Below are 121896 nucleotides of genomic sequence, written 5' to 3'. Positions count from 1 at the left end.
TAGTAGTTTTGCCTCATCAGCATATGAATATTAAATCTCTTCATCGTAATCGGAGCTGTGGGAGGATATAAATACTGAATAAAAGCGGTACGATAATGAAGCTTTGAGGAACCCGAGATTTAGAGTTGTCAAATGGTATACAGTCGGTGCCAGCTGCCAAATACAAATAAATAAATCAACTTTACAGCACGGCGACTCAGGTAGGTCTAATTATTTCACCTGGTTATCCGTAGGTAGTCGTGATAGGACCATTATGTAACCTTTTGGATAAGTCTATTTTGGGCTCAATTATATGCCAATTTCGCACGAATATTCGCCCCATATGTGGAAGTGAGTTGGGGAAACTGGATTCACACGGGGAAGTACCTTTATTTAATCACCAAGCTGTTTTTATTGTCAGTGTAAGTGAAGAACAACGCCACTGGACTAGCATCCTTTAAAAGTTAACATTAACGTCTCAAAATAAATGCAAAATAAAAAAGTGCTTTTAATGAAACACTTATTAAAACTACAGATGTTAATACATTTGTTTTCTAACAGAAATAATATAAAACCTTCCTTCTCCAATTCTCATCAGGCATATTTCTAGACACCCTGGTGATGTCATTTTCAAGCGCAGCCTCATTTCCGGTCTTCACCGGTCAGCGTGTGTCCCCCAGTCCGGTGACTTTGGGTCTCCACCTGCTTATTAACATCTCTCAATATGTCCCGCTGCCTCGGCCTGGCTCGGCTCATCCTCGGTTCTTCTCACAGGACCAATTTACGGTTAACGTCTTGTGCGCGTGGACTGAGCACGCTAAATGTCTCGCGAGGTAGGTAGTGTTATGTCAGGTGGCGCAGTTAGCTTAGCTTTGCTCCATCAACTGGGAACTGCATGTTTTTACTAATAATCTTCAGCTAGTGATGTTAAATATTTGTTTTGTTCACTCAGAACAAAAACCGAGTAAAAAAAAAAAGACTGAGCTCCTTGCAAGCATAGTTATTAACTGAAAAAACATACCGATTCAACTCTTCATATTTGAACGTTAAGTTGAATTATTACCAAGTGAAACAGGGATACATTCTATGTTATATTTTTATTTTTAAATAACATGTTTTGTAGCTCATGAAAGTACAAAATACAAGAAATATAATATTTTTAAAATCGAGGTGTTACGTTTAAGACTACACAATCACGAGTATGGAAAACTACACAAGGTCAGTTGTAGTAAAAATAGGCTTTTAACTGAGCATGAGTGATGAGGATAACTGCATCATCTCCATTCAGCTTGTAAACAACTGTAAAATGTCCTGTTGGATGCTGCACTGAAACATCACTGACTGTGGCTAAACATACATATGACTTACAAGATGTTCTTTGTTTTGTTTTGAACTATTGCATGTGAAAAAAGAACATCGCAATTTTCACAATATTTGAAGAGACTGCCAAAACAGCTTGTTCCTGAGAAGTCCAAACTGTATGTTTATATTTGTTGTGTATACTTTATTTGTACTTGTAAGCAGCTTTCTTCCCTGTGCTCTTCATGTCAGTAGATCTCCAGGTTGGACAGCAGCAGAGGTGGAGCAGCCGGCCCGCTGTGTGGAGGTCTCAGTGGTCCTCTCTGGGCTTCAGCCAGCAGTCCTTCTACAGCACTCAGGAAGTGGAGAAAGAGCCAGAAGAAGAACCTCTACACACCATCATCACCGATACGGAGTCGGTGCAAGGTGCCTGGAACAGCTGCAAAGTTATTCTTTCTCTCCTTCTTGAACTTCAGGGCTTCTGTGTCACTCTTTCAAAAAATGTTTTTCAGGTAGTTTCTCTAAACATGAATTTCAGGCTGAAACAAAGAAACTTCTGGACATTGTTGCCAGATCTTTGTACTCGGAGAAGGAGGTAAGAAGTTGTGAAAGACATTTCCTCCACTTTGTTCAAGTGTTGTCGGCGCTCCTCTGTATCCATTTCCTGACTCACCCTCATTCCACCAGGTTTTCGTCAGGGAGTTGATCTCTAACGGGAGCGACGCCTTGGAAAAGCTGCGACACAAAATGATCACAGCTGGTGGGGAAACGGCTCCGATGGAAATCCACCTGCAGACTGATGGCACTAAAGGAACCTTTACCATTCAGGTACCCACATCTAATGCCAGATGATAATTATCTTGGCCTTTAAATTTATTGTTATTGCTTTTCTTTGTGATTTAAATATTGTTGGATTTATCCCAGCACTGCATGTTTAAGCATTACTAACCTGTGATATCTTGGCTTTATTTTAATTTTGACATTGTTTACCCTATTGATGCACAGCGGCTTCATTGGTTGTACAACCAGCAGTTTTTTTTTCCATTCCCTAAAGGATTTAGAAGAGTTTTTTTTGTATCTGTTATGAATGGACTTCCTGGTTAAATAAAATGAAATAAGTAAATAAGCTGAAGGTGAACCAGAGCGCAACTGGAGCTTATACTTTAATGCGATAAAATTGCATCTGAAATGAAAATCGCAGTGCTTTGTAACTCCCTGAAATACACATAAAGCTCAATTATTTACTAAAAGACTGTTTGCATTCATCCTCTGAGAAGTAATCTAGAGCAGTCCAGTTATTGATGATGGTATAAGAAATAGCTTTTTTTTTTAATATTCACGTATGTATGAAAAAATTCAGACATTATAGGCAAGAAAATCGATATTCACAGATTCCTACATTTTGATAACCCTACAACTTCTACAAATTAGGTGACCGTAGCATGAAAAAACTGGAAATTTTCAAGTGGTTTGAAAACTTGTTTGTATAAAGTTAAGATTTAGGAACATTTTAACCATTCCAAATATTAAACACATGACAAAACCTCCCTTCTCTGTTGTTTGACTTCTCATATGTGCTGCCATCTGGTGGTGGTAGTGTGATGCTGCATGTTGAATTTAACTTTTTAGTGACAATTTGTGCTTCTGTGATAGGACACAGGAGTTGGCATGAACAAAGAGGAGCTGGTGGCCAATCTGGGTACTATCGCCCGCTCTGGATCCAAGGTCAGTGCTCATGTTCGGCAAAGTGAACCCCAGTGGTGGTTGCTATGGAGGCATGTGACTATAAACGTTCATGTGACCAAGCTTTGGCTGTGCGTTTATATTAACTAAGTTGAACTTGTCTTGTAACTGATGTGTTTGCGTCCTTCTCGTCATCTCCTCTGGCCTCTTCACTGCAGGCGTTTTTAGATGCCCTGCAGAACCAGGCCGAGGCCAGCAGCACCATCATCGGTCAGTTTGGTGTCGGCTTCTACTCCGCCTTCATGGTGGCTGACCGTGTGGACGTCTTCTCCCGCTCTACAGAGCCGGACGCTCCCGGATACAAGTGGTCCTCCGACGGGTGAGAGCACTGAAACCACGTTTATTCTGTTTTTATTTGTAAAAAAGAGTTTAAACTTAAAATGGACATTTTCACTTCCTCGTTTAGCTCTGGACTGTTTGAGATCGCTGAAGCCAGCGGCGTTCAACAGGGAACCAAAATCGTGCTGCACCTCAAAGACGACTGCAAGGAGTTTTCCTCCGAGGACAGAGTTAAAGGTAAAACTCAAACTGCACCACGATCGACCGAACCACAACTGCGTGCAATGAAATTCATACAGCAACTCCACGACGAATCTGTTTCAGAGGTTGTGACAAAGTACAGCAACTTTGTGAGTTTCCCCATCTTCCTGAACGGACGGAGGCTCAACACTCTGCAGGTGAGCCTCGGTCCTTCCGTTATCTCCAGTGTTTTAACGCAAAACTTACTGAGTACACTCTGTAGCCTTTCGACTGCTTTCAAAAGTGTTTACTGTTTGGGTTTTGCCCACCAGGCCTTGTGGATGATGGAGCCTAAAGAAATCAGCGACTGGCAGCACGAGGAGTTCTACCGCTACATCGCTCAGGCCTACGATAAGCCGCGCTACACGCTGCACTACCGCGCCGACGCGCCGCTCAACATCCGAAGCATCTTTTACGTCCCTGACGCGGTGAGGGGTGTTTTGGTGAAATTTTAGGTCAGCCGAGAAAGTTGGGAAATAAAGTGAGGAAAAAGTACGATTTTAGCTGATTTGATGAGAAAAATGTTTGAACGAAGTTCGTATTTTTTTTTTGTCTACGACCGCATAAAACTGAACCGATCCCGGTCCCGTCTGACAGAAACCCAGCATGTTTGATGTGAGCAGAGAGATGGGCTCCAGCGTGGCTCTGTACAGCAGGAAGGTCCTGATCCAGACCAAAGCCACCGACATCCTGCCCAAGTGGCTGCGCTTCCTTCGAGGTTCTGCGTCGTCCCGAACGTTTCAGCCCGCCGGTTTTCTCAGCTCTGCCTTTAAGCTCCATCTCACACGTCACGGCAGGAATGTAACCATTTGTTTGTTTGTTTTTTTGCGGCTGCAGGTGTGGTGGACAGCGAAGACATCCCCCTGAACCTGAGCAGAGAACTGCTGCAGGAGAGCGCCCTCATCAGGTAGAGTGAAGTATTTTTCAATTCAAACCTTTTGTTTCTGATTGTGGCTCGTTCTCTCCCTGAGAATCTTTAGGTTTAAAGCATACAGTCCAGGTAGATTAAAGTTCTGGAGATTTACTGCATTCAAAAAAATTTATGTTTACGGTCTTGTTGAAAATCTAATTTGTAAGGTTGATATCGGGTTTCTACAAATCTCCCTCTCTAAGCTCCTTTGGTTCAGATTTTTGTTTGCATTTTCTGGGATTTATATATTTATTTTAGATACAACTATTGCTAAAAGCAAAGAGTTTTAATGCTCTTCTCAAACTGGTGAATTTAATTGTTTGGCCTGATATCTTGTCCCAGGTTGATACATCAATGTTGGCCTTCCATCTGCTCTTCCTCTCTAGTTTCTACCTGTTCCAGAAAAAAAGTCTTATAACGCGACCTTTTTCCCTTGTTAAAAATTAAATGATCTGCCAGTGGTGCTTTTAAAAAAAAAAAAAAAAAAAATCAATATTAATAAATTGTTTACATAAAACATGCTCCTATATCTTGCTCCAAAGTTACTTGTTAGTTTGTGTTTTTTGCAGTGTAAATATTATCTGGAGTAAATTCACTAAGCTTCCAGCTTGTCTTAAAGGAGCCGAGAATTTTTGGAAATTTCCATCTGGAAAAGTTTGAGTGTTTGGGAATCCTGGTGATCGTATGTGCTGATGTGCATCTCCTCCTTCAGAAAGCTTCGAAATGTCCTTCAGCAGCGAGTGATCCGCTTCCTGCTGGACCAAAGCAAGAAGGACCCGGAGAAGTACAGCAAGTTCTTTGAGGACTACGGGCTCTTCATGCGGGAGGGCATCGTTACCACCCAGGAACAGGACGTGAAGGTGCTGCATTAGACACGTTACTCCCTGCACAGCAGGTTTTTTTTTTTTTTTTTAAGGAGCGTAGTCCTCACCTGCTGGTCTGTCGCTCTGCAGGAAGACATCGCCAGGCTGCTGAGGTTCGAGTCGTCCGCTTTGCCGGCCGGCCAGCAGACCAACCTGATGGAGTACGGATCCCGCATGAAGGCCGGCACGCGCAACATCTACTACCTGTGTGCCCCCAACAGACATCTGGCCGAGCACTCGCCGTATTTTGAGGCCATGAAGAAGAAAGACATGGAGGTGGGAGACGGAACGAGCGACTGAAAATGTTTTCATGCAGCGAGAGGCCAGATGAGGGTTAACTCGGTGATGCTCGCAGGTCCTGTTCTGCTACGAGCAGTTCGACGAGCTGACCCTGCTTCACCTCAGGGAGTTTGACAAGAAGAAGCTGATCTCGGTGGAGACGGACATCGTGGTGGATCACTACAAGGAGGAGAAGTTTGAGGAGAGCAAGCCAGGTGAGCCCCGCCTTCAGGTGGAGGTCGGGCGGAGCGGGCGGTGATCTCTGTCACGGCTGTAAACCCCCGGCCTTGTTCTCCACCGCAGCGTCTGAGCGGCTGACGCAGGAGCAGGCGGACGACCTGATGGCCTGGATGAAGAACGTTCTGGGTCCCCGAGTCACAAACATAAAGGTAACCGCAGGAATGATGTCAACATTAGGGAACGACGACTGAAAAGTTCCAAATAATCTTTCCATGAAAATCAGATGTCTGGCATGTTATTGTACCACAAAATGAAACTGATTTTATTACAGTATTTATGTGATGCATATACATTTCTAGTTTGAATGAAATTAGCATCTGTTCAGGTCCCTCCCTAAAGTTATTGGCTTTTCCACTCATCTTCCAATTTGAATGATGCACCCAAGAGCTTTTAACCCAGATGTAGTCATTTCAGCAAACTCCTTCGATGATTGTCCTTAATGTGTCTCCGTGATGCTAAATGTAAATACTGCTGCAGGATCGAACCGAAATCATAATTCCACAACCATGTCATTTTATTTTTTTTGGTAACGCTCAGCTGACTCCTCGTCTCGACACTCATCCCGCCATGATCACGGTGCTGGAGATGGGCGCGGCCCGCCACTTCCTCCGAACCCAGCAGCTGGCGCGCACTGCTGAGGAGAGGGCCCAGATCCTGCAGCCCACCCTGGAGCTCAACGCCGGGTAAGACACAGATTTCACCGTTTTTGTTTCTTTCAAGAGAAACAAGTAAGGATTTCTAACTATCATTCCTCTCCTCACCTGTTAGACACGATCTGATCAAGAAGCTGCACTCGTTGAAGGACACAAACTCTGAACTGGCTGGTTTGCTGCTGGAACAGGTACCAGAGCTCGTTTCTGTCTAGTTTCAAACATCTACAGCTGGAACCGATTAGGTGATGTTAAACTGTCGCTCGTTTCAGATCTACGACAACGCCATGATTGCAGCCGGCCTGAACGACGACCCCCGGCCGATGATTTCGCGCCTCAATGAGCTCCTGGCCAGAGCTCTGGAGAAACACTGACGGCTCGACTCAGTTTGGATGCTGCCTGAAGCATTCGCAGCAACGAGAAAGGCTGACCGAGGACAGTTCAGGAAAACGATACAGACTGCTGTGGGGGAATTTGTTGCTGCACAAATCAGCATGAAAACAAAGCTTCTCTGCATGGTTGTTTGAGAAGTTTCGACAAACGTCTTGGTTTATTTTTGATGGACTCGCATTCCGTTCATGTCTGGTGTGTGAAACTCAGTTTTAAAGTTTCCCCGTCTTGTTCTCAAATTTAAATCTCCAAACATTTCATAAACTACATTTAAGATTAGGGATGGTGCCATCGGTTGCCAAATAAAGCTGTTTAACTATTAAAGTGGGAACCACAAATGCTGTAAAATAAAAAAAGAAGAAAAGAAACCCAGAAGTCTTGGAAAAAACAATTTTACTGCATTCAAACCGTCTCTGCTGTGACCATCAACACCACCAGAAACCTTATCATGCAACCGGTCTTTCAGACACTGAAGTAGCTCTCAGCAGCTTTGGGGTCGGCGTCCCAGCGCCGTCGGTCCATCAAAAGCACTCTGGGGTCGTCTGAGCTGTCACACCTACAGAAGCAGGCTTCATTTCCGTTCCTCAATTCTCGCCTCCTGACTGGCAAACGGCATCCGATCCAGTCTGGAGCGTCAGGACAGCTTGTCAATGTTGGCCAAGAAGCGCTGGGCCCACCACTCGTCCAGATCTATGGGCACAAAGCCTGGAAAGGAAGAAACGAGGATCGGACGCATCGGTTTAAAATAATAAAACCTAAAGACATGCTGTGCGATTTTGCTCCAAAAAAGATTAATGAAATCATGCTGTTCAGGATCGTGATAGGAATAAAAACTTGGTCAAAAAACTAATTTTTCATAGGTTTTTTTGCTTTTACTGCCCTCTAGTGGTCATAATCAGAAACTACATAAGTTAACAAAACATGTCCACTATTAGAACATTATTTTGTATTTAGATGTGAAAAATATTTAGCCAAAGGATTCCTCAATACTGCTTTTGATGAAAGTACTTTTTAAAAATTAAAACAAAGTCTTAAGTACACAATTGATATGCTTTGCTTTACGGAGTTAAAATGTCACTATTTGGCAGATTTCATTGTGATAACATAAAACTCATGTAAAATATCTTGTGCATAAACTTTGCCTGTTAACTGCAACGAGCTTCAAAACTGGATATTAAAATACGTTTTGCCTTCTAGTGTTGATACGCTTATGAAAGCAATAAAAAAAAATTGACTTAAAAATGTGCAAGTGACTTAAACGAAATAGTTTCTTGTTTTCTACAGGGCCGTATTCAAAACGCCCTTTGCAAAATGCCTCTAATTTCTTTTTAAAAACGATTAAAAACAATAAAAACGTAATCAAAGCTCGCTCTTCGCTTGAATAATTTGTCTGTTTCGTGCATTTGTAGCCGAACTGGAGGAAGACGACAAGCAGCTGTACTCACTGTCCACGTGTGGAGCGGCAGATGTTTCTTTGTAGTAAACCGCCGTCTGGGAGTCCTGCTCTGCTCGACCTTCCTCCTGCTGAACCACCTCCTGCCAAGCTGAATGAAAGCAGCTCTCTTTAACAACCGCATGTCTAACAATTAGTGCTCAATAAAGAAATATGAAAACAGTTCTGCATCAAAGTGACACACCCACAGGGTTGGGGGAAGTGGGGGGGTAAAGTCCACCAGAACAAAGGCCACTGCAGGGAAATGTTTGTATTTTTAATCATTCAGAGTCTCAGCCACATGCGGTGTGACTGATTAAATCTATGGTAGCTGCAGGGATTTACGACCGTATCCAAAGCATAATCACAAACTTCAGTGTATTTCAATGAGCAATGAGATTTATATGATAGACCAGGTACAATGAAGTGATAGAAAACTGATTATAAAACAAAAATAAAACATTACAAATCTGAAAATTGTCTTAAAAACTAAAATGATGAATATTTGGGAAAATTTCACCAATTCTTCTTTGCATCACAACTCAAGCTCAGTCAGGCTGAACACTGACTGAACTTTCAATTCTTTCCAGAGATTAAAAACTGGATGAAGGTCTGAACTTTGACAGGGCCATTTCACAAACATTGTTGGTCATCCTGGTGAAGTGAGACCAAATCGGTGGAGCGCCGACTGTCGTCTCCCTCCTGAACTCTGGATCTCTGCTGGGCCTCGTTCAACCCGTCAGTTTAGAAAGGCCCTGCCTTGGCATGTTTGTAACTGAGCCGCACACTTTTTTCTGACTGTTCTGCGTGATATTCAAAGCTTCGAATATTGTTTAACATGTTCTCTAGGAAGCGCCTGCAGCTTGACCTCACAGAACAGGTGCATTTACGCTCAGATTAGATTTCACACAGGACTTCTATTGCAGGACTTCTGGAGGGAGTTTGTTTATTTACTGGACTTTAATTTCCTTCCTCTTAAAAACCATAAACCACTTTGTAATGGTCTATTAAAACACACTGAAACTTGTGGCAGTTGTGTGAAAAACTGAAAAGGTTTGATGGGAACGAAACAGCAGTATTTTCTTTTTACAGAGCTGGCTCTACTTTACGGCCTTGTCCAATCAAACACAAGGTTACTGGAGTTGTTTATGGGCTGCTGTGGCCGAGCTTCAATGCCAACAACTGGCAGGAGACAGAAAAGCAAAAACAGCCGAGCCAAGCAAGGTTTCCCAGAGACACGGGGATTCTGTGAATGTTGGAAAAAAGAACTAAGAAAAAAACAAAAACAAACAAACCCCATACTGTTTCGACTCAAACAAATTCTCTATCCTTCAAAATCCAATCAGAGCATCTTGTGGGTTTAAATCAAAAGCGCCCCCCCCCCACTGTCCCTCTCTAGCTCCCTCCTCTCAGCACTTTTGCCCTGACGAGTGTGAAATGTGGGTGTGAGAGTTTCTCTGCTCTATCAGTGTCGGAGCAGCTGTGTGGGAGTCGCCTTGGGAGGAAAAAAAAACTGATAGTAGCCAAGTCATTCACAGAAACCAGAGCAGCGCAGACGATGAAAAGCTCAGTTTAGTCGTCCTCCTCACCCTCGGAGATGAACTTCACATTTTCCTCGTGCTCCGGGGAGAAGGCCTCCTTGTGCCTGCAGTCAGCGGGGAGCGCCTGAGCGGGCTGATGGTGCCTCTTCCCGTTCAGGCGGTTGAAAACTATCTTGGGTGCAGGAAGGCTGGCAAGCGGAAAGAGAAATCAGAGATTCTGTTAAAAATAAATAATAATAAATAACCCTTTGAACCTAAACTAACTCAAGCACGCTTGACTGGGCAGAAGTCAGATTGCAACAGCTGAATGGAGAGAGGGAGCATGTGCTGCCAAGGTCACACTCAAACACACTCAGGGTCGCGTCTGCTGCCTCAAAGTCATCATGGTAACAACAGGCAGAGAGTTGAGGTGTGTTCTGGATTAAGGAGGTTTAAACTGCTGCACCCAGATTCACTTGAGCACACCGTGACAAAGTTCCTCGGGTTTAGGAGGCAGGTGAAAGAACACCCCCACCTTCCCTCGCCCCCCTCACACATTTCTGGCAACTTGAAGGTTTCTCTAATTTTAAACGAGTGTAAAAAAGAATCGGTTTGCTCACTCGGGCATGTTCCAGGACGTCTGTTTGTGCTTGAAGTCGTTTATTTTGCTCTCCAGCTGCTGAGTGGGTCCTGCAGAAACGATTAAAAACGCCCATGAGAATCAGGAAAGTTAAGGCGTGAGGTTGCTGAAAGTTATAGGAGACTCACCTGTTCTCCTCTGCGTGACCAGTTTGCTGGGACCTCTTGTGATTGTGTACATCATGCGGGAGGAGATCCACCTGCGCTGCTCACAGTAATTTTTTTGTTTTGTTTCACGCCTTTAAGGTGAACACATTCTTCTGAAATTTGAGGAGGAGGAAGAAAAACACACACACGCACACACACACACACACGGGCAGGCTGAGTTTCACACGCTGGCTGCAGAGTGGCCAAACTGTTTTGTAATCTCATGAAAGTGAGCGGTGCGCCGCGCAGCTCCTCTGTGGGTAAAGACACCAGCCGCCGTGACGCATCTCCGGATCCCGAGTCCCTGCCCTCTGATTCTGCTTCACCTGCAGACGCGAATCCGAACCGCTTGGTTCTGCTGAGTTTTGTCCTGTCACAATGTCACATAACCACACGCAGCGGCAGTCATTCACAGGACTCTGGACGCGTCTTGCCGACGTCCCCTGCACGCCTCCTTTCACGCCTTAAAGAGACAGCGTCCCCCTTTTACGCCGTTTCCCTGCAGCCACAGAATACAAACTATTTTAGGAGGGGGGCGGGGGGAAACAACAAATATCGCCGATTAATACTAATTACAGTAACATAGTGGATGATCATCTGTTTTTGTTTTTTGAGCATGAACTTTTCTTCAAGTTTTCTTTTTGAAGAATAGTTGTGTAATATAAACAGGCCTGCTAACGGCCTCTGTTTATATTACACACACACACACAAGCTGATAACAGCTGTTTACATTTTACTATAAATATCGTTGACTTTTATTTGGCCATATTTTCATTAGTAAATTTCTGAGTAAAAATTCAGAAGACCTTAAACATTTAACTTACCCTCCCCGTCCCTCACCAAACATTTAAATATAAATGAAACAAATGTTATTTTAAGACTCAAATGATGTATTATACAATGATTTTTTAAAAAAGTACTTGCCTTCCATTCAGATGTTTTTTATTTTTAACAAACATGTTGTAGAATGAACAAAAATTTTATTTCTTTAATAATTCATTGTTGAATGAATTTCTTTGGGACTTAAAGCCATCCAAACTAACTTGGTACTGCGGTATTGTCTAATTGCCCCTTGTGTTAATCATAAATTAACAATGATTGACCAAATTCTTTGGCTTAAATTCAAGAGTCAAACTAACCCCTGATTACTGCCAGACTCACAGAAGCACGAAATTACCTCAATGGAACCAGTCTTGAAATTTCTTCAAAGTAAAGAAGAGGGGAAGAAGATGCTTCCACACTGACACAAAATCTCACTTCCTGCATCTGTAGCAATCCTTAATAAATTGAACAATTTGGGGAAAATTAATGTTTTCTCTATTTCTAAATGTCTGTTTCTCATCTGCTGTGAAATCCACTTAAATCAGGGTGTGAAGTGCTGACTTTTGATAGGAGGAGGACAGCGAGAAAAGAAGTAGGTAACAGACAATAAAGGGGAAGAAATGGCGCAATGAAGGAAGGAAGGAAAGAGAAAGAGAAACAAAAAAACACTTTTCCATACTTTTATTTTTTGAATACTTTTTAAGAACTGGAAAATACTTCAAGGTGCATTACCTTCAATCTGTTGTGGAAATTCAAAATACACATAAAAAGTACAAAGTTTAAAATCAGTAGAAAACAATTAAGCTACCTACATTTCAACACACTTTTAACTTGTTTTTAATTCACATTTATGTAGATGTTATTTTTGTTTAAAAATCTCACTAAGCCACTTTTGATGTTAAAAAAATGCACCATGACATTACATTAATCCCATATGATATATCTTAACAGTACAAACAACATCAGCCGTTTTACAGGAAGGAAAAAAAAAAAACAAAAAAAAAAACAACATGAACTCTGCAGTAAATCACAAGGCAAAGTTTTGGTTTTGACGGGGAGTGAAGGCACCAGCTTCAGTCTGGGTGCGTTTTGCATCTTTCTTGTGCACGCCGTCTAATGGTGCGAAGTGTGTGTGTGCAGTGAGCTGATGTGCTGCAGCAGGAGGTCGCAGTGAAGGGGGCTCCTGTGTTTGTCCCTCACAGCCTCAGCCTCCCTCTGCAGAAGAGACGGGTGAACCGAGCTGCCGTTCTTCAGGACTTCTGCACAGACAAAGAAGCCACACACACACGCACGCACGCACGCACGCACGCACGCACGCACGCACGCACGCACGCACGCACGCACGCACGCACGCACGCACGCACGCACACACACACACACACACAAATGACACAGCAAATCAACTGGGCCTTCGCGGTTTAAGGACACACACCAGTAATCTTTAGGTAAACAATTGTATTACTTTAAAAGAAAGTAATACGTTATTCTTCTGGCATCTTGCTCACAGTCATGACTTTGGTAATCTGAACTTACTTAAAAATCAGGAAAACCTGACTCTGATTTAATGATGAGCTTTACCTGTTTACACCCCATTGTAGTGAAAACTAGAAACAATGAGGAGTAACAAAGAACCTTCACATTTATGAGGATTTTAAGTACGTTATATATGCTATAATTTGATCACGTGTTGTCAATGTACTGTAATTTTTGTTCAATAACATATTTTAATCCTTTAAAATATCTTATTGCTTTAAAAATGACAGCAGAGTTAACCTGAGTCAATTTTCTAGTGGAGCGACCTCACCAGAAGATGGAAGTAGAGCGCTTTCACTTCCTCATGAAAAAGTTCCTTTTCTTTCCACAGGGAGGCGATAAATCCTTCTCTTTCACTTTTCTCCAACAATCTGTAGATTTTTGGAGGGGTGTAGCAGTTTTCCTACACAGGTGGACTCTTTGGCGATCAAGATATTAAAGTGCTCCTCCAGTGGTGACATGCCACCAGTTTGAAGGATTCAGCCTGTATTATACTTTCTTTTGTTGTTTAGGGGATTTTTCAGGTTTTCTTTAAGTGCTACTCAGTAGGGATGAATGTGGTGGGTGGGGGGGGAAGGAGTGGGGAGCGGACTCTGAGATAAAGGAGAACAATGACGGCTTGTGAGAAGAAGTGATTTAAACCCGTGCCAACAGGGAGACAAGGAGGGATGAGAGGGAGAGGACGGGAACGCTGTCCATCATTCTGTCAGGATGCGCTGCAGACATCCAGCCACTTCAGAGACGTGCGTTTGAAATATAAGAAGCGTAAGAAAAGGATCAACTATTAACCGAAACAAGCACGGGGGGGGAGACAAAGCAGAACAAAGAGCGGGGAGGGAACAAAGAGCGCTTCAAACACCAGGAAGGAATGCTTCCACGTTTGGGGAGCGGTCAGATGGAGACGGTCGCTCAGCAAGATGTGAGGTCCTCCCGTTTCACAAAGAGACTCCGAGGTGTCTGCGAACGCGCCGTGCTTTACTTTACAGAGTCCTGGCTCACCCATGTGTTTCTTAACTTCAAAACAATGGGATGGAAGCTCTTGACAGGTGAAGGAATATGTCAACTTTATAAGAGCCTTGCAAAAGTATTTGTGAAACTTTAATTTTCCACGTTTTGCCACATTACAACAAACGTCAAAATGTATCTTATTGGGCTTTTAGGTGAGAGTACATTGATTTCAAAAACCTTTAGAAATTAAAATCTGAAAAGTGTGGAATGCATTTGGAAGCAGCCCCTTTTACTCAGATGCCCAGAAATAAAAACAGAGAAGCCACTTAATTTTACTGTGGCTCTACCAAACAAATTCCAACAAAATGCATTTAAGTTTCGAGATATTTATGTGATTTTTTTACAAGCCCCGATTATGTTAATCACACGTTAATTAGTAGATCTGTTGTTCCTTATTATGCGAGTGCTCTCTTAAAGTTCACAAAGAGCCCAGCGACCGAGTTCTGTAGCGCTTCAGATGTGGTTCTGGGTGGTGGTGTGACTTCCTGGATGTGTTATTGATGCAAATATTTCTGGTAGGCCAGAAATTCATAGGAAAGGCTGGGCTTTCTAATCTGTTCACAATTTTTATTTGATGAGGGTATGATACCCTGCTTCTTTTCTACCTCGTGTTGTCAGAAAAGTTCTTTTTAATCGTTTTCTTGATTGTGCCAGACAGTAATTGGGTCTGGACATGACAAGAACAGCTGAACCCAAAAAGGTTTGTTCATTAAAAATGATTTTTGATTCAACAGGGGGTCAGTTCTAAATAAATAAAAAAAAATCCAGGTTGATCAGGATCACTTTTGTTGTCTTAATCGATGGCATCAGGATTTGATAAAACACCTGGGATCTTTAAAGATGTGTAAATTTTCACTGCAGGGGAACAGTTAAAAAAAACAAATAAAAATTCAACTTCGACTTTCTAAAAATGTAGAAAAAAATATTACTCAGCCTGTTTAAAAGGGCTTCAAATGTTGGAGTCACATTAGAAAACAATGCATGGAAGCTCGTCTTTTATCTGGTGAGCATGAGAATATCCCACCGCTCTCTTTGTCTTCCCGAGCGCTGGAGATGAGAGATCTCATCAGGAGGCCTCTCAGCTTTGGCAGAGCCGTCAGCGCTCGCCTGCATCCTGTCAGAAGTAATGACAGCTAACATTCCTGATAAGTCAGGAAAGAGCAGAAAGTCCCGGGGAGCCGCACACTTTGGGGAAAGCCGCTCGGATTTTTTTCCCCCCCCCACTGACGGGGCCGTAAATCGGAGCCGCTGTGGAAAACGGGGGCCGGGAGAAGAGGAAGGGATACCGACAGATAAAAGATGGAGGGATTAAGTGGGATGAACGTGTGGACAGATGTGAGGAGGTGGCAAGAAAGAGAGGAGGAGGGGTCGTCATGTGGTTATCATTAGGCCGGTCACACACACAACTAAATCCATCTATCACAAGTGCTTGAACACCAACTTATTTAGATATTGCGACTTTAATCGGTGAAACCGCTCGGTGACCGACCAGCCCGGTTCCTCGACGGATCTAAAGTACTCCGGCAGGAGAAAACACTCGCGCTGGTCTGGGTGATAAATTGAGTGGAAAAGAAAAATACAAGAGAGCTTTGAAATAAGAGAGAGGAGGTCCTGCTGGCTGTATGCCAGAGGAAGAAAATGTTTTGACAGAGGTCATCCTGAATTCCTCTCATCCCCATGAGTTAGATTTCTTTTCTTTTTTTTAAAAAAAAAACAACTAATTTCTAAAATATGAATCTGCACCTTTCTTTCAAAGAGCCAAAAGAAGAAGAGCTGTCTTATCCTATCATCACCCCACCCGGTCTCACCCAGCACTTGGTCCTGCACGGAGCTGTCAGGGTCATCCAGGTGCAGCAGGAGCTGCTGAAAGAGGAGCTGCAGATGGGGAGCGCAGAGCTCCGGGTCGTAGCCTCCGGTCAGGCTGGACAGCCACAGAGCGACGGCTCGCAGGGCGGCGCTGCGAACCTCCTGGCTGCTGTCGTCCAGACGCTTCAGCAGCTCTGCGGGAGAAACCTGCCGCTGTCAAGGTGACCTTTACGGCACAGGATGTTTGCATTTTACAGTGTCAGACTTCAACGCGTTTTATTGGGATTTTATGCGATAAAGAGTTCAAGGGGTCATGAATTCCAAAGCTGTAAAAAGTTCATTTTGCATCCAGCTGTGTGAAGGGGAAGAGGTTGTCTCGCTCTCCAAATGAAGTGTGGAGAGCCACTAGAAGGCAGAGATAACCTCCACCCCCCCGCACTCCCCCCCTGACCTGGAGAAAACAGGACAGCTTACCCAAAGTGGCCACATGTGCATATGAGGCAAAAAAAAAAAAAAGTCTCCTACCAGGATAAATCTTGTTCAGAGCCTCATGGTGTAAACTGGTTCCGACGAGCTGGAGTGTGGCAGAAAGAGAGCGACAGGCCAACAGTCGGCTCATCTGAGAGTCTTCATCCAGGGCCGACAGCACCAGGGGGCTCAGCTTTTCCTCCAGACTCAGGAGCTGCAAGAAGACATCGACTGGAACTCAATAAGGGATAAATCTGGTCAGCAACTGACCAAATGTGCTTTTAGGCATCGAAGTTCAGAACCTGGACCTGCAGCTTGGTGAAGCACACGCTTTAAAGATTCATTAAATCAATCTGACATGATGGTCTTAGGGACATTTTGTTTTAGTTTCCATTTAAAGTGAAATGTAACCCTTACCAGACTAGCATTATCTGCATTTTAAAAACAGCATAAGATTTAAAAACATAGTCCAAGTTCAACCATGACTGTGTGGCGAAGAAAGAAGGAAAGAAAAGAAATGCGAGAGAGGAAGAAAGAAACAAAGAAAAAGAAAATTCAAGATAAAGTCTTAACATACAATCACTTTTTTCAGTCTTTTATTTATTTTCCATGCTAAATTCAAACTCCAGATTTCTACGGTGTGTGTAGGAGCCCTGAGTGGTGAGAGGGAACATTTTAATCACACCAGAAGTGTGAAACAGAGGTAATGGATGGACAAGGTGAAGCTGTGTGAACTCAGCCAAAAGCTACGATGTGATTACTTAAACCTCTGTCGCCCTGCGCGTTTGCTATCGAAACCAGGCAGGCAAAACAATAAAACAAAAAAAAAAACACACGGAGCCACAGTGGATACAAGAAGAGGAGGAAAACTTGGCAGATGTTTCATCCGCCATTACATCAGTGACAATCTGAGAGCGCCAAGTGTAACTGGAGCTGTAAATTGTTTTCACAGGGAGTAAGAGAGGAAACAATGTTCTTATAAAAGAAAGGCTGCTTGATTCACCTGTGGAAACACACACACACACTCACACACACCTCTTTGCGGTTCCATCTGTCAGGACGTGTTATTTACTTCATCTTTACTGTAAGCTCATTCTAAGCATCCGGTTTTAAAATCACCCGGCCTGACTTAATCTCCACACTTCGGGCTTTCTAATCTTGTGAGGATATTTAGGTGACACAAGATAGCAGCGGTTCGATCATGCACACCTACGCCATTCTCTCATTGTCCCGCAGGGCTTCGCACCAACTTGCAGTTGCGGGCGTGTCACCGAATTAAGCTGCTTGACCCAGTTTGGACCGACAGGTCAGCATGCAAACGTAGGGACAAGTGCTGCCAGATGTGCATGTGTTTGTGCGCGTACTGCGACGCCGGCAGGCAGGTGCGAGGCCGAGTTCTGGCAACAGTTCCGACGTTTAACAAAAGTCCAGAACAGCGCCGGCATTGTTCCCTTTGGGACAAAGGTATGTGAACCCGCTTGCCTCCTCGTACACCTGCTACCTGCAGAGGCCAACTCCCAAAGCCAAGAAGAAAAGACGGTGGAACAACGTGTTCTTCCTCAACGATAAAAAAAATAACTAAAAAATGAGTTGAAACAGAAAATCTGAAGTCGACCCCTGAGGGGTTTCAAGAATGCACCTTTCTCATTACGTCCGAGTCAATAAAAAGTGTTCTTGCTGGTTGTCATTCGACTGGAAAGGGACCAGAACTGATGTTTGTTTCCAGAGCAGGAGTCGTCCAGCACATCTGGCAATGAAATCATGGCGTTATAATGTCAATTCTTCTGTGTTTGTGTGTTTGCCCACCTGTCCAGGTGTAACTGCCCCTCCGTGCAGCAGGGCCAGCAGACAGCTCAGGGCCGAGGTTCTGACGGCGGCGGCGGTGCGGCCCGCGTGCCACACCAGGTTCGGGAGGAGAACGTCCCGCAGGAACTTCTCTGACTCGTCGCGGAAATGCCTGCGATGACATGATGATCGAGTCAGTCCAAATTACATCACGTATAGCAGAGCCTGCCGTGTGTTAGAGGCTGCAAAAGAATTGAGAAAATGTTCCTAGTCAAAGTCCAGGTCCAATGAGAATCTATGACAAGGCTTTAAAAATGAACGTTCCCAGATGCTTTCCATCCAATCTGACTGAATTTGAGTAGCAAGCAGCAGGTATTTGCACTAATTCACTGCTGCAACATAACTGATGTGATTCAGTCATTTTCCCACACTCTGGAAAGCAGACTAGTGGAGAAAGAAAGAAAAAAAAAACAGAAATAAAAACATCTGGGTTTCCCTCTCTTTCTGTTTTCCATGCTGGCTTCGACCCTCTGATATCAAACTATCTGCACCTGCGCTCTCTCTCCATCCCCCAACCAGCGATTCCTCCATATTTCAGCTCTGGAGCTGGACTGAGAATCCAACGGGTGCTGTCCCTGTCTCACAAAGTAACTGTAATGACACCAGCACCAGTAGGGGGCGACTGTGCATCAAAAATACAGCCAGAACTCTCACACCTCCCTAGCCAAGTTTCTTCAACGTGAAATGTGTTGACAGCTTGTCAAGAACGACGCCAGGTGTTGAGGAGTCGGACGTCGCTTTGTGATTGCATGTATTCAAACTCCTAAAGGTGACACAGAAACTCACACTGGAACTGGTTTATTCTTTTGTACTTCCAGCCAGGTATCAACAAAGGGAGAATAAAAGAATCAGCTTTAGCCTTAGTAGCTCGTTATGATCCTTTAAAATAAACTTCAGGAGTTTTCTAGATCACTCTCCAGGAATGTCAAATATACCACAGACCATGCAGAAAAAGTCCAGGGTCGGGATTCAAATTCTGGACTTTTTAACTGCAAGGTAAGAAAGCTACAAACATTCTGACATTTATTGCATCATTTTCAGATGTCATTTCCAAAACTCCCTGTGTGCTTCTCCCCGCTGTTCTGGAGCCCAGACCCAGATTCACTTTAAACAAGCTAAATGCCATCTGGTTTTATCAAACGCGATTTGTTCTCAAGTGACAAAAACATGCTCCCAAAATTCACCTGCTCTCAGTTCAAGTTGCTGTAGCTTTAAATGATTGGTGCCATTGGCTGTTATACACCTGGAGATTACTGCTGCATCCTCTATTGTTTTAACAGCTCACTGATCTTTAGGTAATTGGCTTAATAGTAGATTGTTAACACGTGTTTTTAATGAATAATAATATGCTTTCATTTTAACATATTATTATGATGACATAATAATATGTTGCCACTGCCATGGGGTTGACGGATGGTATTTTCAATGACTTCTAGAAACAAAGGGAATGTCTTAAAGCTCTCCTTCAGCAATTGATTTTTCCTTGAACCTTTTTCTTTAGAGCAAGAAAAAGGTTCTTTTATATATATATATATATATATATATATATGCACCTTCTGCAGGCAACTACAGAACGGATGAAAACCAAGCCACACTTTTCAGCTTTTTATAGATTACATGAATATGACATTGTAATCCGTAGACAATTTTGCTTCCACTGCTCGATTATGCCTATCAAGTGACATTTCAACGCAATTTAGTGCAACATGATGTACGTGAAAAATGCTGATTCATTGTCTGCACTGACATGAGAAAAACGCGATACTGTTAATACATCCAAAGGATTATGAAGATCTATTAGCTATTAAGGTCTTTCTTTCTGAAAACGGACTAAAAATGTGTTACAAAGGCAGGAATGTCTTGTTTCAGCAGTTTTCTCGGATATGTTACAGATTATAGTCATTACGGATAAGGGCGCAGTTCTAACTGTTTTGTTATGGCTTGTTTCATAAAGAAATCCATATCTGAATATACCTTCCTTTCTTGTGGTAAATCTCCAGGCTTGAAATTAAAGAAGCTTGATTTAGTCATCTACACAAGCTTGAAAGCGCACTCTTATCTCTTTGCAAGCAGCACGTTATTTTGGTCTGCCACATCCAGGGGGAAAAGGTATAAACTTTCGCTTCTTGTACTTAACTTTCATGTTCAGCTTTTTAATCACGGCACATGAAAAATCCACATGAAAAACGACGTTACGAGGGGATGTGGATGAAAAGGACCTTCCACGCAACTTTCCCTTTCAGGTCCTACACCGAGGTGTCATTATGTCATTTTGGGAGCAGAACAAAGAACCAAAGTTTTCTGCATGACTATCATTGTCCTCTTGATGACATGCGGCGCGCGTGTGGCCCTGCAATCTGCCGAACAAAGATCAGGCCGTAAATCATGAATGGAGGGGAATGAGTGGAAATGTTATGGCAGACCACACAGCTCCACACGCTGCGAGTTGAGCATTTGTTTGGAACCTTTTTGAAGGTATAACATGGTTTCTGTCTCTTGGTGGTTATGTGATTAGCAGAGATACATCTCAGGAATGAGAGTGCAGGTGGCTGAGCAGGGAGTGCACAAGGAACAGAGGCTTCTTTTGTTTCACATCAACATTTGTAGATGGAAGAAAATAATCAGACCAATGTAGAGCTTCCAGTTTGCACAATCTTTGGCAGAGGATTTTGGCTCCAGAGCTCCTTCTGTTGTTTAAGTGACAACGATATTCGTTCTTGTTGGGCTCCTTGCGCTACGTTTCATTGTGCTTCTCATACTGTTTGCAACCAGTGGAAACAAACCTTTTGGCTGCAGCTCTAGCTTTTAGCCGTACAGTGTGCCGATTGTCTTTTGGATGGACAGGAGCAGCTGTTGTGACTGCTGGGGCCCAGAGAGGGCCCCCGTGTTTAAAGCATTCTTTCAGTCTGCAGCTTGACGTCCAAACTGGCGGCCGCTCAGCTGGGGACTCCGAGGAGGGAGGTGGATACGGCTAAAGCTGTATCAAGACGCTCCTGCTGTCCCAGCTCTCTAATAAGTCAATAACCATTAAATTACTGTGTAAATTTTTTTTTTCTCAGAAGGCTGTCGTCCTTCTACAGGAAAGCCATTTATATCTCTTAAACTTTCTTCATTATGTTATGTAACAAACACAAACCTGTATGTATTTTATTTGGATTTTATGCGACAGAACAACACAATATAGCGTATTATTAAGACGTGGGAGGAAAAGGATGAAAAGTGTTGTAAACATTGATATTCATCCCCTCTAAGCCAATAATTACAACTGCAAGCTACAGTTTTTCCAAGTGGCTTTAGGTCTGGAATTTGACTAGGCCATTTTAAGAAATTAATATTCTTTGAACTAAGCCATGCCATTGTCGCGCAACTTTTAGTCAAAATGATTTCCTCACCCAAATCTCTAAGGCTTACGCACTGCAGATGGATTTATACAAATATTAGATCACACACAGGTGGTCTCTGTTTACTAATTACGTGAATTCTGAAAGCAGTTAGTTGCACTGGCTTTGATTTAGGCTCATTAAAGATTAAAGGAGGTAGACTAACATGCATACCACTTTTTCCAGATTTATATATAAAGCTAAAAAAATACAAATAAGGTATAATTTTTCTGACATCTCGCAGCGTTGCATTGGTCTATCTCCAAAGTTCCACTAAAATCAATTGAAGTACATGGTTGTAATGTGACAAAAAGTAGAAAAAACAACAACAAAAAAAAAAAACAGGATAGTTGAAAACCTTGCAAGATGCAGCAAATGGGTCTATTAGTAGCCAACATCATAAAAATCAACAGGATTATGCATGTGGGGCAGAAGTGCAGAACAGGGAGGATAAACAATGAGCAGGGCTACTCAAAAAAACAAGACAGAATCAGACAAAGGCTGACACTCACCATTCTGCCTTTCTGCAGCGATAACAGGGTGGAAACTGTTTCACCTGGTTTTAAAGTTAGAGTGTGTAAAGCGTCTCTCTCACCCCTGGGAATCCAGTGTGTTTTTTGCATCCAGCAGCAGCTTGGCGAGCATCGTGAAAACACTCATCCTCATTTCCATGTCTCTGTTTGGCTGGAGGCAGTTATGGAGCAGAGGCATCAGCTGGCTCAAAAACTCCCCAATAACTGGACCTGCAACACAGAAACGTTCCAACGTTTTTGTTTTTTTAAAATGCAAATCTGTTATACAGAGGAAGTAACATCAGATACATTTTTTAACCACGCTGTCTTCATATCTGTACTTTCTGATGAAGCATTTAAAGCCCTTTAAGACAATATGGCTACAGAGTTGTTTTGTCTCTGAGAAATATATATATATTAACAACCTAAAGCAGAGGTTCCCAAACTGTGGGGCGCGCCCCTTAGGGGGGGCGCCGTGTCATTGCAGGGGGGGCGCGGGAAGCCGTCTGGATGAGAAATAAATAAAATATGAATCTGTATGCGCTGGGTTTTTACCTTAGAATGGCCAACTCTCTGTTATTCCTGTCAATTTGATACAGTAAAAGCTTCCGCCCTTCCCATATCTGTGTCCTCTGTCACTTTTATCAGCAGTTAAAACTGTTTAATCCGTTGTTAACATGTTGTAACCTGTTTTTCCGAGCCTCCTTTAAACGCAACATGAGCGCTACGACGCTCGCGCTGGGTTTACACCTGTGAAGGAGACCTGCTGCTGCTGTGCGGAGCTACGCAGATTTGTGTTAGAATCACGGTAGCAAACCAGCAAAACGCAAAGAACTTTTCACAGTTTTTCCCCCAAACTAACCGACTGAGTTGAGTAAAGCTGTTGGATGCAGATAATGTTAGCTAAAAGATGACTAGCTAATATCAATACAGAACCTTAAGCTTAACAAGTACCTTGTAGGCTACCGATGTTGGTGTCTATTTTCAGCTACGTACATTCATTTTGCCCCCCAAAAAGTCGATGCCCCCCCGCGTTTCAACCAGACAGCCATTTGTAATCCATGGGGGGGGGGGGCGCAGAAAATGTTTGGAAACCACTGGGGGGGGCGCAGAAGAAAAAGTTTGGGAACCACTGACCTAAAGGAAGTAAGTAAACCACTTGGGACTTGGGAACCACTGACCTAAAGGAAGTAAGTAAACCACTTGGGACTTGGGAACCACTGACCTAAAGGAAGTAAGTAAACTTTTAAGTTGTAGAAATAGAAAATAAAATATGAAACATCCAAGTTTATCCAACCCCAGAATTTTAAATTGTATTTCTTAATAAAATAAAATATATATATTTTATGTCAAAAACAACTCAAATTAACAGAAATCTCAGTCATTTTGAGTCAACTTTTAAAGGATAAATAAATTTTTTTTTTTACATATTTACAGCTAATATTTCTGCAGTGGTGGGAGTTCAAATTATTCTGACATCAAAATAACATGATATCAAATTTTCAAATAATCAAAACACGTAAAAAAAAAAAGCCAGGATAATTTAAGAATAATCAAATTATCCTGAAATCAGATGTTTTTTTGTCGTAATTTTACATAAAAGTAAAACTTAAGAGGAAATTCAGTCAAGTCACCAACTCAACTTTGTATAAATCAAAGTAATTATTTTCCAATTTGCGGGTTTAGGACAATAGCGCATAAAAACACCATATCAATTACCAAATTAAAGCAGTTTTTTTCCAACAGTCATTGGGTCTGCATTGTTGTTTAATGACCAACCAAACCATTTGGTCAAAGTGAAATGAATTCTATATTTCATTCTAAATCTATAACTATCCTTTTTTTCCTGTTCAGGGTTTTGAGGGGAACCAAAGCTTGTATCTACCTGTGAGCTCTTAGAAAAAGCAAAAACAGCATATAAACCAGCTGTTTTAAATTTGTTTTGAACACGGACACATGACGAAATGACACGGCAACTAAAACCCACACCCATTCCAATCCGACCGCTGGAGCACTATTTAAAAACAATAATCAGTCCTCAGTGGACTGGTGAGGCAGACGGTGACAAAGAGTGATGAGGAAATACCCAGACCTTTTGATGGAGTGTTTTTGTCTTTAAACAAACACCTTTTACAGGAAAGTAACTTAACCTGCAAGTATTTCCAGTTCCATTCATGCCCACACACTTATCTAACAGCAGTCCACCTACATGTTTACACAGCTATATATAGCGAGCAGAGTGTTTATAGTAGGTGATAAGTCCCGGTGCCCTGTTTGGACTGAACGCTGACCAGCATGAGAGGAGACAGGGGAAGTCCTGACACCAACTGAGGATGTGAGTCAGCCTCATAAAGGGATCAAAGGACAAAGGAGGAAAACTCAACAGGAGACATTGGCAAGTAAAAGGAATGAGTTAACTCGAATTAAACAAAGGGATTTCATGGATTTCTTCATGAGTAAATGCAGACAAAGGAATATACTTCAACGTAATAAACAAACAAAGAAAGAAATAATGATCACTTCTGCCAAGCACTAACATCTCTCTGGAAACAAAGGAGGGAAACGAAACCGTGCCACATCACAACCTACGAGATGTTCAGCCATCAGATGAAGAACAAAGGAGTGCACTGAGAACGTGAAACAGCAAGATCTGTCCCATCTCAGATCTCAGCTGTCTAAGAACCGCCATCTGATGCTTTGAAGACGGTCAAAGTCTTTGTATAACATCCTGATAAGACATAGTCTCCTTCTTCTACCTCAGTTGTTTTTAGGGAATAAAGATCTCATCTACAAAAGTGAAATGTAAATAAGAGCCTAAGTAGCTAAATCTGCTTGTGAGATTAATGTTCCTACTGTTCCTCTATATTGTCTTAAACAACCACATGGTTTGGACAAAGTAAAGGCAAAATGGTTCACTTAGAGAAATAAGATTGAAGTAAAGAACACACACACACACTGGTGGTTCTAGCACCTTTCACAAAGCACTTCAAGGTGGGATTAGAGGGCCTTTCAGCCATTTTCATGTGTGGAGGAGGCAAAAATCCAGACACCTCTGTAATAATGTTTCTGTGTCACCAAGCTAGGTAGTCACAGGTCAAACAGGTGATAGATATAGCTGAATACATGGCAATCCTAATGATGTTTTGCTACAACATCACTAATAATCCTTAATGAATTATATATTGCTAATGTGACTGGACTTGAGCTATTTTGCAGAGAATAAAGAGCAGAAATGCTGGTGCCTTGCGCGTACCACAAAATGTTCACAACTGTAATTGCTGCAAAATGTGTTTTACAAAGTTTTCCCACACTTGAATACAAATGCATGCCACAATGTTTGGATTTATATTTGCACCACATTTAAACAAAACACACTTCACTTGCCTTCCACTTTACAGATATACTCTAATCTGCCTCGGTCTGTTACATAGAACCCCGATAAAAAACATTTCATTTTATGACTTTAAAAAGTTTTAGATGTATGAATGTGATCATGTTGAGTTTAATTAGGTTTTTTTTTTTTTTTTTAAACCACCTTATCTATTTTTCTGACATAACTTCTGTTCTATGATGTATTGAAATCTCACCTGACTGCGTGAGGACGATATGCAGCTGGAGCCTCTGTGGGGAGTAGCTAGACCAGGTGTTGACAGAGGCAGACAACCAGTCCAGCAACTGTCCCATATGTCGCCTATAGAGCTCCAAGAGGTCCAAGCCCTGAACCTTACTCAAAAAATGTACGCTCTCCAAGGCCTGTGAGAAAAAGGTAGAAGCATGAAGCAACCATTCCTATAAACAACATAAGTTTGGTAAAAAAAAAATTAACATACAAAACAACTGGACAGAACAACTTTAATTTCAGCTATTGAACATAGTCCATTGATTTTTAAGGTCTAATTCCCAGAAGATGTACAAAAAAAAATCAATCAATAAAGTTAAGGATGGAACAAAACTGGAGAGACAAAAACACAAAACACTGGAAAAACACAGGAGCTTCCAGAACTTAAATACACACAGGTGAAAAAAACAAAAACACCCCTATAAACCAAGAGGAGAGAAGAAGATGAGATGGCATGGCGAAGTTGGAAAGTCCTGAAGTTATTTTGTGGTCCCTGCGTCTTGGGTCATGCCACCTGGCACCATGATAAAACGTTTTGTTGCTGGGTTCGTTTACAACCCGTTAAAGTTCTCCGACTTTCTTCAGCCATTTAATTAAACCATGAAAAAGGAAGACTTTTATTTAGAAAATATAAACATCGGCATGTTAAATGAATAACTGTTATTTGCTGCTAACAATTAAATGATAAAATGTCAGCCAACACCAGTGGGCTACCTAACATTTACTACAGTTAACGCTGTGCAAAGCATGATGGGTCTGTCCACCAACTACTAGCTCACGCTCAGGGCAGAGAAACTGACCTTTAGAGCATCTCATAGTTCCTTTTCTCGTCCCTCGGGGCTGAACGGTGACAGAGAAACTGTCTGAGTCACCGCTTAACTTCCTCTGCACAAATCTGGACAACCCTGAGCTGTCCGCTGATGGGAAAGACATTCCCCATTTCTGGGAAAACAAGACTTCTTTTCCTCTGGGGTCCACGAATGCCCAGGGCCAATTCTCACCCTCCCTCTCTTTCCTAATCCATTCCTTCCCATCTCATCTTTAATACCGCCGCCTGTGTGAACGTACACACGGGATGCAGACAGACGTAAACACACAGTCACGCTGGTGGCCGGTGTGGTGTCTGCTCTGCGTCTGTGCCAGTTTCTTTCTGCTTTCCTCCCTGTCATTAGTCGACATCGGCGACAAGCAGCTGGATGACACGCTGCCCTCAGACACCGACGGCTTCGCCTCTCACTGCTCCCGTCGGCCCCTTTGGGTTCGGAGACTGACCACTCGACAAACCCTTAATGCCAAGCGATGAATTGGGTTTTGTGAAGCCGATTATGAAAGCAAACTGAGCTCGGCCGGATGACACAAACCTACTGAGAAACGCCACTCGTCTCTCCCCCATCTGTTTTTCCTCTATTCCTGTCAGTCTCATTTCTTTCTGCACACTTCATCCGCCTCCTTTCACCCGAGACTGGTTTCAAAGTTCCACACCAAAGGTGCAATTTCAGCTTCCCTGGCTAAGTGGGTAATTATACAGCTGGTCGTACTCACTTTGAAACTGTACAAATGCTTACATTCCTTGAATAGCTCTCGCTTCATAAAACCCGCTTACCTTTCTAATAAAAAGCAGGAGAAAAAAAAAAAAAGAAATTGTGAAAGGTGTAACTTTAGAGTCCGATATTGCTTTTAACCGCGGCTTCTTTTTTTTTCCCTCTATCTGATCAGAAGGAATAATTCTGTTGTGTTGCATTTCCTCACTTTTGCACTGAGTTGTGGATCAGTGGAGAGGCTCTGGATGGTGACCAGCACCTGCAGCAGCTGCAGGCTGGTTGAGCCGCAGTCAGACTCACACTGATGCAGCAGCACATCCACACATGCCAACAACTGCTCCAAGTATGTAACCTGAGGGAGAAATACATGGAAAGCATAATTACCACATTTCCTTCATACCAACAGAAGTTCACACACACTTGACCTGTTGATTCTTTTAGACACATCTCAATAAATTACAATTACAATCTTTCTGAAGTCTTTTAATTTAAAAAGATAAACTCATATTTCATTGGTTTGATACTTCCACAAGGAGGGTAAAGGTACAACATTATAAAAAGACGCATTTCTAGTCGATATTTGTTGCTGTCGGAGGTTTTCCTGTTTCTGTTGTGCTGCTCCAAGACCAAGTAATATTTTTAACTGTAAGCAAAATAAATAATAAATGTTCAGTAAAAGTAAAGCTGCCCCACAGCATGATGCAGCCTCCACCATGTATGTCTGCAGCTTGTCTCTTACTTTGGAAGGTTTCCGGTGTCACCTAAGCAAACTGATACATTTTATTTGTGGCTTCTGGTTCTTTAAATGTTGCACGTTTTATTTATTTTCAATTTTTATTAAGGTTTTTGATAGAACTTCTAAATATTTAGTCATTACTTGATGAAGTTACAACTTTGCTTTTTTTTATGCTGCTGCAACACAAAGATCTTCTCAAAGAAACGTTTTCTACTGTGGGAAAATCAAATTGCGCTAAAATATTTCAGCTTCTTTTTGATTTCAGTAAGGAATTCAATGTTAAAGTTAAAGCAAAGCAGCCACAGAGCATAATGCAACCTCAAGCATACATTATACTGCAATTTACTGTACATGATTTACTATGCCATCATTTTTGGACCATGCGGCATCGGTGCAGATTTGTTCACTCCAGTGTGAGGTTCTTCAAAAAGAGTTAATTTCTCCAGTCTGAGAAAATGCCACAAATGACTTTGACGGCATGGATCTCAACAAAAATGTTGCAGCATGGAAAAACCTCCACAATGTAATAGACGAGCAGCAAGTCTCCCTTTTTTCCTCCTGCAGAAAATAGAAGCGGAGCGAGTCTGGGAATGTGTGATTATCATCATTTGTCCGCTATTGTGGTGAGGTCATGTTTATACAAAGAGCTGCGGCTCGGGCTAATTTCCATGCCATCACTGGGATCAAGACCTCTTTTCCTGTTTTCACCTGTCATTGTGGGGCTTCGTGAGGGAGCGATTGTAACAGAAAGGTCTAAGTGAGTTTCACAATGAGATAATGGAGTTTTTTTTCTTCTGTGTGAGCGGTCTAATAGTGGTCCACAACACCTATTGTTGTGAACCACTGATCAGCAAATAGGAAGACAAATGCTTTCCTGCTGTGTGCTACGAGTCAGTGATGTGGGAATCCTCGAGTATGAATCAGCCTCTCAGTGGCTCATAGGAGAGGCTGCTGACATTTAATACCTTACAAAAGTATTCACACCCCTTGAGTTTTTTTTTGTTTTTTTTACGTTACAGCCATAAACTTCAATGTACTTTATTGGACTTGTATGTGATAGACTGACACAAAGTGGTGCATAATCGTGAAGTGCAAGAAAAAATTATTAAAGACTTTTTTAACAACTTAAAAATCCATAGTAGCCCATGTTAACTCTGGAGGAGCAGCAGAAATCCTGAGCTCAGGTGGGAGAAGCTATTGACAGGACAACTGTTTGTGCACTTTACAAATCTGGCTTTCATGGAAGAGTCGAAAGAAAAAAAAAACTATTAATGAAAGAGAGCGGTCATATGTTCTGTCTCCAGTTTTCTTTTTCCAGGTCTCGTATGGAATACAACAAAACATGGGAAAGCAAAGGAGGTATGAATACTTCTAGCAAGACACTGTACACACATTAGCGTACAAACACAAGACACACAGGTTACACGTGTGCAGAAAACACCCATCAGGGCTGGAAACGGGGTAAGAAAAACCGAGAGCGGAAAAAGTGCTGCAGTTTAATGACTAGGTTGACACCTGCAGGCAGGCGATGTACACCTGGTTATATTGTAATAGGCATGCTCCAGGGGCCTCATTACGCCATGTGGCGCATCTGTCCACCACTGTACAGTGCATCACTTGCATCCAGCCGGCTCCTCCGCAAGGAGCCTTAGCAGGCGATGAATTCCTATCCAGCGGGGAGTTAACCCCATCCTGCCAGACACACTGCTATGGCAACAGGGAAACAAACACCGGCAGGGTGTGAGAGTGTGGGTAGACCCCTTTGCAGTCGGGTAACACTTGCCCTTTTTGGAGCCGAGTGTCACTGGATGCGAGCCGTCTCCAGCTGGTGTACACGTGCGAGGCGTGCTCATGTTGGAAACATGTTTTTGCAATCAGCAAAATCCTTTATGTTGCAACAAAGTGAGATCTTTTTTTTTTTTTTTTTGACTAAGACGGCCTTCTGCAGATCTGCTCTGTGGGGTTACGCATTCTTCAAACATACAAATATTCATTCTTAAAAAAAAAAACGGGTTGTTCATCAATACAGCACCTATGAAAAAGTATTCACACTCTTGGAACCTTTCCCTCATTTTGTAAAGCTACAAACACTTGACAATGCATTGCAATAGGGTTTTATGTGGAATATCAGCACAAAGAAACAGGGAATGGTGAAGTAGTAGGAAAATGGATCCATGGCATGACATCTCAAAATGTTTTAGAAACAAAAAAGTGTCAGAGCCATTTATATTGAGCCTTCTATAATCCGATACCTAAATAAGATGCAGCACAAGCAGGAAATAGCAAGAAACACTCAATGCGAGAAAAAAAGTCAGTTGATTCGAACGCAAAGTTGTACCAAACCATAAAGCTAAGCTCAAAATTATTCATACATTTGGCAACTTTATATACAATGTATTCGTTCTACTGACTGGAGTAATATTGATGTTTAGGAGTGATCCAATCGGAGTTGAATTTGTCAAGTGAGTTAAAAATCTTATTTTCTGTTGGGAGATGTTTTTACTATAAATTAAAATCATTTACAATATAAGTCAACAAATATTTAGCTTAATTACACATCAACCTCCTAGTGAACCAGGGTGGTGGCATGCTATGGGGATGATTTTCATTGGTAGTAATGTAAAAAATGTTTTTTTTACAGAAAGAATCTACAAAATGTGAAATTCTAATAAAAGTTTATGGTTGCAACGTGAAAAAAATGTAAAAAAAAAAAAAAAGTTAAAGAAGGCATCAATTTAAGCTTTAACTCCAGCTCTATTTTTCTTATTTCTGACTGGAACAACTTTGATAAAAGGAGCTCTTCTGTTATTCAAAAAGAAGACAGAGCACATACTGTAAATCACTGGGAAGATGGTAACCTCTGTAGCTGCTGGCTTTCTTCGTCTCCAATTTACGAGCAATATTTTTAATTCCCGCTGAGCATCCTGCCGTTTATTTTTGTACGCTGTCTTTCCCTCTTAACAGGAATACGGAAAAGAAAACAGAGTTGAAAGAGCCTGAGCGCTTACGTCGTGCAGACGCCTCGTATATCAGCTTTCATTTTTTTTTTTTTTTCAGCTCCCAGCCGGGCCTTGAGGTTCCCACTACTTCTGCTCACTTTGAAGATTATTTATGTTTAATTTCTAAACAGGCATATACTTCCATCCAAGTCAAACATCATGTCTACTGTACTTTCTCTTTGCCTCCTGTTTGAAGTGGCATGTAATTCTATCAGGTTAAACCCAAACACTTCATAAATGTCTTAGCTATTAAAAATAAAATGAAAGGTTTAGTTTCCAGGACTTAGAGCTGCTATGGTGTGTTTGGAAGTAAATATATTTAACGAAATCATTTTACAACAGAAAACAAGCAAAAAGCATGATGCTAGATCTATTGCGGTCTAATTTACAGATAAAGATTCAGCTCTCTGCTGTGAACAATGCTTGTTATGAAAAGAACGTCGCAGGTGGGCTTATCCAAACTCAGAGCTCTTCGGGGACAGCGCTCGCTACGCTTTGTCCTCAAAAACAGCGACAGAGAAAGATAGATGGAGAAGGAGACAAAGAGGAAGCAGAGGTCTGCCCACATCTGTGCGGCAGCGTGTGACTCTGCCGTCCTGTTAATTCTCCGTCCGCTTGACCCCTGCCGGACAGCGACGGGGGACGACAGGAGGTCGGTTTCCCCTCCTCATTTATCACCGGCCTTGACCGAGTTAGGCTTTAAAATTTGAAGGCACGGCTGAACTGTAGCGGCGAATCTTGTGCGCTGCCTCGCCTGCTCCGCAGGGCCATGACGGGGTCACGTGAAATTAGTGGATTTTTGCTATTATTATCTCACAGAGGAAATTCTTGAAGCCCAGTCTGAGCGAGAGGAATGGGGCCATGGGTACAGATGAGTCAGTTTTAAAAAAGCGTGGGCAAAAATAGCCCTCTGCCAGACAAACTTATTTGGTGCAAGAGCAAAAAAGATGTTTAGACTTTTCCACAAGTGAGGAAACTTTTTCTAACAACAATGTAGATGCAGCTGATGAGAGACGCGTGACGGCAGTGACGGTCTGATCAAAGTCTTGAAATATTAGATTAGAAAAACATCACATGAGCTGGCAACCATTTTACCAGAGTGAGCATGTTTTTTTGGAATTACTCAAAAGCAAACCCGACGAACCAACTGCTTTTCTTGGATTGTCGCCAACTTGTGACCCTTTTTAGCCACCTTGTCGTAACAACCTACTCTTCATCAAACGTTTCAACCTGTCTATCATTATTCTTGATCAAATGGGCTAAAGTAAGAGCTACAGTACATTGTAAACAGGATTATTATACCAATTTCGTGCTTTTTAAGAGGTATTTGATCTGCTCTTAAATGCTTTTAAGAAGACGGAAATTAAATGATTATTTAACCAAGTGTACAAATCTATTACAGGTTTTCTCAAATTCACACAGCATGGATCAGATACATGCATCCATCACCACTGATACCTTTGGTAAATTTTATTCTTACGCTGTAGAGAAACTATGGAGTTACTGAAGTCACCAGTTAGGTTCTGGCAAAGTTGAGCCTGAATGTTTGACCACGCTTCTGACCAGAAGTTGCAGGGCTCGCTAAAACTGCCTGGTTCCGTGACACAAACCTCAGTTTAATCATAGTCCACTAATTTTTAAAAGGGTTGAGATCAAACAAGCAGATTAAGGTTAGCCTGGTTTATTCAAATCAAGTTTGATGTGTATTTTGGATCTTTGTCCAAAATATCTTTGTCTTTGAACACCAACTGTGTCAAAGTTTCAAAGATGTAGGAAATTGGTGACCTCATTAGGAGTCCTTGATCTTCATTCCATCTACTATTTGCAAAGCACAATAATACAGGATAACTAACCCTAACATCTAATGTCATGTCAAACAATGTCCCCAACACTCTTTTTGATCCTTAGTTTTTCAACCTGCCACTAAACAGGCAGGTCAAATAGATTATTGGGTGCAGAATGTGCATCCATGGCACCAAAAGCAAAGATTCCTGGATTGTATTTGGTCATTCTAATTGGTTTCCTTTCTTTTAATGGGGACAGTTTGGGTTTGATGGCTGAAACTTTGGGTGTTTTCACATCTGAAAGTCCAGTAGACTTGCTTTGATTGGGAACCAAAACTGCAACATTGGGAGTATTTTCCATTGATGTGGTTTGCTTTCTTACTGCACTGTGTCAAACAATCCAAACTCTTTGAAAAACCTGTTCGCCCCCTTGCCTGTGGTGGCACTGCACCACAAATCACTCCACCAAGAACCACTGAAGGAAATGACACAAAAACCTCAGAAGAAGACATGAGATCAAGTTCCTTTGCAAATTATAAACAAAAATGGAGTAGCGTCAGATTTTAGAGGTTGTAGAATATTTTTTTGTTATTGTTTTAGTAAAAGAACATGTCCCATTTCTCCAGCTAGGTATGCACATTTGTTCAGGTTGTATTTATCCAGAATGCCCTGCACTATAGACTGCTTCCGACTTTTGGAGTGACCTCCAGTCCACTTGCAGCCACATATGCATTTGAGAGTTCACTTCAAACTCACTGAGATCTAGGTTTTTAGGCGGACCAGAGTTGACTTTTTTGGTCTACATCAGAGTGCGATTGTGCATTCACACCTCTCCAATCGAACCAGACTTTCAAGGCAAATGATCGATCCATCCCTCCCTCCCTCCCTCCCTCCCTCCCTCCCTCCCTCCCTCCCTCCCTCCCTCCCTCCCTCCCTCCCTCCATCCATCCATCCATCCATCCATCCATCCATCCCTCCCTCCCTCTTACACCCTTGTCCCTTAGTGGGGAGGGCACTGGTGCCCATCTCCAGCTACCATTTCGGGCGAGAGGCAGGGTACACCCTGGACAAGACGCCAGGCAAATGAACTAGAGTTTGATTAAAGCGGACTAAACAGGGCTAGTGTGAATGGACTCTTTGAAACCATTTGATGCTCTAGTTGGACAAATATCCAAAAAACACATTAAATGAGACTGATGTTAAGGTTCTGGAAATCCCTGATCTCAATTCTATTAAAAATATATGGACTGTGAGTCTGTGTAAACTTCTGGATACCGCTAGGCTTTTTAATGGGCACAAATGACTCAGATGGCCAGAAGTACTTATGAAAAGTCTGGTAAATAAAACTGGTAGACCACATTCTTATTCAGACTCCAGTTATCCTCTGCTGACCTGCTGATATTCCTGGCAGACTTCGGGCTGCACCAGGGTGTCTACAACCTGCTGGAGATGTGGTTTTAGAAGCGGTTTGGAGCCGCCTCCCAGGACTGCAGCCAGAACCATGAGGGGGGTCCAGGGGTGGGAGTGAGAGCTCGGAGTCGTCACATGTTCAAGGATCAGCTTCAGGAAGACAGGTGGGGGGACAAAAGTCCCGATCAGCTTAGCAGCTGCCAGGCACTGTCGGTGAGCACAGACAGGAAAGGAGACAGAAAAAAAACAGGAGACATCAGGAAGGAGAAGAGGAGGAAGTCCTTTTTTTTTAATCTACCACACATCAAAGGTCTTGACAATCCATTATTGTAAACAGGTGCATCCTAAGTCCTTGAACCCTGCTTGGCCCAATTTAAAATACCCCCCCGCCCAAAAAAAAACAATGAACTTAAATGAATGTTAAACAGCTGACTCAACAAATCCCTCCGTCTCACTAAAACTTTTATTGTTGCCTTAATTTGGATTCATAAAACACACACACACACACACACACACACACACGCACACACACACACACACACACACAAAGTAATGTAGCCCATCGTTCCCAGCTTATCAAAGGTTTTCTGGGACTTACGTTGTTCACCACGTCCCTCTCTGTGTCAGTACAGGCCCGGTAGAGCAAGGCCAGCAGAGGCTGCAGGTGCTGCGTGGTGTGGTCCTCGGCGTGCAGCAGCAGCACAGAGAGAAGCTGGGACGTCCGGACCCGGGTCGCCACCAGCCAGTCGGTCACATCGTGGCCGATAGCTGGTACCAGTCTGCTTAGGTTTCTAACCACCAGTTCTCTGCAACCCAGTCCTGGACGCTCCACTGAAGGAAAAAAAAAAAATTATCGTAATTGAAAACTTAGAATAGACATTCAGGTTATGACGAGGCTTGTTTGTAAGACTAAAAGTACTTCATCAAAAGAACAATCTTTGGTCAATTGGATCACAAACACAAAAAGACATGAATCACTCATGATTGTATTTAGTCAAGTTTAATGAATGGCTGTGTCCAGGCCTATTTTTGAATAGTCGCTGAGTTTTTGTGTTCGTCAGAAATAGAAATGAAAACAAAAAGTGTGGTTAGAAAATGACAAACACTTTGTGTTCTTCCAAACATTTTCAATTTCAAGATTGTAATTTGTCAGTGAAAACTTTCTGTAAAACACCCGAGGTGAAATTTTACCTCGCAATTAATGTAAAACTTATAACTACGGGGTGATTTAAATCAGTGGTGCCTAAGTTAAGTCCTCCAGAACAACCGTCTTGCGACTTTTAGATTAAGCAGAATATTCTCATGCGGGTCTCTAGAGGCCCAGCAATGAGGTATTTCTTTGATTCGGATGTGTTGGAGAAGAGATCCATTTAAAATTGCAGGACAATAGCTCTGGCCAACTGGAGGTGGAAAAATCTGCACGTACTTCAGTCACTCTGTGCGTAAACATGGTAGAAACATCCTAAAACTCTTGCAGCCGTAATTGTGAAATCCAGCTCTATAAAAGCGCTAAAAATAAACCAATTCATATATTGCAAAAAATACTGATAAGCATGTGTCTGATTCCTTCCAATTCACAAATGTGCACTGTTTCGTTTTGGTTTTTCACATAAAAACCCAACTAAACGCACTAAATTCTGTAATTATAATAAGGCAAAATGTGGAGAAAGATTAAGCGTCGTAAAAAAATTTTAAGCACTGTAAAACATGGAGCACATTGGGAATGAATTTCATTGTTAATTTTGATTTAGCCAACCCTCGCTTCCTTTCTCTCTTGTAGAGGCACACTGATGAGAAAGGAAGCAAAGACTAACGGCAGACGGATATAAATCAGACAGGCAAACCACAACAAGCCCAAACAAGACCATTTCTGGATCTCTTTTGGTGTCTGACAGTGACCTCTTCACACGAGGTGAGCCGGCAGATTTATGGTGGCAAGAAAGTGAAAGACAAAAGGAGGAGGAAAAGAAAAGCCTCCTCTTTTTTCTTTTCCTTCTGTAGGCAGAGCTGGTTTTCATCCATAATGTTGCTTTGCTAGCTCTGAGGTTTGGACAGAAGCTTTATGACAGTGCTGAGTACACTCACCCCTGGCTCTTAGGTAACACGTGGTGACCATGTTCAGGTTCAGGCTCATTCTATGACCTGAGGCAAACATTAATCTTTGCAGGCCAGTGCCTGCCCTGACAACATAACAATCATAGAAAGCCTATTTTCATAAAATGGAATAACCAAGAGAAGCTACAACACAAATGTACGGCTTACTTTATCTTGTTGCTATTACAGTACCTCAATGTAATATGCAGATGTGAACATATGAAAAAAGATCAGATTAAACTCTCAAATTATTATTTTTTTCTTATTGGTTTGTATTAGTTAAAAAAACAAGATTAAATTTTTTTTAACTGTAGCTATATAAATTAGGATTTTATTACACCTTTTAAAGAAGAAAATAAATGAAAAACATTACAATTTAAAGTGGCAACATTGGTACTGATCTGTGGCTTTACACACTTCTCAGAAAAAAACACTAAGGGCATCTACGCTATACTTTGGGATAGTGCAGTTTCACTTTTTAAACCCAGTTATTAAAAGAAATAAAATTTTTAATGATATTCCAATTTTTTGGAGAAACCAGTTGCAGCTCCAGTTCAGGGACAAATACTCTGATACTTAAGTTCTCCTATCAATTTAAGGCATGAAAAATTGTTGTTTTCCAATATAAAAAAAAATCACAATTGGAAGGTGTGCAGACAGTTGATTAAAATAAGTTCAATCAGAAACTATGGTGACTGTAAAACAATAGCCTATGGTCAGCAGCAGATTAAAGGGACAGCTGGTATTTTTAGTACAGAAAAGTTATTTTGAGACAGGTACAAACTTTTTTTTTTTTTTTTCAAACAAGTGACACTTTTTCACTGAAACGCATAGAAGTTGAAAGTAAACATGTTATTGGTACAGTGACTGACCTCCGGGTGGATAATGAGGAGGTGGGCTGAGGAGGAAATCCATTTTGTCCTTTATGTCATCCTCATTTTCCTTCTCCCACTGCAGGCCTGCTTGTTTCCACAAATCAGCTGCTAACAGTCTGTAACATTTGGTAAAAACATCCCATATTTCTTAGTTAACCACTCTCTCAAAGAATTCATTGAGATTTCCATTATTGAAGGAGAAATATTTTAAACCCCATTTTATTCAGCTTGAATTCTATGCTAAATGTGTAGCAGGGGTGCATTTAATTTTGCACTCTCAACTGTCTGATATTTGGTAAATGATATTATTTTGTCAATTCAAACCTGATTTCTGGGATCTCATCGCTGATGCTGCTCAGCAGGAGTGGAACGAGTTTGTGGAAATATGAATATCGATCTCTCATGTTTAAAAGCCAGTCACCAACAACTGCAGTCACAGCTTTTCTCACCTGAAACATAAAAGAAAAATGAGGAGCAGTAGAAAAAAACCCAACTTTTTTTTGCTTGTTTTACTTCATATATAAAATAAGAAAATCTTTGCTGAAAGGTAAGAATGTAGTTTTTCTACAAACCATAAAGCCCTATTTACCTGTGTTCAGGGTGCACACAGGTAAAGCTTTCTAAAACACGCTTAATAACAAAAGAAATACCTGCGGTGAGTCGTCGAATAGTCTCTGTGCGAGGTGTGACAGCACATCATCCACGTTTTTTCCGCTGCCATGCTGTATGACTGCTCCAGTGGCTTCGATGGCTGAAACTCTGACCCGCGAATGCTGATGACTTATGGTTTGCATGAGAGGCTTTACCAGACTCTCAGCTTGCATGTGAAAATGTTCTAAAAGAAAGAAAGAAAGAAAGCGGATTTCAATGCGTTTACGTTTTAATTTTTACATTCAGACTTTCTGTCGGTATCAATTTAAATGTATTTAAGGCTCATTTAATGTTTTTCATTTCACAAGATCTCACAAGACACAAAGAGCACAGGATAAAAAAAGAAAAGGATATATAAAAAAAAAAAAAAAAATCCCAGTGATGATTCTGTCAGTAATCATCGCTAGTGTTCCTGGAATTGAGCTAATCAGCTGTCAATGCTAAATAATTTTGTGGAATAGTGTCTATAAGTAGATTTTGGCTCAGTCTAAAACATTTGAGTTGCATTAATCCAAAGTGTTAAGGAACAGAAAGCCAGCGCTAGATGGGTTGGAGCAGACTCCTGAGCCAGTTAAAGGTAAAGATGGATGACACATCTACTCTTAACATTTCCAAACTTCCCTTTCAATTTGATTTAGTTCCTGCAAACACTAGTTGCCACCTGATATGAAATGTTTAGAAGGGATTGAAGTAGGCATTAGCACAATTTTCTGAATTATTCAAATGTTTCACCACTACCAGTTAGTTTTATTTTAAACAACCCGCAAGTCAGCTTCAAGAGTGTTTTAAGAAAATGAAACCAAACTCTACTTTTTCTTCCATTCGTCACTGTCTGTTTTTTTTTTGTGTGCAACTGAACTAATTCCAAAAACCAAATGGGACTTTTCTGCAAGTGTGACAAAAACAATGTAACTTTGTTCCTGTTGCAGGAGCAACACTGCAAATTTTGTATTAATTTAATGTGCTTAAAAACAACAGAAGCAGCAAAAGAAATAACAAACACTCATTTGAATTCAATAAATAAAAGTTATAGTTAAATCGGACTGATTAATCTGACTAGTAGTAGCTTTAAATTTAAAAAGGCATGACAGCCTAAACAACTTCTTCAAGCATTATACTATTCTCCTTCCATCCTGACTTAAAAATATCCTTTCTTGTCATTTTGATAATAATGTCTGACCTGGAATCATCTCAATACTCCAGCTTTGAGACTAACCGAGAATGGAGAAAAAAAAAAAAAAACACTAGCAACTGCGGCTGCGCAGTAGAGAGCGTGTGTTGTATGAATACAAGGTAACCAACCTGGCACAGACTTTGCAAAGCCAACAGTGCATCTGCAACTTTCCTTTTTGACATCCGGAAACGGGTCAACGATGGTTCTCTGCAGAATGTTGATCGTTTCGTTCAGATAAGGCGCTATATGTTTACCACACACCTCCACCACCAGAGTCAACAACTCCACAGCCGACAGCCGAAGCTCTTCCGACGGCTCCAAGATTTCTTTGTCGCCGAATCGCTGACCCAGACAGGGCATGAGATAGGGCAATGCTTCCTCCGGTTTGGGGACACAACGAATAAACTCTGTTATGATCGCAATGGTGGTTTCTCTGCATTTCTCCGTTGGGTCTGACAAACACTTGAGGAGAGGCTTGATCAGAGAAGAGAATACTTCCTGTAAAACGCCGCTGGGGAGTCCTTTATTCACAGTCTCCTTCCTTATCGACTCAAGAGCCCTCTTTCGTGTCGCCTTGTTGTCCTCGTTCAAGCAGTTTAAGTGCCGGCTGATACCTCTCAAAACCTCAGAGGCAGCATGCTGGTCTCCAGCCGCTGCCATCTTAACTATCGCTATGACAACCGGTTGCTTCGCGACAAACAAACGTCTGCTTTACGACAGCTTTAGATTCAAAATCTCAAACTTTATTAACGTTTACAGAGTAACAAAATGCAACATAAATTTGCAGGACGTACTACGTATGTTTTGAGGCCTTTTTTACTTTTTGAAATTGAACTACATTTAATCATTTAATGTGTAACGCATAAGCAAATTGAAGAAGAAATATATTAATCATCAGTTCTCAGTTAAATTTGCATCATACAATACCTTTGGAAATTACAGGGCATGTCCCATCAGTGGTTAGATTTTATAAACTTCAGATGACCTTTAGAGAATATTCTCTCAATTCTCGTAAAAAAACCGTATTGTTTTTATATGTTATTTTTATCTGCGTAGCATACCATTTAGAGAATAATATACAATAAACAGTACTGTACCTATAATGGTTTAAATATGACAAAAAAGTAAAATAAAATTGCGAATGTTCATCTCTTTTCCCTCAATTATTATTTTGTAGTGATGTAAAGTTATTTTTCTTGTTCCATTTTTTAAAATAACCGAATTTGCACTCAATTTTATACATTTTTGTATGTCTGATTTTTAACAAAATTTATTTTATGACCAAACAATTACCTATTTAGTAAGCAATTTACCAAAAACATTTTTACTCTTAATTTAGTCATTTGTGTGTGACTACTTTTTAAAACATATTGAAGTAATTTGACCTTTGTTTTTCTATTTAAGAGCACTGGTAGAAAATTCAAATGGCTCAAATCTAACTAAAGTCTTAGTGATGTTTCCCCCTCTTTGTGCTGATTGCGTTGCCGCGTGCCAGGTGCCGCCGTCCTCGAGAGAGACGCTGCGGTCGAGGGGATGATTGACGTCATGGAGACTGACGCAGAGTGAGCGGACAGGAGAGAGAGAGGGAGAGCAGCAACAGCAGCAGCAGCAGCAGCATCCCAGCTAAACAGCGGTACATCATCAACCCGCCAACCCCAGCGAGGTGTTTTCTAACTGAGCATCCTCCACAAACAAACGGTAGGGACCACACGCGACAGCTCCAACTGAACCGTGCTTATAAAATAGCTTTTTATACAATGGATGGGGTCGCTGTTTTGCTTCTATGATGTCGGTAATCGCTGTAATTCCCCTTCGTTGTGGTTTGGGGCTCACCGTAAAGCTAGCTGTTAGCTTCCCTTTGAATGCGGCTGAACAGGTGCTCACTTCACTCACAAGCGACACTGTTTACATTTAATTTGCTACTCATGGACGCTGCTGCACCATGCACTCTGAAAAAACAAACAAACAATGATACTGTAGATGTCATTGCCAAAGTCATAATCTGATGATGCATAATGCAATAATACTCGTACTGTAAGCGTAATATACCTTTCAGGAAGTGAAACAAGGTGGTTATCTGTGTTCCTCTTCCTGAATTATCAAGATAAACCATGCTTCAGCGTGTTATTTGATCTAGGCTATTTGCAGTCTGACAATCAGAGCTGTTGACACATGTTCTGCATCTTAACATAATACAATTAAGTAACATACAATTACCCAAATTTAGAAGAAAATAAAACTGTGTTTATGATTGAAACATAATCTTTTATGCAGATCTATTTTTGGAATGTTACTATTAAAAGCTAGATAATGGGGAAGAATGTAAATAAAAACAATTAGAAATAAAAGCCTGTAGATCATCATTTAAAAAGCATCTACATTTAAATTTTAAAATCCCTTGTGCCATTATTGTCTGCTTTAAAGATTACATACTTATATAAAATATAACTGGGATCATACAACAAGCACAATATAATCAAGGAGTAAATACAAAACAAAGGAAACAACACTATTATCATAAGAACAACTCAATGAAACTAATTTGAGTGAACTGAAGCAGAAAACGTGTTGCTCATATAATATTGATTATTGCACTCAGAATAATATTGTATTTTTCCCAAACAGCCAATTTTATATATCTTTCATAAGGAGCGATATTTCATCCAGCTGACCTGCAGTGCGTAACATTAGGAAGAGAAGGTGTAGCTCTGTGTTACTCAAGTGACGAGTGTAGTTCCCAGCTCACTTTCTAAGGTATCTCATTCAAAAGGACTTTAAGCTAGGGATGTACCGATGTAAACGTATAGACCAATATCTATTTTTGATATCAGTGCACTCCTGTCCTTTTGACTCTGAAAAATGACCACTGCTGAAATTGCTTCTTGCTTCAGTTAAACACCCAGCAACCCTGCATAGCATCACTAACAGTGACACCTGCCTGAACAGTTAGCGCAGGGCCACCCCCATTTTATCCTGAATCACGTCCACGAATGGCAACGGGACAGAATGTTGTTGGCTCAATTATTTTTATAGGACTGATGCCAATATGTTATAAAATGAGCAACATGGGCCAATAGCAATGCTAATGCCGATATATTGTGCCTTCCTACTTTTAGCTGAATAAATGGTGTGATGTAAAATAGCAACCATAACTTTTTAAAACTGTGATTTGGGTAACCTGCTAATGCTGTATGACTATGACTCCTACTCTTTTTCTAAAAACAAATGCTTTTCAGACCACAGCGCTTTAAATCTTTTTGATTGAGTAACAGATGGAAACAGACATTCTGCTATAATGTTTTGGTCATTGTAGCTTGGCATTATCATGCTGAAACAACTCAGATCCTTAAAAGCCATCATCTGCCAAGGCGTACATTAGTATATGCTGATCAATCTACAGATGTTGTTTACCATTAATTGTGCCCTAAAGCACACCGTCTTGAAGAACATCCTGTATTTTAAATGTGCTAAAAATGGTTATTCTGCAGTTCAAATTACACGCCACTTCTAGGACTCAATATTAGGCTATGTTAAATTATGCTTATAAGCCAATCAGTCTCACAATAAGTAAGACATGAGAGCTAGAAGCTAAAATCAAGAATTAACAATAGCTACCCCAAAAGCCTGTGGTATACATTGGTTTACTGAAGATGGATGAATCAAAGCTAAAATGGGAACAGTAATCAAAGGAACACTATTTTAGCTCGGACCCGGTCCAACATGCAAGTTGCATGTTTGGAAGAAGCTAATATTTCTGATAAATCGGAAAGTTCAACAGACTCAAAACACATATCAGGTTCCTTAGTCACATTCAGTGCTGCCTCTCTTGCTGATAATGACGTAATTTTATACATCGATTCCTGCTATTCTGTTTTTTTTTTTTGTTTCCCGTCTTTTTGTCCTTTTTGAGTTCTCCGTTTTTGCCCCCTTCCATCAGTACTTCCTGCTTTTCCCAAGCTGGCTACAGCGTTCCTGTCTCCTCTCTGGTCTGCTTTGCCTCCCCTCCTCTCATGGTCCACCCTGTTTATATCTCACCACCACAGAGATAAAAGATAAGATGGCCACCTCCTCCTCAGCTCTGGAAGAAGACGAGAGTTTGAAGGGGTGTGAAATCTTTGTGCAGAAGCACAATATCCAGCAGATCCTCAAAGAGTGCATCGTGAACCTTTGCATTGCCAAGCCCGAGCGTCCTATGAAGTTCCTGCGGGAGCATTTTGAAAAGCTGGAGAAGGTTAGTGAAAACGAAAAAAAAAAAAGAAAAGTCTCTAGTTTAAGATTCTTCTTTGCAATGTGGGAATTTGATGTGTTTCAGGTTGAGCTTGGAAAAGGTTTAGACAGATTTAATTTGCTATGCATGCTCGCAACGACTAATGTACGTCAATAATTTATTCTGCAGTTTTTGTTTGTTGGATTACTCCATTGCAGCAGAGGGTTTCCAGTGGCTTGTCAGGAGATTTTCAGTTTCACAGTAGCAGAAGAGATGATGGAGGAAAACCCAAAGCAAAACATGAAAAGAAATATTATGAAAGAGCCTTTATTTTCTCTGCTACAGTAGTAGAACCCATTAGTGGATGCGAGAGAGATTCCCATAAAAGGCCAGTGTCCTGCTCGCAGACTCGGACAGCGGACTGTTTGTGTCTTTCTCTCTGTAAGCCCGTCTACATCAGAGCAGAGAAACAATGGAGATGACACGTTAATTAAAAGCTAACAGCCTACAAGAGGAGAGAGCTTTTTGGGTTCAGCTAGAAAAAAATAAATAAAAAAATCACAAAATGCGTGAAGAGGTGGTGATCCCTGTGGTACATTTCCTGTTGCTGACAGCTCCGTGTCTTTGAGTACCAGGATCTTTTTAGATGATCTGCTGGTGTTTGGAACCAACAGGGGAACAGCTCGCTTCCCTTAGCGACCCTTAGCTCTTGGCTTACAGAAGATCAAAACCCCGATCCTTTCTCTGATCAGTGAATACACCATTAAGTCTCAACTGGAGTCTCTTGAGTTTGGAAGTTGTTACTGAATGAAGCAAGCTCCAAGTCAACTACGTTAAAAATGAACTAGCTGATGGAAAATTAAGTTATTAGAAGCACAAAGGTGATTGTTATATTCTTGTTTAGGAAAGGGGGATTGCTGCAAAATCAAAGACTTGATGCAGTTGGCTTGGTTTTCTTACACCAAAAACATTTTACCAGTTGCTTTCGTAGTATACTAAACTAGTGCCTTGAGAAGAGATGTGTTGAGAACTGGCCCATTGTGTCTAAGACCAATAGAGGAAGCTTCTTGGAAATGTGAGAGACATAGCAGCTGTTCATTCAAACTCCCAATTAATTTAAACGAGGAGGGAGATATAAATTATGTCTGTTTTAAAACATTAGTGAAATCCTGTTTTACTTCAGTGTTGTCACACCATCTATATATTCTCTCAAACACACCCAGTGTGACATCGCCTCTCATCCTAATATGAATAAAATATTCATCGGTTAAGATGAAAAGGTTCTTAAAATTAGAATTAATGAATCATTTTACATTCTAATATAACAGATAGAAAATCAGAGCTTTTTCTCTCAAACATTAGGTTATTTACTTTGAAATGTACATCTTAGATTGCATACTTCAAAATTTTTAGGTCGACATACGGAGGTATAGCTGTAGCATGACTGATAGCAAGGGAAGTGATTTAGAAAAATCAGATGCAAGAAGGGCTAAAGTTCACGACTGCATCATCTGCAGGGTGGGTCGAGGTGGTACCGCTCCTCATCCTTACTGCAGGGATGTGTGCGTGTGTATGTGTGTGTGTGCATGGTATCAGGTGAGTCACCAGACTTTAGCAACAATTGCATTTTTATCCCTTTGTCGTTCTCCACTTTTTTCCCCCCCTGAATCTCTTTGTTTGGGGACTGATTTCACGAAAATAATTATAGCAGACTTGTTCTTCTCGTTTTCATGGTCTGCAGCTTCGTGTTCAAAATGCATTCAGGACGGTCACGAAAAGTCGACGTCAAAACGAGTATGGTGGTGTAAACAACTGCTTGTGCTGTTATTTGGGATTATGATGCTGCATCAGCAGAGAGGCAGCATGAATACTAATGGCTGTGGCAGAGATCAACATATAAAAATCTCAAGTAATTCATTTTAATGCGATTCATGCTTCACCGCTACAATCTCAATAACATATAAACATTAATATGTACTTATAAGTCAGGTTGCAAGGTGTTAGAAAAACAGGATGTATTATTGTTAAATATTTTTAATCAATTTCTTTATTTTCTGTCATTATGATTCTGATAATCATCTAGAGCAGATCTGAACATCTAAAACAGTCAGTCTTCATTTAACTGGAAAATTATATTATGAGAGTGTGAATGAATGGCACATATTATATATATATATATATATATATATATATATATATATATATATATATATATATATATATATATATATATATATATATATATATACACTGCTCAAAAAAATTAAATAAAGGGAACACTCAAATAACACATCCTAGATCTGAATGAATGAAATATTCTCATTGAATACTTTGTTCTGTACAAAGTTGAATGTGCTGACAACAAAATCACACAAAATGGAAATCAAATTTATTAACCAATGGAGGCCTGGATTTGGAGCCACACACAAAATTAAAGTGAAATGTTCCCTTTATTTTTTTATATATATATACATATATATATATTAGTCTGACAAATACTGCATGTTTGCAGGTCTTTGCAGATTTGATATTGTCAGTGTGATGAAAATTGTAAACTGGACAAAATTAGTAATTGATATCCTTTATGGTTTAGGGAAATACTGGAAAGCACATTAATGAACTTGTTTGTACTTGTTTTGTACATGATGGAAGCTATGAGGATAGGTGGCATATACACTTTGAGACGTTTACTTGTCACTTGCACATTAATGGTAATTCGGATTATGTACTTGAAAGATGGGTCAGTGCTAAAAAAAATAAACCAGTTGAACTGGTCGCATGTGTTTTTGCTCTGTGGGAGGAAACCCACATATGCACAGGGAGAACATGCAAACTCAGAAAACCTCCAGGGCAGGGTTCAAACGCAGAACCTTCTTGTATTAAGGCAATAGTTGTACCAACTGCGCCATGCAGTCCTGCCATGAATCCATATTTTCACAACAGGACTTTTAACAGTAAGTTGCAAGTGATACCTGTAACTCTTCGTGCAAGATCGCAGCACTCTCTTTTTAGTTTAAATATGAAACAGAGTGCTACAGAGTGCTTGCTGTTTGAATTAATTGAACCGTACAAGCAGTTGGAATAAAAACTGTTCTTTTTCTAGCCTTGTACGGTCAACAGAAGCTCAACCTGATTGCGGTCAACCAGTCCAAATCTGGGCTAATATTGTGAGGCCAATCACTGGCGGAGCTGAAACAGGCCATGCACGCTTTCGTGGTGCCCCAGCTTTTTTTTTAAGAGGCTTAATGTTTTTCTTTCCTACAGCTCTGATTTATAACCAGCATTTTATTTCAAGATCATAATCTTTATGATTCATCTTTTTCGATTTCTTGTGCAAACATTGGGCCATTTGAGAAAATGCAAAATTTTCAACTTTTGCCAGAATTCCTGGTTTTGGACTTTATTGGATTTTTACCTCAAGAAGACGCTTCTTTCAGCTCCAAAATACAACATGGGAAATTTTTTTTTGAACATCCTTCTTTTTTACTCTTTCTTGATTGCGTGATACTTCCCTCTCTCAGGGCCACCTCTGTCAGCACTCCTCGCCCACTACAGGCGGTAACCTAGGCAACAGGAGAGGATAGATAGACTGTAGATCCACCCTGTGTTCACAAAGTTTATTCCCTAATCTGGTCAGGGTTCTCTGTGCGCAAATTAGATTGCCTGGGTGTAATCTTTCTGTTCTTTTGTCAAACCCAACCTCATTTTCCTCCTGAAAAGATTCATACAGCGCATGCAGCCTTATTCGTTTTGGTCTCTCCATTGCCCACTCTCAGAACCTTCTCCTTCATGCGTATTTTACTGATATACATAATTGTTGTTTTTTTTTCTTTCTCTGTCTTTGTTTTTCTTCTGTTTCTGTCTTGATTGTCACAGTAGGTACTTTATTTTTAACCTTTGCGTTCGTACATTAGCACGCCTACAGAGTAAATGTGTAAATGACAGGCATCTCGGTTCCTTTCTTCCTGCCCATTTATGCATGGTAATGATGCCTTTTGTGCATACAATAGAGGCTTCAGATGGGTGTTCTGGTCTCATCGTGTCTATCAGCTCAGTGTGTTCTGTCTGGCTCTGACTGCAGAGAAGCAAGCCCCTCATTTTTTGACATAATCAGTTTAGCCTAAAAACACAAAGCAATATTTGTTTTTGTCATAACCGAATTCTCGTCTGACAGGATTAGTTTTAAAGAGCTATATTAGTGATTAACAGAAGTTTCATCTGTGCATAGATAATTGCTCTCACCATCTGCATTGGATGGTTAAATGTATGTTGCACAACAGTAATTGCAACAGCTTGCGTCTGCTGAAACTATAATGGTGTTTCTGAATGTGTCGCCCATTGAGCAGCTTGCATTACAGATGTTCTCTGGCATTTGGCGTCTGCAGGTTTTATAGTTTCCTTCTGGGATCTTAGTGGTGTTTGGGGTTGTGCATAAGAAATGTCGATTTACATCATTATTAAGATTTATTATGAAGAACACTTGGTGTCTTTCTGATAAGACGAGGTCTTTGAAAGCTATGGAATACAGAGAGAACTGCATTTATTGGCACGTGTGTAAAAAAACCTTAAAATAAATTCAGAATCTCACACAAAATGAGAAAATTGCCAACCTTCAGTTTGAGTCCATGTATTTGGTTTGGAAAAAATGTTATGTTGAGAAATGATTGTTTATTGGTTTTTTTTGTTGTTTTTTTTTTCTAATATTCCTTACACAAACCCTCAACAATAAATATAGTCAAAGCATTTTTTTTCTACATTTATGCTTCAATTTTTTAAGGTTATTGACATTTCCAGGAACTCATAATGAGGAACCCACGACTTTTTGCCTCTCGGATATAAATACGAACTGAAACAAAAGCCTGCTTCTTTTAGTCCCTGGCAGCTACACAGGGGAAAGACCCATAATTCACACAGTGAGAGTGATGTGAAGAAATCACCAAAGCTCAGTGTTAGGGAACTGTTAAAGCAGCCTCTTGGAGTCACAAAGTCTCACAGCAATTGTTTGTGAGGAATGCCTGGTAAAATCCTTTTCTGTCCACAATGCAGACATGTGGAGTTTGCTTCAGTGGGATTGTGTATTTTGGGGAAAACAACAACAACAACAACAAAAAAAAGGTCTACACCAATCTTTTTAGCACCCCAAAAGTTTCTGGTGTGATGTAAAAGATAATGATGTAGGAAGGAACTTCATGCCAAGTATGGTTGAGGATAAGTTCAGTGGCGGATACATGATGCTGAAGGTACTTGGAACCGTCTATGATGCATAACAAACTCTTGAAATTACTTTTTTATTTTATAGTCTTCTTGAGGACAGTGCTCTGAAACACATGAGTGAATCAACACAGAATTGATTCACTAGACACAAATCCAGCCCTATTCTGTGACCATCTGAGCCACCAGACCCAAATCCTGGAAAAAAAAAAACCCAATGAGACGAATTGAAGAAAAGAGAACATAATCAATAAAAGATTCAAATTAGAACTTTTTATTCGTGTTCACTTGGGTCACCAATAAATCTGGCCAGCACAGTATATACACTGTAATTTGAAATGTATTCTGAAGCAGGTGTAGGAGAGGTTAAAACAGGACAAAGTGTGTCTCTCTCGTCAGAGCTTGTGTAAGTTACAACTAATTAATTTGGAGCCTTACTCAAATGAAACAGATTTCAAATGTGTTTCTTTCCGTCTTGATTTGAGACGAAGTAAGTTTCAGTTTTACTTCCATAAGGTGAAATGAAGGTAAAATGGAGAAAGAAGTTTTGAAATGCTGAAGGCAGAGAGATAGGAAAATGGTTGATGAAGATTAAAAATAAATATAATGCTGGGAGTAAAGCATGAAACAAATTTGTGATTATGTAACCATTAGGAATAAAAAATGAAACAAAAAGAGAATAGTTCATATTTTCTTATAGGTATAAATATTAAAGAAAAATCATTTTAGCCTTTTAATTGATATGTAATGATAATTTCCACCCATCCATTTTAATGTGTGCAAAAATTATGCTAAAATATTAAGTACAATCAGATTCAAGTAAACAGAAGTGAAATTTTGCCAAGTGAGCTGAAGGGAAGGGAGCAGAAAAGTAATTTTTCTGCATAATGCATCATGTCGAGTGGCAACTCTGCCGCATGAAGACTGCTTGTGAGATTGCATTAGATGGATTCCCTCGTTGTGTCAGTCAATCAGCTGCTGCCGTCACTTTTTCAGTATAATGAGAAGATGCCTTGGGCTGGCAGCCATTCTGCCGTCACCAAGAACCCATCATAACAAATCAACCCGTCCCTTTAAAGGCAGCTGATCTGGAGATTCTTGAAAGTTTTGTATCAGCTATCTAGTTTTGCTGCTGTTTTGAATTTTATCAAGGAACAACCACAAACTTTAATATATTCTATTGGGTTATATGTGATATACCATTGCAAACCGCTATAAGAAGAACTGCTACAGAAGAACAATAACGTAACACATAGTTTATTTCATAAATGTTTTGGATGTAGGAAAGTAATTTTGGTCTGATCGACCAGAGCAACTTTTTGCTTCGTTTTTTCCTCAAGAAATTTAAAGTTACTTCCTTTGTCTTCATGATGCAGTGTAATATTTTTCTTCCACTCCGGGATTATGCCACACTTTGTGTTGGTTCATCCCATAAAATCATAATTAAATACGCTGAAGTATGAGGGCTGTAATGTAGCAAAATATGAAACCGTGCGACGGTTGGGAATACAGTTTCAGTGCCACTGATGTAAACTTGTGAGGTCAGGTTAAGATCATAAGCAGTATGTTACCCAAAAGGACTTTGTAAGTTATAGTTCTCAGTGAAGCAATGTATCCACGCTCACCACTGCACTTTGAGCAGAGTAGTTTGTGAAATTACCCCTGGTTCCATGCAGTGACCCGAAGCAAAACATCCTCTTCCATGGCTCACCTGAAGGCCCCTAAAGTTATACAGGACCCCTCGGCTTCTGTCTCCACGGTGGTCCTTCTTTGTCTTTTCTCATCTGTCCATTGCCTCTTGCCATTTTTCTTCTGTTAGTTCCTGGTTTGTGGGTGTGTGTGTGTGTGTGTGTGTGTGTGTGTGTGTGTGTGTGTGTGTGTGTGTGTGTGTGTGTGTGTGTGTGTGTGTGTGTGTGTGTGTGTGTGTGTGTGTGTGTGTGTGTGTGTGTGAGTGTGTGAGTGTGAGAGAGAGAGAGAGAGGAATTCTGCCAAACTGATTATAGAAAGGTAAACAATGTTCAAAACCAGCAGTAATTTCTCCTGGGATTTTTCAGACTCATTTGTTTTTTTTGTTGTTTTTTTTTTTCCAAAAAGTAATTTGTATTGTTTTCTCAGCAGACCTGTGCAGTGGAGGGAAATCAGCTCTTATTGAGCCGTTTAGTTGTTTTATTTCTATTTAGTCCACTTACGCCTGTCAGCACATTTCAGATATAGGTAATTTGAAACCTAATTTTTGAGATTTCATATACATACACTGTGCAGGGAGACAAGTTCGTTGTGAACTGAAAGACCGAAGAGAACGAACATCACCAGCGCTGTCAGAGCCAACGCAGCAGTGAAAATTCGGCCCATTGTGGTGCTGTAATGGTGTGGAACAGAGTGATGAGTAGACTGTTAGCTCCGCCGGTGGATCAGCCCCTGCATGCTTCATTACCTGCATGTGATTGTGTGTGTGTGTGTGTGCATGCATTTGTGTGTGTGTGTATGTGTGAGTGTTTGTTTTTGGTTCACTCACATACTTTCAACTCCAGCAGTCCCAGAGTGAAACTGTGGATGACGCTGGAGGAGGTAAACGGAAGGTAACCACTTAGGGTTGCGTACTTTTTTTTTTTTTCCCTCTCTGTGATCAGAAATTAACTTTTTAGAGTGACTTGTCTTTTCAAGTATTTATGGCCAGCGCTAACTAATCTGCGTTGATGATTTGAATGCTTTTTGTTCTTGTGCATGTAGGGTCCTCGTGCTGATTATTCATTGTTAGTCGCGGCTTTTAAAACGAGTCAGTCATAACTTTTGTTTACGTCTGTTGGGTGCAAATTGATTCAGGGAACGAACGGAGCAGAATATATTAATTTTAATAAGCCTCATCATCCATGAATTGCTTCTAAGTGGCAAAGATGATGGTTTTAACAAGAGTGACTTTTTTAGAGCGATTGTGTGAGGGTGTTGGGTTTGTGTGTTTCATGCTTTCTTGCTGATTGAAAGCCCACTTTTAAGAGAGTTTTTATTTTATTATTTAGCACTGGTTGTGCTTATGTCCTCTGTCGCCTAACGTCTTTCTCCTAGCCCCGTCCTCTCTTGTCTGGCACGCAGCTGCAGATGATGACGCAGAAAGAGCAGAGTACAGACGAAAGGAGAGAGCCTAATGTAGGGCAATGGCGCGGTTTCTTTTAGCTGAAAACGAAGCAGGACCGAAGGGATGACATTAACACTCTAGTGCTGCTCTTCTTATGAAAGCAACAGCAAAACCTACACAGATTGTCATTTCTTTTTATCTTGCTGTTCATATTATTTGCTCTAAAATGACTTAGCCTGATTGCTGTTGCAGAAAGAAACAGTCAGAAACCATCTCTGCAGCTGTAGCCTACTGTGTGGAAACTTGCACATCAGCTCTTCCCGTCTGATACCGATTTTTGGCTTTCTTTGAGGAGTTGATTGCTTGCTCCAATATTCTGTAACTCATACCAACATATCTGAGGAAAGTTTCTGCTTTAATTCACAGATTAAATCAGACGTAGGCTTTAAAAGGAATATGAAATGTGGGGCAGGTTGTTTTTTTTTAGAAGGAGTTAGTTTTGAATCTAATGGAAAATAAAGCTGGATTATCCCGATTCATGCGTCAAAGAATGCACGTGCATCTCAGTTAGTTAGAATACCATTAATACCATCAAAAAGTTCAATTATTTTAGTAATTTATTTCTTGTAATTTAGATGCCTATGAGTGAATATTAGAACGTTACATTAAATCAATAAAAAAGGTATTTTTAATTCAGAAATGTTATGCTATGCCCGACACAATCATACTGAAGGCTGCTGACTTCACGATTGTCCAGCAGACTGTCGTTGAGGGAAAACCACAAAAGGTCACAGTTGAAGTATCTTGCTTCTGACAGAGTGCGGTATCCAAGCACATTAATGGAAGGTTAACTGGAAGGAAAAAGTGTTGTAGAAAAAGCAGCATAAACAATAAATGCATAAAAGCCCTCTTGATAGAACATCTGTAACCCAGGAAGTTAAGAGCTCTTTATGCTTCTCTCTACTGATGGGTTTAGAGATGCTGATTATGTTTTCCAGCCCACACCGTCTCAAGTACCAGTACATTGGTATTTATGTGTTTTCAAGGGGAAAATTAAAAACATCATATCCAATAATGTGCTTATTAAAGAAACTGAATTTTGGGTATATCAGTCAGTGTGAGGAAGCTATAAAATACAACCTTGCAACGCTATGCTAATCCAATCCATTGAAATGCATCTCTAATCTGAAATTTACAAAATTAGAGCTTTTTCTGATCAGTTTTTTTTTTTCTGTAAAAAGGTTCCAGTTCTGAACAAGGACAAATGGCAAAATATCATTTCTGTTTGTTTTATTTGACCTACCAATAACTGGCGGAAGTAAATGAGCTTTAGAGTGTTGGTGGATAACTATCTGTATTATCGGACCATCTGATCTGAGAGGAAAAGGCTGTGGAGATCAATAGGCAGGTCAGGAAGAAGCTTCTGGCATAAAGAGGAGGTTCGGAAGTGAGAGAATGTGGTGCTCAACATGCAGACGCACCATTTGGTCCAAACAGAAGTGCGTGCCGAGGAGAAGTGACGTTTCCCGCTCTGCTAACTGACTCACTTGGATCAGAGAGATTTTGCAGACCAGGCGTCAGAAGGACTTGTGCGTGTGCGAGCGAACGTGAGCGCATCTCCGAGCTGCTGTGTCTTCCCGATCAGACTCCTCCAGCACCCAGTTGTCATAGTGACGGAGGGCAGCAAGAAGCGCCCGCTCACTGCGCCACCTGATTGTGAGTGCGAGAGCGAGAGAGCCAGACAGAGGGCAGAAAGCAAGCGACACGGAGTTGTGCTGCAGCAGCGATGGGAAGTCGGGCTCTTTTTTTGCTGTGATCATATTTTCTTCGCCGTGGGGACCGGAGGCTCTCCGTCGCTCTTTGTCTCTTCGTCTCACGCAGCCCAGCTTGGATTATTGCTGCTTGCCTGTGCTTTTAACGGGAGGATGCTGATGCACTGTGGCATGTGTGTCAGGTGTGTATGAGATGGAAGTCCATGTGTGCTGATTCCCATGAACGCACGGTGATACTTGATGCTGCCGGGGGACACACAGCAGGCCTGACCAGGGGCCCTACATGCCATGGTAAATGCCTCTGAAGACAAACCTAACGTGGAGTTTGCTACCTGAGTTTTATCACTAGGTAAACATGTTCAGAATCGTTCCGGCGAGTGCTTGTGAATGTGAAGCTGAAAGATTCATGTTTTCATGCATGTTTTTTTTTTTTTTTTTTCTTCTTAAATTAACTCTCCTACGGATGCAGTAAGTTACTTGATTGCAGATGTTGTCGTCCTAATTTAACGGTGTTTGTGTGATCGCCGTCTCCCTCTGCAGTCTGCCTGTGCATGTGTTGGCGAGAGAGAGAGAGTTGTGTTATTGTCCTCTCATCCTGCAGGCTGTGTTCTCTCAGGTTCATGATTGTGCGTAAGCAAGAAGCACGTGAAAGTGTGTGCTTAGGAGTATTTTTGCTTGCCTCTCTCATTCGTGTTTGTAAATCTGGGAGGAGTAACACTTAAATTCAGACAGGACAGGCAGTGAAACTGAGCGATTCTGTGATTAATTCATTAGTTCGGTACTATTTCAAAGACTGGGTCACAGTGCAAGCTAATGAATTCCTTGTTGACTTTCTAACTGGGACATTTTTTTTTTTTCACAGAATTTAAACACAGATCTAAAAAGTGTCTTGTCTCTGGTTTAATCTCTTGTGGTGTTTTCAAATTTACATACGTTGTCTGTTTCCTCTCTATTTCTTTCCTTCCGCTCCTCTGCCTCTGTTGAACAGTAAGGTTGTGTCTGAATGAGGCATACAATTGGATAGAAGTGTTTTGGCAATGGTAAGAATGCATCATTCATAATAGCAATAAGCCAGATTCAACAAATTGATCGTTTTTAAGCTTAATTGGTTAGGTAGATACTCATGAAAGGAATGGGTGCTTTGTAATGGTGATGGTGTGAGAACTTTTAGTAAAATGTTACAGTTTCATCACAGTTATAGATAAGGTGTGTCGTGACAAAAATGTACTCAAGTTGAGATGTAACTTGGGTACCATGCTGTGAAAAATTCTGAATAATGAGGTTATTTCAAGCAAAAACAGCTTTTTAACATGTTTGTTCCTCACATCTTGCACGTCTCGCTGTTTGTAGCCTTTGAAATGATCTGCTTTGTCAATTTATCATGTTACTAAATTCAAATAATATTATGCATAAAGCGATGAAAGCTGATTAATGTTACAGTTTGTGAAAATCAGCTAAAACTGAAATAAAACCTTTGAAAAGCCAACAGGAAGCCTGAAGACCTGATGAACCAGACCATAATATAACTCACAGTACATTTTCTGTATGCAGGAAGAAAAAAAAAATGGATGTATTTACATAACATATGACTGCAATGAGATGTCAGAAATGAAAGGAGACGTTTGCCCAGTTCTGCATAAAAATATATCAGATTTTTTAAACAATTACCTTACAGATGAAGAAATATACTTGTTTTAGTTCTACTTATATAAATATTTATTCAGTCATTGTCTGTGATTGCTTACATTAAAATTACAAATGTTGTTGACTCCGTTTTAATAAGGTTCAGCTAAGCTGAGTTAAACTTATTTATTATTTAAGGTTAGTTTTCTAAAAAGCTAAAATTAGAAAGAAAGATTCCCTGCTTGAAGATGCAGTTTCCTGTGGTTTGGACACAGCATGTCGCTCTAATTTTCTCTTTCAAACAGAACATGAGCCATGATCAGAAATATAGCCACATTCAGGGTAAAACTGGCTTCTGTGTTTGTTGACGGGAACCTTGACAAAAGACAAAATGGAGAACGAATTTTGCCCGACCGCATTCATCAGTTATTCATTCCCTTCCAACACATCTCCATATTTTGCTGACCAAACATTAACATTTGTTCTCAGTTTGGAAAATGTGTTTTTCTTCCTACTGTAGCTCTCTCTGTTGTCTATGAGGTTTTTAATTACATCAGCTTTGCTGTAACACTTTTTACCAGATTATTTTGTCTTGAGACTTGCCTGCCTGAGAAAGAAACCCAGAGCCGTGCCAAGATTACACAGGGCCTTTGCAGAATGCGTTCAGGGGCCCCACTTTCAGTTAGCGATATCGCTCACAATCTACTACTAACATTTGTAACTAACAATGTTGCAGGTGAGGAACTAACTCACTTGCATTCTGGTTACCTAGCAACAACCTAGGTAACCAGCACTTTAAGGTTTTCGCACTGTTCTTCTTAACTGCTTAAAAATGAACGTCAACAGCATGCAGTAAAAACTGAGGGAACGTGTACAGGTAACGCCACCAGTTTGGTAGGATTTCGGATATTTAAAACAAAAACCAGTCAATAGTAATTGATGTCGACTGATATGAAATGCTTATATCTTGATGTTTTTCAGCCATATCTTTCAGCCCGTCTCAGTTGTTTTGAATCCTAACTGAATCCTGATTTTAATCAAATCAAGCTCCAAATATGATGTCCAGAAACCATAAAAGCGTGTTTAAAAAGTAAGGTTATTCTATACAAACCCAGCTATGAAACTCTGGAGTTTTAACTCCATGCATGAGAAGTCAAATACGAGCCATCTATTGGCCTGGAGACACAAATAGTAGCTTAGATTCCTTAGCTTAGAAAGATTGAACAAGCAACTGCAATTGGATGGTACACTTAATATTGTCAAAAAAATAAATTCCAATTGTGGCAAAACATTAAAAGTTTTGATCTTTACTCCTTTAAATTTCACTTGTAATGTGATAGCTGCGGTCAGTTTATTTATTTTTTTGCTTTTGCAGACGGTATTATCCCATTCTTGAAGCACTCTCATTTTGTCAAAGCTACAGAGCCTTTATTGAGTTCGCATGCTAATGGTTTAATCAAGAAAGTAGTCAATAACTCATCACCCGCTGTGTTCAGGGTTTGGAAACGCAGCCAGCCTCATGCCTCCTGGGTCTCCTCTGATGTCTTTGCTGCCTGTTGTGCTTTATCTTAAAGTGGGACGATGCCTGCTTGATTTTCTTTTCCTGTTCAGGCACTGAAGCCGGTGGCTGCTTAACATCTTTATGTCTTTCATTTTACAGGAAGAATGCAAGCAGATCATGGCACGGCAGAAATCTAACAGCCAGTCAGACTCTCACGACGATGAGGTTTCTCCTCCTCCTCCGAACCCGGTCGTCAAGGCCCGCCGCCGCAGGGGAGGAGTCAGCGCGGAAGTGTACACCGAGGAGGATGCTGTCAGCTACGTACGCAAGGTCAGATTACACATCAGCTCAAAACCTCCAACTTACCATCTTGATGGGGGAAAAAAAAAAAACAAGCAGAATGGCAGTAGATGAAGAATCAGGGTGAAATTTATGAAAGCCATCACTGAACAGAATTGGACACATCAGTGAATTTATTTGCACAGATGGTGAGTGTTCTATTGAACAAATCTGCGGGACCAACGCTGACACTGTATCTGCATTTCATAATCACTTTTTTTTTTATGACCGTTTACATTTGCATCACATTGTCAGCACTTATTTAACAATGCAGCTACAGTGCCTTCATGCCTGTTTGGCAAGACACTTTGCAGCCACAATCTTTAATGGATTTTGTTTGGATTTTATGTGACTTTTTAGTGGATAGGCTAACAAAAAGTAATGCATAATTAGTGATTGTGAGCATATTATTCATGTATGTATTTATTTTTTGCAAATAAAAAAACCTTAAAATAGTTGCAGCTGCAGATATTTTGTGGCACACATCTTCACAACTTGCAAAATAGCTCCAGATTGGTTAGAGAGTATTTGTGAACAGCAATATTCAGGTTTGTGCACAATTAGAGCAAGCATGACAAATCCATTTGATTTCAGAAATATGTTACTCAGCTGAATCTGATGCAGAAACTGAAATGTTTAGGGTGTTATGTGACAGTATTTGAAAGGGGAATAAAAACTGATAGAGTATCTAGAACTATGATGAAAGTAACAGAGATTTTTCTATGAATAAAGTGGTACAGAAATGATGGAGGGCCTGGTATACACATACCCAGGTCTTTCTAAAAACAAAAGACAACAGCCACCTAAAAAAAACAGCCTTGCACACGGATTGGTCTCAGAAAAGTTCTCATCTACATTAACCCACCCAAATCCACCCTGAGCATTGTTTTAAATGTGCCAAATGGATAGGGGGCAGTGTAGCACAAAGCTAAAACCTTTATCGGTCAATCATTTAAGCATGGCACCAGGAGGTTCAGTTGTGTGGTCAGATATATAGATTGAACTAATTTTAAATAGTGTATTTCAATATAAAGTTAATAAAACAACGCTGTCAAGCAAGAGCAAGCATGTGGATATATTGGCACGTTATTTGTCGCAGACTGAAATGCACGGGACCCTAATTCTCCATTTTGCCATGTACACATGCAAGCACAATATAGAGTTTGCTTAAAACTTCACTTTGGTCTAAGATCTAATAATAATGATCTCAAGTGATATTAGTTTTTGTGTGGTAAAAATGTATTTGTTTTCCCAGATATCCATAGTCTTATAAAACTTGCAGATGACTAAATTGTAGCTAAAGCCAAAACGCATTTTAATCGGAAGGCTTTTGCTCCAAGTAAATTAAAATAGGGCTGTTCTCAAAAATTTTTACTTGTATTTTGATCTTCTAGTTACACATGAACACTAGGGCTGTAACGATTCCTCAAATGATTCGAGTACCTCGATTATTAAAATTCCTCAAGGAAAATGTATATGCCTCGAAGCTTCATTAAATTAAGTTTTATTAATTAGCACATCTTGTTCCGGCCGAGTTATTATTTGTGTTGGGCAGTGCTTTCACTTCCACCTATGAGTTGTTGCTCAGTTCCCTCAGCATAATGTCCAATTTTCAAGTAATTTGCACTTTTCTTCAGGTTAACTTAGAAAGTGAGTGAACTTAGATTGTTACTGGTTAATTTTCTAAACTACAGAAAAGTAATTGTTAGGGAGGCTCAAATATGAAAAATTGGATTGAAGTTGATTCCGAAATGCTGTAATGTTAGATTTACCAATATTTTATTTTTTCAATTGTTTTTTTTTGTCTGATTACTTGATTAATCATAAGAATAATCGATATTACCAAAATATGTTTACAACAGCCCTAATGAACACACACACACACACAAATGAAAGAAACTTTAGCACTTTTTTCAGCATTATATGTCCATATTTTCATTGAGGCTTTTGTAGCTTGTACTTTTTGCAGAAATTATATTTTACGTTTACTCACGTCTCACACACATTCTTTCACCTGCACATATGCACAGTGAAACGTAGAGTCCTACACTTTCTAAATTGTAATTAACCTGACATGAATTGTGAGGTAATGACATTACAGCATAAGCCGACATCACCACATAGTAATTGCAGGACCAGTGAAGTGCACATTGTGTGTGTGTGTGTGTGTGTGCGTGTGTGTGTGTGTGTGCGTGTGTGTGTGTGTGTGTGAGACAGAGAGAGGTATGCGTCTGCGCCAACATACATTAGCAGTTCTCGGTCTAAGGTGTCTTGCTGGCACAGCATGTGCTGCTGTGAAAGCCCCGCCTTTATCTTCAGCTAGCGTATTTTCTACGCCTCTCTCCTCCCATTTATAGACTCACATTCTCACAAATGTATACCTCAACACACAATACACAAAGCCACATCAGTGGCATTTTATGGACAATTTATTGCGTGTCTTTAACTTACACAACAAGCCCATCAGAGGAAAGTTAATCAAAATCAAATTAGAACACGAAGCCAGATCCAGTGTGAAACTCCATGTTGGTTTTTAACAATCAGCAACTCTGCTCATCTGATTAAAATGGTTTTGCCATAAAAAGCGGACTGTCTTAAAATGCAGAGATTCCCCTCAGTCGGGGTTTGAGACTGAACAGCTCAGACTGCGTGTCTCATTGCTAAAACCAAAATGTGTTGAACATTTCTGATGAGGAAAAAAGAAACAAAAAGCTTTTGTTGTAGGTTTTTATAAAATAGAGCTGTCGCTGGGAGGGCACAAGGTGCTCACCAAGCAGGAAAAGCAGCAGACTACAGTTTTAAACCTTATTGGTTTCTACTTGCACACACATGGATGCGATGTACATACACCAGCCACTATATTGGCTACACTTGTTGAAAGTGTCTATTTACACAAATAGCAAATCAGCCAATTAAATGGAAGTGATTCAGTCCATTTAGACAGAACAAAAGAGAAAAGCTAATTCAACATTAGCTAAAAAAAACACACACACATTCCAGCTAATGTTTAAATTAGAAATGTACATCCTCCAGATTCTTCTTCTGCTACAAGTTCTACAGGTATCCTCTGTAGCGATGTCCACTGGGGGCCTCAGGCTGCATCACAAAAACTAACACTGTTAATGCAGAGGACACAAGTGGCTCTAGAAAGGAGCTTTTCTTCTGTGAACTAGGGAAGTTTTCAGACCACAAGTGGCTCCACGTGGCTCTGCACCCAGAAAGTCTTTCATTTGCATTGCGTGCACTATGCAGCAGTATAAAATGAATACTGCTTTCAACACACAGCACTTTGCTGTGGCCAAAGATAAAAATGGTGGAACATTGACTGTGGTGGAACATCCTTTCACAGTCACTAAACACAGGATTTATCACATCTAATAAAATATGCCAGAACAGGGATGATTTAGTCGGTAAAACAGTGCTTTTCGGCTCATTGCAATTATATATTTATATCCTGCCTTGTTGTGTCTCTCCCTCTCTTTCTCACTAGCAGGGGAAGCTCTATTGCTAGTTTAAGCAAGAGAGATGTGCATCATCAAGGCTTCACACAGTTACAGAAAAAAAAAAACTCCGCCTCAGTATTTCTTCTACTGCACGTAACATGAGAGTTTCACTGCTGATTGCCGCAGAGAGTTCTGTGGATTCCACTTTTGGTCCGAAAACTATGTATCTTGGTGAGCAAAAGCCTTGTCCTGGAAATCTACAACCCCAGCAATCCTCATAATTAATAATCTCCTGCATATAAAATCCAACCTAAAAATGTGTGTCCCTCCTCAATTCAGTTTCCATCATTGACCAGCATCATTCTCTTTCTGGCTGCTGTATAGTCATATTTGTAGTCCTACAGATGATACAAATGTAGTATTCCTTCATTTGTGTGTGATGTGGCTGTGTGTGCACTTGTGTGCATATTGTACACTGTGCAGTGTGGTTGTCTTCATGTGGAGACATCTGTTGCCTTAACTTAATTACAGCCTAACCCCTCCTCTTTCCTAGAATGAAAGGCAAATACACATACTTACACACTAGTCTACATCTCTTTGGTCTCTTAAAAAGATACTGGGTTTGTAAAACTTTCTTCCTCTTTATGTTTTCAATATTATTTGTGTTCTCTATAGAATTTTTCTAATTGACATGTACGTTAGATACCATAAACACAGACCTCTGTGTTCAGCTGCTTTGTTGTGGCTTCAGATGTTGCCGTTCCCCCCTTTGCTTGAACATGTACTGCAGTCTGGGACAAAAAAAAATGCATGCTTTATGAATGATTTCAGGTCTCTTGTGATTTTTTTTAAGATCTGTGACATTTTAGTGTTATGGCAGAGCAGATGGGCATTCCCAAAATACTCAGATGCATGTGTGGGATATGTCTTTTAGGGTTTGCCAATGTGCTGCTCTTTAATTACTCATCTTGGTCAGCTTTTGAAGTTGGTTTGCCCTAGTTTGTTTCATGGTTCCACCTGCGCTTTGTTGTTGTTGCCCACTTAACTGCAATTATGTCTTTGTCTATACAGGTGATTCCTAAGGACTACAAGACTATGACTGCCTTGGCCAAGGCCATCTCAAAGAATGTGCTGTTTGCTCACTTGGATGACAATGAGAGAAGGTACAAAGTCTTTCTTAGCCCAGTGTACGCCAACTTTGAATCAGTTTTGATGGACGAAACTTTGACTTTCTTTTAAATATGTATGAGTGCCATTGTTGTAACCTTGTGACCACTGCCTGTCAATGCTGCTTGAATGTTGAAGACTCAAGCCGAGGAGCTGGGCATTGCCAGAATTAGCCAAGGAAGTGATACATTGATGATTGGGGCAGGGGCCTGTCTGCTTGTATTGCATTGTGTTTTTGGTTGATATAGTAACCTCTCTGGGCAACATGATCATGTTGCATACACTGATATAGCAGTGGTCTAGAGGCTAGTTGGAAACCAAGAATTTTTCCCATTTGTTTTTTAACATAAAGCTGGCAAGCCTCACCAATCCCTCCCTTCTTCACCATCTGCTTGTATTCTTTCATATCCCTCCTCTCTTTAGCCGTCTTCTCATCATGCTTACATCTGTCCCAGCTGGAATAGGGTTTCATTGGCGGAGAGAATCCATTATGCCCCATGGAGAGGAAAACACTGGCGCTTTCCTGTTGGCTAGAGCCCACACGGACCAAACCCAAAACACAGTTTTTCCTTTCTTTCATCAGCTGACAGTCTTCAATGCTCCCTTGGCGTTGGCAAGCGTGCCTCTGATTGCCTGTCACTGCCTCTGAAGGAGCCTCGACTGGTCTGCAACATGCGATGAGTCCGGACAGTTTCAAAAACTACTCTGTTGAGTGCTTGACATGGCAGATTGCGGGCCCACAAGAAAAATACCTAGCAAAAGACGATAAGGCATCGGGTTTTAATATACTCAAAGCTGTTTGCAATGCCAAGCCATGTAATGCAGTTGACATCATCTCATGAAGCCATGCAAGAAATAGATTTTATTTGACTGGCCGTCTTGTTTGCTTTCTCTAAAAGGCATAGTTAGCATATACCATTAATATCATTCATACAGGAATTCCTTTTGAAAGTTTTGGGTAAACATGCAGTAGGATTTTTGGATCTGCTTTCTTGTTCTGAAGCAGCTCATGAGTTCTGGAATCATACTGATGTTCTATTAGTACAATGTAATATCTATATCAAAACATGTAAATCACTGGAAAGAAACTACAGGGGAATGCTGGGAAAAGAAAATAACTGATGAATGGTAAAAGGTACGATTTCTCCTGCGACATGGATTGATGGATCGATGGATCGATCTATCGGACACACAGATGGAAAATGGCTAAATAAATTTATTTGATTGTTCTGCAGTTTTGATCAAGTGGCCATGAGATATAACATCTTACACAGGTACTATTTGACAAAAATTACAATTAAAATTATATTAATGTATTTGAAGACATCAGCTGACTCTGGAAACAAAACTTAGGGTTGCCCATGGAGAGAATTAAAGTGGTTTTCCTAAGAAAATGATCTTTTTACAATAATAACTTATGAAGCAGCAAGTTGGCAACTTACTTTTAGTCTTTGTTTTGTTGTCCTTTCTATTTTTTGTTTCACTTGTAGCCATGATATTTTATGACTTTGAGGTTTTCATACATTTACTGTCGACTTGAACCAGTTATGCTCAAAAGTGTAGACTTGGACAAATGCAAAGCTGCACAAATAAACCCAGAGTGCCTGTCGACATGAATCAGTCGGCTTAGAATCCGAGAATATAACAGAATTGAAAGGCGGAGTTTTGTATAACATGTTACCATGGTGCACAGTTTTGATAATCTGCCGTAATTTAAAATCACAGTTACAGCAAACCACAAGAGAGAAGCAGAACAAACTTCAAATTAAAGAATAAGTTGATGCCATCTGCTGTAAAGCACTGGCGAAGTCGGAGAGTAAGGGACGTTGACTTTCTCAAGATGTGCCAGTGCTGCCTCTGACTGACGCAGATCAGCAGATGGAGCCGCCTCTCAGCCTCCTACCCTTTCATTTCTGCTCTCCTCTCACACTGCAAGCAGCTGGCTCTTTGGCTTGTCAGATGTTCTTGCAGATCTGGTGCTAGTGTGTGAGAAGTTAGTGACAGTTGACAATTACTTCTGGTATTAGCTTGTATTTAACATCACAATACTTGTACATGATTAAAATGTCATCTTCTGAAGATCAGTTGGTACATTAGGCAATGTAGTTATATGTATTTATAGTCTGTAAATACTTTTAACTTAGTACATTTGAAACCAGATATATATGCACACTAAATAGAATTGTACTTTTTTTTTTTCCTGTGCTGGACATTAAAATCAGACCAAACTTTTCATGTGCCAGGATAGAATTACCATAATTATTAATATTTGCTAAATACCAGAATACTTAGGAAGTCTACTCAAGTTAATGTTACCATCCCTTCAAACAATTTTTGGCTTTGTAGTCTTCTAATAACAATAAGTTTAAACCTTTTGAGTGAATTTGAGCCATATGTACAATACATAGTCAGTTTATGTAAACTTCTGAAATTAAGCAGTTTTCTCTACTCTCACCCTCATTATTCTGCCATTTAGCAAAAAGAAGTAATTGCCATAATTATTACCAATGTAAAACAGGAAAAGTTTAGTCTGATTTAATGTCAGATAGTGAGAACAAAACGATTATTCATCTCTTTATACAGCATAGCTCACACAAAGGGAGAAATGTTCTGACTGACAGTCGTGTGTGTTTCAGGCAGCATGTATGATTAGTCAGTCAGCAGTTATGTAAGCTGAGCGCCAAAGATTTGTTCCCCCATTAGCAAACATATTATCCTATCATCCCTTTCAGTAGTGAGCGAGATTAGAAACAATGAAGGCCTCTTTGTTTCTCTGCCGTCTGCAGAGCTCTTCTTCTGCTTTCATTTCTTTTTATGTGGCTTTGTTTCTTCTTGCTGTACTACCCCAGCTCACCATGTCTGTCATTCATAAGCCATTTTATCTTCTCAACTTACTTATCTGCCTTTCTAGGAATTTGGGGACAATGCAAGCAACCTAAGCATTTATTTTAATCACCGTGTTTTACAGGACAGCCAGAATTGCTTCCTTATGAAATCATTTTGTCACTTCAACTGGTTTTTCTTTTTGGTATTATGACTAAGACTTTTAGATAACATGTTATTTTCACTGTGTGCGATGGTACTTTTCTTGGCTAGGTAAAGTTGAAACTTTAGTTTTACGTTAGGTCTAACGAATTGTATTACCACAGCACAGAGTTGCACAGAAGATCATTGTTCCAAAGGATGAACACATTTTTAGAACATGACCATTAACGTCTGTTTCACAAAGTTTGCCATGTTGACATTCATTGCATGGAACCCTTTTGATTCTTCTTCCTAATAGTTATAGTGTAAGTGTGAAACTAGCTCACACACATAACCAGGCGCACATACCATCATCGCTTCAAAGGACAATATCATGAGGAACTTGTGCACACACGCGCGATGTGTCCTTACGCGCACACACACACACTACTAAGAACATTCTCAAGTAAGCATGTCAGAATGTTTTCCCAGTGTGTCTGCTCCAGCTGGGAGTGTGGAGTCTTTGATTAACACGCCATTCCATATGTCAAACTTTATGGCCTCAAAGTTTTTGAGCTCCACCAGCCGCATGTGCGCCAATGCGTGCGTGCAGTCATTGCCTCCTCAGCTGCTTGGAAATAAAATGTTGTTGCATTGCAGACTTTTAATTAACCTGTTTTTATTCAGCGTTGGTTCCAGTTCCAGTTTGTGGCGTTTATGGTGATCGAAAGGAATGTAATGGAATATAAAAGTAAAACCTGAGTTCTTATTTTCTTTTTTTTTTTAATCTAGGGTTGTAACAGTGCATGTATTTGTGGAACCAGCACTCATGGATACTTGCATTCTGATGAAAAGTACCATCAGTCAAAGGCATCTCATTTATAAGATCATACACACTTGTGTTTTTAGTGCATTTTAATAGGTTTCATGACAGAACATTAGTAGATTATGATGCATCTAAAGCATATGTGGTAGTGATAACCAGCTGGAACCTGAAGAACAACTTTCTTCAATTAGAAATGTCCGTATCACCAGTTTAAAATATTTTTGCATTTGCAGTGATAATTTCACTCAATTTTTTTTTATCTTTGAATGATGCATAAAGTTGGTTCTAATACAGATTTGCTTTGCTGTTGTCATAAGTTTACATCATCTTTTTTTTACTGTACTATAATCATTAATGTTGAATATTGAATATATATTCTTGCTTAAATTAAAGAGGAAAAGGACAAAAAAGGAAAACTAAAATGAAATAGAAAAGCATGATTAAGAAATGAGTTGACAAACCTTAGGAAAGTTTAAATGTATCAGAGATTGAGGCTTGATTAAAATCTTTAGAGATTTCCAGGTATGCTTTGGGGTTTTGTTTGTGGCCTGGCAACAGCCGGGTTGATGACGTCACCTTCAGGAGGAGAAAAACAGGTGAACTGGCTCAGTGGACAATCTGAATGGAAACTCACAGTCAATGTTTTTGCATCCAGCGTACAAAGATCATCAAATACAGCCAACCCTTGCTCTGCAGTTTCTGGCTTTTCACATTGTCTGAAAGCTGAATATTACACATCACAGTGTTTGCTCTGTCCTCTTTATTTGTCAATCATCACACAACCTCTGTGACTATCAGGGAAAGAAAGGCTAAACTTTCCCCTTCTTATTCTCTGCTATGCCCCTGCCCTACATCCGTCACATCTCCAAGTCAGACTGTCAAAGATTTTGGTCTTATTCCAGGCATTAGTTTGGCCTTGAAAAGCTCCTCCAGCTGCTCCCACGTGTAAACAAATCTCTCGTTGGCATGGCTACGCCTCATAATAGATGTTGAAAAGTGGCATATGTATCAGGAAACATCAGTCCGGCGAAGTCGACGATGACACATTCTGACCAGACGTGCTGCATCAAGTTGACTTTGGCTTCTCTAAACTTTTAGTTGACTGGATCGAATCAGACCAGCTCCACCAGAACTTAAATTGTTACAGTAACTTTAAATTAAAAGGGACAAATGCCGCAAATAAGCAAACGCCAAACCATTAGAGGAATCTATGCTAATCTGTTCATTTTTCAGACAGTTCTTGGTCTCTGCAGTTATATCTGAACATCTGTTTGGGTGTTGTTGCCAGCAGGCTGAAGGAAAGGCCAGTCTATCTGCTGCCCATTAGCTGCCAGAATGACCTCATTATGACACGCCCTCTCAAACATACATATTTTCTCAAGATAAGCTGCAAAGCAGGTGTCTGATTTCACATTGTGTCCAGGCACCTGCAGCTGTAAAGATAGAGGTGTACAAAAAAATTATCCTATCAGAGGAAATTGTTTCATAACCTGCATATCTGATTTATGTGTTTAGGTTTCAGTAAGATAAGGAAATGCCCCAGATAAAAGTTTTAAACTATTCAGATATCAGGAAGATAACGAAGTTAGGTGAAAGGCCTCAGCTTCTATACTGTGATGTATAAGTAGCCATGTTGTCCAGCTAGTTTATCTTTTCATCACTTCCCCAAATTAAAACTCATTCAAAATATGTGCTTTGAAATGGTCAGAGGAGGCTATCAGGATCTATAAACATAAATCATGATGTCCATATCACATACTTTCTTATCTGTGTACAAATTTTGACATGAAATGAGGCATCTGATGGTAATAAATAGTGTTTTCTGGGACGTTGGTTTGCTTTTCTCTACACACCTTGATGATCTCCAGCTTTTCTTGTGATAAAACAAAGACCCATATAAACGTATCAAGTCGTCTCCTGCTGCCTGTCGGCAGTCTTCTAATACCCCTATACCACAAACCACTCTTAGGGAATAAAACACACTTTTAAAGCCTTGTTCTCTGTGTCCATATAAACAGTCTGTTAAGCCTGGATGAGGAAATTCTCCTACAAGCGTTAAAAATAGCATTGCAATCTAGTTGCTGCGCCCATTATATACTGTAAATATGTTTCGAAATGGGAAAGCGTGCGGTTTTGATGTGATCAATGTTGGCTAATGATGGGATTACGGTCTAAATGAGCGTAAATCATTTACTCCCCTTAAGATATTTCCTGCGTTGGAAATTAGTTTAAAAGTGACAGAAAATACTAAACGTGGGACAAGAAGTTGAAAAATAGAAACAATGCTGTCTTAGGTAAAGAACGCGTCAGCATCATTTTCCTTAGCATTTAACACTGTGGTCGCACATTGTGCATACCGCGTATATGCAACACTGCTACGCAAATGTTGCTGCAATAACATCACTTAGCATCAGGCAACAGTATGAAGGCTGTTTCCGGGCTGATAAAGTTACGCTCACCTCTACATGCAGGATGTTTGGATTAAATCCAATGCTCATACCTCATGAGACTGCATTCCAAGCACATTTCTGTAAAGATGAAAATTTTCCTGTTGAATTCTTACATTTTTTCCACAGATTCTCACAATTTGTATTTTCCTGGTACTTGACATTCATCTTACGTGTTTATGAATGTGTTAAATTTTGACGTCCAAGCTCTTTCATTGCCTTTTGCGTGTGTACTCTTCAAATTATTCATGCTTCTGCATTTAAAAACCCAACTAAGTGAAGAAGTTATTCAGTCATTGTAGCTCAATGTATGCAATACTTCACATCGTAAATAATTAAATTCTTTATAGAAAAGTTTTTTGTTTTTTTTCTGAAGTACATAAAGACAAATGTTAAACTTTAAAGTAAAGGTACAGTGATGAAGAGGGATTTGGAAGAGGTGCTGCTTCTCCATCCTGCCTGCTTTAATCCTCTAATTAACAAGCTGAGTAATGAGTTGATGAAGTGACTGATTAGTTGACCCCTGCCCCTTAAACTCTGACCTCTGCACCTTCATCACTAGGCCGTGCAGATTGACGGGAAACATCCTTAGTGTACTGGCGATGGGTGCAGCAATGAATGAAACAAAAGAGAGGGACAAGTTTGTTGCTTTATTAGACGTTTATTGAATTATTCTGTGATGAGACAGAGCTACAAAGAGGGTGGGAAGACGGATACCCCAGCATTTAACCAAATCAGCTATCATTACAACAGCGGATCATTAATCTCTAGGAAAGGTAATGTCTGTTGTTGTTACCTTACAGCTGCCCCTAGAGGGTGTTTTAGCCACATATGGATAAAACAGGTAGCATTTCTCCATAGAAATTCTTCATCTGTTGTATTGACAGTAAAAAAAAAGGAGTGCATCTATTCAAGATGAACTCGGGCTTTGACTTAGCCCATTCTCTTCGAGTTGGGGGACAATTTGCAGATTCTCACTTTCTAGCAGCACACAGAGGACAGTAAATTGGATGCACAGGAAACAGACAGCAGACATTTCTAAGGGGATTTTTGACTACTTTTCTGTATTTCTTGTAACTTTCTCCCTCTTTACTCCCACGTGCTCTTATGTGTGCTTTCCCTGAAAGTCTGGTGGTCCTCTTTTTCATCTCTTTTACTATTCAGTACATTCTGTCTTTTCCTTGTTTCTGTTCCCCCTGTCTCTCTCTGTTTCCTGCTCATTCATGTCCGCGTCCACTCTCACCCATTCCCTCCCCCCATACTGATGTATATGCCCCTTGTCCCTGTCCCCTGCATGGCTTTGTGCTGCTGCCACAATGCCAGGGGCCAGGCGGTGAGGTCACTCACCGCAGGAGAGCTGCAGGCCTCACTGAACCTCCACCATCCCCACCACCGTCCAGTGCACGGACAGCTAACAAGCCAGCAGTTTTTACCTCCCCCAGATTGTCCCGTCTTTGATTCAGGTCTAGACAACTTCACCTTAATGCTCACACTAATCATTAGGTGTACATGTAAACATGTCATCAGAAGGCAGGTTGTACTGGCCAAGCTGTATCTGTGTATGCTGTTGAACACATACTCATATTTAAATTACAGCCAGTGCACACATGTAGACATAACCAAGTATTTAGGTAGATTACTGGGAACTTTAGCTCCATATCATTCACCTGCATCAGTTTCTGTGTCAAATCCTCAGAAACAAGTAAGAGGTGTCGCAGTATTCGTATTTGGAATCTCTTTACACCTTTGTATTCTTTCCAAATGCACCCCAAAACTCCACAGAAATATTATTTTATACTCCTGTGTATGTTTGTAAATTGTTTAGTAATTTCATTCCAATTCATACTGTCTTTTTTTCTTGCAGTATCCTCCAAAGCTATTCACACTTCTTCCTTTTTGACACATGCAAGGCTGGTTTATCTCTACCACCTTTACCCATCTTGAGACTGAAATTCTCACATCTATCTTTTCAACATAGCACAAGCTCAGTTGAATTACGTGTCTATGGACATCAGTTTTCAAGTCTTGCCACAGCTTCTCATTTGAAAAGAACTGTAGATTTGACTCAACCATTTTGAGCTCATGCCATTAGAGACCCAGTCCAACTTTTAAAATTTGCTCAAGAGTCAAAAGCCAAGAGGATAAATTGCCTCTTGCCTCTTAGGAGACAGTGTCCTAAGAGGCACGGAGTAAGGAACGGTATAGGTAGGAGTCACTCATGCTAGTTGTGATCATTTTTATTTCATTTGAACGAATATCCAGAGTAAATCTGCTTCTGTTTCCCTTCAGTATGGCAACACGATGTTCCTGCAGTCCTTCTGTGTTTTTTGTAGCGCAATCAGGCCCAAATAACAGGCCACACACTGACCGCCATGCATTAACTGGGGGACAGAGCAATGTTGCATCTGACAAAACTGCCAGGGTTGCCCCATGGCCTCCTATTGTATACATCACGTCTGCTTTGTCTATGCTACAGCGACAGGTTCCAGTTCACAGACACAGACAACAGCCTTGTTAAAGTGTGTTAATTCTCCCATGACTTACTCGTTGGTTTAATGGTGTCACTCTGCTAGAGTTTCAGTTAGGCGATAGGCGCTCAGTGCATTACCTTTTAGAAAGGAGCGTCTCATGGAGCTTGTATCTCACATTTGCTGCACGTCATCATGTCGCCAATGTCTCCTGAAAAAAAGTTGTTGTTGCTGTGTAAGTCTCTTTTTCTAACATTGAAGGATCACAAATAATTATAACTGGTTAAATTTTTCAATTCACAAGTGTACAAAATTATTTAGCAAAGTCATAGATCAGCTCGGAATAAGAGGTAAAATAAATTATTTAATTTTTTTTATTTATTTTTTTTGGCAGGGTTGGTGGCATCAATTCACTCACTGACTCCACCTCTGAATTACTGAAATAAACAGAACGAACATTTCGGAATAACCAAATCAAAGTTCATCTTCCAGCAGGACAATTACTGTAAACAAACAGCCACTGGGTCAGATCAGGAGTCTCTCACTACGGTTTCAGCATCCTGAAACTTGTCTCGGCTTCTGGGAATAAAAATGTCCATTGGGTATGAATACTTTGCATTTCTCTTCAACCATGGATACTTTAGCCTCAGTCTTCTCATTTTACTCATTTACTCGTCTACGTTTGATTGCCTCTTTGTTTCTTCCCTTCTCAGTTTCAGCATGTAAATGTGTTCCAGCAGGTATGTGTAATGTGCCACATACCTGTGTAAACACCTCGCAGGTCTAATTCCCCACAAAGACCAATTTGCGTCCTGATCTGCTTCTTCAGTCCTTATTCCATTGTAGGTGTTGTCCTCTGTGAGATGAGAATGACAGGTAAGGAGGAGATGGAAGAGTTGAAAAAACCAAACCAAAAAAAACCAAAAAACACTTGCCCTCAGGATGGTGGCGTTCCTTGTGATGTTCAGGAACATGTCAGGAAATGTGTATGTTCTCAAACCAGAGAGAAAATTGAAGGGGATAAAGTTCTTGGCACATTCAGTACACTTAATATTTTATTTCTACCTTAACTAAACTTATTATACTTATATGCTTTGAGGTAAATGCTTTTCTCGATGTCTTCGTAATGAGCGAGGAAGGGGTTTTCGCTCTTGTTTTACCTCTATGCAGTGACATGTCTGCTGCAGACACATCAGAGAGGCAGAGGCTTAGTCCTGTCAGCGCCTGATTCAACCTGACCCTTTTTGTCTCTAAGTGGAGGAAGAGCTCGCTTTTTCCTGCCCTGGGGCAAACAACAACAGAGAGTGGGGGGCATTAGGAAAGTGTGAAAATCCCTGATCGCTGAAAATGTGATACGGACTGACAGCATGAGGAGAAAGGTCCGAAATAGGAGAAGAGAAAAAAGAAGTTCTTGTAAAGTTAAGCAACAGCACGGCAGCTTGGTGGCAAATAAAAAAAAAAAAGAAAGAAAAGAAAAGGGAGAGGAAACCTGAAGAGAGGCAGCAGGACGGGGCCTGCTTGTGATGTTTTTAGTGCTTGCAGGCTGACATCATGGCTTCACCAGCAGGTGGTGTGTGCTGGATCACAATTGGAGATGTGAAACAGGCTTGTCACTCTTGACACATGCAACAATGCATTAAAAAGAGAGCAGAGTCTGGACTTATGTCATCATACACCTACTAAGATAATGTACCACGTTATATAAGAGAAACATAAGATGCAAATCAAATTTGGATCTGGCACCAACTACATAATTTGCCAGTTAATTATGTAGTTAATATTGTTCTCTGCTGATACATAAAATCTTTCTTTCTGTGCCTTTTCTGCACATGTAAAAAGGGCTTTTCATCCATTGGGAAGCTGGAAAGGCAACCAAAGGTGATAAGACACAGCTATTAGCCTTCTTGAGGTTGCTATTGGCAGGTTTGCAGGGTCCAAGGTGCTCAGTCTGGTATTTTATCTTGGGGCTCCTGGTTTAACTTTGGCTCAAAGGTTTGAGGCTACTGAGTGAGTTAGTGTACAATTCACTAGTTGCTCTCCCCACCCGAAGAGGGACCCGTTTAGTAAATAAATTAAATATGTTAAATGTTTTGTCATTGATGTATTAACAGCTCTACACTGTATGGAAAAGGATGGAAAAGATAAGAGGGTATAGTGTGTTAGCACACTATACGCTTCCAACTGTTGTGTTTTTCCATCCTTGTCCTTGCTTTCTTCCGTGCCTATGTCCTGCCTCATGCCATTCTTCCCTTTGTTATGTCCTTCCTTCCTCAATTTCTCATATCCCTTCTTCTTTCTTTCCCTCTCTTGTGCTCTTTTATTCCCTTCTTTCTGTCCTTCTCATGTGTCCTTTTTTAATTTTCTTCCATTTGTCTGCCTGATTTTGTCTTCCCCCTTTTCCTTTCCTCCTTGGTTTTGCTCTTCCTTTTTCTTCCCTTTCATATATCTAGGCCCAAATCCTTTCTTGTTGTTCTCTCATGTCCTTCATTCTTTATTTCTTTACACCTTTCCTTCTGTCCTTGTGTCCTGCCTTCACTCCTTCCTTTGCGTCCTTCCTTCGATACAGTGTCTAGTCTCGCTAGTACCATGTGTAAACGCCATCTGTTTTATAGGTGCTGTAAATTCTTGGTGAATGTTTTTGTTTTATAACACAAAGAACTCAGAAGGATCAAAAGCAGAGTTTAAAAAAGTTTGGCATTTTTCATAGAAAAATGCCAAACAGTGGCAGTGACAGCTGTTTATAGGACAGCTGTCACTGTCCTATAAACAGTGACAGCTGTTTTAAGTGTTTCAGATTTCTATAAAATTAGAGTTAGTTTAATTTTACTTTAAGCCTTAAACTGCTCCATTTCACATTATTATGAAGTAACAAGTAATTTGTCATTTAATATGCTATGTAGAAAAAAATAATTGGAAGTAAACATGCATAAAGCACAAATCAGAATATGTTGTTTTTGTTTTTCAGACAGCCTCTTTTGTTAAAAGATAAAAGAAAACCTTAACAACTTATGCTAAGTAAAGTATGAAATAAAGTAGCCAGAAGATAAAAAAAAAATTCTTAGTTTTCTATCAACTACATTGTGCAAGGTTTGGCACAAAGTCACATTTGTTTGTTTGGTCCTTAAAGAGAAAAAAACCTCCCACCTTTGCTTTGAAAGTTATAAGATCAAGCAGCAGCACCGGTGACGGCGCTTGATGTGAAATAAGCAGAACCACCTGCTCTATAATCTGGTTTAAATCCTCGGTCAGCAGCATCTTCCCATATGCCTGCGTTCGCCTGATTCCCCATGGCAACCAGTCGTTGCGCTGGTTTAATTGATCAGCTTCTGCAGATTAGAGCCCCTGTGCTATCCTGCAACATGCTCGTTTTTGTGAAGCTGTAAATAATCTGTCCTGTTTTCAAAGGATATGGATCAGTATAAAACTGTACTGGTGTAGTCGTTTCACTCAGGTCACAGTTCTCCAAGCACACTGCGCATTCCTCACATCTTTGTTTGGTCAGCTTGCTTGGCTGATATCTTCCACACACCATTATTGTGCCTAACTTCACTGAAAACTGGAGAACACTCTTTGTAGCTCATGGAGCTAAAAAGTAAAAAACCTTTTCATAAAGCAGTAGAGCCTGCTGAGAACTTCAGTGCAACCTGGTGATTCTCACGAACATGGCGCAACTTATAGCAAAAATAAAATAGCATTGTGTACATACAAAAACACACCTTCTTTATAAAATAGAATCTAATTTTACTTTTCAATGTAAAATTATAACCTCTATGCATATTTTTAAAGGTATTTTTAGACGTTTTAGTCTGACTTTGAGGACATAAATTCATTACCGTAACACAATTTTGATGAAGAAATATGAAACCACAAAAACATTTTTTCCACTTTTTTTGGACGCCAAGGACTTCAGTGTCCACAAAGGAGAAGGTACCAACAATGAATAGTCATTAATAACAAAATTTATTATTTTAATGTAAACAATTGTTTCATTACCGCAACATGAATACAATTTTTAAAATCAATTTTGGTTCTAATTTTGTGTTAAATCATTAAATTTAAAAAAACAACACAACCATAATATAAAGAGTCTGACCATTTCATTGAGGAAATAAAAAGATCATATAATTCTTTTATTTAATCTAAATAAATTATCATAAAATGAGTGTAGCGGTAATGAAAAAACGTATGTCAGTAATGAATAAGAACATTTCGATAATGAACACTTTATAACTACACTAACATTTAACTACATATAAATAATAAAATGGCATATAATCCTTAACCTTTGAGCCATGGAAACAAACCCACAACTGACTTTTTTTTTTCCCATCTCTGCTTATTGCTTAGAATGTAAGGTTAGGCAATTGGGCGGATTCATCAATCCTCGACAAAAGACTATGTCCTTCACTGGTTGGTTGTTTTTTTGTTTTGCTTTGTTTTTTTTTTTTTTATCTAAGGGCGATTTATTGCTCGGGCATCCTGACCAGATGCCCGAGCAACCTCAACTGGCCCCTCTCAACGTGAAGGAGCAGCGGCTCTACTCTGAGGCCCTCCCGGATGACCGAGCTTCTCACCCTATCTCTACAGGAGAGCCCAGAGAAAAAAAAAACATTTTAGCCTCTTGTATCTGTGATCTTGTTCCGCTCTCAGTCGTAGGTTTACATTTGGATGTAAATTGTAGCAGTTTATGAGAGTAGCATGACACATATTTAAGTAAACCAAATTGCTTTTATGGACTTGATTCATTAATAACGAGCACAACATCCAAATCTGCTCTGAATATTAGTGCTATGATCACCCTCATCTTAGTTTGGCATTTACAGCCGTTATCTATCGTCCACGTCCAGGGCCGCCTAAATAAACCCTATTGATGTTAACCTAATGTAGCTTGTTTCCTACCTGACTGCCTTTTTGTCTATGAGTTGGTCTGATCATTGCGGTGCCTGTCATCAGGTTTAAGCAGGCGTTCAGAGGTCACACCAGTTTGTAAGGGCGAAAAGCACCGTCCCTCAGGTGCTCTGGTTTTGCCACACACGCATCCTGAGGCACATGTTCACACTTTAAGACAACAGGATGCACTCAAGTTTACACCCCTATAAAACAACAAGAGCCAGGTGTGTGGCTCTCTGGCCTTCGTTGTATTCAACCACAATCCAGTTTATTTCACCGTTTAAACTGACTTGCAGGCTGCAATTTAATAAGAAGGGTTTTTGTAGGGTCGAGGTCCAAATCCACGGGAATTAAGTATTTTTAAAAGTGAAAGTGGCTTTTCTCATGTTCTTTTCTGGACATCCTTTCCATCCATGTCTTTCTGGTCCTTATCAAGACAAATGTCCATCTCTAAACCTTAAGGACCTGCTATTATTATTACTAGTGCCTATTCCATTGTATGGAAGCTGTAATAATAGGATTATTACAGTGGAATTGAACTATGAAACCAGTTAATCTTTACTTTACAATCTGCACTGTGCAGAATATGGTAAGGCTTCTAAACTCTATGAGAAAATTATAATATTGTCATCTACTTTGCAACTATGTTTTTGCTCTGACACTTTTGTATTAGAAACTGTTCCATATATGTAGTTTCAGTCAGCTTTATTTTAATAACTAGATTTGGTCTTATAAATAATGGTAGGACAAGTTTTACGCATGAATAATGTGAAACTGTGTCTATTGGCTAATCCCTGTCTGCAAGTAATTGAATGAATTAATTTTACATCTGGAAACAATAATCATTTCAGGCTCCTAATCATAGTTCTGGCGTTCTTGCCCATTGAATTTGAGATGGATGAATGAAAGACAGTTTTTAAAAAAATTCAGGATTTATAGTAAGAACAATAAAGAGGTACTGTCTTCTTATTTTGTCAACATACTTGTCAAACTTAGGTATTTAGTAGTCATGAGTTAGAAATGCTGAATGAGGGTTTGTCTATCCGACAGCCCTGAGACCCAGACCTAAGAAATGGTAACGCCATCAGCCTTACAAATTATGTTGATGAAGAAAAATTATATTAGCTGAAATCTTGTGCAGCTAAACATCATTTCGCTCTAGTTTTGACAACTATTGTGTTAAGACAGCTCGATCTCCTCTTCTCCACTGCGCATTCACACAGGTAGACTTGTGTGAATGTGCAAATCCAAACCTATAAATCCCTAAATTTGTCTGAACATAACCATGCACCTATTTTATTGTTAACTTTATTCCATGTAACACTTTTTGCATAGTCCTGAATGGCAGTACAAAACCAGGGGCAGTAGCCCCATGATGATTTTTTTTTTCTTTCTAAGTGTTGGTCTCCAGAATGAATAGGACCGCGTGCCACAGGCTTTTATGTCATAAATATTTCCACAGAATGCTTCAACGCTTTGTAATTATTCCTTTCTCATCTCCCTGTTTTCTGAGCGTCTCACTCTCTCTTTGCCGACGTCGAAGGGTATCTGTCTACGTGCGAGGACGTTGTTGCACGTGGTTACTCGAAAGGTTATATAACTGAAAATGCAATTAGAAGGCAAAATGATTGCACCTACACAAACAGCATGGCTGAAGGTGGTGTGAGTTGGTTGTTCCATGTGGGTAACTTTGGCTTGGTGAGCACAAATTTAAACTGGACATTAAACTGCAGCTCTTAGTCAGCTCTCGTAAAGCTGTTTTCCAGCTAACCATCACAGGCTATACAACTTTTTTTATTTTTATACCTCCACTTATCAGTGGATGTCTAATTTATGTTTGCTTGGCCATATTTGTGAATTAAGTCGAGCCTTAAATGTTTTGCTGACTAATCACAACAGCTGCCAAACAAAAATCTGCATGGAGTTGTGTGTTATTCATGGTGAGCTGCCACGTAGGTTGTTGAGAATGTGCAGAAAGCTCTTGATTCTGGATAAAGTGCAGTAAGGCGGGCCTTTTTAACATTCCTATCTTTCTGAGGTGTTGGAGGAAAAAAAACTGCATGCAGGAACATATAAAAACCACATTAATCAAAGATGCATTTCTTTTACTGCTTTCGTTCAGTATGTATATTAGACAGCTTTGTTTGTCTTCGTTCTCCGGTGGAACGTCTCAAATCTCAGCCCGTCGCCTTTTGCTTGGAATTGTTTATGCTGGCAAAACAAAGGCCATTGTGCAGAATCGGCACAATCAGCACAATGAATTGGAATCAACAGTGGCAGTGAAAATTACTCCTTCAGGCCCTCATGGCATAAACACAGCCAAACCAGTGGCACGTCGCTGCCAAGCTGAGACACGGCCTGAAAAACAGGGAAGTTCCCAGTACGCGGTGAAGCTGTTGATTGTTCTGCTTATTACAAAATCTCTTCCACCCAAACGGACTGATGAGTCTGGATTGGCTGTTTTAGTCAACATTCTGCGGGCCATTTAGAAACCCAAAGAACGGGCGGCACGCGGCAGCGTCAAAAGAGCCTGTTTGGTGCTGATGGAATAATGGCAGCGCCGTCTGTTGACACAGAAATGTAAAAGATAAGATGTTTGCTGCTGAACAAATAAACAGCTGTGCTGCAAGAGAGACTGGAGGCGGGTGGCGGGGTAGGAGGTGAAGGAGAGAGGGCGGCTGTCACTGCCAACCTGGAACAACAACAAGCAATCCAGCCACAATAAGCAAGCCTGATTAGACTTCATTAATGACTGAAATGCCCCGAGCTAAAAACTATATTCTGAGTGTTGCAGAACAATAATAAGCTATTGTGGAGGACGAAAATAAAATGTTCCTGTCCCTCACTTGTAATGTGCAAGTTGGAACATGAGGTCTGGCAACATGAGTAGCTTCACAATTTGCACATTTTTAACTTCTTAATTAATTAATCCTTAATGCCGTCGTGCACACACTGTATGTTTGAATTTGGTAATATACGAGCTGTGTGTGTTCTTGTGTGTGGTTGCAGATTGGGATGAACTTCGTAGGCCCACTTCCGCCATCACCGTTCTTTGCTGGGCGTCTTTGCCTCACTCTCTTTCTATCCGTCTCTGTCTGAACAGCGCATCCGTTGTTGGTTGAGTTACTCTGCCTTTTCATAAGGTCAGGCGGGGGCAACAGGTAGCGGAAAGGACAAGATTAATCACTTCATCTAGGACACATGGAGAGGGGGAAAGAAGAGTGGGGAGTAAAATGTGGGGCAGAAATGAATCAAAGGGAACACCAGGGGGGGCGTTCAGAGGGTATAGGAAGGGAGAAAGGTGACTGAGAATAGAGAGATGGGTAGAGACAGGGGGAAGTAATTACCATCATGACTTTCTTTGTTGTACTCACTGATGCATACTCTGAATGGATGCAGAGAGGCGGGGCATTGAAAGAAAGAGGTGGTCAAGTGTAATTACTTAAACTCAGGTTTGGTTTTCTTTGATGCTCTTGCAGTTTATTGGTGACACACTCTCGATCGCCCAGATTGGTTTTGCGTTGACATTAATTGCCAGTCTTACAAAAGGGAACATGACTTTTGTCTGGCCATTTATGGTCCTGGTTTTATCCAGAACATCGTTGCTTCTGCTGACTTCATTTTACTTTAAAAATGAATCATTTTGGCTCTTCTTCCCTCAGTACAAACCATCCACAGTGAAGAATGTTGTTTGTACTGTAATCTTGTGGTGCTTAGGTATGTTATGCTGAGTGATGTTGAGTTTCAAATGGGCCAGATGAGAAAAAGCCACCTGATTGTAATTACCAGCCCAGTTCTCAATTAAAAAAAATAAATGAAATAAAATAAAACTTAGTTGTCTCTTTAGCTGAGACCTGAAACCGATTGCCCCCAAGCTCTCTGCTCAAGCAGTTGCACCAACCACAGGAGGTCACAGATGTGAGGAGAACTGAGGCAGTCCTGCAGATGTTCCTCTGACTAATCCCCATCAAAGTGTTCGAGCCCTTGTGTCATCTTGCCATTTAGAACGTTTTCATCAAAAATGCCTGTCTACAAGTTTGTTGTTATTGTCCCAATGTGTGTTAATAGTGTGCTGACATGCAAAGCTGCACCTACGGCTTGCATTCATTTTATCACTTCCTTACATGTTGCATGGTGGTTGTGTATCTTTTTATTTTGGGTTTCCACACTTCAAAGGGCAAGCATGATTTTTTTTTTCTTTTTTTTCGCGCATTAAGTGTTTCCTCCAGTGGGTGCGTGTGTGCATTTGTGTGTGTATTTGAGGCAATGACCAGCTGCAGTTCACTGGCCTTACCTGTGGGTGTATTTGGCTGAAATCCACTTTCTTAAGTCTGTTTTCTATTCTGTGTCACATAAATAAATACCAGCAGGGTACGTTCCCTTCCAAACCACTCACGGACATCCTTAGATCTCCACGTAACAGCTGTTGACATATATATATATTTTTTTCTCCCTGTGTTTTATGTGTATTTTGTGTGCTGCAGGTTAAGAAGCATGCAGTTATCCCTCTCCCACATATTATTTTGTGCAAACCTGTGTGTTTTCATAGGTTGTATGGACTCAGATTCAGACATTTTGGCTTAAGCATGCAACACTCACACACACATAGAGACATAACTGCAAGCTCAAACTTGCCCCAAATTCACTGTAGTTTTTGCAACTCTTTGATATAATTGATCTTAGTATATTGTTTTTTACTGTATTTTTTTTTCTATAACACAAATGGTATGCAACTGATTAGATAGGAAAAAAATACACCCTGGAGGGGAGAGACACCCAGAGAGGAGGATAATGTCTTTTGTCCCATCACATTCCAGCAGTGGTGCTCTAATCTTCTGAGGCCTCATGCATTTAAACTGTGCGATTAGCAGCCGTCTAACAGGCGCTTTTTTACCTGGCGGGCTGGAGCAGAAATCAGGTGCTCGGGTTCAACTGTCATTTTGTTTGTTTTTTCTGCGCCTCCAAAGGAAGATGCTCTCGGAGATACGAGCTTTGATCATAAGCTGAAACAAAACAGCCATAAATCGGCCCACGTACGGTACCTGTATCGTGCAGAGATCCAGACTAAGTGGCTGAAACGTTTGGCTGCCTTTGATGGAATTCTCATATGACAACCATAACAACTTATTTCACAAATGTTCATTCATGAATTGTGAAATTGTATTTGATTGTTTTTTTGTTGTTGTTTTTTTAATGATTGCTTTATCTGGGTATAGCATGTATTTGATTGCATTCAGAGAATGATGAAAAACATTCATGCTGCAAGTTTATGATGCAGTTTTGAAAGTGTTGCATATGGAATTTATAATGAAATCAAGAAATACAATGCAAAGAATGAAAGCATGTGTGTTTTAATTGTTTCCTTTTTTTCCCTGTTTCTCTGCAGTGACATATTCGATGCCATGTTCCCTGTCACCCACATTGCAGGGGAAACAGTTATCCAACAAGGTTAGTACAAACAATTTGATTAGAAAAAATGGTGTTAAAATTGAGAACATTTGTATATGTGTCTTGCAAAAGTATTGTAACTCTGGCACTTTTTAATGTTTTGTCATGTTGGGATTTTGTGGGATGAATGAAAACAAAACAGCAAATAGTTGCGGAGATGCTGAAAGCAGGGTTGGGTAATAAAGAAATATTCTAAAGTTTCAGCATCTCATAAATCATAATCATGATCCGAAAATGGATAGATAACGGCACAACTGCAAACCTACCAAAACATGACCACCCACCCAATTGACAGGATTAAGCAAGAGTCTTTGAAGAGGATATTTTTCGGATTCATCAAGTCTGTTTTTATGAGAGTTGGATAAAGGAAAACCACTTTTGAAAGAAAGTCAGAAGACATTCACGAATTGAAGGCTACTGCAAATGTCCTGCCTTCTAGTCTCTGACTCCAGACTTAAAGCAGGTTAGGGGACCTGTAAGATGTAGCAGATGACTATGAAGATGGGTTTTCTTCCACAAACCCTCAGCTGGTGGAAGTAAAAGTAAGGAAATGATATGCATTGAATTTTACCATTAAGTTTGATTCATGTAGCACCTTTCAGACAAAAATCATTGTTTCACAAACAGATTAAATTAGACTTGATTTGTGGTTGTAATGTAAGAAATGTGAAAAGTTAAAGGGATGTGAAAACGTTTGCATTTTTGATGCGCTTCCCCTAATTAGTTCTTTTAAATCACAGAACTCTAATAGGCAACAACAGTATCAAAGTTTTGACTAAATTAGAATGACGACTGATGTTGAACAATGTACAGAATCTATTTTGCTGCCAGCTCCTTGATATGATAATAGGTGGCCTATTATCATCAACTTGAACCACTAAACCACTTAAATAGAAAGGAAGCAATTAAGACACCACTACTTTTACTGATTATCCACAATAGATTTATCTCAAAGTATACATCAGTTGCACTGCCACCATTGGCCATGTTTATTTTATCCTACCACTCCCTTTTCCCCTCATTGCCCTATTCACACATTCCTCTCAAGCATGCACCACTTGGTCCCTTTCCTCTGCTTTACCGAGAAACCTCCACAGTAGTCATCCCTAGACTTGGAAGAAAAACAGACCAGGAGAACCAGACTGCGTGTTTTCCTGTATTTCCGTCTCTGAAACTCCTTGTCAAACACAGACATTTAATCACATATTTTTAAAACGCCAAAGAAACACACATTCTTGAAAATCCTCCACTTTCGATAATGTCATATTAACACCTGCACAAAATCACCTAATGTTACAGCTGCAGAGCACTCAAAAAAAATGGGGGAGGGAAAAAAAAAATCATAAACAGACACTAAGTGAAGGATAACTGCTGGTGCCTCCCACCGACTCTTAAAACAGCTTTCGGGAGTATATCAGCCCTAATTTGGTGATAATAAGTCTAGCTTACTATGTAGGGCCCTCAGACCCAGACAACCCATTGTTATACACACCAAGAGTGTGATGTATAAAGTGCTGATGTCATAGCTAGTGTTTGGACTACTGTAGAGCTTCAACAAAACCAACCTTACTACTAGCTACTTACACACTACATAAACCCTACCCAGGATTTTAAAAAAATAACACTATGTATTGCACTTTTTTTTTTACTAGATTGAGATGCGAGCAAAATTGTTAAATGCAGCATGTTTATAGAGGACAGAAATTAATCAAAATTTCAGTAGTATCAGGATTTTGCTATAAATATGTCAATTAACACGCACACTAATAAAGCTGTATAGTGAGCTATAAGTTGCTTGTGTCATTGGAACGTGCATGTTTTTCAATATCAATAAACACAATACAATTGACTACTACTACTTAATCAATTATTCTCTTAATATTATTCTGCTGAACCACTAATATTGGTACTCTGGGTATAACAACACCCTGGAGATCAAAGATAATAACCCATGTTATCCTTTGGTTCGTTATCAGTATATATGAAAATGAATCTGTTGAAACAAGGCCACATGAGGCATCTCAGCTTGTGTGAGGACGTATATCTGTGTGTGTTTGTGAGCGCAGGTTCTGGTTAAACATTTGCCTGCACTCTCAAGTGAAAGACACAAAACAAAGACCTGGCCACCAAAGTGATAAAAGACAGGAAGAGTACAAGAAAAGACAGACACAGTTAGAGGAAATTGAAAGAGGGATAGATGAGATGAAAGACAGAGAAAGAAGAAAAATTATGGCAGGGCCAGGTTGCAGCAGGTTTGTCAGAATATGTGTGTGTGCGTGGCTCTTTAGGGTCTTTTCAGGGGTAGGCTTTCAGACAGACAGCGAACATTTCGTGTGACAAATAGGGCACTATGATTAACGAGCCCTCCAATCCTCTCAGAATTAATTAGCCATGTGAACTTCTGTGAACTTTACTCACATGGTCCTCTCCACACTTTAAGTCTTCAGGTAAACTTAGATCAAAAATACACTCAAAGTTGCATCTTTACTTGTGCCAAAAGGCTGCAGTAAAATATATATATACACGTCTCATTTACCCACTTTGTCTACTTTTTCTTCTAAATTTAGCCATGTTTTACTGTTTTTGTTATCCAGAGATGCTTTTAGAATATATAAATCACATATCCCATTCATCTCTTTGAGAGTTTACCTCAAAAGCACAACTTTTTTTTTAAGACAGTGATGCAGTTAGACCACATTTTATGGATTGAATGTTGCTTTCAAAGTATAAATATAGTTTTCAGTCATATAAAGACCATAATGAATGAAGCAACCACCTGTAGTTAGGCACTGTTCTCTTCCATGCCACTGAGGTGTTAAAGCTTTGCATGTTCAGACACTTATGTTTCAAAGTTTCCGCTATTAAACCAAAGTAATGAATACTGTCATTGCTGCAACTTTCTGCTGGCAAGAGCACATGTGCTCAAAGTTATTGGCATGGCCTATGAAATACGTATTCTCAATGAGGCAGTAGCACTTTTAGCGCTACCCAGAAGCTCAAAGCCATTTTATTTATAGAGACCTAAAGTACTGGAACAATTCTTTCATTGGTTTTATTTCTTTTTGGGAAATAAACAAATCAGACAGACCTTCAATTTTGCATTATTATTTTAAGAGTGAAGTTATTTGTGTTCTTTGGTATGTTTAAGCCAGCTTAGTTTAAAATTATAGCTCAATTTTACATGTACCACAGTAAGATTGACTATTACTCCAACAAGTCTGCATTTGAATCCAGTCCAGACCTTTTGCTGCACGTCATTCTTTCTTACTCCTATCTATTATATAAGTCAGGATTTATTTGTCAAGCACCTTTTATAGGAAATAATGAAGTAAGCTAGATTGCATGCCTGTTAGTTATTTTCTTTATTGTTATAAACTAATGATTCCTTCTCCCTCCTTTTCAGGTGATGAAGGCGACAATTTCTATGTGATTGACCAAGGTGAAGTGGACGTAAGTGTCTGACACACACAAACACACAACCTCAAGCAAAAAGCTGCTGTCTCCTGTCTGAACAGCATGAACATGTGGCTGACACGGTGATAAAATGTCTACATAAACATGTCTGCTAATATCTAAATGGCTTTGAAAAGTTGACGTTAATAAAACAACCTAACAAACATTGTCTTTAATGTCTTAATTTAGGTTAAATTTTGACACTGTTAAATTTAACATTTTTTCACACACTAATTAGAATTTTTTAAAATCTATTTCCAAAACTCAGTTTTTTTGTTGTTGTTTTTTTAGCTTTCCTGCCATGAGTGCATGTAAGAGACTAGTCATTTTAGATAGGTTTGTAATAGTATTTAAATTATTAAAACAAGTTTAGCTCTATTATCGATTAGCGCAACTACCATTGCAAAAGCAGCAGTGTCATGTGTATTCGTAGAGAATACAGATCTTTACATTATGTCAAAAATTTCCAACGTGACTTGTTCAGTGACAGAGCTTAAAAATTCAAAAAGTTACATCGGACCTTTTGCTGTCTTGCATTCAGCCTTCCTGTTATCTGTTGAAAGGCGTGCTCTCTTTCAACCATCGTTGAAAACACAGTTTTCTTCTGAACACCTTTTTGTATCTCTGTGCGTCCTCTCACTTTGTCAATTCTTCTGTTATTAAAAGAAAAGTAGACAAAAATATATTTGAAGGTATTCCAGTTGGAGGTTTACCAGTGTCAATTTCCATCCCACTGTTTTTAAAGGTATAGTTCATAAAAGAAGACTGTGACCCGATTTAAGAAACCTTCCTTCTCCTGTCATGTCAAGACAAAATTGCACCCCTACATATGGGCTGGTTTGTTGAGCTGCCCTCATGTTTTGTCCTCTTCAAAGTCTGGTTCTGGTCTGATGACAATCAGAACATGGCTCTTCAGAGAATTGAGAAGATCTATTGTCTTTGCGAGCCTGACACCAACCGATAGACCTAAGTGGAGAGATAAAACAGGAGCTGATGGAAAGTTAAACAGGAAGTGACCTTATCAACTTATAGCAGTGACCAAAGAAAAAACAAAAAAGCTGGATAAGAGAAGAGAGGCAGGTTGGTGAGTTTTTTTTAAGGTTTCCAACATCAGGGATCCATCCTAAACTGAAAGTGGGAAGTAAAACACTGAGATGGTGCCTTGATACAACCACAATTTAAATAGCTTCTAATCTTGCTGTTTTGACTGGCATTGTTTCAGATTGTCTTATTGATGTGATTAGATAAGTAATCTAAACTATACTGAGATTCATGTGAAAGAGATGTGAGCCACAATTTTGCACAAAACATCATTCAGTTTTTTGTTTAACCATAAAGTGTATTTAGATAGAAGATAAGCACTTAAGTAGAAATTTGATTATTACTCTTGTAAGATATCGTGCTCAACAGGAACTGTTTCAACACTGTCTCTGGTTTCTGTCAGGCAGACAAGGACATGATGAAGCCAAACTAAACCCATTGAAACATTGTTCTGTGCAAAAGTCTTAGTCCACTTTAAAAGTACCCTGGAGAAAGGGGCTTTTAACAAAAAAAAATGTTTTGCATACATTTAACCACGAAAGTCCTATTGAGATTAAAAACCTCTTTGTCAAGTGAGTCCTGGCCAAGAGGCAGCAAGGGTTTACACAATAATTACATGTACTTACACAATTAAAATGCCTTACAAATGATTATTAAAAACAGCCACAATTTGAGGAAGTCATCTCTAGTGCTCTCAGTCTGGACTTAAAAGTGCTCAGTGAATCATGTTCACTTAATTTAAAGTCTGTTTGCAACATGTTCCATGTACCTGGAGCTGATTTGTCCACCCAGAGAACAGGTCTCACTGCTCCTCAGTCCACTGGTGGTGTGCTATTCACCAGTCGGAGGCTTTGCCTTGCCACCTGATGATATAAGGTTAGGAAACAGCTGCTTGGCCTTGCAAGCCACTACATGAAGCACCCGACAGACAGATCCTGAGCTAATCCAAAGCCGTGTTTGGAACTATATAACCATTGCTCCCACTGAAGATGTTTTTAACTCTTGTGTTCCCAGTTGCTTCAACTTTGCTATAATGACACCAACCGTTGAATTTGGAATATTTAGTTGTGAGAAAATTTTCTGTAGGGAACTAAAATTCACTGAGTTCTTGAGTGACCTATACTTTCACAAATGATTGTAAAAGCAGTCCGAATACCAATTAGGTGGATTCTACACCTCTTGTCGTTGTGGAAGTGATTGGAACACCTTGATCATTTGGAGGTGTGAGCCGGTACATTTAACACTGTAGTCTATAAAGAAATGTAAGCGTGATTTCAAACATTGTAAAAGATTTTCACCACAAATGTGAATTATCTAGTCAAAATTCCTCTATGCTGTGCTTTTAGATGTCTTTCTGTGGTTTTGATTCCCGTCTTTTGCATTTAATTTTAACATATCCCGAGCTGAAATTATCATATTTCCACTTGTTCCTAAAGTTTTCCATGAAGTTGTTTCGACTCAACAGCTGCAGCGTCCCGCAGCTGCAGCTCTGCTCTGCCTTGATTGCTCCTCCTTCGATGTGTTAAACCAGATGTGTCCTGCTCACCACTGAATCTGCTCCCACAGACTCTTTTCTGCCTGCACCCAAGCTGTGGGAAGACTATCCTCAAGCTCACCTCCCTCCCTTGCCAAACCTCGCCCTCTTCTACATCTATTTCACCTCATGTCCCTCTCTTCCATCCCTTACAGACAGCGGCTGCCTGCCTCCCAGCCACAACCCTGGCACTAAAGTACGTCAAGAACAGCGCAGATGTTACGAGAGTGTGAAGATGTCTCTCATTAGGCAGGGGTGTAAATTAGCCAGCAACTCATAAACTGCCTGAAAGTTGCTACTAATGTAATCCCCCTTATGTTTGCACACAAATCTATTTACTTTTAGACACTGCCTTTTATCCAAGAGAAACCAGCATATACGAAATTTGTAAAATAGCAAGCTTGATACTTTCAACCTAAACTAGTTTTTTTTTTTTTGCAAACTAAGTAACTAAGCTCAAATCCATGCTTTATTCTCATACTTTACATTTTGATTTTGTTTCTTATCCTCAACCAGTCACACAGCTCTCTGCTCATATTTAGTCTGTAGAAATGGCAAAACATGCTCCACTTCAGCCTTTCTTTATAGAGCCTCACTTACTGTTACCAAAGCTTCAAATTTACTCGACTGCTCTAGGGATCTGAATAAAAGCTTGCTAGTACGACAGTTAAGTCAAAATAATTACCACCTGGGAACAGGATTGGAAACTGTCGTAAAAACACCACCACCGTTCTGCTCTGATGTAACGCTTTTGCTACGTTCGGATAATTGTTCTTCAGAGCTTGACGTAACCACAGCCAGTACTCTGCATCCCTTTGAACAGAATCCAGCATATGGTGACGGATGGGTCCCTTGTGGTTCCCCTTAGAGTCTGAATAATGTCTTCTAACTATTTTCGCAATTCACAGCGAAGAGCAAAGGAATAAACCCTCCTTCTGTTTCCCTCCTCCCGTCTCCCTGTGTTATTAAGTCAACAAGATAGTGGATAGCGTGTTGACAGTTGAGACTGTGACGGCCCCAGAGACGGCCTGACTGAGGTTGTATTGTCTTTAGAGCTCTACCGGCTGGCCTAAGTGGAGCTCTGCATGTACGCAAGGGAGTGTGTATGAGTTTGACTTGAGGACAGAACCGTTTTACACATCTGTCTAACTCGGTGTCTTTCAGATGACAGGAGAGGAAGGTGAAGAAATAGATGGGATGGATTCCCTTAGAGGATCTCATTTGAAGGCTTAGAGTAGAAAATAGAAAATAAAAGAGTCAACAGCTTTGTGAGAGCTGCAAAAGTCAGAGTGCAACCGGTTTTCATTTGTCAGTGCTCTTTGAAGCAGACAGTCTCATAGCCTGTCCGTCCCTCCTTTCTCTTTTTATCTCTGCAGGTTTATGTGAACGGTGAGCTGGTGACCAATATCGGAGAGGGGGGAAGCTTTGGCGAGCTGGCCCTGATCTATGGGACTCCGAGAGCTGCCACCGTCAAGGCCAAAACAGATCTTAAACTGTGGGGCATCGACAGGGACAGCTACCGCCGCATCCTCATGGTAAGTAACCCAACAATCTGCTCGGATGTAAGAAAGTATCCTCTCTGGTAACGTACTGAGTGCTGAGCAGTTTGGATGAAGCCACTTTTCCTGTTATAATTACTTTGAATTGGCCAAATCTCCAGTATTAAAAAACAGTATTGTTACACAGCTAGCTCCTTTTAGCACAATAAAATACAGTAAATTACTTTTTTTTTTTTACTAATTGAATACCAAACTCTCATTAAATTGCAAATGTATTGTGAACTATGAAACTATTTCAGATTTTCTCACATTAGAACTTCAATGAACTTTTAATGCATTTATGCAACAGATCAACACAAGCTGTGTGTTACTGTTAAATGCACAGAAAAAGACACAAACTCAGAAAAATCCAAAAATGTTGCGTACATCTGTCTTAAGATCTTTTTACTTTCATGCTCCTAAATAAAATCCACACAGCCAGCATGGATGTTTATATTAATCTCAGTATGAATACAGATCACTGGAACACACCGTCCCTGTGGTGACACATGGCCGTATCATGCTGTGTAAGGTTTTACTTTAACAGGGACATAGTGGGTGAGAAGATGGATGGAGCTAAATAAGGGACAATCCTGGAAGAAAACCTGTTAGATTTTGCGAAAGAATTGAGACTAGTGAAATTTTATATTTTTACTTTTTTATTAAATCATTCTTGTATGCATTCTGCATATATTGTGTTACTTTCCAGCATAAAATTTGCATTGCGTTTTTCTAAGTTTCTAGTTATAATGTGACAAAATGTGGAAAAGCGTAAGGGGTACGAAACACTTCCGCACAATGTAAACAAAATGGACTGAAAACTTTTTCGAACTGTTATTATTTGTAGTTTAAAATTGACCAAAATTTGACATTTTAATAAAGATAAAAGTAGCATTAAACCATAAAAGTGCAGAGTAACATCAGTCATACTGTAATTTAATACTAAAGTACTGTAAGTATGATATATGTGCATACATTTAAGATTACAGTAGGTCCTCAACACTAATCATGCTCTTTTGCTTCCAGTATTTCCTCCTACTTAGGCTACTTAAAACTCCTTAAACACTTGTAGCACCTGCTTTCATTTACATGCGCATTCTGACACATGCATGCACACACAGGAGTCTATCCTCCCATTTTAATATCTCCCTAGATCTCCTTTCCTCTTTCTTAGACAAAGAAAGGGGGGAAAAAGTAAAAGCAATGAGCGTGTTGGGGGGCTGAGGAGGAGAGAAAGGGTCAGTCCTAATGCCTGCACATGCACTTCCCACTCCAGGAGCTTATCTAGTAGGAATGTCTAAATGTTTAAAGTGGAAACATTAGGTGCTCTGCCCTGGCTGTCAGACTCGCAGACATATTTTTGTTCTGTAAGAATAACTAATTATTGCACATGTCTGAGTCCGCCTCTGTGAGACCTACTTGTCCAGCTAAACATTACTTCGGACGTTCCTAACACTTTATTCCATATAAATTAGTCAGACACCAATTAACCTTCCCGATTCCTGTGTGTATCTAAACTTTGCCATTGGCAGCAGTGAAAATTCTGTTTGTTCTGTCAAACGGCGCTCATGGAGATGGAAGAAGGTTTTTTTTTTTTTTTTTTGAGAAGTGGAATTTAAGCTCATTGTAAAGTTGCCAGCAATCTGCCTAGCACTCATGTCACCTCTTAAGCGCATAGTTAAAGTGACGGCTCAATCTGCCCGGGTAACCTTTCTTTGAGAGGATTCTCGCTCTCTGCTGCTTCCATTCCTTCGTTCTTACCAGCAGCGGCGGCAGCTAGAAGAAGGGGGGTGGCGGGGCAGAATTCAATTACACAAACCTGTAGTTAATTATTGCTGTCAATGATTTACAAAGCTTTTTTTTTTTTTTTTTTTTTTACAAAGTGTGTTATTCTGGCAGCCTCTTTGGCCAACACAATGAGCATTCTCTCTTTGTGTAAGAATATGTGTGTTTCTCAGTGGAAAAAAAAAAATTATGCTGAATCTCTGGGTCTGCAGCTAGTTAGCGCTGAGGTTGAAATGTGCATTGGCACTGCTGTTTGTTTGACTTTTTCACATCTGCTCCCCTGTCCTCTTTGTCTTCATAATCTACAAATTATAAGATAAAGCGATACTTAACCACTTTACCACTTAACTTGTCACTGATCCATGTGATTTCAAGACAAACTCGTTTGTAGAATTGCACAAACTTGTGCTGGCATTTCTTTGGAGTTATTTAGCTAGACAAGCCAGTGGACTGATGGGTAGCATCCAGCCTCCTAAACACCCTGAATATGATTAGGAAAGAAATGAAAATGGATCGATGTATGTTGCTGAGTAAAACAAGATTAGGAATCACAACTAGGACAAAAACACAATCTGTTCATTAAGACACAGTGAGAACACAATCAGAACACAAGGCCCACCAATGGTGTGAGACTTTAATCCAATCCCTGTGATTCCTATTTTATCAGTAAAAACAAACTACTTGCATATATTTGTCACAGTATTCTTTCATTAGCATTCTCATTCTCACTCTCGCAATTCAAAATCATGCAAATTTAAGTGGTTTACATTAAAAAACACTCAGGCATAATCTTTGCACACATCTGGTTCTTAAGTAAAGTACATTTTATCTCCAGCTAAGCAAAACATCCACCGTTTTTTTAAGAGATGTTGAAATATTCTATAACATGGCTGCTAGAATCTAGAGATGCCATGTATATTACACATATGTGCCACTGCTATAAAATTTCAATAAATGCTACACAAATAGAGCATTGACAAGATAAATCGACTGACATTACATTGTGTTCTTTTCACACTAGAGCTACATTCACCAGCATTGATTGATAGGCAACTTGGGGTTAAGCGTCTGGCCAATAGAGCTTCAACAGATGGTGGAGGAAACTGGACTTTCCGATTGCAAGACATCTGCTTTTCCCTCTCGGCCACAGCCATCCCATTAATGTTCTTCTCCTGTTGTGCTACGCAGGCGTTTGTGAATGCACTAATGAAGATTTACTCACCTCGGCATGCCAGATGCTTGAATTGACTAGCGTAGCTATGGAGTTGGATCTACTTTCTGACTGATTTAGCCAATAATTATTTGATCACTTACAACCAATCATGGGCAAAGCTTTTAACTTTCAGTCCAAAATGTTAAAATGTTTCTTCTTATTTAGATTAAGAAGAAAATGACACGTGACGTCAAGCTAATTTGACTCGCTCTGTCGTTACATCAGCGTGGTGTTCATTTTACACCCTGCATTGTGACACACACCCATTATGACACATGTATGCTTCTGTATGAAGAGGAGCAACTGTCAGTAATGAAGGGAGAGGCACATTTCTAAATTAATGCTTAAAATCATATGACTTCTTTCAAACCTTCCTGAAACATGGAAAACTGAGAATCCTCAGACATATTTGGTTTGAGACAACAAATTGTTTCCTTAAACATTTTATGAAAACATTCAGACAGTGGTAGTTTATGTGTATATATATATATATATATATATATATATATATATATATATATATATATATATATATATATATATATATATATATATATATATATATATATATAGGCTGTCTGGGCAGTTGCCCAGGGCAACATCAGAAAGAACTAGAAAATAAGATATATCTTATCTGTCAATTCTTCCCTGAACAAGTTTGCTACTATGTATGCATGCGTAGTGGAGTACGTTTCCCTTAGTTGCCAATTTCTGCTACAAAATGATAATTGATTGCATTTTAATTGGAGTGCGGCAGGAGCTTACAAAGTTAGACATAGTAATTAATAATGATTAATCACAGCAGCAGAATCTGATTAACCTCATTAATTTTTTTAATTGATTGACAACAATATAGAAAAGTGAATATAAACACTGCCATTAACATAACGTGGCCTCCTAAAATATTTTCTGTAGATATGGCTTATTCCTCTTAGTGAAATAATTGGTGCATGAAGGTCAGAAATGTTTAAAATTTGTTATTACAACACACATCCTTGATTATGTAATAAGCAAAAAAAAAAAAAAAAAAATTCAGTGCATCACACAAAAGTAGCTCACAGAACTAGCCTCTACAAGTGATTTTATGTTTTACGTGATTACAGGGTTTTGTTTAAAATGAAGAAGGCTTGTGCTAACAAACAGATCTGTTTTCTATTATTATGGTATTCCCTGAGGAGGGAAACACTGTCTGGGAATTCAACAGCAAACAGATGAGTACCCTGAATCAAACAACATAAGAAAGCTGAAGTAAATAAACATCAAATCACGGCTACTACAAAGTTCATTACAGATGAGATATCTGTAATGGAGTGCATGTTTGCAGTATGCGTCAAAATGAAAGGCCGAAACGTTGAAAGTATTAACTGATACAAATGAAATGTACTGGTCAAAGAGAGTACAAGTACTATAGTCCCACAGGACATAGGACTATACTACTATCAATTCAAATATTATATATGTACAGACATGAACAATATTGTTATTTGATGTTGGTCTATATTTAGTCAAGAAAAATATCCCTAAAATCCGATTGTTTTATGCTGTAATTCTTTTAAATGTATCCTAAACTAAGACATTTAAAATCAGACCTTGTTAGCCCTTTTAATTAATGTCGTTGTCAGAAAAAAGACAAATCCATAACAAAAACAAGACGGGTCCCACAACCAAACCCTGAGGAGCTCCTCATCGCAGCTCTGTAGATTTGTAAACGATGGTGTAGCTGTGTAAGATTAAAGGCGACTGTTACTTTTAAATAAAAATGTAAAAAAATATTTCAAAGAGGTCGTAATTTAGTAAAAATATTGTATTGTTGTACAGCGACTGGAGGGTGAGGGCAAGCTACAGATTTTTAAGGTTTAAAGTAAAAGTTGAAAACCGTAGACTATTCCTGGAAGAGTGAAGCGTAAATCACATTATTTAATTGATCATAAATAATTTTAACCAACGAGCATGTTGACGACACAGTATATGTGTAACATTTCATTGATGTTGTAAAGCAAAGCCAAGGCGTCCCTTCAAACTCTGCCACACCCACGCATCCCACCACTTTCCTTATTCGAGAGTTGAGCAAACAATGTAATACCAGTCCTTGTAGTAAACACACTCTCCCCATTGTGTTGCCATCAGTCATACAATACCAGCGTTGTTGTGTCATCTTGGTATTTAAACAGACACAGTTACATCCAAAGCTATTATCAAGCTGACAGACCACTGTCAACAAACAGAACACAAGACGAAAGGAAACAAGGGGAAATTATAGCAAGAAAAAAGGAGCGATGAAGGGTGAGGGAGCGGTTATGTGTCACGCTGGACGGAGATGAAGGCGATAGCGATGGGGCTTAAGATACAGTTGGTTTAGTCTGGCTGCGCTCCACACCTCAAGCCTTTGATGATTCCACCTCAAAGACGGCAAACAGACAAAAATGCTGGTTCATCTTTAACCACATAAATGGCGAAGACAGTAGGTCAAAGAGAAGTAGGACGTTTTTACACGTGGTCGTGTGCTGGAGCCCTCCCAGGTAGATGCCAATAAAGACGGCTGCTAGAAAGCATGACATTCAGTAGTGTCATATTTTTATTTGGTAACTTTTGGAAATGCAAATCCATCACATTACTTGGGGCCCACCCTGCTGTTCCTGCAGCACTCGCATAAATCAGACGTGCCGTATACATTTTATGTTTGCACGGCAAGCATTTTGAATCTTTAAGCTTCGCGGAAAGGCTGTAAAAAGTTGGAGCGCAGTGTGCATGTGAAAGTTTAACAGTTAGAGCCTCAAAATTTCGTCCCTGCTCAGATAGCAGTGAAACATAAGTGGCAGAACTAAAAACAGACTTGCCTGCACGCACTCAAATCATTTATCCAGGAGGGAGGCAGAGCAGCCTAGAATTCCTTTAATCAAGTTGTTTACGATCCTCAGTTTGACGTTGACTCACTTGGGAAGATTTTCTCCCCTTTTAAGACAAAATGTGAAATTATATGAAATTAGAGGCAGCAGCGGGACTCGAGCGCTTGTGCTGAAGACACCCCAAGCCTCAATACATACATCACTACCACATGCAAACAGCAGAAACGGGTTGGACAAGATCGCCTGTCCTCACTGGATTTTTTTCTTTTTTTCTCTTTCTTTCTTTTTTTTTTTTGTTGCTTTCTTTATTCTCCCGCTCTCCCTGACTGGCTCTGTGCAGTGAAGAAGAAACGCAATTAGGGAAGGGGTCCTCTGGGTCCGGACTTGTCAGGAAGCACCTGATTTTCATGGCAAATCCAGGGAGGGGAAAGTCCCCTGCCTGGTGGGTGGGGCGGGCCACACAGACAGACACACACGCAATAAACTTTACTCCATATCTCACACAAGCCTCCCTAAGCATGACCCCGTGAACTGTGACACGTTAATCTTTAAAAAAAAATTAAAAAGCAACTTGTATTGTAGTTTACTTTTATAGGCGCTGGACTTTTCTTGCTGTACGATTGATAGCCGGCGCAAAAAATGTTCATGCAAGACGCAGAAAAGTAATAACCGCTCAAATATTTTTTAGATATTAAAAAACTTAATTCATGTTTTGCTGACACTTGCTTTTGCTAATCCGGCAGTGAGGAAAGTGGGAGAAAAATAAAAGCCGTTGCAAAATGAATCAGAATGTGCTTTTTGAATCCGAGCCACTCCAGTATTTAGCAGCACAATGAAACTGCTGTGCTACCAGTTGATTTAGGACTGTATCGATCAGATAATGTTATTTCTGTTTGTCTCACAGGGAAGTACTCTGAGAAAGAGAAAGATGTACGAAGAGTTCCTCAGCAAGGTCTCCATCCTTGGTAAGTGTATTTGTCAGATCAATACGGTGCCATTTAAAAGTATTTATAAGCCTTCGGCATTTTCACACAGGACATGGACAATTTGTGAAATTGTGGGAAATATACAGTCTTTTCAGTTTGTTTTCTAAATGAAATTCAGAAAAGTGTGGGCTACATTTATTTTCATGCTACAAATCAAAATCCAGCACAACCAATTTCCTTCAGAACTCGTCAAATTTGAGTCGTATACGTGTCGAATAAAATTTTTTGGCTGCTAGCTGGTACAAAAAATGTGAACACATTACTTCAGTTTTAGCACCACGCCACTGACTTCCTGTTTGTTTGAGATTTCATTTTAAAATTCTTTGTTTTTAAATGCCTTACCCGTATAGTAAGCTTCAGCCCTACGGCCTCTCAAACTTAAAGGTGCTCCTACTTTTTCCAACCATTGAGTCGGCTGCTCATCAGGCAGCCTGACTCACTTAATGTTTTTAAGTCCTCTGGATTGGATTGAACAAAAAACATACTGTAGGCTAGGAAGAAACAAGAGATAACTTTCCAGATTTGTATTCTCAAAAAACTGAAAAGCTATACATGCTGTCTTTTCACCTCTTACTGCTGTATCACAGAATCCCATGAAATACATTGAAGTTTGCGGTTTTAATGGGACAAAGTGCGGCAAGAAATTTACACTAAGACGGACGACTCGTTTGTTGTTTCTTCTTTAATGAAGAAAGGGTACTTTTGCACAAGCAATAAATAAGCTGTGGTCTAAGTTGATTTAAAAGGCCCAGCATCCAGAGTTGAGGCAGTTAAATTAACATATTATAGATTAGCCACACATAAACACAGGCATACGCTGTCACACGGGGCCTATAGCGGAGTAAGGTCTGTGTTTACAGTCTTAATCTACTCACAGTGTTCGCCCTTAAGCCCGCCACACTCTGTAATGTCTCTGTGTGGACAATTAAAGTATAGGGGGTTAGGATAAGCCTCTCTTTCCTGCTGGAATTTGGATAACACCCAGCCTACACAGGCCACTGGATTTAAAGGGAAGGTGAATGAGATTCATTCTGACTTTCGAATTGAGTTGCAATTGGAAGTGACGTCTCATCCCCATCCGCTTGATCGTGTGTGTGTGTGGTGTGTAGGGTAAGGCCGTGCCCCCTGTACAGAGTTATTAGCTGGGTGAGTAAACGCATACACTCAATTCAGGGACTCAGGAGATTGTCTCTCTGAAGTCGGCTCTTTTCATTTTTATTCTCCCCTTTTGACAGCTTTGTTGAGGCTTGAATTCGAGAACCCGCCTCCCTCGTTGAGGTAGAATACCTCTCTTCAGTCCCCCCCTTTCCGCCGCTTCGCCTCTCTGCTCGCCCTCTGTCAAACGCAAGAGGGCCAGGGGGCGGGAGTGTTTTTGTTTGTCTTTGATTTCAGAGATGGCCACAAAATCGGGTGCGAGCCCTTGATGTTTTGGTGTCAAGTGAGAAACAACAAATGTTTGTCGCACTCGCACTTAAGCAGGCTCCGACATCCCAGCAGCGGGGTCCCTGGATGTTTACAGCGAGCCGATCCAAGTGGGTGCAGGCTCCGTGAAGCGTAAAATGTAGCTCCTTTAGTCAAGACAACTCTGTATCGTGTTACTTGCCTTGCCGTTAAGGATCACCTCTCTGCAGGACCTGCTGCCTTTTAGTTTGCAGCCAGACAGAAGACATCCATCTGGGTCCGGCAGACAGCGCGGCCCCACTGGAGAGGACACTGGACACCTCCAAACTGCCAGGCCTATCCTAGTTAATCCTAAATGCATACACGGTTATACACACAGATAAATAGACACAACAGGATCAGTTCGTGAGCTCACCGGGAGACAATGCTGCCAGACAAAGGGAGCCCGCCGCAGTTTTACGCCTCTAACTCGCGTCTTAGTCAAATAAAAACAGGGAGTCATCTTTTCATCTAGACAAAGCCGAGGATGAGGAGTGTTTTCGCTCCAGATAAGCCACATTCCACATGCAGATGGATAGGACTGGGGAAGATTAGCCCACACTGATCTGCTGAAGTGTGAATGAAGGATGAGATCATCTGGTCAAACATCTGCGTGGAGATACTCGGTTATTACCGGCCGATCGGTCTTCCTTAAACATCACGTTTTGCGTGGCTTTGACCTCTTTTGGTCGAAGCATTTCTTTTTTTCCGAGAGAGATGAGAAACTATCCGCTCGGGTTTCTGCGAAATAACCAACGGCTTCTAGGAATATCTCGGGCTAACCACGTCAATGTCCCTGCGGTCGGATAGTTGGAACAACCGACTGGCTGAAAGATCTCCCAGAAGCTGAAAGAAAATACTGATTGGATTTTCCTTTTTTTATTCCAGGCTTGATTCATTCCTGCTTTATTGTAAAATGTTTTGGAAATATTTAATTATAATTAGCCACTATTTTTAGTCACTAATTTGCTGGTTGTAAAAGCAACTAAATAGACCTGAAGTTTTATTTAATCGGTCTAATTTCAGAGTACTCTTTGCTCTTGAGTTTTTTTTTTGTTTTTTTTCGTTTTGCAACCACAAACTTGTTAGTGAGATTTAATGTGATGTTCCATTCCTGTTAGAGGTGAATTTCCACCCCAGTAACAAGTTGTTAGCAGCCTCTTTTTTTTTAGCAAAGATTTTCCTGTACTTAGGTTCTCCCTGTATGCAAATCTTAGTACATTTTTTATAGTGTAGTAAAAAGGTTCCCATTTTCTTATCCGATTAATTGCTTAAATGTAAGAACAACCGATTACTAAAATAATTAGTTGCAGCCCTGAATATGTATAAAATAACTTTATTGCAATATTTGGTTAGCATCTCTTTTCCCAATATTATGCATCTTTATAATATTCTCTGTGGTTCATATGTGGCTTTTTGCAAACTTTAAGCATGACTTTTTGTAGCTATTTGCTTTTTCTCTACAACAACAAATAGATGTGCGCCTTTCTGTTTTGCTCAAAAGTTTTTTGTTGTATCTCATCAAATCTCAATGAAGTTTGTGGGTGCAAAATATTGAAACGTTCACGTGGTCTGAATACTTTTGCAAGGCCCTGCATTCAGCACGCTCTCATATGTAGCTTATTGCTGAGTAAAGGATTCTTTTTGGGGATAAATCATATCTCTGTCACCACAAGCCACCGTAAGTAGAACAGATTTAGGGCTCAATTTTAAGGTGTTTAAGCTCCCTGGGCCTCCATGAAACGAGGGGAGTAGTCAAAGGATCTGAAATGTAATGGTTCCTGATGAATAACCGGATTAGCCTGGAATGGGATTTATCCCCGCAACTTCCCTGGAGAACCGTGAAGGCAGCAGCGTCTGTGAGCGTGAAACCTACACGGTTTGAGTATGAGTTTGTGCGTCCGCTGTTCCACAGTTTTAACGTGCTTCATTCACAGAGTCTTTGGATAAGTGGGAGCGCCTGACTGTGGCTGATGCCCTGGAGCCAGTTCAGTTTGAGGATGGGGAGAAGATCGTAGTGCAGGGCGAGCCTGGAGATGACTTCTTCATTATTACAGAGGTAAGGATCTGTCATGTCTGCCCATTATGTTGGCTAATTTCAACGCTTTGTCTCATTTCCTCTAAAGTGTAAGTGCTGACATGTAGGACCTGAGTGTACGCATGTGTCATCAGGTGGGCGCACAAGGGTTGACGTTCATGTCACTGAGCCGAAGCCTTGAAGACGGCTCCGCTGACATCAGAACTGATTTTAGTTTATTGCCACCAGCAGACAGATTACCTGCCCCGGCCCTCAACCACAATTCCTGTGCAAAGGGCAGGCCCCCCTCACAGTGCAAGCTTTGTGGAGAAGGGGCCCCTGGCATGGCTTCTCGGAGGGCCCCCTGCCTGTCATCCTAACACAGTTTTGATTAACTCCATACTTGTATAGCTTTCAGCGGGGTCAGGCCAGGAGGATTCTGGCTGGAGGGCTCCTGACAGGAGGGAGACCCTGCTTCTCTTTCCTCTCCTCTTTTCAGACTCTCCTGCAGGTGATGCTCACCTCATCACATGCCGGCGGTAATGTCCGTGTCCATCGAGATTTCTTTTTACCTGTGATTGCAGTACGCAAGATTAGGTGAAGGCGGAGGTGAAATGCAAGAAGGAGGCTGAATGATGTCAGACTTTATCCCATGTTCCACTGAATCTGTTTTTTTTTTTCACTCCACCTGTATCCTTCCTACACAACACTCTCCCTTTGTTCTACATCTCTTTTCTTTGGGTTTTTTTCGCTCTCATCGCTGAGCCTGGCTTCAACTCCAATTAGGGCTGGGCGACGTGGCTTACAAATAAAATCTCAGATTTTTTTCATACCAGATCCGATTTCCGACTTTAATCAATTTTGTTCGCTTTCTTTTCTCTAAAAGTAAATTACAAACGACAGAAAATGTTTTCAGAAAGTGACTCTTAACATTTCTTCTGTGAGAGTGAAGTATTAGGGCCAGGCTACGAGAAAAGTTTAATTGCGAGAATATAGTCACAATATTATCGGAATAAAGACACAATCTTACCAGAACATCTTGTAATTATTTGCAAAATTGTCACAATGACCTGCTACTGATGATAATTTGATTCTGGTGTTTTAAAAGATTAAACATTTCTTTATTTGTAAAACCAAAGTATAACTTCTCAAGATGCTCAACATCCTTCATTAAAATTTTTGGTTGTTTTTCATGTCGAAATTCACATAAATTTACTACTTCATGCTCAGAATACTACAAGTTTGTTCTTTCTTGTATTATTCAGACTTTATTCTTGCAATTAAAAAATGTAAAAAAAAATCATATCCTGGCCCTAATATTCCATCATAGAGTTGACCTGAATTCAAAGTCTAAGTCTATTCAAAGAAACTGTAAAACACACTTGTCAAACAAGATGGCTGACGTTGGGATTGCTGACATCACTCTGAACTACAGAAGCCCAGTGCACAGTGCTGCAGTTTGGAGCACTGTTACCTTGCAAAAAAAATAAAAAATTATATATATATATATAATTTTTTTTCTTCTCAATATGTAATCTTTTTGTTTGCTTCTTGCAAATAAACAGATTTAGCTACAAAAAAAAACAACATTGCAACTAAACAGCCTGGTTTTACTAGTCAAGCAATATAAACAAAAAATGTGTGTCTTAACTGAGTAAAAAGCTAGAACACCTTCCCCCACAACAGCTAGTTTTACTCCCTTTGGCTGAAACGACTTCGGCGAGGCAGACAGCCACCAGCCTCTGACGTCAGTCTGTGGAAAGTTTTCCCCACTCCTCACTTTCAGCTGTGAGATGCTTTAAAGTCCCTTACATTACCTGCTAAGGATAGCATGTTGTCACTCTTACTACTGACCACAAGTCAGTACAGGACCTCCAGATGTTGCCGTAAAATTCCCAAATCTTATCTCGACACTGACCTGTATTCGCTGTGGGCTCCTGTTCAGCCGCGAAAAATGGGGGGGGATATAATGCCTGACAACATAATGACAGAGAAGTGCACACTCTGTTAAACTGAATGTGTGGCAATGAAGACCAGTTCCCCTAATGACCAACACCCAGGATGCCACACACACGCACACACACGCCCACCAACGCACACACATGCACACGCACACACACCAACACACACAACACTGAGTAAACCAGCTATTGAGGAGCAGTAAAATGAGGTTAGCAGGTTGTAATCACACACACAACAAATTGAGCTCTTTGTGAACAGTGGCCACATGTAATGTTTACAGGCTGTACTTTAGCAAACATGGTGAAACATTATATTTAGCTGCAACAGTGCTTGCAGCCATCCTTGATTTGAGCAGCGCCTTTAGTGTCTGTGTCACTCCCCAGCCTCTCCTTGTTTTCCCTAGACATGTTATCGCTACCATAAAAAGCAAAAATATTGAATCTAAATTCAACTCTTGTCAAAGTCTTCACACTTTTTCCCAGTTGCACACTTTACAGCCACGAGCTTTGTGTTTGGATTTCATGTGATAGAGCAACACGAAGCAGCCAGGAGGCCCAGGGAGCTGCGGATCAGGTTGGAGAATCGATAAGCAATCTCCTGTGTGGTCAGGGATAGCTGGTCGGGGTTGATGGGAAGATGGCCAGAGCAGATTGTAAGGCAATCCTGCAGAAGACTCGCGACCAGGGCAGAGATTCACCTTGCTGCAGGACAACAAGACTAAAGATACGATCTGAAATAATATGGAATGGTTCAGATTGAAGCAAATTCATGTGTTAGGATGACCCAATCAAAATCCAGAGTATATTGGGAGTTTATTGGGCTTCTGTGGGAACACTCCTTTAAATCTAAATGAACCTGAGCTACTTTGTGAAGGAGAATGAGCAAAAATTGCCAGTCTGTCGATGTTCAAAGAGAGCAGAGACATTGCAGCAAAAGTATTTTGTCTACATTTATGCACAATACTTTCATTCTTTTTCTCCAACCTTACAGTTACTTATGCTCTGAGTTGGTCTGTTTCTTATTAAAATGCCAAGAAAGTGCATTGATGTGTGTCGTAATGCAAGAGCACTTGGGAAGGTTTTAGCTGAATGAGTGCTTTAAACTTCCTAACATTGTATTTCACCAGCTGGTCGTGTCTGAGGCCTCCAAATTTAGCTGCAGACGTCCCTCAAAGGTCACATTGACTCTGCAGAAAATAGAAAAAGAAAAAAAAAACACAATCAGCTTTGCATGACTCACCGATCTGGGAGTTTGTACATGCCAAAAGGAGAGAAATATGTTGTGGACTTGAGGGGAATAGAAGATGGAGATACAGTAAAAGCGGGAGCAAAGAGGGGAATGCGTTTTCCGACTCAACAAACACGTTTTAGCTTGTGCTTATCACAGATCAGACGCTCTTATCATTAAGGACGATGACTACATTTTATACAAGATTTATCGCCGTTTCCCACCTTAAATCTTTCGTGGGCCGGTACACACCCACTGTTTTTCCACCTACTTTTGCGCCCAGTTGCGGTTCGGTTCCGTTTGTAACCTCATGTCTCATGGCAGCCCAACTTTCCCAGAGCGCCGTGGACTCGGCTGGAATGCGTGCTGCTGACTTTCACACGGGGTCAGGAGACCCAGCCTCCCGGGAGGGGAGACGAGAGAGAGCGAGGGAGACGGACGGAGGCAGAAAGGAAAGGGATGAGCAAAGGAGGGCAGGACGTGTGGGCAGACCGCAAAATAAAGGAGGATTTTGAAAGTGTGACTAATTGCAAGAAAAGCTTCCTGCAATCTCACTATAGTCTCCCTTTTTCTGCATCTTCTCATGTGCACATGTTATGGTTGTTGTTGCTATTTATATGACAGCAGTGCCTTTGCTCATACGTCCCTTGTGTCCTAATCTGTCTCCTCTCGCTATTATTTGTGAATCAGCGAAAGGAAAAAAAACAAACAAAAAAACACCACTAAATACGTACTGCTTTAAAAGAAGGAGCTTATAGAGACATCATGTTTTTGTGGCCTGGATGGAAGATTGAGGCTTTAATGAAAGAGGACATGTTTACATTTTATTCTCACACGGTACAAACAAGCCCTCACAGGCTCCAGGGGCCACGAGGTGTCGAATCTCAGCTTCCCTAACGTCAACCACTTCTGCTACTTCTTTTTCTGTCCTTATTTCTTCTCCTTCTTCTGTTGTCATAAATGGAAGGCTTTTCATTTTAGAATACAAATAAAATAATCCTTAGTCCTTATGTATAGTAAGGCGACGGCAGCATTATGCTGGGGTAATGACTGAGTTTAGCATAGATGGGGAAAACGGTTGGAGTTGATGGGAAGGCAGACAGAACTACTTACAGGGCCGTCCTGAAAGGAAACCTGCTGCTACTGATGGTGGTGGGGATGTGACAAAATGTGGAAAAAGTTACGGTGTGAATACTTCTCCGTGGACTTACATACTTTTGTGGCTTATATAATGTATGCTACCCTGTTATTTCACATGGTTAAATTCTTTTATTATTAAAAATATCAAAAATAATGAGTTGGCTGCAAATCTTTGCTTTCAAGTAAAAGTGTAAACGGGCTTTACATGTTTAAAGCTGTTGTTCAACTGGACGTTGATCCCGAGTCTAAAGTCTTTTCCATCCACCTTACGATCAACTCCGACCAGCCTCCCCACAGCATGGTGCTGCCGCTGCTGTGTTTCAACGTGGAATTTAATGATGTTTCCTTCCACACACGGTGTTTTGAAAGCTACTTCACGTTGATCCATCACATAAAATCCCCCCAAAAATAAACTGAAGTTTGTGGTTATAATGTAACCGAATGTGAAAATATTTAAGGTTCTATATTTTTATTTCCAAATATGAAGTTAGTTCAGTAAAAAACAAACAAAAAAAAGATAATTTTCTTTTTAATGTCACTATGTAAATAAAACACAGACGTTCATAAAGGTAAGACGTCATGAAGTCGTCTTCTCTGCTCACATATTTGCCCCCGTCTCCCACACTCATCGCTCTAAACAGTATTCCGTAAGCTGTCTCACATTTGTCTTTCGACCTCCCACAAGAGTAATCACACTGACGGGACTCGGAGGGTCCCAGTGGGTCACGCAGAACAAAGACCCTCTGTGGATTTCCAACAGCATATATCATCTGCTGTTCGTCTGTATTCCAAACCTGCTTCCTGACGTGCGGCTCAGCTGATGCCTGATCTAAGCGAGGGCGGATCGATGGAGTTCACGAAGCGGGTCGTATTTTTAATTTGAAGGAAAAGATCACCGGGTCCTGACGGAGTAAAGCCATCTTTGGAATTGCTTCAACGCAGCCCTCGGGCGCGGACGGAAGAGAGCGAATTTAGTTAGAAACGGTGCTGCTGGGGGAGTCTGTGAGCTGTGTGTGTTTGAATGAGAAGGTGCAGACACTCCTGGTGCTGGGTGGCCCCATGAACAGGCTATTCCGGATATCACCTTTCTCCATCTCGCCCCGTGCCCCTGTCTGTGTTTCTCTGAGCGCGTCGGCGTTCCATTGCTCCTCGTACAAGCAAGCTGTTACATTTTGACTTGTCATCCCAAGTTGATTCATTACCTTCGGCCTGTGGCGTATTTATTTAAGCCCTGATGCATGTGAATATGTATTTCTGCGCATGAGCTGTCACAAAGGACCTGCTGAGGGACAGACGGCCGCTTGTCTCTCATTTAATTGGCGTGAACTCTTTATTCACTCGTGTTTCCCCCCCCCCGTTATTTTCTGTTTGTTTTTCTTTATGCCTGACCTCTCCTGCCGCCTTTTGTTGTCAGCGGTCTGGAGCGGCCTTTGTTAGGCAGGCGAAGCTCTTAAATGTTTATAAAAGAAATATCTGTGGAGCAGAGCACTCCCCCTGAGGTGGTACAGTATGAGATGGTTATCTGGACCACACTGGATGAGGCCTGTTCACGAGCAACTGTTGTTGCAGCGCTGCACTGTCTCACTCTCTTTGTTTGGACATGAATGGAAAGGAGAGTATTACGGTGGTTGTAAACACAGGAGCGCTACCTTCCCGCTTATTCGTTTCGCCTTCAGCTTGGAGAAGAAAAAAAAAATCCAACTGCAATCCTACAAATGCAGTTCGTAAGTTACAAAAATAGCACTTGAATGGGCTAAAAATGTGAAGAAGCAATAATGGGGAGGTAAATTAGGCAGAGATTTACCGTTTATTGGGATTTAAAATAGCTTTTCTCGTCATAAACAGCAACTGTGAAGTAATTTTAGGGCACGTCGGTGGCGCAGGGATAAAGTGTGACCCATGTGTGGAGGCCTTGGTCCACAACGCGGCTGTTGCGAGTTCAAGTCCTGGCCCGACCTATGCCACATGTCTCCCCGCCCCTCTCTCATAACCCACCTTTCTGTCTAACAACTGCTAAATGAAGGCCAATAAAACCTTTAAAAAAAACTGTGAAGTACTGATGAGTGGCTGTTAATCTCGATACAAAACCACAATCAGGTGTTAACCAGCAAAACAAGAAATGAGTGTATTTATATATCGATCACCTGCTTGCCTAAAATGATGATGTAACATAATTTCTAAATCCAGTTTGATTTTCTTCCAGGATTTAAGTCCGTCCATCTTCCCCTGACCCCTAACCAGATTCCCTCGATATTCTAAAAAAGATGCCTCCCCACAGCATGATGCTGCCACCTCCACTGATGTGAAGTGTTAATTTTTCTCCACATCCAGAGTTTTTAGAATTTAAGCAAAACAGTTTAAGTCACATCTTCCATTTTCCCATGAAGGCCATATTTGTTGAGTTCAGGACTTGTGGTTGTCATGCCAACAGATTTTCCCGCCAGAGTTCCTCCAGGGCTCTTGGCTGCTCTCTTATCACTCTCCTTTTCCTGGCTGATTAGATTAGTTATCAGATAAATCATATTTTATCACATCCAAGCCGTCTGAATAAAGCGCCATATGAAGACGGCGCTGCTGCAGAACGGCGTAAATGACTTTCCCATGGTCTCGCCGACTGTCACTGTCACTGTTGCGACGTGTTGCGTTGTCGACGTGGTAACTGCACAGTGCACATTTTCCAGCACTGATTCGAAAAGGGGATTCGCAAATTACTCCTTGCTTGGAATACTCTGCACAGCTCATTTCTAGCGTAAACTCGCAGAGTCACACACACACATCCTTTTGTTGAAATACAGTCTCACCTTTGTCTGCCAGCAGTGAGTAGCTGCTGGCAGTTTGAGGGGGGGGGGTTCTCATTAAGCCTCATTATATTCATATTTAGCATTATTAGCCTGGTCAGCGACCAGGAGCACAGAAAGCAGAAAGGGATTAGAAACGTTTGAGGGATTGCTGGAACAATCAACTCTGTCTTCTAAAGCAGTCCAAGACAAGCCGGGAAGTTCCCGTCTTGACTTTCCTTTTTTTTTCTTTTTTTTTTTCCTTTTTTACCTGCCATCAATTACAGCAGCTCTTAAAACGTCGCATGTTTCGAGATTAGCGCTGAATGTGCTTGCAAAGCGTGCATTGGGTGCAGCTTCAAACGTGTTTTCTGGGAGATTTTGGAAAATTGTACATTTTCAGGCATGTAGTTTGAAGTTTGCTAGCAGCTGCAGGACTAATCCTTTGTTGGCCAAAATAAATCCAAATAATTTCCCCTTGCCTTTGCTTGTTAGATGAATCACACACTCAAGCTTCCCACAACAACAAAAATGCATGATGAATATATGCATCCCCTGGAGTTGTTAGACTCTCAGGTGCTTTTTTGATTTAGAGTTTTCTAATATTAGCTCAGAATTTATGCATGTGTGTGTGTGTGTGTGTGTGTGTGTGTGTGTGTGTGTGTGTGTGTGTGTGTGTGTGTGTGTGTGTGTGTGTTTGTGCAGTGGTTTGGGGGTCATTTAAGGACTTAAAGCTCCTCTTTGTTGGACAATACAGCAGTTTCCAGTTCACGGATGAGTTCTGATTTAGAGGATTTCGTGATGGAGACAGTGATGACTCACTTCATCCCCAAGTGGGCTTAGATGTTTGTGTTTATTATTCAGCGGAGGAACCGGGGCGGAGATAATGGATTTTTCTGTCCTGTCCCGTCTTGGACGTCCCTGTTCATGTGCGTCCCACTCAACAGGTGTTCGTCCCACAGCGCCTACGACTAAATCCAGTGCACCTGTGTTCTTATGAAGCAGAGGAATTTTCTCCTCAGCCTAATCCTCCTCATGATTTTCAGTCTCCTGTCCACCTTTTTTTTCCACAGTTTTGCCTTTCTTCTACATAGCTGAGGACCTTTCTGTTTCTGTGTGTGTGCAGGGAATAGCCTCTGTTCTGCAGCGCCGATCTGACAACGAGGAGTACGTCGAGGTCGGACGCCTCGGACCCTCAGACTACTTTGGTGAGCATTGTCTTTCTAATTACTTTGCCATCCATCTCTGATTTTGACCTTCCGCTCCTGTTGCGTCCAGGTGAGATCGCCCTGCTGCTGAACCGTCCCCGGGCAGCCACCGTCGTCGCCCGCGGACCCCTCAAGTGCGTGAAGCTGGACCGGCCCCGCTTCGAGCGCGTGCTGGGGCCGTGCTCCGAGATCCTCAAGAGGAACATCCAGAGATACAACAGCTTCATCTCCCTCACCGTGTGAGAGCTCGGCCCCCTTTCCGCCCACCACTCCACCAGCAGGGGTGTGCACCATCATCATCAGCAGCATCAGAGGTTTAGGGTCAGGGTTGGGAACCGGGGGGGAGTGGGGGGTTGTTGGGACACAGGGGTGAACAGCAATTTTAAATACAAAATGACACAGAAAGCTTGTTTCCTACCTTTACTTCTTTTCTTTTCTTTTCGTTTTTTTAATCTTGTGCACTTTGACTCAATCTACTTGTCACGCATCTGTAAAAATCAGAAGAGGACAGAAACTATTTCAATCATCATCTAATGTAAATGAGTCGCTTTACGATGCACGAGGGACTCGCATAAAAATGGTGTTTGCACTTTAATGTATTTTACGGAGCATGCGGACACATTCAGGAATCACGGAGGAAGCGAGGTCATGTTTACGCACAGCGTCAGGAAGTGGGTGCACATTTCTTTGCTCGCTGGATGTTGTTGCTTTTTGATGCCTTTTTATTTTTATTTTGTTTTTGTTCTTTTTGGGGGTTTTTTATTTTATCTCTGCCTGTGCGTTGCATCTTTTCTCGATCAAAACAAACACGCACTACACAGATCTTTGTTCCCTTAAATGTACTGTAGTCAGAGAGGTGTGAAGAAAACTTTTCTCGGCTGTTTTAACATTTTTCTTTGCGTCGAAAGAATAACTCTGTTATCCTTATCAGGTTGAAGATTGTTAGATGTAGCTGGGGGCTTACTTTGTAGATTTTTTTTTTACTGCTAACATATACAACAGTTTAAAAAAACACATGACATTTGTGTTAAAATGTACTGTCTGTGCATCCAAAGAGTGGTACAGCTTTTTGTTGCACTGGTTTTCTTAACTCTAGCAGCTATTGAGGCAATTTGACAGAATAGTATGGATAATTACTGTCAGACTCTGCAATGTAGAAACATCTTTTTTTTTTTAACCTACTTTATCTGTTATTCTGCTCTCTTATTTTTTTTTTCAGTTGGTGATTTCTTGCTCTCTGGGTCCGTTTTAAATCATGCATCCACCTTGCAAAGCTTGGATCTGAATTTTAAAGCTGATGTACAGAGCGAGCTTTCGAGATATTTTCTTTTACCTCCCACATCATCCTGCTCAGATAAACTTGGATCATCGTCCATCCATCCTTGTCACAGTTCCAGGTGTTTTAATCTTTTTAATTATTACTCTCACTGCAGATGTGGGCAAGTCGAGGCAAGGAGCTATTAACTTGTAGCCACTTCCTGAATTAGGAAGATCAACACACATCACACAGGCACGCAGCGAGTGATTCCGAAACGGATTTTGAGCATGTCACACTGTGTGAACCTGATTATATAAAAAAGGTTGTTGGTAACAATGCCGTTCTGTGCGACGGGAGATGGCAGACTGCACGGCTGCTGCTGCAAATGCAGAATCGCAGCAGAAATGGAAAGTTTTGGATGGGAAAGCAGAATTGGATTCTGGACAGAAGGAGTGGAGAGCGAACAAAAGAAGACCTTATGGAGGCACTTACTACTTTCCTACATGAGAGGAATCGGAAAGTAATAAGCTGTTATAAATTTCCCCTTAAAATTTCAAACACCGACTAATAATTTTTGTAAGTCATCTTTGCACAGCGGAAAACCTGCTCCTTTTGAATGATACGTTCTCGTGTATTTTTTGATTTACAAGTGTGGCTGAGAGAAACTATGCTCTGTTTCATGTCATATTTATTCCCCAGAGGCCATCCCTGCACAGCGTGAACCTGGCTCCTGAGTCACATCATATTTATTCCCCAGTGAAACAAGATTACTTGATTGCCAATCAAAACTTTAGAGACAGTCTGGTTATCTTAAAATATGTGGAAAGAAAATCATCAAACTTTTGGATTCTTGAAACATACTCCCCCTCCCCACACCCACCCACACACACACACGCACACACACACACACTTATAATAAATGTACTCAAGTTTTTGTTTTTTTTTTCTTCTTCTAAATTTTCAGTGTGGCATTCACTTCTAAAAGAAAAGTTTCTTTGAATAATTTTCTAAAACTATTGGGGGGGGGGAAAAACACATTTATTAAACCTTTTACTTGAGTGGTCGGCGCAGTTAAACTGGAGGTTCATCTTGGCCAACATATCAGTTGCTGGAGCCTGAAGATTTCAGCTCTGTGAAGACAGTTCGATACGATTACCGTTTTTTTCCCACTTCATGAGAAACCAGCGTTTACCATTGAGCTACATCACACTTTTGATACACAGACAGTAATGTTGGGATCACTTCTTCATTCCTGTTTTCAGCTCTTCTGTCAGGTTAGATGAAAAATAACAAAAAATATGTAGAGATTCTTAACGTTTCTGTGAGCTGTTGTTCTCCAAAGGTTCAGTCGTGTCGTCTCCACACGACCCAACCTGAAAGGCTTACACCGTCTCAGGACTGAATAAAGAAATCTGCTTGTTTTTTGAGGTGATTTTGTTTGATGTTTTAGTACTTTTGCACCACTTTCGAGTTTAAAAGCGTTGGGTCACCACCGCAGTCTGATTCAGATGTTTTTTGAAATGTTCTCAAGAAGAGAAAGTTGAGAAAACTAAGAATTTGTGTTGGTTTCCTTTGATCTACAGTTCTGTCAGTGTTGCACAACTGACCCGATGTTTAAAAAAAAAAAAATGGGACCTTAAGTAAAAGAGTCTTTCTGTATTTCTCTTCTGTGTATCTTTTCTTTTTTTTCAACTATCAAACCATCTTGAGCAAATAAAGATAAGCTTCAGAAATCTTTTGATTTGACGTTGTTTTCTTCTTGGTCTTTTTGGTCCCTGGGGGAGTTGTGACTTTTCCTCACATTCTTTCCTCCCGTTTATCCCAGCTTTTGGCACATTTTCCTCCTCTCCTGACTGGACTTAGTTACTACTCTTTTCTTTACCTCACCTCACTGCACATAACCTCTGATAGCTGTTGAATCTCTGATAATTTTCCTTCTCTCTCCTGCTTACGTCCTCCTCAGTCACGTCTCTCATATTTCTTTTTTTCCTACAGGCTTCTCCCTCTTTTTCCCACCCTCCACTCTTGTCTTTTGTCTGCTCTCTGTCCTTCTCACGTTAAGCCCAGTGTCAGTCATCCGTCATAGCGGGGCTGTCAGAAAGGCTCGGAGCTCCTCCCAGGCGGTTTACACCACCGTGGACTAAAGCCTCTGCAGCTTTGACACATTCCTCTTCATCTTAATGTCCACTAAATCAACTGAGGAATGTGCCCCCAACTCGCTGACATTGAGTTTAATACTCCCCTCGCCACACAGGCACAACTTCTTTGGCTTTCACAGTGTACGCTAACGGACCTTAACAAGTTTGGGTTTTTCCTCAAGCTATCGGTTCGACATTTTCTGATTGCAATTTTGGTCCTGAAGTGTCTTGCCCAAGGACAAAATGACTGAGAGAGAACGAGCCGGCATTCCACTAATTACAAAACGTTGTGCTATTTTCTGAGCCTCTCTCACCTCTGAAGGTGAGAGAGGCTTTTGACCTTGAGCTCAAGCACATTAAGGGTACACAGCTGGACACTTACCCAAAATCCACCAGCGAATCCATCTCTAACTGGCTCACGAAAGCCAAATTGAAGGTATCAGGAGTCAAAGTGCAGACTTAAATCTGACTGAGATGCTGTGGTATTGAAAACTTTACAATGTGTCTTCGTTAAAACAATCCTGCACATACGAGTGGATCCGTTTCCATTAATCAAAGCTGTTTTTGGCTTAGAGGGGATTCACACAGGGCAGCGTGGGTTTGGATAGATTTCTTCTGTCCTTTTTCACAGTTAACGGAAATAATCATTTTAAAAGTGCATCTTGTCTAGTTGTCTATGTCTGGAAGATCTTTTTCACAGCATTCTACATGGCTGGGAACAATAAATGAGATTGTTGCTGGGTTAAAACTTGACTAAAGTTATTGTGAGGAAATGGAAAGAATGAATTTAGCTACCAGGTATTTTAGGCTCTCTGGTTGACCTCAGGACAGGTGCAGACCAACCATTTCACAGCCCAGCCTGCTGACGGCTCACTAAATCCATTCATTTTGATTCAAAGTTCTGGAATTGGCATGAAACTGAACCTTATAAGTACCACTGTTATTCAAGCATTTGCCAAAGAATGCAGCATTTGTATGACAGGGTACGCCTAAATTAACAAAAGAGGAACTGGTCACCTAAGCCTTCCCTTTTGTATCTCTCTGTGTGTGTGTGTGTGTGTGTGTGTGTGTGCGTGCGTGCGTGCGTGCGTGTTTTCAGAGTACCAGATTAGACACGGCCATTACCAAGCCATCCTGGGTGGGCTAGCTAAGGACAAATCTTGGCACTGTCACATGTGCAGTGTTATGAAGCCCTGACACGATGGAACAGAGCCAGTATAGGAGTAAACACAAACACACACTTTCAGTCTGTGCTGCTGCTTTTATATTAGCTCACTTGGGCCTTACTGCAGAGGTTCTCAATGGCACGCAACTCTCCGTGACGCCGGTGGAGTATAAAAAAAAAAAACGAATAGCAGCTCTAGAATCTGTACGACAACCACAGTGCAGTGCAGAGTTGTTGGAGAAAGATGGTTTCCTTTTCTGTTTTTTTTTTTCTTTTTTTTTTTTTTTTTACAAATAAAAATCTAAAAAAAAATGAGAAGTGCGTTTGTGTTCAGCTTCTCCACCCTGAGCTGCTGCTACAGCTAACAGCTTCTCAGTTGGATATACGTCTGGACTTTGAGTAGGCCGTTTTGAGACCTTAATACATCTTTATCCAAGTCGTTTTTGAACCTTTGATTGCATGTTTAGTGGCAGAAGGTCGACATCCAGCTCACTTCAACTCTTTTGCATTCTCCCACTGGATTCCTCGCAGTGCAGAGGGCTGAAAATAAAAAAAGTGCTACATTTGTCTGATTGTTATTTATGAAAATGTGAGAAAACATGCACAAACATGCATTACTTTGTGTCGCTCTATCACATAAACTCACCAAAACAAATTGAAGTTTGTGGCTAAACTTTTAAGAGATACTTTTATGATGCCAAGTACTGATGGTCTTGGTATCTACTATTACTTCAACCTTCCCCCCCTCTCGCGCCTTTCCATATTCGCACTCACTGATGAGTAAGTCTGCTGACTCCTTGTCTCCGAAAATCTGGACGAGACTTGAGGATGAGGATGGAGTTAGAGGAGGCAATGAGCAATCGAGAGGCAGAAGTGAAAGGTCACACAAGCTTCACTGTGGGACCCATAACAATGGCTTCCTAGTTTTTTTTTTTCTGAACTCCTCTGAGAGTAACTCACATAAGCACCTCAGAGTTTATCCCGACATGGAAACATTTCCCCCACTCATTTACAGCATGGCTTCTCATGCACATCCTTCCAAATTCCAAGTTTTATATAACGAGTGTCTAAAATTTACAAGATTAACTATCTGGGAGGAATTTGGTGTTTTTTGTGCATTTTTTTTTTTTGTACAATCCCACACACTCTTTTTATGAGAAGATATTTAAACCTGGCACAGTGCCGTGGGGTGTGTTAGCGTCATCACCTCCCCCCATGTCTTTTTCTTGACTCTCCCTCTTGTTTTCTGGCCTCTTCGCTTGCTCTCCGTGTTCCCACAGATGCCACCTCTCCTCCGTTTCCCCCTCCTCTCCACCAGAGGGATTCAGGCTAATTAAAATCCTGGGCGATCTCCATTGTTTCTCTCTGCTTTCCCCCTTTCCGATTCAACCCCCTACCCCCCACCTGCACTAATGATCATGGACTCTGATACTCAGCTGTCAGTATATATTGGGTGTGGCGACCTGTTGGCTTCAGAGCCGGGTTTAGCCTGGTTTAGTTGAAAAATCTCGGTCCAGCGGCGTCCTCTTCCTCTGCCGGGTCCCCAGTCCTAATTCTCAGCTCTAATCTCGACCTTCTCAGGTCAAAGAGCACCACCAAGGCTTGTCACAGGTGGTTGAGCAACAGTGAGGTTGATAGGATTGAGACTTTAAGGATGAGCGAGGCGATATCAAGAGGAGAAAAACTCCAAACTGAGCTAAAAAAAAAAAGAAATTCTCTACAGTGTAAACATAGTTTATTAGTTGTGTTGTTACATCTTTAGAAATAATATAAAAATATTCAATAAACCTTAACATTGTTCACAAACTTCACATAAAAGGTTCCATTCAAAAACCCTGCTGCAGTATCATCAGTACAGGAGTTAAAGCTATTTATATTTTTCTTTTTTTATTTATTTTATTCAGTCGCTATTTTGCCAGGTAGGTTGGGTGAGAACAAATGATCGTTTTCAGCGACGATCTGTAATCATAATATAATTTTGTAAATTTCTCATTGAGCTTATAACTTCCATTTTTCCGTTGCAATGTTTCTAAATATTCTTGTATATAGTTAAAAATAACCCTGTCTGTCTTTCACTGCATATTCAAATGAACAGCATTATTAAACCAACACAACGTGGCTATAGATGGATTATCAAGAAAATTAAGAAAAACATGTAAAGTCTCATAACCTAGAACTAAATCTAACGCAAGCAATTCTTTAAAAATGTTTAACCTACATGCGCAAACCCCATGCGTGGTGGAAAATTGACACTAAATGTTCCTCATGGTTAAACGTGGTGATGGCAGCATCATACTGTGGGGATGTTGTTCTTCAGCGTGAGCAGGAACACTGGTCAGAGTCTGTGATGCGATGGATTGATCTAAATCAAAACAACACGATTCTGGAAGAAAACCTGGAACCTGAATGGTCCTGAAATGCGGTCAGAGCTACAACTGAATGGTTCTGTTTCAACCTTAGGGGGACTCGATGACTCTGCAAAGGACCGCATGTGCCCACTTGCTGAAATTCTGGGTATGTTTTGTTTTGGTTTTAGACATCCGTGTCACTCAGCCTGTTTCTAAATTGCTCGAAGAAATATTTCAGATTTTAGTGACGCAGCCATAAAGGTGTTTCTCTGACTCTGGTCAATGTAACCAAGCAATTGCAGCTGGGAATCAGATACAGGGAGTTATTCCCCCCTCGCCCCCCACACACACATCCTGTTAGCAAACTCACCCCACTGAGGCACATAAAAGAAATTAAAGACTAGAAACAGAGAGAAAAAAAAGACAAAAACAGAAAGCTACAAAAAAAGAGAAGTAGATGCGATACCATCTGTTTGTTATTCTGCTTTTCTTTCCCAAGCTTGTTATCGTTCCTCATTTCCTGCTGGACGACAAGTAAATAATTCACATGTATACATGTACCAACACTGAGACCGAGCCTCCCCATCTTGCCTCAGTTTTGGCCTCAGTTTCAAAGCTATTTCCCAGTCAGCGGAGCCTCCAAACCACGTGTAGAGAAAACAAACCCAATGTTCCCCCGACATTCTGCATCGCAGAGGCGGACGGACAAAAAAGACAAAAAAAAAAAAGAGGAAAGCGTCAGAAGCAGTTTTCAGAGTAAGATATTCCATCATGCACATGATTCTGCAGTCTCCTGCCTACATCGATCCAAACCCAGAACAATGCATCTCTTCAGTCGGGCTCTGACTTCACTCCCAGGGGAGGCGGCTCGGCGGTTGTCTCAATTATTTCTTTTTTCCCCTGCTGCTGCTCTCGGGGGAATTGCTGGGGATTGGAGTACAGATCGTAAAAAGTGCTCACACTCTTTTTCTAATCACATCAGGAAGATGAAGGAATGCAATGAGAAAACAAACAAAAAACAAAAAAACAAGTCCCTGCTGAGTTGTTAGCATAATGGTCACGAAGGCTGACTCAGAAGATGAGATATTCTAGAACTTGATGTGATTTACTTCATAATTTTCAGATTAACGCTCTCGAATCTTGCTGATTCTCCAGATTGGATCGGATACAGTATATCTTTACTGACTGATGCATACAAGTTCAGCCCCCGCAGGGACTCCCACATTTCAGGGATAATTAAGCGTGAGTGCTTCACCTCCCCTCCCGCCGCCTCTGAAAACCTTCATCCTTCACAACACCACCTCTCACAAGGTCAAAGCGAAAAGCTGTCAAGTGTCTCTTGACAGACGTCCACACACCCCCTCTGTTTCCTCCTCAAGTGTCCAAGAATCTGTCCAGCATCCTCCGCTGTGCCCAAAGCTGCGCTCCAGGTACCGGGGCAACAGGTGGAGAAAAGAGCGAGGGTGGCCCACCTATCCCTAAAACCCCGCAGGACCCATTAGAGGGGTGACCCGGCTCTACCCTAAACCCCGATGGAATGTGTGGATTTGACTGAGAGCTGTAACCAAAGAGCACTCTCTCCCATCTTTAAGCCCATAATGGAGCCACTTCCTGCTGATAATCACTTTGTTGTGATCTCTCTCTTTAGTCACTGCATCTTGACTTGTAGAAAATGAGAATAGGGAATATCCTTTTATGGTTTCTCTATGTTTTTTATTTACTCTATTTCACACTTGTTTCAGCTCATCAGCTAAGTTTGAATATCAGACTAAGTTAACCAAATAACTGTTTGAAAACTAAAAACAAAACCTGTCCAAAATAAGCTGCCGCCATGTGAAAAACTAATCAGCCACCTTATTAATTTTAACCGGCCACATCTAGGTTTAAGAAATCACTGAAAATTAACCTGTCCGACGACATGAAGCAGGCTAACGGATGTCAAAAAGCAGCCCAACATGCTTCGACCGACAGAAATTCAAGAACAGATGAGAAACAGAGTCTGCAAGAGGCTAGAAATGCTGAAGAAATGTTTAATACTTTGGGACTCCAGGACTCCAGAGTGAGTGGCGTACTATCCACAAACGGTGGGAACATGAATCAGTGGTGAATCTTCAGAGCAGCATATTGTGTACCAAGATGACTCAAAGAGAAAGTGAACAAAACCCCAGCTAATGTTTTCCAAAAAAAATAACATGATGATCCCAAAGACTGATGGGACAATACGGAACTGATAAGACAAAGGTGGGACTTCTTTGTCTAAGGCTGCGTTGCTTTTTCAGGACTGTCTCATAGGAAATCACGAAGGAGTGTGCACATCCACTGGGTTTTGGTTAGGAGAATGAGCCAATTCATAAATAAATAAATTGAGATTTTGGAGTGGTCTAGTCAAAGTCCAGACTTAAATTCAGTTGCAGATGCTTTTGCACAGCCTTCATGCTTGAAAACCGTCCAACAAGGATAAATTAAAACAATCCTGGAAAAGAGAGGAGGACATAATTCCTCCACATTGACATACAAAACCCCAACCCCACTTATTAGGTTTAGGGAGCAACCTGTCTGGAAAACTTTTGTTTCCCCTGGAGAAATAATCATTTTAACAGTACTTTATACAGTAAAGGTGAAGGTAATTAAATTTTTTATAGCACATTTTCAGCAACAAGGCAATACAAAGTGCTTATAGTAGTAGACTTACTGATAGATTTAATCAGTAAATCAAAATGGAGTTTACCATTCTCACAGAAGCCTAAAAAATGGGATTCATGGTATGGTCTAAGTTCTTATTGATTCTACATATAAATAAATAAATAACAATAAGAAAGTGATCATCATCTGTTAGATTTTTGCTCCATAACAGAAGAGTTCAGTATCAAACCGGATCATATCTGCTGGGCGTTTTTTTACTGAACCAGCTTACTCCAGTCCCTTTTATGAGGAGCTTTAATAGCTGCTGTCTGACACTTGGATATACAGCTTCACCATAGCAACTCATGACCTGGGCAAATGAAACATTGTTTTGATTAGAACTAAGTTTCCACAAAGACGTTTTGAAGTGTATTAGAAAAAAAACTGTAAAAAAAAAAGTTTGAATCCAGAGATGGCAGACCTTGATGACAGAATGGATTTCTGTCAAATAAAACCTAAAATATTTTTGTTTTGTAACGCAGGTCCTCCAGCAAACTTCATAGTACGTATTTTAGAGTACACTTGTGCCTGCATCGGCAGCTTCTACTAAAGACAAGAATGCCAGAAAAAGTCTTTCCTGATCCCAGAGGTTGGATCATAGCTGCTACTGCTTTTATGGCCTCCAATAATAACAACAATAAAAGCACCAAAGACCTTCTGTAATTATTTTTTAAAAGCAGCAGCGGTGCTGTTTTCAGAGCAGCTACCTGGGCAGGGGGTCGAGGGATTACATTAGCCTCAGTTAATCGTTAGCATGATGCCTGCGAAACAGTTTCGCAGTACGGCCCATAAAGTAGGAAGGAGTTTCTCTCCTGGAGTCTAAGTGCTTTTAGAGCTAAGTTTGGTGTGGTTGCCATAGGAGTTGCAGTGTGTTGAGGAAAATCTCTGTTTAACCCTCTTGTGAAACTGCCCCCAGGCACGTTTGGTGCTGATGCTGGGGACAAAAAGCAACCAAACTGGATTCTCAAAACTTCTTTGGATCCAACCTTTTCCAGTCTCTTTGCCCCATTCTGTTTTTCAGCTAAGTCATCTTTGTTCGTCTGTCCCTTAAACCAAGCTTAGAAATCGTTTTCTTAATCCCGTACATCACCACCATCATCACAACCACCTTGGTTGCCCTCGATTTAAAGTCCAAAAAATTGTGCCTATACTATAGCAAGTGAAAGACAAGTAGAATGAAAGGTGAGAAGGTGGAAGCCACACTTGTGAATTGGAGAAATCATGAGCTTATAGTCTCCAAATAAACCACCGAGGTCAGCTTTATGTGCCCCCTCTGAGCTCGTCTGTCATGTATGGATGTGAAGATGGCATTTCATTGGGTTTGTGGACAATCCCTTTTGCCTGTGATGCGTTTATTGTATCCTCAGGAACGCTCTCCCATGAACTCTACATCTTCTCTTTTACCCTCTGTATTTGGTTGCTTCTTGTTTGTTTTGATGACTTCTCTTGATCCAAAATCTTGCAAACTGTTATGTATTTATTATGAATGTGTCCTTGTATATGTTTCATTCTATGAAGCACTTATTCCAGGGCCAGATAATGTAAGGCAATACTGGTCCGCAACTTTCCCATTGGCCCTGGCGAAAGAGCGTGCTACCATAACGTCTGGACTCTACTTATAGACTTCTAATTTTCCTCTGTCCCCCTGAGACTCCATCGAGACAGGGCAGCTCTGTGCCCTCTCCGCCATTTCCACATCGTCCTGTCCCAGCTTTGATGCTCGCCCCGCCAAGAACCTGATTTGTGGGTTAGCCACGTCCTCCCCTGTACTAGCCTCCGAACTCACCCGATGCCCGGACACACTGGGAGTTCCCAGAGTTTCGTTGGAGTCGGTGGGGGGTGGGGGGGGGGAGGTGGAGGAGGGGGATTTGGGTCAGACCACCGCAGAGTCGGGGAGACCCCTGTCTTCCTCCTCGCCGGTTCCCATCGCTCCCAACACAACGCACACATGTTGAAAAGGTCAGGTCTTGATAGACAACAGAGCACCGGCAATTACACTGCTATTTCTTAGAGGCTGGAAGTCCCCTGTTTCATGTGCGAGAAAGTGTATGCGTGTGTGTGTGTGTGTGTGTATGTTTGTGTGTGTGTGTGCAGTAAGAAAGAGTTGGGTTTTTTTTTTCTTCACTCATAGAGAATAAAGAGGCAGTGTTTTAAGGGGAAAATGAGCTAGGACAGGGGGAACGGGTAGCTGCTTGCAGGGACTTGTGCCCACATTGCTTCATGTCTGTCTGTCCAGTTAAAGACATTGGTAAATGTGCATGAGGGAATGGAGGTGTGTAAATGTGTAAAGTTTCCCAAATGTAGCCTATATGTAAGTGTGAGAGAACTGAAATCCCTTAAATAATTCTGTTTGACTGAAGCTTGCTGACTGAGGCTTTCTTTATACTTTTGTGGTCGAGAGTCCATTTCTATGGGTCTAATGGGACTTAGATGGTGACTCAGCAATGAAATAAAGAATGCTTTGCAAAATTATTCATGCAGCTTGAACTATAAGCAAAACTGGTCTAATCAAACACATAAATATGTTTAGATCTGAACCATCCCCTGGTTCAGATCAGGGGATGGTTCCCCTGATCAGGGCTGTCTGGATAGACAGCTCTGTCTATCCAGACAGCTCTGCCTGTCTGTCTATCCAGGTCAAGTCTTTTGCAGCCTCCATCAGGTTTGTCCCAACTCCATTCACCCTCAGATCAACACAGAGATCAACAAGCTTCCTCTTCAGGCAGAAGACATCATCCACTCTGCATGATGCTGCTGCTGCTGCTACCATGTTTCATTATGCAGCTGTGTGCACAGTATTAGTTTTTTTGGTGCTTTGCATTCCTCCATCTCTGCAGCTCCTCTAGAGTTACCACAGGTGTCTTAGCTCTTTCTTTAACAATGCTCTGCCTTAGTTTAGGTGGACTGTCATGTATTTTTTTTTAGGCTTAGAGTTGTAGTATACTCACAGTTTTCTGATGATCTTGAGATAAGTAACCTCTGCTCCAAATTTCTCCACAACTTTCTTCTTGACTTGTTTGCTGTGTTTCTTGGTCTTTGTGACGCTGCTTATTCAGTAATGTTCTCTGATGCCTTCACAGAGCAGCTGGATTTATACCGAGACAATACACACATCCCCACACACGCACACACACGCACCCACACACACACACACACACACACACACACACACACACACACACACACACACACACACACACACACACACACACACAAACATGAACATGCGTGTCTCCATTTGCTAATTCACTGAGTTTTGATCTGAATCTGATGTTTGTTTTGGGTATTATGTAAAGGGGACTGGTAATGTATGTTTTGAAAATATTTGTTTAGAAATGTTGCGTATCTTTTTAATTTAAGTCCACACTTAAGGTCAACTTTGTGTTTTTTGTGACGCATAAATTCTACAGAGACTACAGTGAAATTTGGGGCTACAATAGGACAAAATGTGAAAAACTTTAAAGGTGTTCAAAAGTACCTTTGCACGGCAAGGTGCTTACAGTTTCTCTGTCCCACTGACCAAGCATAGTTCTCTGAGGATACATTTCATCAAGAATGTCAGAGTGAAAAAACATGATCATGTCAGAGTTATGACAAGACCAGACCCAGCTCTGACAGATCTGGAGGTCGTACAGAGAGGATGCCATGGTCCCTTAACAACTAAAGTGTACTGCTGTAACGTATAATGTGTTGCAGCTGGAAAGCTGCCTCACATACTTTGCTTGCACCAATGTCTCTGTGCGTTTATGTGTGCATGTGGTGTCATTTTTTTATTTTTTTTTATTTTTATCCATGTGGCCAATTTGACGACTGTATTGTGGCTTATGAAAGAGCACTTGGGTACACCTAGAGCGCCTTGAAGGAAACGGGTTCGGAGGGTTACCGAGAGGCCCCACAGAGCAATGCATTCAGGTTGCAGTGCATGTTAGACATATTAAGTCCCTTAAATGGTTTCTAGTAATTGTCCCTATAAAAGAGCAGCTGTATCCAGAACCAACTGCAAACGCGGCTGCTGCACCTTTGCTGTCTCCGATACTCAACAATAATTTAAATAAGGCTGTGTGTTTGCTTATGAGTACAGAGGTTGCCCTGGATATGCACTCTGCTCTGGATAATTTCCAAGTCCAATCTATATTACGGCCAGCGTGTGGAATGCACCTTTGCTCCTGGAAAATCTCACCTGAATGACTTAAGCTTGTGTGCGTGTGCTTTTGAACGTGCACATGAGTAACCTACCCATAAACGGCACCACCGCTCCTAATTTGTACATTACAGGAGCTCTTGTAATGTAGTTCCAAACTACAAAACATCAAACCACTAATGACCTCAACCTTGTCATCATGGACAGTGATGAACTGGCAACGGCTCGAGTTAGTAAGCTCTGCCCTGGGGAGGAGGGAAGGAATCACTCAGTAGTTTACAAAGGGCCTGACTCACGCTCATGATACAGCTGGGTGGTGCTCAAGGTGGAGTGGGGGGACACCAAGTTAAAATCTGTGTTTGTTTCTCTGTTGCAAGGCAATCCAGTTTGAAATCCACTTGGCTGTTGTCGTCAGAAGGTGTTATAGACTGGGGATGCCCTGTGGAAAACATTTAACAACTTTCTATGGAGGGAAATATCACAGTGAGAGCCATAAAACAAGTCAGGGACACGAGGCTATCAGTTCATGGAGTTTCTATTGTCAGTCCTGCTATCTTTTTATGATTTTCTGGCACACTGAAGTGTGAGATTCCTTGCTTTCGTTGCCAGGTCAGAGTTCAAGCTAAAACGAAGCCCTAGACAATTATGTTTTTGTCATCACAGCTACTATGACAGGTCACAAAACGTTTAGGAAAGCATTTAAAACACACACACAAAACCGTTTGAACTACTTTCTTTTTTTCATGGTGGAAGAGTGACGCAAACACAGAATTGCACATCTGCAACAATCAACATCTACCTGATGAGTAAATGGGAAGTAGCGCAGGATTTGAAAGTGCAATGAACCCGGACTACTGGAAGGAAAACAGACTCACGCTATGATGATGCTGCTATGACAGACAGCTGGCTGGTTCTTAGACAAACAGTCTAAGAACAAGTCTAAGACAAATCAAAAGCCAGCCCAGTGCGCTGCTAAAATTTCAGTCATACCTAAAGGCGTGGATTTTGGAGATTCTATATTGAAAGGCAGAGTTAAAAACATGTTTCAACTTTGCACGGGAGACATCTTCCAGTTTTATATATCATGAATAAAAACCATCCATTTTCAGTTTCAGTATTTAAACTGCATCTTATCTTGTGGATGTTAGAACAATCTAAGTGCATTCCCAATCTTTCTTGATTTCTACTAAATACAAAACTGACTGGAGAGGGCACTCTAGTACCAAATAAAATCCTTCTTTTGGTCTTTGATGATAAGAATTAAAATCTGATGTAAAAAAACAAAACAAAAAAAAAAACAGAATTGAATGTTTCTCAAGATCTCTCAAGAATGGAAATAGATGAATCAAATTGACAGATCGCCCAGACTAAAAGGCTCACGTCAGCTCTCCAGAGGCTATGCAACTCATATCTAACGCATTCTTCAAAAATGTTCCCCTGTTTTCTTTTCTCTCAATCACTGGGAACTATGTGTGGCCCGGGGGCAAAACAGGAGTCATCATCTCACTCCCAACGTCCTCTCTGCAGTCTTTATAGCTCTATTTACTGTGCAGCAGCATCTATAAAGTCATTTAATGGGGTTAATGTTGTTAGGTACACAGGCCTCAGTTGCCAGTAAACATGTTGCTTATTAGCTCACACAGAAGAGAGCAAAAGAAGGAGGGAGATCTTTCTGTTTTTGTTAAACACATCTCTCCTCTCTCGAGATTATGTTCCTGCCTTAAAGAATAATGCATCAGAAGTTTTCTCTA

The 121896-nt window shown here is 40.7% G+C and overlaps 4 protein-coding genes across 7 annotated transcripts; 2 read left to right on the top strand and 2 right to left on the bottom strand.

The window, feature by feature from the left end:
* The first annotated feature begins 608 nt into the window (after nucleotides 1-608).
* trap1 (TNF receptor-associated protein 1) lies at nucleotides 609-7247 on the top strand. Of its 2 annotated transcripts, none has more exons than XM_014983623.2 (18): nucleotides 609-812; nucleotides 1531-1704; nucleotides 1791-1873; nucleotides 1966-2106; nucleotides 2932-3003; nucleotides 3180-3340; nucleotides 3428-3537; nucleotides 3625-3698; nucleotides 3813-3968; nucleotides 4138-4258; nucleotides 4378-4447; nucleotides 5163-5310; nucleotides 5404-5589; nucleotides 5669-5807; nucleotides 5896-5981; nucleotides 6370-6515; nucleotides 6601-6673; nucleotides 6755-7247. In XM_014983623.2, the coding sequence occupies exons 1-18, from the start codon at nucleotides 704-706 to the stop codon at nucleotides 6854-6856; spliced, it is 2151 nt and encodes a 716-aa protein (XP_014839109.1). In that variant the 5' UTR covers nucleotides 609-703; the 3' UTR covers nucleotides 6857-7247. The 2 variants fall into 2 exon arrangements, with proteins under 2 accessions (XP_014839109.1, XP_014839110.1); XM_014983624.2 differs by having other exon boundaries at nucleotides 610-812; nucleotides 1534-1704.
* Nucleotide 7248: 1 nt separating this feature from the next.
* Nucleotides 7249-11080, bottom strand: LOC106915783 (MAPK regulated corepressor interacting protein 2-like). Of its 2 annotated transcripts, none has more exons than XM_088008359.1 (5): nucleotides 10593-11080; nucleotides 10445-10514; nucleotides 9894-10033; nucleotides 8318-8408; nucleotides 7249-7577 (listed from the first exon to the last, which is right to left on the bottom strand). In XM_088008359.1, exons 1-5 carry the CDS (start codon nucleotides 10645-10647, stop codon nucleotides 7520-7522), a joined length of 414 nt encoding a protein of 137 aa, XP_087864485.1. In that variant the 5' UTR covers nucleotides 10648-11080; the 3' UTR covers nucleotides 7249-7519. The 2 variants fall into 2 exon arrangements, with proteins under 2 accessions (XP_087864485.1, XP_014839111.2); XM_014983625.2 differs by having other exon boundaries at nucleotides 8318-8416; nucleotides 10593-11073.
* Nucleotides 11081-12098: 1018 nt separating this feature from the next.
* Nucleotides 12099-39858, bottom strand: dnaaf5 (dynein axonemal assembly factor 5). Of its 2 annotated transcripts, none has more exons than XM_088008358.1 (13): nucleotides 38996-39858; nucleotides 37693-37877; nucleotides 37367-37491; nucleotides 37040-37158; nucleotides 34672-34904; nucleotides 34056-34280; nucleotides 27353-27496; nucleotides 25572-25737; nucleotides 22068-22215; nucleotides 18054-18204; nucleotides 16305-16461; nucleotides 15782-15973; nucleotides 12099-12688 (listed from the first exon to the last, which is right to left on the bottom strand). In XM_088008358.1, exons 1-13 carry the CDS (start codon nucleotides 39525-39527, stop codon nucleotides 12546-12548), a joined length of 2520 nt encoding a protein of 839 aa, XP_087864484.1. In that variant the 5' UTR covers nucleotides 39528-39858; the 3' UTR covers nucleotides 12099-12545. The 2 variants fall into 2 exon arrangements, with proteins under 2 accessions (XP_087864484.1, XP_014839107.2); XM_014983621.2 differs by having other exon boundaries at nucleotides 12099-12691; nucleotides 38996-39591.
* Nucleotides 39859-40341: 483 nt separating this feature from the next.
* On the top strand, nucleotides 40342-109404 carry prkar1b (protein kinase, cAMP-dependent, regulatory, type I, beta). The gene is made up of 11 exons (XM_014983626.2): nucleotides 40342-40565; nucleotides 42911-43098; nucleotides 56414-56584; nucleotides 61108-61199; nucleotides 80185-80246; nucleotides 83650-83696; nucleotides 87651-87809; nucleotides 94561-94621; nucleotides 98020-98141; nucleotides 106332-106413; nucleotides 106484-109404. The coding sequence occupies exons 2-11, from the start codon at nucleotides 42925-42927 to the stop codon at nucleotides 106654-106656; spliced, it is 1143 nt and encodes a 380-aa protein (XP_014839112.1). The 5' UTR covers nucleotides 40342-40565; nucleotides 42911-42924; the 3' UTR covers nucleotides 106657-109404.
* Nucleotides 109405-121896: the final 12492 nt, after the last annotated feature.

Source organism: Poecilia mexicana, unplaced genomic scaffold (assembly GCF_051168715.1).
Source record: "Poecilia mexicana isolate PSO_F unplaced genomic scaffold, ASM5116871v1 scaffold_8, whole genome shotgun sequence".
Taxonomy (NCBI): domain Eukaryota; kingdom Metazoa; phylum Chordata; class Actinopteri; order Cyprinodontiformes; family Poeciliidae; genus Poecilia; species Poecilia mexicana.
This window is presented reverse-complemented; position numbering and strand designations above follow the sequence as displayed.

Bases quoted from the DNA above. Each gene is read 5' to 3' on its own strand.
- trap1 (XM_014983623.2), top strand. From the start codon at position 704: ATGTCCCGCTGCCTCGGCCTGGCTCGGCTCATCCTCGGTTCTTCTCAC. The intron at 4,259-4,377 runs GTTCTGCGTCGT...TTGCGGCTGCAG, and splicing joins GTGGCTGCGCTTCCTTCGAG to GTGTGGTGGACAGCGAAGAC. The intron at 6,516-6,600 runs GTAAGACACAGA...CTCACCTGTTAG, and splicing joins ACCCTGGAGCTCAACGCCGG to ACACGATCTGATCAAGAAGC.
- LOC106915783 (XM_014983625.2), bottom strand. From the start codon at position 10,647: ATGATGTACACAATCACAAGAGGTCCCAGCAAACTGGTCACGCAGAGG. The intron at 10,515-10,592 runs GTGAGTCTCCTA...TCGTTTCTGCAG, and splicing joins GGTCACGCAGAGGAGAACAG to GACCCACTCAGCAGCTGGAG. The intron at 7,578-8,317 runs GTGAGTACAGCT...CTTCCTTTCCAG, and splicing joins TGCCGCTCCACACGTGGACA to GCTTTGTGCCCATAGATCTG.
- dnaaf5 (XM_014983621.2), bottom strand. From the start codon at position 39,527: ATGGCAGCGGCTGGAGACCAGCATGCTGCCTCTGAGGTTTTGAGAGGT. The intron at 37,492-37,692 runs GTATTTCTTTTG...TTTATGTTTCAG, and splicing joins TATTCGACGACTCACCGCAG to GTGAGAAAAGCTGTGACTGC. The intron at 18,205-22,067 runs GTGAGAGAGACG...ATGTCATCGCAG, and splicing joins AACACACTGGATTCCCAGGG to GCATTTCCGCGACGAGTCAG.
- prkar1b (XM_014983626.2), top strand. From the start codon at position 42,925: ATGGCCACCTCCTCCTCAGCTCTGGAAGAAGACGAGAGTTTGAAGGGG. The intron at 43,099-56,413 runs GTTAGTGAAAAC...TTCATTTTACAG, and splicing joins ATTTTGAAAAGCTGGAGAAG to GAAGAATGCAAGCAGATCAT. The intron at 87,810-94,560 runs GTAAGTAACCCA...TTTGTCTCACAG, and splicing joins GCTACCGCCGCATCCTCATG to GGAAGTACTCTGAGAAAGAG.